Source organism: Carcharhinus amblyrhynchos, chromosome 9, assembly GCF_965287045.1.
Source record: "Carcharhinus amblyrhynchos chromosome 9, sCarAmb.v2.hapA, whole genome shotgun sequence".
Classification (NCBI taxonomy): Eukaryota; Metazoa; Chordata; class Chondrichthyes; order Carcharhiniformes; family Carcharhinidae; genus Carcharhinus; species Carcharhinus amblyrhynchos.
Window position 1 is genome coordinate 51242294 of NC_137332.1, and position 124858 is coordinate 51367151.

Consider the following 124858-nt stretch of genomic DNA (forward strand, 5'->3'; position numbering starts at 1 on the left):
GAACTTCTTCACTCAAAGGGTGGTGAATCTCTGGAATTCTCTGCCCGTTGAAGTGGTGGAGGCTACCTCACTAAATATATTTAAGTAACGGGTAGATAGGTTTTTAATAGACAAGGGAATTAAGGGTTATGGGGAGAAAGTGGGAAAGTGGAACTGATCCACTTCAGATCAGCCATGATCTTATTGAATGGTGGGGCAGGCTCGAAGGGCTAGATGGCCTACTCCTGCTCCTATTTCTTATGTTCTTATCTCTGTTTGCTCTTTTTCCATGATAACGCCTGTTAGTGGAGATATAATGATCACGTAAGGCGCCCTTTTCTGTTGGATTTTAATCTCCATCAGTAACAGATTTTTACATTAACTGCATTGAATTCCGCAGTGCACACAATCAACTGACCCTTCCTTAAGGTTGCGTTTACATGTACCTTTTCCCTTGCTGCTTTTTAGTGCCACCTGACCAATGGAATGTAGTTGGGATGTACTTAAGGAAATGTCAGAAAAGTTCTGCCTCCATTTCGAACTTGTGCCTGAACAGCCTGGTTTTGCCTTTCACATTTCACCAGCTTGCTGCCTTAGGGCTGACATATGCTGCTGTCTAAGGAAACATGAAAGTGGTGTGCGCGCGCGCGCTCTCACACACACACACACACACACACACACACACACAAACAAACAGTCGTTCCAGCTGTTGCCATTCATTGAATACTGAGATGGTTGGTCTAATGGTAGCTATCAGATCCTGAAAGTCTTAGTGTCATAGCAGTCCCTGTCTGGAACCAGCTATTCTTGTCATATGCTATTCTATTGCCTATTTATTCCCCAGAGGTGCAGTTCATTTTTTTCATGGAGTCATGGGCTGGTCTCTGCATGTTTCTTTAGCTCAGGAGCTGCTGCAGGTACCTACAAGGAACTCAAATCTTTGATTATGTTGCTGCAAAGGATAATTGTGGACTCAAGGTCCACTATTGTTGCATGTAGGTATGAAGTTCCTCAAACATACTTCTTTTCAGATTAGTAAATATGGGTCACGTTACTATGACTGGCATCTGACTTCCTGGACTTGATTGAGAAAGGGCAACATCTTTATTTACTCCTCTACTGTCTTGGTTCCCTCATGCTGTGTGTATCACCTGATGCCACAAGTTCATTCCATTATCTAATTCCCTCTCCCTGCAAACACAGGGGAAATCTCTGAACTGGCACCTGTGAGAGGAAACAACTCTGTCAGAGGTCAGAAGAAATGTTGTGCAGAGAAAGGCAAAGCAAGATGAAATCAGTTGCAGTTGGTGGTTAGCCTCATCCTAGCCACCTTCCTCTTACTATCACAACAGGGGATGAGGGACAAAAAAGTCCCCAGTTCCCCTGTTTGATCATTGTCCTCCAAGTCTTCTACAAATTAGTGAATCCATAGCAGAAGAGGGTGGTAGTTAAGGATAGGTGGAATATTATCCTGTCCTGACTAAGAACAAAAAAAGACGGAGCTATTGCCTGTGTGGTACTGAGAGATGCGAGTGATAATATAGGTGCTCATTTACCAACCTGGCTCCAGCAGGAAGTTGCTGACTTCAGCATTACCAAGAGCAAATCTAAATTATTGCACTTATGTTTACAACCGATCCACAAGCAGGGTGAGTGAGAAGGTTGAAAGTGGTGCTCTTCTGGTGGTCTGCTTTTGGTGAGCATTGTGTACTAGCTTGTCCTGCAAGAATATGGTAAGGCTAGCAGCTCTGTTCTAATGTGGTGTGGGAAAGGTGAAATAAGGGATGTGAGGGTACCAAGCTGCTTATAAATGGAGGAAGTGGTTTTCGGGTTGAACGTGTAGTAATTACTGTGAGTGATGGTGGTTAGTGATAGTACAAGAGCTACCCTTGTAGTGTAAAGTTTCATTGTAGAAGTGTTGCTGTAGGAGGTGAAGATTGCCAGTGGCCAGAGTAATAAGACAGAAAAGGAGTGAGCAAGAAGATGGTATTTTTGAGAACCTCTGATGGCATATCTTTGACCTGAAATGTTAACTTCTTTTTGCTTTCTACAGATGCCGCCAGGCTTGCTGAGTATTTCCAGCATTTTCTGTTTTTATTGTTATGCTTAATGATTGGATTGAGCTAGTGCTCAGGAAGGTTCAGATTCAACCAACGCTGAGCTAGCTGATCCCTCAAAACTCCTTGTTTAAGAATGGAAATATCAGCAAGGAAACCACCCAGAGTTGTTATCCAGTGCCTCCTGCTGGAGAAAGTACATTGTATCCATCAAATGATTTTTTGAAAAAGTTAATTTGCTCACAACTGTGTTTGTCACTTATCCCCTGTGACATTGCATACAAGGAGGGAATCGATGACATGTAAGGAGCGATCTTACCAAAGAAATTCCAAGTCCCAAACAAGCGTGAAAACTGAAGAGTTTCAGATCCGTTTTTTGGCAAGATCACGAATCCAGTCTAATGCTGCCCTGTGCATTTTTGCACAATCTGTTTCCTGCCAGGAGGGGGTGGAACCTAAGGTCACCGGAAAGCCAGCAGCTCTCAGTAGAGGATGAAATGTGCAGATTTCTCTGTTCTATGCAACAGAACAGGAAGATCTGGCAGTCACCTCCTCCCCCTGGATATCACACCCTGCGTGACCATGATCATTGGGCGACCTGGTCAATTGCCATCTCCCTGGATAATTGCTGATTACAGAGTGTGTAGCTCGCCCGCCACTCTCCAGCCAGGCCAATCCTCGTTCGAGTGTGCAGCTTCTCCCCACCTACTTCTCCTTAGACCCTACTCCCTTGGCAATGTGTGGTGCCAGGCTGGCATTGCCCAAACGGCACTGCTCCTCCTTGCCTCTGCCTTCTTTGGGGGCCTCGATGGCCTCTGGTCCTGCTGGCAAGGCCATCACAATAGGTTCCTGTTGATGGGAACCGTACGTGATCCTTGCAGGTGAGGATCCTTGCTGGTGAGGACCTTCACTGGCAGGACCACAAAGACAAATGAGCCCGGATGATTGAGTCCTGTCAGAGCAGAAGGCTGATCTCACTGGAAATCTTGGCCTGGTAAGATCACGACAGGCAAAAAAATGGGGTGCGAACCCAGTTTTCCACCTCTCGTGCGATCTTGCAGGCTAGCCCCCACCATCAGCTGATGGGACAAGAAGGTAAGATCACCACTGTTGTCTTCAGATTAGAAGGTAGGGATAATGAACCAGGGTCAGCAGCTATCATTCAGCCCTAACTTGACCTTTGTTTTTTGAGCATAACAGTTTCTCTGTGCTACGGGCAGCCAAGTATTTATATGAAAAAGTTGACAGAAAATATGTAGATAATTTAACTTCTCTATGTAACACACATTGTAAAACTAATTTTATAATTCCTCACATGAAAACCTTTTCAGAGCAATTTAGCAAAATAAATATATCTATAATCCATATTGTAAAGCTATCAGAAAACTTGCTTTTTCATAAATCTCTTGCTAGTTAATGAGAGTTGATATGAACAATAAAAAAGATTCAGAAAAGACAGATCAAGTGATCTAACCCATAACACATCTGTAGGTGATTTGAGGTGAAATAAGCAATGAACCAGAATTAAACCAAATTCTGATTTGGTTTAAAGTAGTGACTAAATGTGGACAGACAGAAACTGTTTGCAGTCCCTGGAATCTATTTAAGGTGAAGATAGGACTAAGCTGTACTCCATGCAATGTTAACCAGAAATGTCCTATCATAAATTCCTTGAAATACAAGCTGTATCTGCAGCTTTAAGATGAACAGTTTAATGTGTAACAGGAAAAATGCCTCACTGCTTGAGTAAAATTAAGGAAAGTAAAACTGGGTCGAAATATCAAGCTTGTGTCTGTATTTTTGTACTGAAGCTTAGAAACTGAAATTTCTGTGCACTTCTCTCAACTGTCTGTATATCTATAGTTGAGGATTTGGTGATTCTTCTCCCAGATGCAAATTGCTGTTTTCTGGGATGTTCACCAAAGTTGGAACAATGATTGAGAAATCCTTATAGAAATTCACAAGATATTTATCATGCAAACTAATGCAGCAGGCTGTTCAGCTTTTTATGTTGAATTATTACGCAGTAAGCTATGGTCATGGTTCAGTCATTCAATGATTACATTGTTTATCTTAGTATACAGTATTAATTTTCTGATGAGAAAAATCCTTGTTATGGGTTAGATCATTTGACCTGTCTTCTTAGGATCTTTCTGATTTGTTCAAATCAACTCTTAATTAACTAGCAAATGATTTGATTTTAACTGGGATGCATGAGAGCTGAATCCTTGGGACTGCTCTGACTAACTTATATTAACCATTCCCCAATCTGTCTTCTGTCATTTTTTTTAAAGCAGTCCAGTTTAAGTTGGAAGGAGATGGGAAAAATAAATGGATTAAAAGTATCAACTGTTGAGATCTTTTAAGGTTTTTTGCTTTTCTTTTTAATGGATTGGACTTGTAAGGCAGTTGAAAAGCCGGTGTTGATGTTTGTAGGCAGACGTTGAGAGACATGTGTATTATAACATTTAATACACAATGCAATATTTTGTTGAGTTCAGTTCTCCTATTAACTCTTTAAGGTCACAAGGTATATTTAATACTATGCAAATATGGAAAGTCTTTGACTTCGTAGAGTGTCACTTTTGAAAATCCCAGGTTTATCCCCGAACTCAGATGAAGCCATCAGGAAATAATGGCTTTCTTTGTATGCTTCTTTAAAGCAGAAGTTAGAACAGAAGTATTTGTGTGTGGCACAGTGCAATGTCTGGAGGGTAATGGGCTCAACTGAAACATATGTGTTGCACAGAATTTCTTTGGTATTAACCTCAATTGGATTGAGAGCCACCTACAACCATTGGACTTTAGCAAGTTGCAAAGATTTTCCCTGGGCGATGACTAGTTGTTCATTGAGTAAAAATTCATTGATCAGTAAATTTGCCTGGTTTGCATGTATACTAAATTAGAGTGGCCAATCTTAAAATAAGTTCAAAGGACTATATGGTACGCTGCACCCACAAATCAAAATGATTACACAATTTTACAATTTTACTCAGCTATAATATAGCCACATATCTCAAATGCCCAAAATATTGTCTAACCTAATCTGGCATTGAATGACCTGAATGTTTTTGTTGCCATTTAAATTTTACATTTAAACATTTTTCAAAATATTTAGTGTGATACATAGTATGTACATCTAAAGTGTGCTTTTCCAATGTGTAACTAACATATACAAAATTTTCCCCACCTCCTCAGAGGGGGAAGTGAAAGTAAATGTAATAACAGTGCATTACTGAGCGAAGTTTCAATTTTTGTGATTTAGAAAGCACAGGAAAATCTGTTCCCCCCCGCCCCACCCCCTCAATTTAATGCTATTAACATGAAGTGATATGTGGTGTGAGAGATTATATTAGAAAACCACCCTTTAGAAGCAATTCTTTCTGTTCTGGTAAGGTAGCTGTACTCTTGGTGTCTGCTTTTACATTAAATAAATAAACATCAATTATGAACATGATACATTTAAATATATATAGTATGTAATTATTTACTGGAGTGACTGAGCAGACAGCACTGCACAAATCCATTTTAGAATTAGCATTTGTATGTGCTATATTAAGATGTGTCCATTTAGCTTAAAGTTTCAAATGGCACTGATGGTGCAGTAGTATTGTTTAAAAAACTCTGGAAGATAAGTGCTGCTAACTGCCAATCGTTTAGTGCAAATGCCAATAATGATTTTATTAACATTTAGCCAGTCCTAATTTCAAACATGTGCAGTTACTCCAGATGAGTAGCCACATTTTATTGGTGGACTAAAATATGAATTTGTGATACCAACAAATGTGTTCCGGATGCTTTCCGTTTTGCCAAAATCAAACTAAATGAGAAAAAAATTGAATAACTTTTGAGTTTCGAATTTTTGGTGGAAAAATGAGGTCGTGCAACGTAAAGCGTGTTTATTAGTGTCGCAAGTAACACTGCAGTAGAGTTACTGTGAAAACCCTCGTAGTTTAAAGTCACGTTTCATTAAACGGATGTTCTGTTTACTGCCATCTATGCTGTGGATTTGCCAGCGTTGGATTGGGGTAAACACAGTAAAAAAAAGTCTAACAACACCAGGTTTACCTAGTGCATACATTTAGAAACAGTGTTACTATAGTGTCACCTTAGATGCTTAAACAGTCGAATGAGTTTTACCAGCTACGTGTTTTGACGAGTGACTAATATTGTGTTTGCTGTGATTGCAGCCCCTACTCATTTACCGTTTCCGGCGGGGTGGAAAAATCTCACGTTTTACATCGGAAATACAACCTTTAGAAATTGTCTCGGAGAGAGAGAAAAAATGCATATACGAAAGCCATCTGAACTTTCTAGATTGCTGTGTATTTTTTTTTGGGGGGGGGCGGGGGGAGTTGCTTTATTTAAAGCAAAACCAAGAAGTTTTTTTTCCCACTAAGATTTTTTTAAAACTCCAAATTGCAAAGTTTTTTCATTTCAGTCCCTCTAAACGGGTTCGATTCCAGTTGTTTCTGTTATGACGCACTCTGGGGATGAGTGATAGAGGGGCCGAAAACGCGCATTCATGATCAAAAACGTTGCAAATGACGGGGAAGAGTTATTAGTTGATCACTGCTCCATCACAGCACGTTGGCCAAATATTTTTAGCTGCCTCACCGTGAGTAGTGGAACTTGCACGCCTAACCCACATTGTCAGAGTTGCGGAAAGGCAGGGACATTCTGGGAATGTTTCTGCTGCAGTGGGTAACAGAAACTGATGGTGTTGGTTGGTTGAGCAAATGCTTCTGTAGGATTCGCTGCCCTGCAGGACCCCACTCATGCCGATTTTAGCCAGTGTCGACATCTACTTTGCGGTGCTTCCAGAAACTCAACTCTCGAACGTCAAGTCAAATGAAATGCAGCTTATGCTGGTCATCGCTGCCAACAGGAAATAAGAGCTGCAAATGGAAATGTCCAATCTACGTACATGGTATGGGAGTTTGAAGTATGCCATACCTCTGCATATTTATCTGATTTGGTATGAAAACGCTGGATTATGAATTGTTGACGCTGTTACAAAAGAAAACACATGGTGTCTTCCCAAAACGGCAAAATCAGAACTTTCTGGTTACTGGTATCCCTATATCGCAGGATTGTGAAGTGGTCATTTGGGAACAGGCACATCCTGGAAATCCGTTGGATATCATTGTCCGAAATCTAGAATTCTACGTTCAAAATAATTGGACGAACAGGGGATAGATACAGTGTGTCATTCCCATACAGTTTCCAAACTTCAACTAAAATTAGATGCGCTTGGTGTGAGCTTGTGCAAAGTCAGTTTGTGTAATTCGCTTCAATTTCGGGAGCAAACTGATTGTCCTGGCGATCTAAAAGTCATCGGTCAATACTAAAAATATTGTCCTTGATGTATTGACTCGAGATTTCTACAGTAAACAATTGGCTGAAATCAAGTGCCGACTGCTGCTGCCAAATGCAAGGGCTTTCAGTCCTTCAACTCGCTTACAATTAATGTCCTCCGCTGTAAAAGCGGACATGATTCTTGGGAATCAGATGTAATGTTAACGAGAAATGCCCGCCCCTGTAGTACGGGTAGCACGCTACAGGTCATCTGATTTCCCGTAAATTTCATTTGGTTAAAAGCCGCTGCGCCTCCGCCCTACATTTCTCAGATACTTGAATTTGAGGTGAAGCTTTTGAATCGGGTAAAAAAAAGACTGAGTCCCTATCAGGTGCTAGCGAAATCCAGCGGTGCGTCTCCCAGTGTGTTTAACACCAATTCCCATTCCCATCTGGACAAATAATCAATATGTGATGGGAAATGTACCATTTCAGCCATGAACCACTGTCGGTAAATATTCTCAACCCACGTACACTTTCTGGCACTTGCGTCTGTTCTACGCAAGCCTCAGTGCGGAAGTCCCTCCCCTTGAACACATTGGAGAATGTTGTATTTGGGTCACATTGCCGCCTGCGTTACTTTTCAGTGGTGAAACCTTTCCCAGCACCGTATAGTCAGACCAACATATCTGCATACTAACCAAATAAACGAACTCAAATTAACTTAAGGACAAATTAAAAAGGGCAGCTCCCCAAAAGGAGGGGGAACAGCCCGAACAAAAAAACGAAGTCAAAAGGAAACTTAAAACATTCAAATTAAAATGTGATTTTCGGGGTTTGTTATACACCCCAGTCCTTGCGATGCCCAGCGGGCAAGGAAGGTGTCAACTGTGCCCGTGGACACTGCATGCTCCCTCTCCAGGGACACCTGGCCACGAAAGTAGCCACGGTAGAGGGGCAGATAGGATGGACGACCCCGTCGATCGCCCGCTGCCTGGACCTGTTGATGGTGCACCTCGCCAGGCCCAGGAGCAGGTCCACGAGGGGGTCGCCATCCTGACCCTCCCTTCTTAGCAACGGGTGCCTATAGATCAGGAGCGTCGGACTGAAGTGCAAACAAAACATCAGTAAAAGGTTTTTGAGAAAAAAAGGATGTGCAACCTAAGACATAAAACATAGACATGGTCCATGGACTCCACAAGACTACAAAAGGCCAACACATCTGTACACGCTACAGCCAAAAACAAACAGTATTTTAAAATAATCACCCTTGTTAAATTGGGATAATAATTAAACATAATAAATATTCATTTCAATTAAAAAGTGTATAGTGTATTATATCATTGAAATTCCTCACCACTACACAATTAATTACTTTGAAACGTAGTAATTCATACAAAAACAATGAGAACTTATTACCAACCTTTACATTTATCAGTCTTAAGTGTTGTGTCAAATATTGGCACGGTTGTGAAACATTTTTTAATCAAAGTTCCTTAGGTAGCACCCTCCAAACCCACAACTACCTGGGAACACTACCTGGAGGTTCCCCTCTAAGTCATTCACCATCTTGACTTGGAAATGTATTGCTGTTCCTTCACTGCTGCTGGTTCAAAATCCTGGAACTCCATCCCTAATAGCACAGTGGGTGTATCCACACCTCCGGGACTGCAGCAGACCAAAAACACAGGTCACCATCACCTTCTTGAGATCAAATAGGGATAGGCATTAAATGCTGGTCTAGCCAGAGATTTCCCCTCCCATAAAACAAATTTAAAAAGAGGATTTTTCTGATCTGGAACCAGAAATATTTAAGCAGTTCCAACTGTTCTTTCATTGGCCCGAGAGGTTAGAAGCAGGCACAATTACTTGCACTTAGCTTATTTATTCAAGTTTAATGTCCCTTCATGCTGAACAGTTGTTGAGAGGCTTTAACAGGAAAGTTCAACACCATAAATGTTCCAGAGCACCACTGAACATCTTCCCCAGACAAAATGAAGTCTGTCTTTAACATATTGACGAATCATAGTTCTTTCCAAGAACTCTTATGCAGCTCTAAGAGTCATCCAGACTTGACCCATTAGCTTTGTTCTCTCTCCACAGATGCAGCCAGAGCTGAGATTTTTTTTAGTTTTTGTTTCAGGTTCCAGCATCTGCAGTAATTTGCTTTTATATTAATGCTTGCTGTTTGCAGACAATGCAATTTTATCGTAAAGAAACTTCACACATCCCCCATAGTTGTTGTGATTTACATCCTACATTGCCCTTTAATATCTCTTGTTCTATCCAACTTGTTGCAATATAGTGCAGTGATTGAGTTGGTGTTAATTGTTTAAATATAGCTAAAAGATAGAAAATTAAAGCATTCTTCTAAAAAATGAACTTGTACTAATAACTGAATCTTGAAGTTTTCTTCAGCTTTATGTGCTCACTTTTGGGATCAAAATAATGACTTCCAAATTCTTAAAATATTTATTTTTAATTAACTATTTTCTGAAATAGTAAACGTCCTTTTCTGTTTGTTTTGTCCTAGAGAGGGAGGCAGCAGGCGAGAAATTATAGGCCAGTTAGCATGACTTCGGTCATTGGCAAGGTTTTAGAGTCCATTATTAAAGATAAGATGGCAGAGTACTTGGAAGTGCCTGATAAAGTAGGACTGAATCACCATGGCTTTGTCAAGGGGAATTCATGTCTGACAAATCTGTCAGAGTTCTTTGAGGAGGCAACAAGGAAGTTAGATAAAGAAGTACCAGTGGGTATGATTTATTTAGATTTCCAGAAGGCTTTTGACAAGGCGCCACATAGGAGACCATTCAATAAGTGCCCATGGTATTAAGGGTAAGATCCAGGCATGGATGGAGGATTGGCTGACTGGCAGGAGGCAGAGAGTGAGGATAAAGGGGTATTTTACAGGATGGCAGCCCGTGAGTAGTGGTGTGCCTCAGGGGTCAGTGCTGGGACCACAACTTTTCACAATATACATTAACGACTTGGGGGAAAGAACTGAAGGCACTGTTACTAAGTTTGCAGATGATACAAAGATATGTAGTGGGACAGGTAGTATTGAGGAAGCAGGGGGGCTGCAGAAGGACTTGGATAAGTTAGGAGAGTGGGCAAAGTAGTGGCAGATAGAATACAATGTGGAAAAGTGTGAGGTTATGCACTTTGGAAGGAGGAATGGAGGCATAGACTATTTTCTAAATAGGAAAATGCTTAGGAAATCAGAAACACAAAGGGAATTGGGAGCCATTGTTCAAGATTCTCTTAAGGTTAACGTGCAGGTTCAGTCAGCAGTTAGGAAGGCAAATACAATGTTAGCATTCATGTCAAGAGGGCTAGAATACAAAGCAGGGATGTACATCTCAGGCTGTATAAGGCTCTGGTCAGACCCCATTTAGAGTATTGTGAGCAATTTTGGGCCCCATATCTAAGGAAGGATGTGCTGGCCCTGGAAAGGGTCCAGAAAAGGTTCACAAGAATGATCCCTGGAATGAAAAGCTTGTTGTATGAGGAATGGTTGAGGACTTTGGTTTTACTTGGAGTAAAACTGTACTTGGAGCTTAGAAGGATGAGGGGGCATCTTATTGAAACTTAGAGGATACTGTGAGACTTGGGTAGAGTAGACGTGGAGAGGATGTTTCCACGTAGGAAAAACCAGAACCAGGGGGCACAGTCTCATATTAAAGGGACGATCTTTTAAAACAGAGATGAGGAGGAATTTCTTCAGCCAGGGAGTGGTGAATCTGTGGAACTCTTTGCCACAGAAGGCTGTGGAGATCAGGTCATTAAGTGTATTTAAGACAGAGATAGATAGGTTTCTGATTAATAAGGGGGTCAGGGGTTATGGGGAAAAGGCAGGAGAATGGGGATGAGAAAAATATCAGCCATGATTGAATGGCGGAGCAGACTTGATGGGCCAACTGGTCTAATTCTGCTCCTCTGTCATATGGTCTTCTAGTCTCCTGAATTTAATAGGTTAAAAAAACTGATTGTATCACGGTGCGAGTTCCAAACCTTTACCATGTCCGCTTGTCACACTGATTCTTCCAGATGCCACAGAACATCTGTTAAAAGGAGTAAACTATTATTGATTTAAACATAAAACAGAATATCCCCATTAACCACCACTAATCTTCTGGTGGTTGAGATGCACCATCTCTTACCAAGTATCAATCAATTTGTAGAAAAAAACTGGGTAAAAGCCAATTACTGCGGATGCTGGAATCTGAAGCCAAAAGAGAAAAGGCTGGAAAATCTTTGACAAAAGATCATCTGGACGCGAAACTTAAAGTCTTTTCTCTCCTTACAGATGCTGCCAGACCTGCTGAGATTTTCCAGCATTTTCTGTTTTCGTTTCAATCAATTTGTAGGACAGGAAAAAGTGCCCCGATAACTTCCCAATACTGGCAATATCAAGTCTAAACAACCTTCATTTATTTACAAGGAAACAGCAATAATCAACGTCTATACATCGAGAACAAGGTTCGCATTTAACCAAATGCTTGACAGCAAAAATAGATGAAAATCATGTCAGATGGATCATGCCTTGGTATCCCCCGGTCTGCATTTTATTTAAAAAGGATATCATTTATAGAACTGAGTTATTTTTACACCACAAGAGATAGAGATTTAAAATCCCGAAATCCCAGACAGTGAAGCGTAAAGATTCTATGTTCACAAAAAAATCTTCTAACCCCACGCACTCCATCAAAGCGCGAGTATCAGTTACATAAATAACTAACTTTGCTGCAATCGTTGTCATTCTTCCTGAGCTTGAGACTCATACAGTAATACGTTGTTAAATTTATCCCAAACCACTGCTTTGTTTTAGAAACCTGAAAGGCGGGTTTTTGAGATAAAAAGAACATAAAGTAAAAAAAGAGGATGCTGGAAAACCCCAGCAAATCCGACAGCATCTGTGGAGAGAGAAACATAGTTAATGTTTCGAGTCTAATATGACTTCTTCTGTGTCGTTGATGGCGAAGTGCGGAACAGAGATTATTTGTAAGGAAGCTGGACTTTGTAACGATCGACAGCCAGAACAGTTCACTGAATAATTCTTGTGATACGCAAACTTCCATTGTCTTCGTGCGCTGACGACACGTTTATGTTTAAATGTGGTGAAGGGGCGGTGTCGGGAGTGCAGGGGGATCCCGAATGTTCGTGTTGAACCCCGGGGCTTTGATCGAAACAAAGCAAAGAGCTTGGAAACTGTAACAACATTTGCTTGCAACATTAGATCAGATACACTGAGGGGGAGTGCGCGGTGGAACAGCTCTGTGCGCCTCTAAAACTGTGCAGCCGACTGCACAGCTATACCCCAAAGACAGAACAGAGCCATAAATGAGAATTAAATGCACCGAGTAAATACATTCTGATCAGACTCTGCCTGCAGATCCATTATTGTAAGGCCCGGATCCCAAAATGAGCCGCTTGCTCTTTATTGATTCCTCGACTGGGACTTACAAGAATATAGATTTATTTTTTAATACTTCGTCTTTCAGGATTGAGTTACAAACGGAAAGGAAGTTCCGCGCCAGTTAACGAGAAAGGAACTACAATTCCCAGGGACCACAGTGAGAGGCGGGTTCAGGCACTAATCTTTCATTGGTGAACTTGCTCAGACTGTGACCTGACGCTGCGGAGGCCCGTCTGGGCTCCAGCCCACAGGCAGCAGCAGCAGCAGCGCAGCCAGGCTCGGAGCTCCACAGCGTGTAAGGAGGTGGGGGACTGGCCGACTTGCAAGTTTCTATTGCCCTCAGTTATAAACATATCGGGTCTCTCAAACTAGAAATAAAGTCTGTCGGATTCCGGGGCCCTTTCTGTGGCCTTTCTCTACCTGAGAAACGATTTGGCGGGGTTTGTTTTATGTTTACCGAGGAGTATTACCGGATAAGACGAGCAGCCACTCGACAAGGAAGTGGTGAGTAATGCACAAGAGCCGATTTCAGTGAGTTTCAAATGAAACCGATCAGCATTTTGTTACTGACGACGAACATGTTGCGTGCTTGCAACATTTATTGGAGAGAGAAATATACTTTATGCAAATATGTAGAATCATTTAAATACATCGTATCATTTGTTGCATATATGGTCACGTACTCATAAATTGTGTATATTTTTACATATTTGGATATATATACTAAGTATAGGGGAAATATTACACGATTCTTTTTTCAATCACTGTTAAGATCGCCATGAGGGAGGAATTGTCGGGAAAATGTGATTTTCACATTAGTGGAATTCCCCTTTTCCTTAAACAGAAACTTGACTCGGTGCTGAGACCATTTGTTGAAGTGCTCCTGGGAACTCGGTTTCTGTGAGCTTTGTAAGCCACGCTCTCTCGGTCTGTGTTGTTGGGGAGCGAGGGAGACAGTATCGTTTGTTGTGTTTCGCAGGGTGAGGAGAAAGGGTGCACTTCCAATGATCGCTCCTACAAGGGTGCACTTCCAATGATCGACCGTACATTGCGGAAGAGTTTGAAAGGACGGATGGCTGGCAGCTTGTTTATTCCGATCGGTAACAGGCAATTCTTCCTACAGATCTTTTTAAAAGAGGGAACAAAAATGAAAGACGGGATGGCCGTTTGCCTACAACACCTGCAATGGGCAATTCCAACCCCTTTAGTGTAGTCCCAATATCTCAAGGAGGCTTCGCAGAAGCGTTACCAAACATAACTTGACACAGATTTACAAAGGGTATTAGGATAGTTGACCATAAACTTGGTGAAGGAGCTAAGTTTTAAGAAGCCTCTTAAAGAAGGGGGAGAGGTTGTTGGTAAGACGATGAAAGGAAAACAGAAAGATGTCGAGTTTTACACAACCAGCAGATATCTCAAAGCATTTGACTGTAAGATTAGATTCTGCACTCTCCTCCTCTATGAATGGTATGTTCCGTCTATATAGCGCGCAAGAAACAATACTTTTCACTATGTTAATACGTGTGACAATAAGTCAAATCAAATCGATGAAATACTTTAGGAAATCCCTACTGTAAAGCTGGCATATTGGCGCACAACTAATTCTCACATATAGCAACGTGATCATTACCAGCGAATCTTTTTATTAGCGATTTTGACTGAGAGAAACATACTACTCTGGAATAAGTTTTTTTTTACACTACCCAAGCAGGCAGATGGGGCCTAGGTCCTAATGCTTGATCCCAAAGCAACAGGATTGCCGGTCCCGATCTTTGTGTTCAAGGCCTGAAGTGGGATTTGAACCCAGAACCTGGTGAGTTCGAGGCAAGAGTGCCACCAACTGATCCACGGCTGACATACACAATATCGGAATCAGGCAGCTGAATGTTTTAAGTTGAAATGTAAAGTCAAAAACAATTAAAAACCAAAGTGATGAATTTCCTAGTTTGGAAATAAATAACATAGTTAATATTTTGGACACCAATTTGCAGCAGTTACATTCTTTCTAATATATTAGTTATATTTGCATTTTACACTTCCTGAAGTCACAAGGATTTTTGACAATTTCTATTAAATTAGAAGTTCTGGATTAAAATTTGTCAAGTTAGAGGTGTGTTTCTGTTGTCTTGGGTAGATCGTAATTGTGTTAAAGTGTTAATATTTATATTTACAAGACTTTGCTTCAGTATATTTAATATAGTAGAACCTCTATGCTGCTGGTGATACACCAGAGGATATGCAGCAGTGAATCCACGGTCAGCCATTATCCTGCTGGAACCTGGAACCTTTCCAGTCCAATGAAGTGGAGCCCTAATGATCTCAAAAGTATCAAAATAAGTTGGGGTTGTTTTTGAATTATTTGTGAGGATCAGCAGACAAGCCAAACACTGTGTAAATTAGAAAAGTTTTATACTCCAAAAGGTGCAAAAGCACCTTCAGAGGGTTTCTATCTTACTCCAGAGTGACACATTTGTATCACTCTGGAATCACTGTGGAGACATTTGAGTCACTGGGAAGTGGGATGGAATGCATCCCAGGGTTCTGAAGGACATGGCAGAGGTGATAGTAAACGCCTTAGTGATTATTTACCAAACTTCGCTGGATTCCAGGGAAGTGCTGGAAGATTGGAAAACGGCTAATGTTACACCGCTGTTTAAAAAAGGTAGCAGGCAAAAGGCAGGGAATTATAGGGCGGTTAGTTTAACGTCTGTTGTTGGAAAAATGCTTGAATCCGTCATCAAAGAAGAAATAGCGAGGCACCTAGAAAAGAATGGTTTGACAGAGCAGACGCAGCACGGATTCGTTAAGGGGAAGTCGTGTTTGACCAATTTATTGGATTTCTATGAGGATGTGACTTGTGCGGTAGACAGAGGGGAACCGGTGGATGTGGTGTTTCTCGATTTTCAAAAGGCGTTTGATAAGGTGCCGCACAAAAGGTTGCTTCAGAAGGTTAGGGTGCATGGAGTTGGGGGTAAGATGTTAGCGTGGATAGAGGATTGGTTGTCTAATAGGAGGCAGAGAGTTGGTATCAGTGGGTGCTATTCTGATTGGCGGTTGGTGACTAGTGGAGTGCTGCAGGGATCAGTGCTGGGGCCTCAGCTATTTACCATTTATATAGATGACCTGGAGGAGGGGGCTGAGTGTAGGGTAACGAAATTTGCTGATGACACGAAGATGAGTGGAAAAGCAAATTGTGCGGAGGGTGTGGAAAGTCTGCAGAGGGATCTGGATAGGCTAAGTGAGTGGGCGGGGACCTGGCAGATGGAGTACAATGTTAGCAAGTGTGAGGTTATCCACTTTGGCAGGAATAATAGTAGGAGAGATTACTATTTAAAGGGCGAAAAGCTGCAGCGTGCTTCGGTGCAGAGGGACCTGGGGGTCCTTGTGCATGAGTCACAAAAACCCAGTCTGCAGGTGCAGCAGGTGATCAAGAAGGCAAATGGAATGTTGGCCTTTATAGCGAGGGGGATAGAATATAAAAGTAGGGAGGTCTTGCTGCAACTGTACAGGGTACTGGTGAGGCCGCAGCTGGAGTACTGTGTGCAGTTTTGGTCGCCGCACTTGCGCAAGGATATTTTGGCCTTGGAGGGAGTGCAGAGGAGGTTCACTAGGCTGATACCAGAGATGAGGGGGTAGGACTATGAAGAGAGACTAAATAGACTGGGTCTGTACTCGTTGGAGTTTAGAAGGATGAGGGGGAATCTTATAGAGACATATAAGATAATGAAAGAGATGGATAGGGTAGAGGTAGGGAGACTCTTCCCGCTCAAAGGATAGCAGGACTAGCGGGCACAGCCTCAAGATAAGGGGGGGTCAGTTTAGAATGGAGTTGAGGAGAAACTTCTTCACTCAAAGGGTGGTGAATCTCTGGAATTCTCTGCCTGTTGAAGTGGTGGAGGCTACCTTGCTAAATATATTTAAGTCACGGGTAGATAGGTTTTTGACAGACAAGGGAATTAAGGGTTATGGGGAGAAAGCGGGAAAGTGGAACTGAGCCACGACAGATCAGCCATGATCTTATTGAATGGCGGGGCAGGCTCGAAGGGCTAGATGGCCTACTCCTGCTCCTATTTCTTATGTTCTTAAGTTTGCAAGCCCAGCAGTGCAATTGCAATTTCCAGTATTTCAGTTCTGATGTGTTAGGGAACATCATAAGCTATCCAGCTATCCTGTACTTCCCTCCCCTCAAGACACCAGACAAAACTTTTGAAATTTTAAATCAGCCTTTATTCAAGCTATAGCAAAGGATCTGTTTTCCACCACAAGCTCCCTGGACAAAGGAATACAATGGTAATTATACTTTTAGGCTTAACTACAAGTAATTTGCATACACCAATTGGAATTGTACGTTTATTCAAAGGTAATCAATATCCTGTCACAATCAATATTTCTGATTATTGCATTTGTTTCTCACAATAGCATTTAACCAATTACAGTAACTCTGTGCATGACTAATTCCAATTCCAATTCCAATCACCAACAAGGCGCATACATATACCTTTACTATCAACAAACATGTCGATTGCCTGGCATCCTGAGCAGTGATTTATGGCTTCTCAAAACCCATTTGCAATTCTTGCCTGGTATCTGGAAAGTAGTGATATATGTAATTATAGTTCTCTTGTGGTCTACCAAGGCGCCGCCTGCCCGCCGCCCCCCCCCCCCCCCGCAAGTGCACCTTAGCCGTTTCCCAGAGATTTTACAGCAATTGATGATTTTTAACCCTTCAGATGAAAAGTCATTAACTTGAAATTTTATCTAAGTTTCTCTCTGCACATCTGCTGAGCGTTTCTAGCCAACATCTGTAGTACTTTGCTTCAGTAAAAGTTGGACATTTGGTGAGGGTGAGAATTTTGTGCAGCGTGGGAAGGAGTACTATTGTTTTTTATCCAGTACTCGTGTTCTTGGCAAATATTTAATTTAATCTACCTATAACTTCAACTAGATCATTAGTTAAAATGTTTTAAGCTAAGTAGATGAAATAGATAAATGTTAATTAAATAAAATAAGGTAATGGATTGATGGCAGTGCAGATGGTGTGCCACTACAGTAGCATGGGGTGGTTTGCGGTGAATATGTGATCTAGGATATTCACTTCTGCCGAGTATGACTTTGAGTTAAGCAGATAAGGGGACCAGTTGCAGTGCTGCAGGCACCTGAGTGTATGCCCTTATCCAATAGGTATGAGGTTTTTATTGCCTGTGTGGCTAAGGCAGCAAGGTGGATGAGCAACCAGATATGACACGTTGGTACAGGAGGCCATTCAAGTTGAGGGGGGGGGTGCGACTAGAAAGGAATGTGCTATTGATAGGGCCAATATAACTGGAGATAACTACTGTTCTTTGGAGCCGTGACCATGTGTTCTCAAGGTTGTGTTGCCTGCCTGTTCATGGTTAAAGCTATCTCTCCACAGCTAGTAAAGAATTTGGAGTGCAAGGGGAAGAATCCAGTTGTCTGCATATAGAGGGGATGTTATGGCAAAGTGGTAATGTCACTGAAATAGTAATTTGAGTAATGACTAGAACCAGGCTAATTCACTGGAGACATGGGTTCAGATCCCACCATGGTAACTAGTGGAATTTAAATTCAATTAATAAATCTGGAATATAAAATTAGTCTCATAATGGTGACCATTGCAAATATCATTGATTGATGCACTAATGTCTCATTAGGGAAGGAAATCTGTCACCTGTACCTGATCTGGCTAACATGTGACTCTTAACTGCCCTCTGAGATGGTCTAGCAAGTCATTCAGTTCAAGGGATGGGCAACAACTGCTGACCATGCCATTGACACCCACGGCCCATGGGATCAGAATGGTGAAAGTGACTCTACTAAGAATGTTTAATAAGTGGAACTTCATAGATAATTTCTGGATTACTGTGTGAGCTATATGTAAATTGGCACAGGCTGAAATAGATCAGAAAGTTGTATCTGTGGCTGAAAGAATAATGTGGGAGACAGAATTTTGATTCATGGACACAGGCAACTGTATAGGGGACAGAGGGAACTATTCTGATGGGAAAGACTTCACTTAAACAAGCTTAGGGCCAATGCCCTAACAGATCAATGAACGAGGACTGCAGGTTCAATTTAAAAGGTGGGGCAATAATGCAGTGGAGAGTTCAGGTGAGGGGAAGTTTTTAAACTCAATAGAGAACTTAAGGTACAGTGATTAGAGAAGTTAAGGCGATAGCGTAGTGATTTGAGTAAAGATAAGCACAGAGTGATGAGGAGGGAGAAAAAGCTTGATTGCAACTAAATAGTAATGCTGCATCAATTAGATCCAATCAAGGAAAAATGGTAACAAATTACAATTAACGATGCTTTATCTGAATGCGTGAAGCCTTCGTAACAAGACAGACAAATGAGCAACACAGGAGAATAGCTATTAAAGGGATGCATGCTGAACAAGATTGGGAACTAAATATTCCAGGATACGTGACATTTTGAAAAGATGCACAAAATGGAAAACAAGTGAGATGGCTTTTTTTTTCTGTTCATTCATGAGATGTGGGTGTCACTGGGTAGGTCAACATTTATTGGCCATCCCTAATCGTCCTTGAAAAGGTAGTGGCGTGCTGCCTTCTCAAACCGCTATAGTCTGTGCCATGTAGGTACACCGCATAGTGCAGCTAGGAAGAGAGTTCCAGGATTTTGATGGTGACGGTGAAGTAATAGCAACGTAGTTCCATGTCAGGAAGTTGTGTCTCGGAAGGGAACGTGAAGCTGGTGGTATTTCCATACATCTGCTGCTTGCATTTTTCTTCGTTGTAGATGTTGCGGAATTGGAAGGAGCTGTTGAAGGAACCATGGTGAGTTTTTGTGATGAATCTTGTAGATGGTGCATACTGCTGCCACTAGGCTTTGGCATGGAGGAAGTTAATGTTGAAGATGGTGGATGAAGTGCCTGCCAAGCAGTCTGCTTTGTCCTGAATGGTGTTGAGCTTCTTGAGCATTCTTCCAGGCTAATAGAGAGTATTTAATCACATTCCTGCCTTGTAGCTGGTGGATAGGCTTTGGGATGTTAGAGGCTGAGTTACTGTCTTCCAGAATTCCAGTCTCTGACTGCTGTAGGTACAGTATTTATGTGGTGGGTCCAGTTCAGTTTTTGATCAGTTATAATCCCCAGGATGTTGACAGTGGGAGAGTCAATGATGGTAATACCATCAAGGGGAAATGGTTAGATTCTCTCATTTTGCTCGGTGTTTGATGGCATGAATGTTATTTGCCGCTTTTCAGCCAAGGCTGGATTATTGTCCTGATCTTTTCTCATATGGATACAGATTACTTCAGTATCTGAGGACTCTCAAATGGAGCTGATCATAGTGCAGTTATTCATGAAGAAAGGTCATTGATGAAGCAGCTGATGTTGTTTGGGCATAGGGTACTACCCTGAGGAGCGACCGTCTGATGTCCCAGGATTGAGATAATTGACATGCAACAATCACAACCATCTTTCTTTATGAGAGATGTGACTCCAATTAAAGGAAAGTTTTCCCCCTTTGACTTCAATTTTGTTATGGCTTCTTGATGCCACAGTTGGTCAATTGCTGCCTTATGTCAAAGGCAGTCACTGTCACTTTGCCTCTTGAATTCAGCACTTTTATCCATGTTTGGATCAAGGTCAAGATCTGAATCCAAATTGAGTATCACTGAGCAGGATATTGCTGAATAAATGCTGCTTGATAGCAATATCAGTGACACTTTACATCAATTTGCAGATGATCAAGAGGAAATTGATGGGATGGTAATTGACCAGGTTGGATTTGCCCTGCTCTGATAGTAAAAGACTAGATAAAAGAGTAATGGTCAGGAATGATCTTCGTTTGGAAGAGCAAAATTTAGAACTACTAAAGCCAGAACCAAAAAAAATACGGGACTGAAAACAATGGTAGGAATATTTTGTAAGATCCCTAAAGGTAGTTATACTGTTAGTGCATTGGTCAAGAAATAAGTCAAGCTTGTAACAGAGGCAATAGAATACCATTTGTGACAGCAATCATTCTACTGGACATTATCAAATAGACAAAAGTAGTTTGGAGAATGAGTTCATGGAATGCATTCAAGGCAGTTTCCTGGAACAATGAGAGAATATATTATTTTAGATCTTGCTTGTGTACTGAGACTAGATTGCTTAATAATCTCATAATTAGTATCGTCTGGGAATGAGTGATCATAATACGATAGAATTTCACATCAAATTTGAAGTGATTCACTTAAGTATGCAACTAGAATATTAAACTTAAACAAAACCAATTACAGAGCTATGGGTCAGGCAAGACTAAGATAGATTGGGAAATTAAATACGAAGGTACCGGTTAAGCAATTGTGAACTAATACACTTACGATTGAGGGGAAGAAAAACTCCATGGGAAAAATAATTCACCCCATGGCTAACGAAGAGGTTAAAGGATGATGTTAGATTTAAAAAAAGAAGCTTGTACAATTGTTAAAAACAGTAGTAAGGTCTGAGGATTTGGAGAGTTTTAGAACAAAGGATGCCCAAAATTAATAAAGTGGGAAAAGTTAGAATGTAGAAAGACTAACCAGAAATATAAAAACAAATTGTTTGAGCTTTTACAAGTATATGAAAAGGAAGATAGCAACAATAGTATATGTGGGTCCATTAAAAGCTGAGACAGGAGAAATTATAATGGAGACTAAGGGACCGGAAGAGAAATTGAACATATATTTGATGACGGCCTTCATAGGAAAAGAGAAAAAAAATTCCACCAGTAATGGTGGGGAACCCAGGGTCTAATGATCTTAAGAAACAAAAATTAATTATCAGTAAAGAAAAATACTGGAGGAATTAATAGTGACATGCCTTAGATCTGATCTACACAAGGTTTCTCACTGAGTTGACTGCAGAGATTGTGAGTGCAGTTTTGAAATGGTCCCAGTGGATAGGAAGGCAGAAAATACAAACTACTATTCAATAAAGGAGGGAGAAAGAAAATGGGGAACTACAGATCAGTTAGCCTGACATCAAGTGGTCAGGGAAATGCTGCAATCCATTATTAAGGTAATGGTAGCACAGTGATTAGCACTGCTACCACACGGTGTCAGGGACCCAGGTTCAATTCTGGCCTTGGGTGACTGTCTGTGTAGAGTGCACATTCTCCCTGTGTCTGCATGGGTTTCCTCCAGGTGCTCCGGTGTCCTCCCACAGTCCAAAGATGTGCGGGTTAGGTTGATTGGCCATGCTAAATTGACCCTCGTGTCAAGTTATTAGCAGGGTAAAGTTTCACTGGGTTTATTCCTGGGCTTTCCTGTATTGTCCTAATGAGTAGAATAAGCCTATACTCTCTGGAGTTTAGAAGAATGAGAGTTGAGAACTTGAGTGGCTAGAGATGAGAGAAGGATCACCTATCAGTACAAAAGCAAAATGTTGCAGAAAATGGAAATAAAACCAGAAATACTCAAGCAGTCTGGCAGCATCTGTGGCATTCAGGTTGTGATTTTTTTTTATATATCAGAACTCTGTTGTTTGTCAACTCTGTTTCTCTCTACATCGGCACTGCCTGACCTACACAGTATTCCCAGCATTTTCTGTTTCCATTTTAACTCACGTAACTTAGTTTGTGAATAGGTGTCTTTCAAAAAGCAAAGACCCTGTTTCCACCCAAAAGCATTTTAACCAGCTGTCTGTAAAAAGATGAAGTATAGACAGAGATAATCAAGCACCTTAGCCCAACGTCAGAAGATTACTGCCTACTGCAAGGAGATGTCACATTTTTACATTTTCCACGACAGTTTTCATGAGATTGCTAATTTAACTTCCTTTCTAATTCAGCCAGAAAGAAATGAGATATTCCACCTGTGGATTTGGATTGGGGTTGCTGAAGCAAAAAACTGGGTTGTGGCAGAGTTAGGGTTTCTCTGGGCAGATTAATCAAGATGGATTGAAAGTTTTTCTTAATGTGTAAATTGTCTGGTGATGCTGGAAAAATCCATTGCCCAGTTAATGCATTTCTATTCACGTGGGATGTGAAAGAAGGGTCAGGATTGAGGTATATATTGGGTCCTTGCTTTGAACTGCGAATGGTACAGAGTTTTGTAATGAATGGAGCCTCTGCCTTCCACTTACAAAGCTCAGAGAGGGCAAGGCAAGTGAGAAAGGACCCTCAATGCTGAGCCTTCCGGCAGCCCTGGCCTTCGGCACCCAAAGCATTATTGGTAGTTGTGGAGCCCTGAAGGAGATTCACGCTTTGAATTGCGTCCAGCATTTTCTGGTATTATTTCACAACAAGTTGATTTTGGCATTCAACACTGAGTGTCAGTGTTCAGTTTATATGCTGTTATTTAATATGGTTCATTGATGCTGATCCCAATAGGATCAGTTGTAGTTGGAGATTTGGCTAACTGGGTTCAGGATCAGCGACAACATGATAGCTTTATAGATGACCAAACTTTGGATTTTCTGGCACCTGCCAGGACAATAGGCTGAGAGGGAACTAACTTTATCATGAAGCTTATTTTCATAACATGTTACTTATTGCATTTCTATTGGAACGTGTTGTAGCACAGCGGTGAATGCAAAGATTGTCTTTCTAGAACAGTAGTAATGGGCTTACTTCCATATGTCTATACTCATTGACAGGATGTGGTTGCTACTGGCAGGGCCAATACTTATTGCCCATCCCTGATTGCCCTTGAGAAGAAAGTGCTGAGCTATCTTCTTGAATTATTGCAGACGCACATATTAATACTAGGGAAGGACTACGAGGACTTTGATCAAGCAATAGTGAAGGAATGTCAATAGTGTTCCGAGTCAGGATGGTGTGTGATTTGCATGTGGTGGTGTTCTCATGAGCTTGCTGCCTTTGTTTTTCTAGGTGGGAGAGATTGCAGCTTGGAAGGTGCTGTCAAAGGAGTCTTGATGAATTGCTGCAGTGCATCTTGTAGATGCTATACACTGTGTGCTGGTGGTAAAGGGAGTGAATGTTTAAAGTGGACTGCCGATCAAGCAAGCCATTTTGTCCTGGATGGTGTTGAGCTTAAGTGTTGCTGCAGATCTGCTCTAATCCAGCTAAATGGACATGAACAATAAGTTTTGGAGACTCTGCAGCTAAAGTTACTTGCCCAGAATGCCCAGCCTCTGACTTGTTCTTGTAGCCACAGAATTTAATTGCATTACTCCTGAGTCCATAGAATTGTTACAGCACAATAGAAGGCTCACCATAAGGGTACCAGCTCTCCAAATAAGCAATTCATCTAGTGCAATTCCCCTGCCTTCTCCTTTCCATATTGGCCAGTTCAGTTTCTGATCAATATTAACCCCTAGAATGTTGTTGATACTTTATTCAACAACGGTAACACGGTTGAATGTTAAAAAAGGTGGTTTGATTTTCTTGTTGCAGATGCTTATCGCTTGGTACTTCTGTTACTTGTAACCTGTCAGTCCAAGCCTGAATGTTGTCCAGATATGTAGACTACTTCATGATCTGAGAAATTGTGAATGATACTGAATACTATGCAATAATCAGTGAAATTTCTGACATTATGATGGAGAGTAGGTCATATTGATGACGCAATTGAAGGTCACAGGCCCGATGACACAACTCTGAGGACTGAGATAATTGGCCTCCAACATGCACAACCATCTTACTTTCTGCTAGATATCATTCCAACCTATGGAGTCCTTGCTTCCAATTGACTTCAATTCTGGTAGTTTTCCTTGATCCCACATTCAGTCAAAGGCAGCCTTGATATCAAGGGTTGTCAGTCGCAACTTATCTAAGGAATTCAACTTTGTCCAGGTTTCACCCAAGGCTGTAAAAGGATCATGAGCTGAGTGTTGCTGGCAAAACCCAAAATGAGCAGTGGCATGCAGACTATTGCTGAGTAGGTGCTGTTTGATAATATTGTCAGTGATATCTTCCATCACTTTGCAGATGATTGAGAGTAGAGTGACGGGGTGATAATTGGTCAGATTACATTTGTCCTGCTTTTTGTGCACAGAGCATATCTACTCAACTTTTCACATTGTCAGATGCATGTGTTATAACGGTACTGGAAAGCTTATTGAGTTACATGGCTAGGTCTGAAAGATTGTTCATGTGGAGCAGTTTTAACTCACAGCAACAAAGTAATGATAAAAGTTGTTGATACAGACTTTATGGGCCAAATTGCCTCCTGCACTGTATGGATTCTTTACATTTCAGAATCCCCCATACCCAAGTATGGGGGATTCTTAGTGCATACTTGGTTAGTGGCTATGTACAGTCTTCAGGAGTAATGCAATAGCAATGGCAATTATTTTAAAATCATTGGGAAAAAAAACCTCTGAAAATTAAATAATACCCTGAATTTGAACACTAACTTTGATTCAGGAAAATAAACTACTCTAGTGCAAAAATAGTGTAATTCTTTAAGTGTCAATCAGGTTTTTAAACAAACAGGAGAGCACATCAAGGACATATTCTGTTATTACAGCCTCTTAAATGTTTCAGTTGTTCTTGGACAATTAGAGCACTGAAGCTGTTATAAGCTTTTGAAGCCCAGTCAAGCATTTATAATGGCTACAGCTGTCATAACATTGCCTGAGACTGATAGACCAGTGTCTCATTTCCATTTCAAAGCAGTGTGTGTGTCAAGCAACGAGGGGAATGGGGCAGAGATTTTTTTTCAACTTCACAGGAAAGGGTTCTTTTTAAAAGCCAAAAGCTGCCAGGATTTTAACATTTCTAATGCATTATGGCACTTTCAATAATTGGAAAAATACTGGAATGCATTTCAACAATAACAGAATGCTACTTAATGGAAGGGCCAAAGTTTGCAGGACAGATTCCTATGACAGATGTATTAAAAACATATCTACATTACTGTTTCTAGTCAAGGTATTTCAAAAAAGCTTCCAAAGATTGATTACCATCACTGGTAAAGATAAAACAGCATCTAAGGTGATTTAAAGGGGTCAAAACATTTACATTTGCCTCTCAGAATGTTCTTGCCTCTTCAGCAGCTTTTTCCCAGTAGTCACACACTCTCCACAAGGTCTTTGTGTTTTTTAGTTCTTTGAAGATCTGCAGCAGCACACTAAAATAGTGAGCAGGAGGAAATACCAATCTCTAGTGGTCCTCATAATGGGAACTCTGACCTCAAAGGAGATGCTGTGTTTTGCACTCAAGGGCTTCCTGACCCACGGAAAAAGGCCAAATGAAAATGGTGTGGGGTTGGGAAGGTAGAGGGGAAACAAAAAATTTAAATGTTTCGTGACCTGATTTACACTTCCTTTGGGAGTCAACAATTCGGCCTCTGATCTCACAAATTTTCTAGAGTTTTAAGTGAATCATCAAGCCTAATTATTGTAACTACATCTTTTCCCTTGATAAAACTGGAAGTATTTGGAAATAAGTAGTTCCCCCTAAATGCTACTTCCCTTTTAACTACTTTTTGCTAACTAGCTCATGCAGCAAAAATAATTTGCACGTATGTAGAGGATTTGCTTTGAGGAAGGAACAACAAAGTGCAGAGTCCATTTTGTAATAATGTTAACATTCATAAATCTCCCAAGCTATATAGCCACAGTTATGGTTAAAGCAAATTGTGTACTTGTTTTCTCTGCAAATCCTTACAAGTGTTTTTAATCATGGAACAAAAGATATTTACAAGAGTCATGGTCAAAGAATTATTTTGAAAGAAAAAGAACATACATTTTCCGAGTTATGGAGGAGAATACAAATTTGTGTATCCCTGATGGAGATATGCCTGTATTAAGGCTGCATCTTTCAACTGAATGAGATTCACATATTGATCAGCAGTGGTTAAAGTGTCAAAAGTAAATGCGATTTTGATGACCTGTGTAATGATCAGCCCTGGTAAGGTTCCCCAGAAGCTGTTGATCTGGGCGAGACCATCTGGCTGGGATACCCCCCCAGTTGCTACAAACCAAGGTGAGGAAGGATGACTGGCTTGTTGTCTTCATTCAACCCTTCCTTTGCTGGTAGTAACAAGGATTAATCTAACAAGCTTCCTTTTCCCTTAGATACCTTTTCCAGACCCAAGAGAGTCAATTTAACCAGGCTTTCTTAAGTTAAGATAGGTAAATTTGTTAACTTCTACAAAGGTAAGGAGAAATGGTTAAAATACATGCATCAACATTCATATTAGAAGTAACAATTGAGAAATATGGAAGAAAAGTTACATGGAACAGCCCTGTTTGCAAGGTGTAGATACATTTGGCCATTCTGCTGATCCAGTAGACTTGACTTCTGCAGGCGAGTTGTTAATTCTTTGATTTGGGAGTTCTGTGGTCTTCTAGAGATTTTTCAGTTTTTTTCCCAGCTGTCATCCTTTTTGCTGGCTGATTGATGCCCAGTGTCAGAAATAGAATTTTAGACCTTCCTGCAAGAAGTGCACATACATGCAAGCTTTGTCTTTACTGGGGATGGTAATCAGTCTTTGGAAGCTTTTTGAAATACCTTGTCTGGAAACACAGGGAAAGGTTCCATTATCTCTTAGAGAAAAGCCCTGCAGCTATTCTTGTCAGTGGCTAACTGTACATTCTCAGGCATCTACGGGGTTTGTGTCCATTTCAAAATATAAAGTCTGGTCTTTTTAATTCCATGGTTTATTTCTCTCAATAATCATAATACCTACCTACAACCTGTTCCTCCAGCCTTCCTGTTTCTATAACCTCCTTTTCTTTATTTCTTGTGTTTCTTTTTATTCTTCCTTAAATTCTCAATCCTTATTTTTTTCTTTTTGACCATTTTCATTTTTGTTTTTCAGTTTTGCTTTTTTTTTGTTGTGTTTTTCTTTACTTTTCCAATTCTCCAATCACATTTTTTTCTTTTTCTATTTTCTCCTCACATTTCCTTTCATGCAGAATAGTTTAACCTACAGTTAACCCAACATCTTTTCCATATCCAGAGCCTGAGACTATTTAATTCAGATTACAGAACTGATCATTTCAATGCCCAGCTTCTACCCTCCTCTCTCAAAGATTTGTTTTGGCATGTTTGAGTTCATGTTGGTTTCTGGTACTGTACAATATGTCAATTATTCACATATAAGTTTTGGTAATAAATATTGACAAATTGTTCAATCAGAAGTGGGATAGAACATCACAGCTTGACCCCAATTCTGTCTTCATTTAGGGTTCAAACATTTGTGCATTCAGGAACCTGAACACTGTTTAACGTTCTCTTTCCCAACCATCAGGAACTAAGTCCGGTTGTAGCATCCTGACTGAGATCAATTGCATGATCAAAGACCGTGGACTGAACATGAGATCTTCTTTGTCTATATGGTTCAATTAATCACTGCCTAAACTTGTTGATTGCCTGGGGAAGCTCCTTCTTTAATTTATTTCTAAAGGCGTAACGAGCAAATGAATATGATGAGTTTTATTGACAAATGCAATGTCAAAAATAATATTCAATTTTGGTTTTATTACCAAATTGGAGGTTAAAAACTCACTGGTTTTCTGAACCATACAGTGTTGAAGCCACAACATTTTGTTCCAAACTATATGTTGGCGTTTGCGTGAAACTGGGGAGTTGTTAAGTACTTCTACTGAAAATGAAAACATAGCCTGAAAATTGATATGGAAGGGGGAGGAGGAGTTCATGGAGTAATGAAGTGTTTTAGTGTTTTCCAAAGTGGGATTGGATAATACATTGTAGCTATATCACCACTGTTTTAGTCAAGGGGAATTTTCAAAACTTTCATCGTGTCATGCAAACTATATAAGATACGTCATAGATTTTTGTCCATCTGCATGTTGAGAGAGAGTGCTGAACTGTAGACAATACCAGGTAAAATGCTCATGGTAAAGGTTGTATCACTGGTGATAGGATTAAATGGAATTGGAGAATTGAGAGTACTAGACGTAAAATTTAAAGGTTAAGTCTGGTATTCTCTTAGGCACATTTCTTTTACAGTGACAACTAGAAATCTACTTGAAATAATAACTTTTGTTGTGGTGGCTAATGATCAGTGCAACTGTATGGAAGCTTATACTATCATTTTATAATTGCCATAGAGTGATGAATTATGGAATGGGCTCCCAGCAAAGTTAGTTAATATTATGCTGATTAGCTTTCTCAAAAGTATGGTATTCAGCTCTCTTTAAATTGCCACATATGGTAATGTGCTTTGTGTTCATGTGATATGATGCAATGGATCTGTAGAAAATAGCCTAGTTAACAGTTGTAAGTGTGGGTTGTAAAGTTGACCAATGTCATGGAATTTTGCATGATTATCATGAAATCAGAGTTTCTTATTGGAAGTTGATTAGGTTGGTTGTGTTGAGTAGGTAAAATGTATTCAGTTCATGGCAATGATGACTCGTGTGTCTTTAAGAGTTTTATTTGCATATTGGATTGTCAAACTTCAGGTGTCAGAATTTTCTACCCTTTTTACAACCTTGGTGTCATATTTGATGTTGAGATAAGCTTCCAGCCACATATCTGAGCTGTCACTGTGACCGCCCCCGTAACATTGCCTGGCTCCATCCTTTCCATAGATCAATGCTCAAGTCCTCATTCATGCTTTTCTAACCTTTAGTGTTGAATGTTCAAATACAGTCGGGGCTGTTTTCTCACATTCTACCCTCTAAGTGTGAGATCGTTCAATCTCTCGTGCCTGTATGCCTCCTAACATAAAGTTCCAGTCACCCACTGCCTTGTGCTTGCTGACCTATATTTAGTATTTAGCTTCTGATTGGGCAGTGCCTCAACTTTATAATGCTGATCCTTCTTTTAAAACTCCTCCATAGCCTCATCTCTCACCATCTTTGAAATCACAGGATCACACAATACAGAAGAGGCCGTTTGGCCCATCGAGTCTACACTGACACATGAGAAGCACTTGACCTACCTACCTAATCCCATTTACCAGCACTTGGCCCATAGCTTTGAATATTATGACGTGCCAAGTGCTTATCTAGGTACTTTTTAAAGAATGTGAGGAAACCGCCTCTACCGCTCTCCCAGGCAATGCATTCCAGATGGTCACCACCCTCTGGGTAAAAATGTTTTTCTTCACATCCCGCTAAACCTCCTGCGCCTGATCTTGAACTTGTCTCTTCATGACTGACCCTTGAATGAAGGCGGACAGCTGCACCTTATCCATTCTGTCCCCTCCAGCTGCACAACCCTTGGCGATCTCTGCACTTGTTTAATTTTGGCTTCATGAGGGATGCTGATTTTAATGCTGCACCATAGTTGGCTATGTCTTTAGCAGCCTAGCTGTGGAATGTCCTCCCTGAATGCATCAACATCTGTACTTCTCCTTTAAGACATTCCTTAAACTGAACATTTGGCCATGTCCTCCAGTTACAACCTGTGTGATTTGGTGTGAAATACTGCTTGATAATGCTCCTGTGAATTGTCTTCTATTGTGTTAAATGAGCTAGATCAATAGAGATTGTTGTTGTTTTAAAATATATTTTAAATAGCTTTCTCACGCATGTTCCCACACACTCTTGTGCTCTGTTCTTTTCCCTTACTCTTTGTTATGGATAGGGTGGGAAAGAATGGTGCTCACTCCAGCTGTTTGTAGTCACTATACTTCTGAGAGGAAGATGTGTGTGCATTTTAATCCCTGAAATGTATGGACAGTTTGAATAATCAGCAACAAGCTGCCTGAGGGTTTAACTAAAGAGGATTGTTTATTCATGTGTTCATCCCAAATTCTAACATTATAGCATTCACTCATACATATTCAAGGAAAGTACAGTTGAAGAGAATAGTGTACTTTTACTGTTATAAAAGAAGGGAATAGTTCCTAATTTATTTGATGTCCTGTCCGAGAAAACATAAGTTGCAGGCCTGATGGAAAAGATTTCTTGACCTCTAAAGTGCAGTTTAGGTAAGGTCAGCAGCTGGAGTCCAAGGAGAGCCCAAAGGGCTTACTCCTGCTTCTATTTCTTATGTTTTGAAGGAAAGTTGCAAATGGAGTGCTACCACTACCTGCAGTCATTTGGGTCTGTCCAAAACACCTTGCTATATGTAATCTTTGGAGAATTTGGGGCTGTTCCCCTCCAAAATAGGTTCTCGGTCCTGGAGGCTACAGTTGAGGAGAAATCAACTGGGGATAGCCAAAGGGAGCATGTCTCTGGGGGTGAGCCTATTGGCAAGCCTCAGGTGGTTAGGGGTAAGAGATTGGGCCTCGTGATTGGGGACTCCACAGTTATGGGGACGGATAGGAGAGTTGGAGGTAAGGGTAGGGACTCTGGGCTGGTGTGTTGCCTACCAGGGGCTGGGGTCCAGGATGTTTCGGACAGAGTATTCAGGACTCTTAGGGGAGAGGGAGATCAACCCCAAGTTATAGTTCATGTGGGGACACATGACATAGGGAGATTAAGGGAAGGGGATATTAAGCAAAGATTTATGGAGTTGGGGTGGAAACTCAAGGCGAAGTCAGAAAGAGTAGTTATATCTGGACTCTTGCCTGTGCCACGGGATAGTTTAGAGAGGAATAGGGAGAGGGAAAGTTTGAACTCGTGGCTGAGGGGATGGTGCAGGAGGGAGGGGTTCAGGTACTTGAGCAATTGGGGCTCATTCTGGGGAAGGTGGGACCTCTATAAGAGGGATGGTCTACACCTGAACCAGAGGGGAATCAATATCCTGGGGGGTAAATTTGCAAAAGCGATGCAGGAAGGTTTAAACTGATTCGGAGGGGGGGAGGGATAGTGAGGAAAGGGGGTGAAAGTGAGGGGGGCATAGTTGGGGAATGCAGGGCACGGCATAGTGGGGGTGGGGCGGAGCAGGGTTTGAAATGCGTGTACTTTAATGCGAGGAGTATTCGCAATAAAGTGGATGAACTTGCAGCGTGGATCAGTACCTGGGACTTTGATGTTGTGGCCATTTCTGAGACATGGATAGAGCAGGGTCAGGAATGGATGTTGCAGGTTCCGGGGTACAAATGCTTTAGTCGGAGTAGAGAAGAAGGTAGAAGGGGGGGTGGGGTAGCATTGCTAGTCAAGGACTGTATCACAGTGTCGGAGAGAAAGTTTGATGAGGACTTGTCAGTTGAGGTAGTATGGGCGGAGATTAGAAATAGGAGAGGAGAGGTCACCCTGTTGGGAGTCTTTTATAGACCTCCTAAAAGTTCTAGAGAGGTTGAGGAAAGGATTGCGGAGACAATCCTGGTTAGGAGTGAAAGTAATAGGGTAATTGTTATGGGGGACTTTAACTTTACGAATATTGATTGGAGTTGCTATAGTTCTAGCTCGCTAGAGGGGTCAGTGTTTGTACAAAGCGTGCAGGAAGGTTTTTTGTCTCAGTATGTAGACAGGCCAACTAGAGGTGAGGCTATATTGGATTTGGTGCTGGGAAATGAGCCAGACCAGGTGCTAGACTTGGAAGTTGGTGTGCATTTTGGTGATAGTGACCACAATTCGGTTACGTTCACCTTAGTGATGGGAAGAGATAGGCATGAACCTCGGGTCAGCAATTTTAGCTGGGGTAAGGGCGATTATGAGGCTATCAGGAGTGAATTAGGACGCATGGATTGGATTAGGGGATTACAGGGACTGGGAACGTCTGAAATGTGGAGTTTTTTCAAGGAGCAGCTACTGCGAGTCCTTGATAGGTATGTCCCTGTCAGGCATGGTGGATTTGGTAGATCTAGGGAACCGTGGTGCACTAAAAGAGTTGAGTCGATGGTTAAAAAGAAAAAGGAGGCTTATGTTCGGATGAGATTGGAGGGCTCAGATAGTGCACTAGAAAGCTTTAGATTGGCTAGGAGGGAGTTGAAGAGTGAGTTGAGAAGGGCTAAAAGAGGACATGAGAAGACTTTGGCTGATAGGATTAAGGAGAATCCTAAGGCGTTCTATAAGTATGTCAAGAACAGAAGGTTGGTCAGGGCAAGATTAGGGCCAGTTACAGACAGCAGGGGGAAGTTGTGTGTGGAACCGGAGGAGATTGGAGAAGTATTGAACCAATATTTCTCTTCGGTGTTCACGCAGGGGGACATGAATATAGCTGAGGAGGACATTGGGTTGCAGGGGTGTAAAATAGACAGTATTACGGTTGATAAAGAGGATGTGCTGGAAATTCTTGAGGGGCTGAAAATAGATAAGTCCCCTGGTCCGGATGGGATCTACCCTAGGATTCTCTGGGAGGCTAGAGAGGTGATTGCAGAGCCTCTGGCTCAGATCTTCAGGTCGTCATTGGTCTCTGGTGTAGTCCCGGAGGATTGGAGGATAGCGAATGTTGTCCCATTGTTTAAGAAGGGGAACAGAGACTTTGCCGGGAATTATAGACCGGTGAGTCTTACTTCTGTTGTGGGCAAGGTTTTAGAAAAAATTATTAGGGATAGGATTTATAGTTATTTGGAGTGTAATGAATTGATTAGAAATAGTCAGCATGGTTTTGTAGCAGGTAGGTCGTGCCTTACTAACCTTATTGAGTTTTTTGAGAAGGTGACCAAAGAGGTGGATAGGGGTAAGGCAGTTGACGTGGTATACATGGATTTTAGTAAGGCGTTCGATAAGGTTCACCATGGTAGGCTTCTGCAGAAAATGCAGATGTATGGGATTGTGGGTAATCTAGGAAGTTGGATCAGGAATTGGCTATCAGATAGGAGACAGAGGGTGGTGGTGGATGGTAAATATTCATCATGGAGTGCAGTTACGAGTGGTGTGCCTCAGGGATCTGTTTTGGGGCCACTGTTGTTTGTAATTTTTATTAATGATCTGGATGAGGGTATAGTTGGGTGGATTAGTAAATTTGCTGATGACACCAAAGTTGGAGGTGTGGTAGATTGTGAGGAAGGGTGTCATAGTCTGCAGGGAGACTTAGATAGGTTGCAGAGCTGGGCCGAGAGGTGGCGGATGGAATTTAATGCGGAGAAGTGTGAAGTAATTCACTTTGGTAGGAGCAACAGATGTGTCGAGTATAGGGCTAACGGGAGGACTTTGAATAGTGTGGATGTACAGAGGGATCTAGGTGTGTGTGTACATAGATCCCTGAAAGTTGGGAATCAAGTAGATAAGGTTGTCAAGAAGGCGTACGGTGTCTTGGCGTTTATTGGTAGGGGGATTGAATTTAGGAGTCGCAGTGTAATGTTGCAACTGTACACTACTCTAGTGCGGCCGCACTTGGAGTACTGTGTGCAGTTCTGGTCCCCGCATTACAAGAAGGATGTGGAGGCGTTGGAGAGGGTGCAGAGGAGGTTTACTAGGATGTTGCCTGGTATGGTGGGGAGGTCCTATGAGGAGAGACTGAGGGATCTAGGGTTGTTTTCGTTGGAAAGAAGGCGGCTAAGAGGGGATCTTATTGAAACATATAAGATGATTAGAGGTTTAGATAGGGTGGATAGTGATAGCCTTTTTCCTCGGATGGAGAAAGCTAGCACGAGGGGGCATGGCTTTAAATTAAGGGGGGGTAGCTACAGGACGGATGTCAGGGGTAGGTTCTTTACCCAGCGGGTGGTGAGGGATTGGAATGCCCTGCCTGCTGCAGTTGTAAATGCGTCTAGTTTGGGGGCGTTTAAGAGATCTCTGGATAGGTTTATGGACGAAAAGGGATTGGTATAGGCTAGTGGGTCATTGTTTTTGTAACTGGTCGGCGCAACATCGTGGGCCGAAGGGCCTGTTCTGCGCTGTAATGTTCTATGTTCTATGTTCTAATTGTTCTCCACATCCATTATGCAGTTCTGCACAATAGCACATTGTGGAATGAGTTGCAACTGCATTGGGAAGCCTGAAAGAGGTCCTTCACACAGAGGGTGCATTGTTTGTGACTGCTCACATTACTAAAGTGTATGGCAGGCTCTCGGAAATGGTTGTATTTGTTGGACAGAGACATTAAACAGCGACATTTCAGCCGTACAGGCTTTCAGCCGTGCAAGGTGGTGGGTATGCTGAGGGAGATATAACTTCTGCCTCACAGGGCAGCACCTCATTTGGTTCCTTCAGCTCTGCTACCTTCAAATGACAGAAGGTAAGCCAGAACTGAGACAACCTGAAAATGCTTCCTTAGCACCAGGCAAAATGACACAAGGTGCAGGACCCTCGAATGATGTAACTGTAAGGAGGTACAGGGCCAACTGATCTCCAAAAACCTTCTACTGACACTCAACAGACACTTATTCCATCCACTGGGGAAACTCCTAGAAAACCCCACAGTTTAAAAAAAAGCTTGAATTTCAAAGCCACAATAAGTGTATACGTTTATCCTTTTCACAGCAATGAATCTAACTAACTTCATTTTGGCTTTGATTGGAGGATTTTTAATGCTAGAGAGTATGCTAACAGTGAAGAAAGGCACAGTAAGAAGTCTCACAACACCAGGTTAAAATCCAACAGCTTTATTTGGTAGCATAAGCTTTTGGAGTGTCACTCCTCCTCCAGGCGCGTGTCACTCTGAAAGCTTGTGTTACCTGTTGGACTTTAACCTGTTGTTGTGAGACTTACTGTGCTTACACCGGTCCAATGTTGGCATCTCCACATCAAAGAAAGGCACTAACGATAGTTTTCTTGTTAGTCATTCATGGAATGCGGGTGTCACTGGCTCAGCCAGCTTTTATGGCCCATGCCTAATCATAAGAACATAAGAACATAAGAAATAGGAGCAGGAGTAGGCCATCCAGCCCTTTGAGCCTGCCCCGCCATTCAATAAGATCATGGCTGATCTGTCGTGGCTCAGTTCCACATTCTCGCCCTCTCCCCATAACCCTTAATCCCCTCTCTTATCAAAAACCCATCAACCCTCTTCTTAAAAATATTTAGTGAGGCAGCCTCCACCACTTCAACGGGCAGAGAATTCCAGAGATTCACCACCCTTTGAGTGAAGAAGTTCTTCCTCAACTCTGTTCTAAACCGCCCCCCCCTTTATCTTGAGGCTGTGCCCCCTAGTCCTACTGTCCTTTCTGAGCGGGAAGAGTCTCTCCACCTCTATCCTTGGGAAGGTTGTTGTGAACTGCCTTCCTGAACTGTTGCACCAACACCCAGTGTTTAATCTTCCTGGAGTGGATTGGAAGGTGCCTAGAGCTGGGGGTTCGGATGGGGAGGAATTTGTGAAATGTGTGCTGGAAGGGACCTTGGAGCAGTATGTAACTAGTCCGACTAGGGAGGGGGCTATACTGGATTTAGTTCTGGGCAATGAGCTGGGTCAGGTGGTTGAGGTTGCAGTAGGTGAACATGTGGCTAACAATGACCACAATTCTGTCTACTTTAGGATAATAATGGAAAAAGATGAGTGCTGTCCGAGGGGGAGGGTGCTAAACTGGGGGAAGGCAAGCTACAGCCGGATTAGGCAGGAGCTTATGGATACTGATTGGGAGAGGTTGTTTGCAGGTGAGTCCATGTTCGGCAAGTGGGAGGCTTTCAAGGGAAAACTGAAAAGGTTGCAGGAAAGACATGTGCCGGTTAAGAGGAAGGATGGGAAAAGTAGGATTAGAGAGCCGTGGATTACAGGGGATATTGAGGACTTGGTCAGGAAGAAGAGAGAGGCATGTGTTAGGTCTAAGCAACTGGGAATGGAGAGAGCATTGGAGGAATATAGAGAGAGTAGGAGGGAGCTCAAAAGGGGAGTTAGAAGGGCGAAAGGGGGGCATAAAATGGCTTTGGCGGATAGGATTAAGGAAAATCCAAAGGCATTTTACTCCTATGTTAGGAATAAAAGGGTGATTAGAGGGAAAATTGGTCCTCTTAGGGACGGAGGAGGGGAACTGTGCTTAGAGTCTGAGGGAATGGGGGAGATCCTGAATGAATACTTTGCATCAGTATTCATGAAGGAGAGGGGCTTGGTGTCTTGTACTGTCTTGGAGGGAGCTGTAGACCAGTTGAAAGAAATATCCATTACGAGGGAGGAAGTGTTAAGGTTTTTAGGCAGCATAAACTGATAAATCTCCGGGGCCTGATGGCATTTATTTCAGGCTGCTTAGGGAGGTGAGGGATGAAATTGCTGGGCCTCTGATGCAAGTCTTTGTCTCTTCCTTGGACACAGGTGAGGTCCCAGAGGACTGGAGGATAGCAAACATGGTACCGTTGTTTAAAAAGGGTAGTAGGGATAACCCTGTTAATATAGGCTGGTGAGTTTGACGTCAGTGCTGGGAAAGTTGTTGGAGAGGATTCTTAGGGATAGGATGTATGAGCATTTGGAGCGTTGCGATCTGATTAGGGATACGCAGCATGGCTTTAAGGGGAGGTCTTGCCTTACGAATCTGGTAGAATTTTTTGAGGAGGTGACAAAAACGGTTGACGAAGGATGAGCTGTTGATGTCATCTATATGGATTTCAGTCAGGCGTTTGACAAAGTCCCTCATGGTAGGTTGGTTGAAAAGGTTAAGGCTCATGGGATACAAGGACAGGTATCTAGATGGATTGAGAACTGGCTAGGTTACAGGAGACAGAGTAGTAGTGGAAGGGTCCTTTTCTAGCTGGAGGTCTGTCACCAGTGGTGTGCCGCAGGGCTCAGTACTGGGACCTCTTCTATTTGTAATATATATAAATGACCTGGAAGAGGGTGTATGTGGTGTGATCAGCAAGTTTGCAGATGACACAAAGATGGCAGGATTGGCAGGCAGTGAGGAGGAGTGTCAGGCAACACAGCAGGATATAGATAAGCTGATATATTGGGCAGATAAATGGCAAATGGAATTTAATCCTGATAAATGTGAGGTGATGCATTTTGGAAGGAATAATGTAGAGGGGAGTTACATGATAAAGGGTAGACCTATTAAGAGTATAGAAATGCAGAGGGACCTGGAAGTGCAAGTGCACAAGTGTTTGAAGGTGGCAACACAGGTGGAGAAGGTTGCGAAAAAAGCTTATGGTATGTTAGCCTTTATAGGAAGGGGTATAGAGTACAAGAGCTGGCGTCTAATGTTGTAGTTGTAGAGAACGTTGGTTAGACCACATTTGGAGTACTGCGTCCAGTTCTGGTCGCCTTACTACTGGAAGGACGTGGAGACCCTGGAGAGAGTGCAGAGGAGGTTTACCAGGATGCTGCCTGGTATGGAAGGACTGGGTTATGAGGAAAGATTGGGTAAATTGGGGCTATTTTCCTTAGAAAGACGGAGATTGAGGGGGGATCTAATAGAGGTGTATAAGATTATGAAGGGTATAGGTAGAGTAAACAGTGGCAGGCTTTTCCTAGATTGGAGACAAATATCACGAGGGGCCACAGGCTTAGGGTGAGGGGGGTGAGGTATAATTTGGATGCTAGAGGGAGGTTTTTCACACAGAGGGTTGGGGGGGTATGGAATGCACTGCCAAGTAAGGTGATGGAGGCAGGCACGCTGGACGTGTTTAAGGTGTACTTAGATAGACATGTGAGTGAAATAGGGATGGAGGGTCATAGGAGACTGTTTTAAATAAGGATCAGAGCCTCGGGACGTTCCCGGAAATCAACTGTTACATGTGTTGATGTTTTTCTCTTTTACTCCGCAGGTGTGTCGGTCCACCTTGTTGTCTAACGAGGGGCATGCACATGGTGGGTCGTGTGTGGGCTGCTCTTGGATTTTTTGAGAGTGGCCTAGTACTTCGCGTTGTTTGTGTATGCTTAAAACTGGACCAGCAGATGGGCACCACGACAGCTCAGTGACTATCACTGCTAGCTGTGCAGATACATGGATTTGGGCCAGTGTCTGTGGGAGTTTGTGCATTCTCCCTGTGGTTGCGTGGGTTTCTTCCGGGTGCTCCGGTTTCCTCCCACACCCCAAAGATGTGCTTTTAGGCTGATTGGTGTAACAAATTGTCCCTAAATTATTCTCCCCTCAATCTGGTTTCCAATGTGGGTGCCATAAACATAGACGTGGGTCAAGGGTGGAAGAGAGAAAGCAGATTGTTAAAATGGCAGCGTGGGCTCGTTGGGCCGAAGGGTCTGTTTCCCATGTTGTGTTGTTCTTTGTTCTTTGACACTGTCCTGAGGAACTCTTGCAATGATGTCCTAGAATTGAGATGATTGAACTCCAACAACCACAACTATCTTCCTTTGTGCTACGTGAAGAGCTTTCCCATTGATTCCTGTTGACTCCAGTCTTGCCAAGGTTCCTTGATAATCATACTTGGTTAAATCAGCTCTTTTATCCATGTTTGAACCAAGGCTGTAATGAGGTCAGGAGCTGAGTGATCTTGATGCAACCCAAACTGAGCATCCACAAGCAGGTTGTGGTGAGTAAATGCTATTTGATAGTGCTGTTAGTGATCTCTTCCATCTTTTTACTGATGACTGAGAGTAGTTGATGGGGCTGTAATTGGCCTCGTTGGATTTGGTCTGATTGTTGTGTACAAGACAAACGTGGACAATTTCCCACATTTCTGGGTAGGTGCCTGTGTTGTAGCTGCGCAGCAGTACAGAAAACAATATTGAGGAAAGTACTTATTATTCATTTGCATTCTGTGCAAGTGTTTTCAACTTTTGGTGACTTTATATCTGAGACAAGACCTTTACACTAGCACCTGTCAGAGCCTGATGTATAATTCTTGCTGCCTGTTCAGTTAAACATGGTCAAAGTCTTACTCTTCCTTCACCTATAAGTGGGCATACTGGAAGATACTTTAATTGTGCACATATTTATATGTAGGATTCAGATTGTTTTATTCTCATGATTGGTCTTTTTTGCTTTCATTTTATTTGTATATAGCTAATGGATTAGCTGTGCAGTTAGAAATAATAAAATTGTTAAAGATCTTCATTCCTAGGCCTTAGGCCTTGTTATGTTAGGGTACAACTTACTGTGTTATTCCGCTTTTGCTGAAGGTGCAGGAAGTGTGAATCATGCCTGTTGTCTTATTTTTGTGACCACATTGTGAAAAGCAATAGCCAGAATAGTCTTAAGATAAGGAAACAGGAGGAGAGTTACATGCCTAGATGATAAAGACTATTTGGAGGTTTGTTGGAACTAACCCATTCAAGGGTGCTTCTTTCGAACAACACTTGTTGTTCTTGCCAATTCATTAAAGAATAATGTGCATAACTGAAGGTTTATGAAGATCTTCAAGTTTCCTTGACAATTTGTAAAGAGAATCAGTATTGGAATAAGTCAATGATAGCTGCATCTCTATCAAGAGGAAAGAAAGGATGACATGTTATATTTCACTTTGTGTGCATCAAATACTTGGTGAACACTTGAAATGGATTAAGTTGTAAATCATATTTTGTTGTTGGATTCTAAATACATTTGCCATGGAATAGACTTCTTTGAATGACAAAGTTGGGTGACATGCAGCAGATCCCAGCGTGGTTGAACCAAAATGTACCTGTTCTTCTGCTTAGGCAACTGGTGTAATGTTTCAAGATGTCCAAAGTATGGTCAAAAATAATCAACATTCCTTCATGGTCCTCCATTGTACATGTTATTCCTGAAAACCATGGAATTGCAGCCAGGTGGATGACATCAGTAATATCCTGGAATCCAGGAATCATAGAATCTGTAGTGCAGCAGGAGGCCATTCGGCCTATCAAGTCTGCACTGAACACAATCCCACCTAAGCCCTATTACCGTAACCCTGCATATTTATCCTGCTAATACCCTTGACACTAGGGTCAATTTAGCATGGCCAGTCAACCTAACCCACGTATCTTTGGACTGTGGGAGGAAACCCTCGCAGACGCGGGGAGAATATGCAAACTCTACACGGACGATGACCCTAGGCCAGGATTGAACTTGGGTTCTTGGCGCTGTGAGGCAGCAGTGCTAACCATTGTGTCACTGTATAAAATACCTGCCATGTAGAAAATGAGGGCCTGCTCAGTCTGTTCCCACTTTCCCAGATGAACAATGTTGGATGTAGTTTTGAACTGCAAAGTGAAGCAGACATTTTCTGAGGCACTTGGAAGGAGCTGGAAGCATGAAGGTTCTGGACTATGTTGATCTTAAATAACACTGGCAGTTGTATTGATGAAGTAGAGATTCTCTGCAAATAGGCAGTCTATTCAATAGCATGACTTTGTCATTGTCTCTTGATAAAGTAACACCAGTAAATACCAGTAAATAGGTATACTAATGTGGATAAGGCCTGCCTCTGGAGGAAGTAAACCTGTCTAACATTCCTCCTTTCCTTCTCTTGCTTTGCTTCCAAATTCATTACTAGAAAGGAGTATTTAATCCAAATCTTTAGACATTCCCTGAAAATGTGGTACAATGACTGCTACAGGATTGAGAGAGACGTTTTGGATCTTTTGATATGGGCTTTAAATACAAGTTTTAAGGAAAACTAAAGAACACACTGAAAACTCTAGGTTTATTAAACTTACAAAATCAGAAGGTATGCTGGCAAGTTCACCAAATTCAATGGTAATATGAATGTTATTGCCTCATACTGTGAAAGGGCGGGGGGGGAGAAAATAAAGAAATGCATTAAAAGTCACCTTGCAGAACCAAATGACATTCCAAAGGGCTTCACAGCCAAGAAGTAGCTTTTAAAGTTTAGGCACTATTCTAATCAAGGTAGACTACTATGTTTGAGAATTGACTTGTGCGGTGACAGGATCAGAGATAAAGTTAAACCATATCAAAGATAGCTGTCTGATTAGGCCTTGGAGAAACTATCATACAAAGCAGCTAGCTACTTTTTCAGCTGCAGCAAAGTTATAAAATCAGCCATTTTGAAATGATTTCTAGGACCCACAGAAGAAGCAGTTCAACGAAGATACCAACAATTTTGAATTTCGAAATGTACATCTGGATACGATTGTGTACCCCTTTACCTGTAAGACCATTACATCTTACTGTCAGCAAAACCAATCATTTGGAAATATTTTTCAATTTTAATTGATTCCTACCTCTTGTACCCAAAAGAATCAAGAGTTTAAATAACCCAACAATTAGTGTGTAATTGAGATTGTATGGAATTCCAAATGCTGCATTATGCATTACAGATAAAATTCTTGTATTGATAGAAGTAGTCCAAGAAAGTGCCAGTTTAATTCTAAATAGGTGTTCAGCCTCATAGATATAGGTTTGCTATGATTGTTCTGCATTATTTGTGCCTTGTTATTTGTAGCCTTAGTGCGCTATTGGCATAATCTTGCTTCTTCGGCTTTCTTCAAATCTCCCGTAGCTCATGTCGCAATGTTGTCAACTCCGTCCAATTATTCTTCTACCTCTTATCCCACTTTTAATTTCTCCCTTTTTATAGGGCCAGAACAGGGCTGTTGATTTTATGTTACCAGTAGCTGGACGTGGCTGTTTTCATTTTCTAACTGTACTTCGCAACTCTATTGATTCCTGATCTTCTACTCTTGGTCCAACCCACTCATTTGTCTCTGAAGAAGTTATCCTGACTAACATTAACCTTCTTCCTCTTCCACAGATGCTACCAGACCTGCTGAGTTTTTCCCAGCAGTTTCTGTTTTTGTTTCAGATTTCCAACATCCGCAGTATTTTGCTTTTATTACACTCAGTTATCTTTCAGACCATCCAATTGATCGTGAGCCATCCTCCATCATAGCCACATTTCAAAAGCTGCCATGTGCCTCTCACACTCTTTCTTTAGAATCTCACCCTTGCATCGTAGAGTACAAGCTGTGTCACCAGAAAGAATAAGTCAGAGTTCCTGCTCCTTGTTGCTAGCCAATGTTTCCTTTTTGCAGCCATTTGTGTGTATACTTTGTGTGAATACTGCATGGACCCAGCAATAGTGTTTCGCCATCACAAAGTCCCCACTCTCACCCTCGTCACCACAGTACAGCAGTCCTCAAAATACTTGATCCAATCTGTTATTAAGAACGACGACTTGGGTGATGTGCTGGAAGAAATATGACAGATATTGGTTTGTAAATGTGAGTAGCGTTTTTGCCCAGCTTGTGTCAATATTGTGCAATCCTATTTTGCGCTTAGAAAACAAGAATTAAACATCCAGATGATAAAGTTTCCACATAAAGGGTGGTCAGGATGTCCTGGAGAATTTTTGATAGCAAGTACAATAACTGATGTCAAAGAAATTCCTTCTAATGCTTGGAAGGAATGTCTGCCGATTTAGTATGGGTGCCACAGACTTGGCAGATGAAAGTTCAGCTGTCACCTGTTATTTCTTGCAGTAGAATAGAGTAGTTCTATTGGGTAGACAGGGTGGATGTTATCTGCTGTGCATTTTCACCTAATTTTTAAAACACCATTTTTCTCCTCTTGTGTTTCCTTCCTGTCCTAAAAGTGATAACATTTCTCAAGTTTGGTCATCATACCTTAACTTGGTATGGTATAAATAGAATCAAATTATTACGGATGCTGGAGTCTGAAACAAAAATAGAAATTGCTGGAAAATCGCAGCAGGTCTGACAACATCTGCAGAGAGAATCATCCAGACTCCAAACAGTAACTCTGTTCCCTCTCCACAGATGCTGTCAGACTTGCTGAAAATTTCCAGCATTTTCTGTTCTTGCTGTGCTCGATGTTACAGTGTTGCACAGAAAGAGTTACTGGGAAGTGATCAGATGTAGAAACTTAGCTGATTTATGGCAATACTGAGCCAAGGGAATATTGAACACAATACAGACCTGGCTGGGATAGCTCAGTAGGGAGTGAAAATTGATGTTTTTTCTTAACATGACAAAACACCTTTTTTTAATCTGACAAATTTTCTCCAATTTGCTGAAGCACTGTACAACATAATTGTTCTGTTTGTTTGAAATTTGTATGCTTCATTTTGTATCCATGTTTATACAGAGTTAGTACCATGTGAGAATTCGTTAATATTTTTATGCTGTAAGTTTGCATATTATAATTTATATATTATCTTCAAGCACTAGCCTTGGAGTTGTTTCTGAGTTGGTTCTTCTAACTATCTTTTCTCATTGTGAACATTATAGCACTAGTTTGTCCAGTTTGTTGCCTTTCATCTTGGTTAAGGGAAAAAAACATTGAGAAGGAACACGATCCAATAATCTAAAATGTTGTTAAGCAGAATGGGCACTCTGGACATCAATTTATTTAATTTGGATTATGAGCGCAGAACTAGAACATAACAGCAGCGCCCCCTCAGTACTGCACTAGAGTGTCAATCTTGAATTTGTACTCAGGTTCTGCAATAGAAATTGAACTCCTAACCTCCTGGCTTGGAGCAAGAGTGCAACCAGGGCAACATGGTGGTTAGCACAATGCCAGGGACCCGGGTTCAATTCCGGCCTTCTGGGTGGAGTTTGCACATTCTCCATGTTTTTGCGTGGGTTTCACCTGGGTGCTCTGGTTTCCTTGGGCAGTCCAAAGATGTGCAGGTTAGGTGGATTGGCTTTGCCAAATTGCCCTTTGTGCCCCAAGATATGTAAATTAGATGAATTAGTCAAGGTAAAATGTGTGGGGTTGCAAAGAGGGCCTGTGTGGGATACTCTGTCAGAGATTGGACTCCTTCTGCTCTGCTGGGATTCTATGAACTGAGCTACAGCTGACACCTAGTTAAGAGTAGCTGGAGAACATTAACTACACCGGACTTCTGGGACCTCGGTGATATGTCAAGTAAGGCAAAGGTATACGTATGCCATACAGGGATGGAGAGATGTTTTTGAATTTTACATGGAGTAGTTTTGGGAACAGGCAGGCATATTGCAGGCAGATAAAATAGTTTCTACATGATCTGTGGCAAGAGGAACCTGAATGAGTCAAGGTAAAATGTGTGGGGTTGTTGATTGTTGTTTGTTGTCTTCCTTAGCAATGGAAGTTCTGAGTAGTGCAAATCAGTAACACATTCTTGTTGACGCAATGTTTCAAAACACGAGGCTGAGTTCTGCCTGCGTTACAACTTTCAGAGCATTTATTGTATACATTATACTTCTTAACAGAGTTGCACAGTTCAAATTATCTTTCTTTAAATTCTTTTTGAGCATTAAATTTCAATTTGGTGTGTTATGTATATTGCCTAATTTAATACTTGGATAATGCACATTCTTAAGTGCTAAAAAAACTTAAATTATCAGGAGTAGACTTTTGTTGAGACTTCAGATGTCCATTTTTCACACAAAAGTCAAATTATACTGCTGGATTTGTCAAATTGAATTCCAGATTGAAGCATGTGCTAATGGTTTATCTGTAAACACAGGTTAAATTCTTCATCAATCAAAAGTCTTTCTCTAATTTATTTGTGTTATTTTTAAAATAATTGATTTAATTCTCATCATCTTTTTTGTGACATGAAATGAACAGCACAATATTCCAGCGGTTAGCACGGCTGCCTCACAGCGCCAGGGATCTGGGTTCAATTCCTGGCTTGGGTGACTGGGCAAACTCCACACAGACATCTCCCCGTGTCTGCGTGGGTTTCCTCCGGATGCTTCTGTTTCCTCCCACAGTCCAAAGACGTGCTGATCAGGTACATTGGCTATGCTAGATTCTTCCTCAATGTCCCCGAGCAGATCCTGGAGTGTGGCACCTAGGAGATTTTCGCATTACAGTGTGAATGTAAGCCTACTTGTGACTAATAAATAAATAAGATAAAATAAACAAAAATTACTGTGAAATTGTGGAATGAGTATACTTTGTAATGAATGTCTCTTACTCATTTGCTTCAAGATTTTAAATAGTGTTACTGGTGAGTGACTTGTTTGTTTCTTGCCAAATAGCAGCATAAAAATGCCAATCTAACCAATGGCATCGGTTTCTCCAGTAACCTTTTCTATGTGTTCCTGAAAGCATGAAATAGAATTGTACTTGATTTGACAGATTTGTACGAGGTACCAAACAGCTTCCAGTTTCTAGGCAACAATATGTAACACATCTCTACACCTCCAGCTAGGAGAAAATTGGACCAGAAATATTGGGGAGCAAATACATGCACATAGACTCAAAGCTAAGTAGAATCAGTATTATTTAGATTACTTTTTATGATTTCTGTTTGCTTGTGGACACAGCTCCCTTCTGTTGACGTCTGATCACGTTTGTATGCCAATATTTACTATTAGAATTTGCTATTAACATTTCCAATTTCATTTTATTATATTAACTGGGATGATGAAGTTTCAGCCTGTGTAGAGCAGGTTTCTGAGGGCATTCAGCCAACTTTTGTCACTATCTTGTGTTTAATTTATATTTATCAGCAGACCAGGCAATTTACTAATATATATCTCTGCATACACTTCCTGCCTGCAAAACCCGATTTCCTGCTGCCTCCGCTCTATTCTATTGAAAGTTCATTCCAAATTTTGATTATGTTTTGTGTGAAGGACTTCCTATAGAATAAATTGCCAATAATGTGGATCAGTTAAGGAAAGTCAGCATGGATTTGTTAAAGATAAACCATGTTTAACTAACTTGATTAAATTTTTTAACGCTGGCAACTTGTTGATGGTTGATGTTGGTGATGTGCTTGATGTGGTGTATTTGGATTTCCAAATGTTGTTTGATAAAGTGCAACAGAGCAAGCCTGTCAGCAAAATTAAAGCTTTTTTTTAAAAAAAAGACAGTGGCAGCTTGGATACAGCGTTGGCCAAGTAACAGGAAATAGTGGTGATTTGAACTAAGTGTTATTTCGGACTAAAGGAAGGTATAAGGTGAGTTTCCCAGAGGCCATGATTGGGGCTACTGCTTTTGTTGATCCATGTTAAAGACCTTGACTTGCATGCTCTGCGCACAATTTTGAAATTCATGGATGACACAAAACTTTGCAAGTATTGTAAACTGTGAGGAGGCTAGTGAAGACTTCAAGAGGACATAAACTGGTGCACAGAGCAAAATCATGGCGGATGAAATTTATTGCAGTGAAGAGTAAAATTGTATATTTTGGTAGGAAGAACAAGGAAGTAATATTAACTAATAGAGCAAAGGGACCTGGATACACGCAAAAATCACTGAAGAAGGTAGGGGAGGTTGAGAAAATGGCTAATAAAGGAGGTGGATTTTATACGTGGAGGCGAAAGAGTACAAAAGCAGAACAGTTATGGTCAACCTTTAAAGAATTCTGGTTCTGCCCCAATTGGAATATTGTGGTTAATTCTTGGCATTCCAACTTGTGACAGTGATAAAGAGACATAGAAAAAATCAACAAGAATAGTTTCAGAGATGAGGAACCTCAGTCAGGTGGATAGATTGGAGAAGCTGGAGATGTTCTCCCTGGAGGAGAGAAAGTTAAGAAGAAATTTGATAAGGTATTCAATATCATGGAGGAGCCAGATCAAAATAGATAGGGAAAAAAACTGTTCCATTGGTAGAAGGATGGAGACACAGTAAGAAATCTGACAACAACAGATTAAAGTCCAACAGGTTTATTTGGTAGCAAAAGCCACGAGCTTTCAGAGCGCTGCGCCTTCGTCAGGTGAGTGGGGGTTGTGTTCACAAACAGGTCATATAAAGTCAAAAAGTCAATTTACAAAACAAAGATTGGAATGCGAGTCTTTACAAGTAATCAAGTCTTAAAGGTACATCAGTGTGAGTGGAGAGAGCATTAAGCACAGGTTAAAGAGATGTGTATTGTCTCCAGACAGGACAGTTAGTGAGATTTTGCAAGCCCAGGCAAGTCGTGGGGGTTACAGATAGTGGGACATGAGCCCAAGATCCTGGTTGAGGCCGTGCTTGTGTGCGGAAGTTGGCTATCAGTTTCTGCCCAGCGATTCTGCAGTGTCATGTGTCATGAAGGCCGCCTTGGAGAATGCTTACCCAAAGATCAGAGGCCAAATGCCCGTGACTGCTGAAGTGCTCCTCAACAGGATGAGGACACTGTTCATGTCACACTATCTGTAACCCCCATGACTTGCTTGGGCTTGCAAAATCTCACTAACTGTCTCTTCTGGAGACAATACACATCTATTTAACCTGTGCTTAACGCTCTCTCCACTCACATTGTCTGTACCTTTAAGACTCACATTCCAGGCGTTATTTTGTAAATTGAGTTTGTGTCTTTATATGCCCTGTTTGTGAACAGAACTCCCACTTACCTGATGAAGGAGCAGTGCTCTGAAAGCTAGTAGCTTTTGCTACCAAATAAACCTGTTAGGCTTCAACTTGGTGATGTCAAACTTCTTACTGTGTTTACCTCAGTCCAACGCTGGCATTTCCACATCAGAAGGATGGAGAACCAGAGGATGTCAATTTAAGGTGATTGGCAAAAGAAGCAGAAGTGACAAGAAGAAAAACCTGTTTTGTGCAACAAGTGTTTAATACCTGGAATGTACTGGCTGTCATTGTAATAGTGGCAGATGTCAATAGAGAATAAGACAATTATTGGAATAAAAAGAAATTGCAGGGCTGTGGGAGAATGGGAATAACTGAGGTGTTCCAGTAGAGGTCCAGCTTGGACACAGTGAGCTGAATAGTGCCCTGCTATACTGAAACCATTCTGTGATTCTGACTCTGTGGTTTGATGGATACTTTTTACGTAACTAGTCACTCTGTAATCATACCTTCCTCCCAGAAATGGTGTCTTATGGCCTCTGTTTTGCTCTTCTCAGGCTTGCTCTCCACTTGAACATTAATTTGTGCGGTTTGCCTCAGAACAGTACTATAAAATCAAGGCAGTATGTCGGAAAGTGATCAAAATGTCTGAGTTTAAAATGGAGCCTGGAGCCTGAAGCCTGCATGCTCAGATCTCATGAGGCCCACTTCATCTGAAGATTAAACTTGGTCTTGATTCCCCACGTGTGGCCTACCTGGTGTGAATGCAAACCAATAAATCTTGTGGCCAGTGTACAGGAGCTTGCAGTGAGCAGAGAAGTGCATGGAAGGCAACACAGGAAGTGGAGGTTAGGAGAAGTGAGTAGACTTGCTTGAGGCCATTTGGCCTCAGTGTCTTTGGGCTAGTGTAAGGTGGAAAAAAAATCACCCAAAGTTTTGGCTTCTGTTTGCTGTGGAGTGACTTGCTCAGAAGAGTTTATATGTTGATGCCAGGTGAGGACAGCATTGGGCTTGCCTTTGTTTGCTGTTACTGGTTGGGTCAGCGTTGACTCTTATGTGATTGTTCGGGTGGATTGTCAAAGATGTTACTAATCTACGTGGAACTCCAGAGGTAGTCAATGCCCTGAGGGAAGTGGCATTCTGTTTGAAAATAGACTAGCCGTCTGATTATCTATCTAATGACATCTGACTTTGTCATCACTTGAACACTTCTCTTTCTTGCATCATAAGGGCAACATAAAGACAGCTAGTCATAATGATGGAATTGGAACCAAACTTATAATCTGAATATCTATGAATTTTGAAACACAGGACTTGAGTAGGAATAAGTGACAAAAAGCCATGAACAGGGATTTGAATCCAGTTGAAGCATTGACCATGATTGTTGGACTTCCTGGTAGTGCTTTATCCAATCAGCTTATTGGTGGGCTGCAAACTATTCATTGATTGATCTATTTTTTCACTCGGTTTTTCGCACATTGCAGTTCTTGGCCACCAGCCAGTAGTCCTCCTAATTGACTAGACTTCACATATAGCCCTAGATGGTGAGTGCCAGCAGACCACTGCGTAGTGGGTTGGCATCACAATCAAACTGTTCTTTCTTTGTCACACTTGAGGTGACTAGATGTCTGTAAGGAGCATGAATTCTGGATGTGTTTCTTTCCTTCAAAGAGCTGGGAAGATTTAGTCACACCATTCTGTCCACCCTATCAACATATTATCTAAGATCAATTAACAGCCCATACAAGATTAATTCTGGAAGCTTTCTGCTCTGTAAGGCCACTCTGTAAGTAGCATACTAAGCAGTAATAATTACCAGTGTAGTTATTGAGGGTTGTGTGTACCTCCTCGTAAAACTCAATTTTTTTTAGGCATGATCTCCCCCTGACAAAGCCATGCTGTCCTTCCCTGATCAACTCTTGTCTCTCCAAGTAGAGATTAATTTTTTTTCCTTTGGAATTTTCTCCACAGTTTCCCTACTACTGATGTGAGATTTGCTGGTCTGAAATTCCCTACGTTATCTCTACCACCCTTCTTGAAAAGTGGAACCATATTATCCATCCTCTGGCACCTCCCCTGTGGCCAGAGAGGAATTACAAAATTGGGTCAGAGTCCTGTAATTTACTCTTTCCTTCCCACAGCAGCCTGGTATACAAATCATCCAGATCTGGGGATTTGTCCACTTTAAGTCTGCCAAAATCTCCAATACCTCCTCACTCTCTGTTTCCTTTCCCAAATTCTGTACTTACACCTTCCTTCTCTTAAGTGAAGTTACATGTGAAGCACTCATTTAATACCTACCAATGTCCTCTGGTTCCATGCACAGATTGCTCCCCCTTGGTCCCTAATGGATCCTCCTCTTTCCCTGGTTATCCTCTTTCCCCGTAATGTACTTATAGGAAGGATATCTTGGGATTCTCCCTAATCCTACCCACCAGTGCTTCATCATGCCACCTCTTTGCTCTCCTAATTGCTTTCTTAGGTTTCCTGCTGCTGCTAAAAGCGTCTCTTTTCTTTCTAATCCAGCCTTGAATATTCCTAGACACCCTGTGTTCTACAGGCTTGTTGCCCCTACATTTGTTTGAGAAGGAAATATCCTTGCTGAATTCTCAGTATGAATTTTTCACAAGCTGTTGCCCTAATGTCTTGATTATAGATCGTAGATAATACCAAAGCTACCAGAATTATCTGATCATCATTAACTTGGATTGGCACTCTTTAGCTGCAGATGACCTCACAGTCATTTTCCTTATTCTATTGTACAAATGCTGTTAATTTCTAGGCTATTAGCATACAAGTACGTAAAATTGGAGCAACAGATTATGCATGGAATTAAAAGATTCTTTAGTTTCCTTTTACCTACTTCCATTTTATGGATTATGCTTATTAATTATTATTCTTAGTCTTCACTTGTCCCAACCCAAAGCTCATTTTGCTTGTACTTTAATTTCACTCCTTACAATCTCAGTTGTTTTAAAGGTAGTTTCTCTGTAGAGTACGTATGAGTGCCTTGATCATTTAAGAATGTCTTACTCTTCAGGCCATATTAACCATTTCTTGTCACTGTTTATCAGATAGTTGAGTATGTCTGGGACCCATGCTTTGGTGCAGCTTCACCATGCACTCCACATGTTTGTTAGTTCACATGTAACAAATTACTTCTGCAAACTGCACAGCAGTGTTCCAATTCCTTCTTTAATCCTCCTATAATTTCACATTTGTGAGGCACCTTCAGATATTTCCCTGCCTACCACCAGATAATCAAATTCAATTCTCTCAAAAAATACATGGGCAAGGACACAAATACCTCCAAGACAAAAGTGTTCAACTTATCAGTGTCAACTATGCTTTCCTTTCACTGAAATATACATCAATACCAAATTTATATATTCCATTAAACTCCACCCAAGGTGAGTTATCCCAGTTTCCACTTGGTGTTGTGTCTTTTTTCCAAACTCTATTTCCTGTCCTCAACCACGACATAGAGTCACAGAATCCCCCCAGTGCAGAAGGAAGCCATATGGTGCATCTAGTCCGCACCAACCACAATCCCACCCAAGGCTTATTTCCATAACCCCTCATGTTTACCCTGCTACTCCCCCTGACACTAAAGTTAATTTAGCATAACCTATCAACCTTATCTGCACATCTTTGGAGTATGGGAGGAAACCCACATATGCAAGGGGAGAACAATGCAAACTCCCCACAGACAGTGACCTGTGGCCGGAATGGAACCTGGTTTCCTGAAGCTGTGAGACAGCAGTGCTAACCACTGGGCCACTGTGCCACCATTTCCTCAAACTGTTTTACGGCTGCAGTAATTTCATTTTATTCTCATTCCAGAGTCCTGGAGAAACTTTACAGTTCAGTAAATAGTTTCTATAATGAAATTAAACATTCTCACATTATTCCAGGCCTGACCATATTTTGCATGTTTGATCTTTGAAACATTTTACTTTCTTCAAAGTAACCAGCTAGATTGTGCCTGACTTTTATTATAAAATTAAGCCCAAATTCAAATTGCAATTTTGTTATGCTGACAGGTTTTGTTAATGTTCAATTTATTTATTTCCAGAACAAATTTTCTTTTTTGATACACACAAACCACTTAGGCTACTTTCTTCATTAGCCTATTTGAATAATAACATCTGTTTATCCCTTTAAACTTCAGGTAAATTTCCATTTGAATATTTGAAATGGAAACTCCTGTTGAGTTATTTTATCAGTTCCAATTTCAAAAGTAGTTATGCCCAGCCTGGCTAGTTTTAAATGATGCTTCTACATCAGAGATAGAAATACTCGCAATCAGAAGTTCCACCAAGTGGTTGTCAACACTTTGGGGGATGATCTTACCAAACACTTAAAGTGCCAAACAAGCGTGAAAATGGGACAGACTTACACCCATTCTTCGGGTGAGCTGTCATACTCTATCTTATGCCACTTAGAGAAACAAATCAGACAAAATGTGATTCCCACATGTGAACATAAGAACATAAGAACATAAGAAATAGGAGCAGGAGTAGCCCATCTAGCCCTTCGAGCCTGCCCCGCCATTCAATAAGATCATGGCTGATCTGTTGTGGCTCAGTTCCACTTTCCCGCCCTCTCCCCATAACCCTTAATCCCCTCGCTTATCAAAAACCCATCAACCCGCGTCTTAAAAATATTTAGCGAGGCAGCCTCCACCACTTCAACGGGCAGAGAATTCCAGAGATTCACCACCCTTTGAGTGATCAAGCTGGGGATGCTGGCTACTGACTGCTAGAGGACACCATTGTGCATGCGCCTGATCTTTGAAACACTTTAAGAACATAAGAAATAGGAGCAGGAATAGGCCATCTAGCCCTTCGAGCCTGCCGCGCCATTCAATAAGATCATGGCTGATCTGTCGTGGCTCAGTTCCACTTTCCTGCTTTCTCCCCATAACCCTTAATTTCCTTGTCTGTCAAAAACCTATCTACCCGTGACTTAAATATATTTAGCGAGGCAGCCTCCACCACTTCAACGGGCAGAGAATTCCAGAGATTCACCACCCTTTGAGTGAAGAAGTTCCTCCTCAACTCCGTTCTAAACTGCCACCCCCTTATCTTGAGGCTGTGCCCTCTAGTCCTACTTTCCTTTCTGAGCAGGAAGAATCTCTCTACCTCTACCCTATCCATCTCCTTCATTATCTTATACGTCTCTATAAGATCCACCCTCATCCTTCTAAACTCCAACGAGTACAGACCCAGTCTATTTAGTCTCTCTTCATAGTCCAACCCCCTCAACTCCGGTATCAGCCTAGTGAACCTCCTCTGCACTCCCTCCAAGGCCAAAATATCCTTGCGCAAGTGCGGCGACCAAAACTGCACACAGTACTCCAGCTGCAGCCACACCAGTACCCTGTACAGTTGCAGCAAGACCTCCCTACTTTTTTATTCTATCCCCCTCGCTATAAAGGCCAGCATCCCATTCGCCTTCTCAAACGTAACCAGCTAGATTGTGCCTGACTTTTATTATAAAACTAAGCCCAAATTCAAACAATAGTGAACAATAGTACATGGTGCATTGGAAGATTGTCATTCTCCTGGTCATCGCGGACCCCCTTCTCACCACTGGACCCCCTTCTCACCACTGGACCCCCTTCTCACCACCGGACGACCCCCCCCCCCCCCCCCCCAAAAGGTGATCACTGCCTTGATGATCCCCAATTGTAGAGAGTGCAGCTCCTTACATGCTGCCTCCCCTTCAGGCACCACCCCTTGGAACTGGCCAGTAGGCATTAACCAGTGTCTCATGGGCACTTCCAGGGTGCCCGACTGGCAGTGCACAAGGGCCACTGGCCCCTTCTGTCCCCAACCAACTGGGGGGCCTCAATGCCCTCCAATCCCATTGGTGAGGCCATCACGTCTATTCTCCATTGCTGGAGACCATACGTGATCCTCACTGGTGAGAACCTCCACTGGTGATGCTTTTAGGGCACGTGAGCTCAGATGATTATTTAGATTGAAATATTAAAATCAGTTTACAGGCAATTCAAAGCTGGTATCATCGCAAGAGGTGAGAAACTAGGCACAAACCCAGTTTTTTGCCTCTCTCGCAATCCACTGCTGTGAAGTGCCAGTAAGATCATTCCCCCTTGTCTCAAAAGATAACAAATGGCGTTGAAAGACAAAGTCTTTGGTCCACAGTATCACCATGCTGTGCTTTATTTCTCAAAACTACTGGAGTTTTTTTTTGCTGCTCCAACAGTACTAATGAGATCATCAAAAACTATTTTCAAAAATTGCATTGTGGCTTTGCTTAGAACGCCAATGGGTTAATAATATTGTATCTTATCTGTAAATTTAGAACTTTAACATTTAGTAATATCCAAAAAAAATGCATTTAGTAATACGTAATTAGAGTGGCGAGTTTTATAACTTCCCTGCTTCTTTTTATAAGGTGTGCAGCTAAACATTCCAAATGTCCACAATTGTGTCACTTTATGTAATTCATTAAAAACTCTCTCAATCAAAAAAAAACTTTGTTTTAAACTCTGGTTTAAAAAATTATTTTGTTACCTTTTTTCAACTTTTCCCAAATTCAGATTAAATTGCAACGCCGGAACTCTACCACCTTGCCTGCCACGGAAGCGGAGTGGGCGAGGGGCAGACAGCTGAAATATTCGTGGACTTTGAGTATGAATTTCCGGTTTCGCTCGAGCGAGGCCATAAAATCCTGCCCCAATTGTTTCAAAACCTTTTAACATTTCATAAGGCAATTCCCACCCAAGATTATTCTTTTGCTACTTAACCAGAATTTCAAGACCAAAAGAGTTTAAAAAGTGAGACGCTGGCTTCTTAAAAGGACAACGCTACATCCAAACAGACTTAACTGTGGCAAAAAAAACATAATCCTGCCAATATCTCTGTTTTTTTTCTCCTTTTAAAATCATTTTCAAGTTCTGACGTTCGCCAAGTAACCAAATTTGTAAAACATAAGTCAGCAAAAGGTGTTTTCAATTTGAATTTTAGTAGTTCCTCTTTATTTCTGGTACAAATGTTTTGAAGTTCAAATTGGATTTCTGCTAAACCTTTTCAAGGCCTTAAGCTTATCTTTATATTTTGGGAAACAAACTTTTAACTTTCAAAGCTGTACAAGTGCATTTTAATTTATACTTAGTCACTTATTCAACTAATAACTTTATATTTATGAAAAACACCCACGTTAACAATAGAAACATAGAAACATTCATCACAATCATCGCTAATCGTCCAACTCAATAGCTTAATTCTGCTTTTTCCCCATAACCTTTGATCCCAATCGCCTCAAATGCTACATCTAGCCGCCTCTTGAATACATTCAATGTTTTGGCATCAACTACTTCCTGTAATGGTAATGAATTCTACAGGCTCACCACTCTTTGGGTGAAGAAATGTCTCCTCATCTCCGTCTTAAGTGGTCTAATCTGTATCCTCAAACTGTGACTCCTGGTTCTGGACACTCCCACCAATGACTTGATAATGTTGAGAATGTATGGTAAGCTGGATAAGAGTACAGCTCGTGGGGTTAGGATAAGAATCATGGATGGTGGCCGTGGGGAAGTCCGAGTTGACTAACATTAATAGCTTCCACTATTGACAGTGCTGCCCACTTCTCTCCTACTAACATTGTATTTGCATAGTCTCAATTGCTACCTCCAGTTTCTTGAACTGATACTCAACAAATTTGGGACTCACCTGTACAGGAGGTGGGGGAAAGCAGGAATCACAGCTCGCCTTCACAATACACCTGCTGTGGCAGTCACGAGTACATGTGGCCCAGGTAGTTGCAATTGAAACAGCGCACTGGTGTGCCCTTCTTGGCAGCAAGTTCCTGAATAATCTATATTTGTGACTTGACAGTAGAGCTTTGACAGCTGCTACCTTAATTTTATGGGTGTTCCATGGGAGGTTAGCAGGGACCTGGTCCTAGAAAGTACCAGTCTGGTGGATCAACTTGTCCCTGACCACTGCCTTACAGTTATGAATGCCCAGCCCATTCCAGATTAATGGCTGGAGTCCATTCAGGAAAGGCTCATCATTACCATCCTTGACCTCCGCCTCTTCCATCCCTTTTTTGGTCTCACCGTTACAGTCATAAAATCTCTTTGCCAATACACTCAGACTGTCAGTGGGGTCCTGTTTGCTGCTAACTATGACTTACGAAAAATCAAATCTTCTTTTCTGTGGGGCCCTAAGCAGATCAGAGTCTACCTCCTTGAATTTAGCTAAACGTGGGGTATGTGGTTTGCTTTGGGGGAGGTGAAACCTTTTTGCTGAATCAACTTCCTCAAAGCTCCCCTTGCATCTTCTAACTTTTTAATATAGTGTTCTAGTTCCGGTGTTTGGTCTTGTTTTTCCCCCTGTATAACACGGGTGGCATGGTGGCGCAGTGGTTAGCACTGCTGCCTCACAGCGCCAGGGACTCCGGTTTGATTCCCGGCTGTATTGATTAGTCACTGTACAGAGTGTGCATGTTCTCCCCATGTCTGTCTGGGTTTCCTCCGGGTGCTTCAGTTTCCTCCCACAGTCCAAAAGATGTGCTGGCTAGGGTGCATTTGCTGTGCTAAATTCTCCCTCCATGTACCCAAACAGGCACTGGAGTGTGGCAACTAGAGGATTTTCACAATAACTTCATTGTATTGTTAATATAAGCCTACCTGTGAGTAATAAATAAAAAAAAAGCCCTTTCATGTGCTTCCTGTTCCCATAATAGATAGTGTAGGCGAATAGCGTTTTTCTGCCAACCTTCACTTTCCTTATTGACCTGTCCCTTTCCAGCTGAATAAAAAGTGAAAAGCAGTTAGAGCAAATATATGCGCACTGCAGGCCAAATTATTCTAAACACATTTTCAACTTAATCTTTCCTTTTTGAAGCTCCTTTGAAAGCCTGTCAAACACACACTTGTAATCTCCAGCCACATTATTCTACACCGCCGAGGATATCTTTCACTCCAGGCACACTTGTTTTCTCAGTCCGACTTTATCAGTTATTCTCCAGCAAATGCCAATGCCACTGGGACTCCTGGTTTCACTTAATAACGACTCCACAGGCATTTACAACCTAAGATTGCTGCTTCTCAAATTTCAAGCCAATAATACCTCAACTGTTTGGATCCCAATTTGGATAGCAATCTGTAAAGTTTTAGGTTTGGAAGCAGTCAATGGGATCCTAAGGTATGCTGTCATGGATTCGTAGGCAAGCTTAGCATGGCTTATTAAGTCAAAAAAGCAGTTTAGACATGATGTATTAGCTAAATGAACAGGAGAAGCATATGACCCGTGACAGTTAAGAGCAGTTGACTGATCCCAGAGGATGAACGGATGATTGGCACAGAATGTGTTGATCTTTAGTTCCCGAGGCTGGTAGTTTACCTATGCCAATCACTTGTTTGAACCTTTCTAACCAATGAATACAGGATAGGTATCCTAGATAACAAAAACTGAAAATGCTGAAAAATCTCAACATGTCTGACAGCATCCATAGGGAGAGAATATAGCCAATGTTTCGAGTCTAGATGACCCTTCTAGACTGATGCCACAATGTCAGGTGGTCAACTTCCCCCTTATCCATCACTTAACTCCACGTCACCTCTTAGTTTAACTAACGCTGAGCATTATTTGCTACTCTTTACCAGACACTCGTACAGATAAAAAGGTACAGAAGGCTCCATCCTATCAACTTAGGAATGTCAGGATGGAAGCCTGAACCAAGAGACCTCACTATTTCCAAGGGCAGTGTATTTTTCCAGTGAGGGAAAGAAGAGTTTTTCTGCTGTAGTGCTCCATAGGAATTTATACTTATTCTGAAAAGTATCAATTATTAAAGGTCCCATTTCTTACAGAATGCATGTCTTTTGTTTCTCTTTGTTTTCTTTATAAACTCAATATTAGCCACTAACAGGCCTGAATTAGTGCAGCTTTGCCTTGAGTTATTGAATTGACAGCCTTAGGTTTTGTTGTGACGCTCACATTCACCACAAAATTTGTCCCATAGATTCCCAGTGCGAGGTTTTGGTTTTTGTGACCAACTAAATGAAAATTTGATTAGACACACAAATAGTCTTCAAGTAGCTTTTCAGTTATAATGTGTCACCCATAGAAGATGCTTACTGGAATTTGCTCATCTTTTTGTGGGCATTTCCCATTTGGCTAACTCAACAAAGCAAAACTAATTGTTTCTTTGAATGAGGTTGTGAATTCAGTGAAACAGGAAATGAATGTTTTAGTAATTTTTTTAAAGTGTTTTCCCATTTACAGTCTGAATATTCTGGACACATAATGCTAACTCAGACAGGACTGATTGGCTTATTTCTACAGATGATTTGGAAAAAAAAAATCTGTGGCAAGTGGGTTTCCCCCAAGGTTTGTGCAAGATTGCAGCCTATGATGCATTTAAGAAGGTATCCTACATTCAATCCTCAGCCGGATTATGTCCTTAGACCATTTATGAGGTGTCCAGAACTGACTATATTAATCCAAGGATGCAGAGTAAATTGTTTAGGACTGAGAAGGGGACAAATTTCATCCCCCAGAGAGTGGTGAGCCCATGGAATTCACTGCCACAGAAAGTAGTTGAGGCCATGTTTTCTAGAGGAGTTAGCAATAGCAGTTGTGGCAAAGGGGACCAAAGGACATGGGCAGTGGAGGTGGGGGTGTGGAGATCAGGCTGTTGAGTTGGATGATCAGCCATGATCGTAATCAATGATGGAGCACGCTCAAAGGGCCAACTGGCCTGCTCCTGCTGCTATTTTCTATGTTCTGTTTTTCTGCCCCACAGGGATATTCAAGCATGTTGCGCAATATAGATCTTATACTGCCTGTCTATAGATAAAAAGAATAAAAATACACCAAGCCCACTCTTGCACACTATTATGCAAAGATTTCCTCCCCTAAAGGGCATTATTAAAACGGGTGGGTTTTTACAATCTACCACTTTTGTGACCAAAAGTTGCAAAATTTTAACCTAGTTTAATTACGACCCGGTACAATCCTGCCCTGTAAATCTACAGTCAAGTATTGACAAAGTTCACTTAACGATATGAAATAGAGAATAAAATATTTTTACTATTTGAAATATCTGTTTACTGGTTTACAATTCGAGCTGCGATCGAGTGGAGTATTTATTCTGCAGTTTTCCAAAGTCCACACAAAGGCATGTGATCTAATCAGCAAGTCATTACATATTGGGGGCAGTTTTCTGCTGATCCCTGTTATAAATAACTTAGACCGTGAGAACATAAAGATAAATTTTCTCGGTGTTGAACAGTCAAGTTCATAAAGATAAGGACTCTCCCACAGGATTTGTCTGGGACGTCGAGGTGAGGAAAATGACTATGTAAAAGCTCAGAAATGTAACTGATGATCTGTCAGTAGTGAAGGAGGTGGGGAGGCCTGCAAGTAGAAGAGGTGAGCAGGAAGAGAGAAAGTCAGATTAAACCTCAAAATGCATAGGCCTTTTGATGAGAGGAATTAAATCTGGGACATCAAATATGTTTCCCCAGTGGTGGCATTTTCCATAATAGTTTAGAATATTTGCAGGGAAACTTAGGCGGGAAAAAATGTTCCAGTGAACTTTGACAATAGTTAAGGTTATGTCTGGGGTCTCCAGTAAGGAGAACAAAGGGATTACTGATGTTTTGAAACTATGGGCCAATTTTCACAGAGTCAGGAAGAATCTGAGAGTCCTTTCTTAAAAAAAAAAGGCCCAGATTCAGAAGTCTAGCTCTTATTTTGAGCCAGAACTATTTTGTGGTTGGGAAAGAGATCAGGATGTGATTTGAATTGTGGAGCAGGCAAGAATCTGGTGCTGCAATTAGAATTTATTGAGAGTTGAAACAGACCCCGTTTTGGCTATTGTGAGGCCCTCAATGTGCAGTATGGGAGTCACACATTGATGTGGCCAATGTAAATGCCCTTGAAGGACAGATAAGTGTTGTATAATTGTCATGATCAGAAGATTTTAAAAAATTGCCCAATCTTTAAACTTACTAAAGAACACAGGCTGCTGCTGTCTGTGAGAGTTGAAAAACCCTTTGGTAGACAATTTTGATTGACAGGTGTAGGTTAGTAAAACATTGTATCTGTGTATGGTGTTTTAATAGGATACTTTGTTGACATTTTCCCAAGGCTTCTTATTATGTCTTATGAATGTTTGGCTGAGTTTTAAAAGATAGAATTACTTCAGCATGGAGTTCTGAGTTCGCTTTTTGACAAATTAAGGAAAGTATTGAAGGATCAATTGCCTCTCATAATGAAAACTGTTTTTATAAGAAATTAATTACTTAGGAAATTTATGAATGGGTGTTTTTTTCAAGTATGTAGGAGTGAGAGCTTCATTAGATCATTGAAAGATCTTTTCATCTGCACATGGCTACTGAGGTCTGTCCACAGTAGAGTCTGGGTGAGTGTCTATAGAGTGACATGGAAGATATGAGGGGTTATGGGTGGCTTTGAGTTGGTAGGAGGACAATGCTGGATGGGAGTATGAGAGGGCATGGGGATGGGGTTTGTGGGGCTATGAGGAGTGAGGGCTAGAAGTCGAAACAGCTTATAAAACCACTGGGATAAAGTTCCATTGAAGCAGGGTGTGCCTCCTAACCAGCCAGCCTCAGCACTTCCTTTTGGCTGCCTACACTGCAGTTCTTCGGTTAATGTCTTAATTCTATTCCATACCCACCACTCAGAGTGAAAATGTCATGTATTGGGGTACTTTTGACTGAAATTTCCCAACTTGAACCACCTGTCTTAGAAGCCAAATAATTCTTTCTTGCTTACAGCAATTGCTTACAGACAGCTGATTTTCATCCATTAAGCCTGGCTTCAGTTGTTGCTTAAGAAAGCAGGAAACCCAGGAATTGAATGAAATGTTGGTTTTACATGCCAAATGGAGAGTAAAGTCAATTGATCATGTCAGTTAAAATTACCTCAGTAAGTTGCGGAATTGAAATGATAGCTTGAAATCACCCAATTCCTGCTGAGTTCACTTTCCTTTCTGTGTTTTGAGCAAAATAATAATTGAACCATTTGAATCTTTCTGCAGAATCTAAATGTAAGTGGACCCAGACCATGGCCTTTTGCCTGAAAAAACGAAAATCAAACATGTTGCAATTGCATACAACAACCCCAGAGAAAGGCATGGAAGTGTTCATGTATGTGTCTGATACATCCATAAAATGCAATGAGGGTGAGCATATTGCTGAAGATTTGTGCATTGAAGCTGCCAAAAACTGTGGTAAGAATTTTGTTTTGTTTTTAATTTTCCCCAAGAAAATATGAGTGCATGAAAACAGCAAACAGGAAGTTACCCAATGCTCCCTCTGGCCAGCCAGACACAATCATAAAGCTTTGTAGCAAAACATCCAGCTCACTGTGGTGTGAGGGGGGAGGGGCACTGCAGGGTTGGTGGGGGACGGGCATTGCGAGGTTGGTGGGGGGATGGGTGCTGGATTAGTGGGGGGCGGGGCACTGTGGGTTTGGTGGAGGGAGGGGAACTGGGGCTGGTGGGGGAGGGGCAATGTGGGGAAAATCAGGAGGAGTACAGCTGGGTTGGTGGAGGAGGGGCACTGTGGGGTTGGTGGAGGGAGAGGCATTGGGTTGGGTGGGGTAGGGACTTGGTGGGGGAGGGAAACTGAGTTTGTGAGGGGGTGCTGTATAGCTTGTGGGGAGAGGGGCACTGTGAGGTCAGTGGAGGGGGGGCAGTGCGGAATTGGTGGGGGGGCGAGGTCGCTGGGCACTGGGTGTTTTGTCAGCAATTGAGCTGTTTTGCCTTTCAGTGGATTGGATCTTCTGAGTATCCGTACAATGCATCGGCCCATCGAGCCTGCACCACCCACACTTCATCCGCACAATCCCATTATTTACCCTGCTAATCCCCTGACACTAAGTGGCAATTGAGCTGGAGACATGAGTTAAAAACCTGTTGTGTGGGGATTTTGTTTTTTTTATAAAAACATTTGCTTGTTAGAGGGAATGCAGGGGGCAGGCTGAGCAATGATTACCCCTAGGGGGTGGTCAGAAAATGGAGGCTAATGTGGGGAAATGGGGGAACAAGAAACTTGCTCACTGAGTGTACTAACACCTTTCCTCCCTCTACAACTGTCAAATTATACTTGCAGCTTTTCTGTCCATTGGAAACACTGGCATTTTCTGTCCTTTCTCTCTGTAGTTTGGGGATTTATTGGGGTGTTTTATTTTGTCATGTGAGATTAGTTCATGCCCTGATACTTCCAAAATGTCACAAGGTATTGACATCTTTCTCAGAGGACATTGGACTTTTAAGACCACTCACCATTTTTAATATTTTATAGGGGACCTTGCTTCACTTTCTACTGAGCTTGTGAGAGCCGTTTGCTACTTGTCTCCTCACCTCACTGGAGAATGAAAAAAGACTTGATGTGAGATTTTCTAGCCCGCTTGCCCCAAAACCGGAAAATCTCACTGGTCCACCCCTTGCCCGCTACGATTCTCCTGCTGGGCGGGGTGGTAAAATATCTCCCATGAAAACTTTCTAAGTGGTAGGGGCCGTGGTTTTGGGAGATGCAACTAAAGAAGCCTTGATGAAAGAGAGCAACAAAACTGCTAATGATTGAATTTGGAAGAATTGGTGACTGCTCTGTTGAAGATTTAATGAGCACACTGATCTTTTTGTTACTTCCATTGTGTTTCTAACATCATTTCATATTTGAGATGAGATTTTGATTTTTTCTTTTATCAGGTATTTCTCCATTATGTCAGAACCTCTTTACTCTGTATGACCCAAATAAAGGACTCTGGTTTTCACCCAATCATATCTTCAAAGTCGATGAGCAAACATCTCTGAAGTTACATTATCGAATGAGGTAGGATTTAAATATTCTTACTTGTCATAGTTCAAGTGTGTAAAACAAAAAGATATTTAGTCCACTAAATTTCCAAGTGGGGAAGTGCTCATTTGTTGATGTAATTTTCCTCTATTCTGACTTTCTCAAGTGATCATTTCTCAGTGGTAAACCTAGACATTGAGTGTTGGCTAGCAGTTCAGTCATGAGAATCTTTCAAGGCTAGACCACGTAATTGTAATGTATAGTGGTGGGGTTCACCCCACAGTTGGGCGGGAATGGGCAGACTCCTTTTTCAACACTCTTTCAAAGGGTGGGAAGGTAGAGGAGTACTGTCTTCTGGGTGAAGGGGACCCTCTACACATTGGGTTTCAACATCCTCCCACATTGTCCTATCTGTCTGTTCTATAAAATACTCTGCCCCCTCCCTCCCTCCTCCCTAAACCATCCAGATCCCTCTGCCCAAGACCCCAGACTTAACCTGGGTCTGGGATCCAATGGTTTTGCTTCTTGGTGCTGGTTGCCTTACTGGGGAGGACGTCATGCCCTCGGGGCAGTGTCCAACTAGATTGGCTGGCAGCTCCAGAAGACTCAGCAACACAGAGCCTATTAGTGGGTGCTGCTAGGAGCTGTCAGCTAATCTGATTGGCTGCTAGTCCCCGTGGGTGTGACTTTCCCCCTCAGCGTGGGGTGGTATTCCCACATTGCCCCTATTTTACCCACGTGCAGCACAGTATAACTGCGGGGCAGATTGGCTCTATGTTGACCTTGCTTTTGGGGAGATGGGAGGGACATGCTGCATCCCATAATATGCTGCCCAGGGAGACACAGAGACAATCAGGTGCAATCCTCAGAGGATAAAATTGATCCTTAATGTCAAGGGTCTGAGATGTGTGCAAAGACTGGCTGTACTTGGTTATTTCAGTTTGGTAAGGAGTTGTTTGAAAGATGAAGGTTTGGAAATATTTAGGATAGTGTAGAGTATAGCAAAGATATTTCTATTTCTTCAAATTCAATTTCAGTAGTTAACCTGCATGGCCTTTAAATGTTGTACCATAGGGATTAATAGATTGTTACCCAGTATAATTTTGCTCTCCTTATGAAATTATGTACCTTTATATTTTTATTAGTATCACAAGTAGGCTTGTGTCTTATTGTGAAAATTACTGCATTTAATTATAAAAATGAGAATCCAGTTTAATGCAACCCTTCTCTAAAATCTGAATACTGTCGGAATGAAGGGTTTGTCATACGAGGAGCAGTTGAGGAGACTGTATCTATAATCTGGAGTTTAGAAGGATGAAGGGGGATCTAATTGAAACTTACAGAATACTGAGAGGCCTAGATAGAGTGGACATGGAGAGGATGTTTCTACTAGTGGGAGAGATTAGAACTCAAGGATACAACCTCAGAGTGAAGGGATGTTCCTTTAAAACTGAGATAAGGATAAATTTCTTCAGCCAAAGGGTGGTAAATCTGTGGAACTCATTGCCACAGAGGGTTGTGGAGGCCAGGTCATTGACCGTCTTTATTACAGAGATAGTTTCTTGAACAGGAAGGGGATCAAGGGTTATGGGGAGAAGGCAGGAGAATGGGGATGAGAATCATATCAGCCATGATTGAATGGCAGAGCGAACTCAATGGACCAAATGTCCTAATTCTGCTGCTGTATCTTCTGGTCTTGTGTGTAGTTTCAAACTGCTAAGAATCAGTTTATTCTGCGATGAACACCTTTTCAGAATATGGTTCCATTATTAGTTTACTATAATTGCTCGGTGTTATTTGGTCACTAAATAGACCCTGGAAATTTTTGATGATTTTTTTTAACAGCAGAGCTTTAACATTTCAGTAACTTTTTCTCTAAAACCATTTTTAAAACCAACTTTGATTTCTGTAATGTTCAGTGACTAAACTCATTGCCTACAGTAGAATTGAACCCCACACACCAAGAGTCTGCTCTGTGTTATTTAATCTCAGCCACTATTTATCAAGAAGAAATTAGACATAGCTCTTGGGGCTAAAGAGATCAAGGGATATGGGGAAAGGGGGGTATCAGGAGATTGAATTTGATGATCATAATGAATGGTGGAGCAAGCTCAAAGGATTGAATGGTCTACTCCTGCTCGTTGTTTCTGTGTTTCTCTGTGAAAACATATATGCTTGAATACCAGACACCTGCTGTCACTCCTTATCCTAAAATTCGGTAAAACAGAAAAGGAAAAGACGAAATGTACGAGGGGGAAATTGAGATTAATTTTAGCAGGTTAACATTTAAGTAGAAGCTGTCTTTTCTTTGTTCCTGTATTTGCAGGCGAGTATTTGTAGGTGACTGGAAATCATCCAAATATTTGCATAATCTCTTAATTCCCCAAGGGAAAGCAATTTGTTTCAATGGATTCATCTGATGCTGCCATTTTCTAAACAGCCAACCAGACAAAAAGAAAATGGGTATTCCATACAAACTCGGACAAAACTCCTGCCGTATGTGAAAGGGGAACTTTAGGCGTTCATATTCTGGGCTGTGGTTTATGGTTAGATGTTTGGATAACTTATGGCCCAGGACAAATAACAGATGTTATGAATCATGAAGTGCAGAGACAATATTGGGTACAATATTGTTCTTGGCATTTGAGTAACATACATGCATTTTGCATCATTTAAGAAAAGTATAGCAAGCTTGCTGTAGCTTTAAAAATATAGATATTAGTAATCTATCGCAAATTTTATGGAGAGCATATTTTCATTGCTCTGTCCCATTTGCATCATGTGTAAGGATGAGACATCCACCAAAGTTATTTGAAAGTGATAATTTAAAAGAGCTTGTTTATAATGCTGCCTCACAAGGAGGCTCCTATTCTTCCCATTGTCTATCCATAGTCAATATGTAGCAGGGTATAATAGGGTTAGTGGGAAGGATGAGGAATGTTGGGTTTCACATGCAATGCTGTAGTGCACCAATCGTCAAGTAGATATGTCACTTCTTGCAAGTCTAGTCAACATCATTGATCTGTTGAGTCAGGGAACTGTTATTGACACACAATAGTTGATTTATTCTTAATGTACAAAGAGAACAAGGTGGAAATGTGCAGCAGCTCAGTCGGTAGCTGTACAGTGAAAAGGTGAGTTCGGACATTTATTATTGAAGGGCTTGCACAAAAACCTATCACTTTCTTTTTACAGATATTGATTGTTGGGCTGTGTATTTCCAGGTTTTCCTTTTTATTTTGCTGGTTGTTTTTGTTTGGTTGATTTGGAATAGCTATTTATGGATACAAGCAGTTTTTAGTGGTTTTTGGTATAAATGGACGACGTAAATAACATTTTGACGCAAACATTTGAAGCTGTGTCTGCTTATCAGGAAGACCCAGACTTGAGATATTTGTTCTTGAACCAGTCTTGTCAAGGCTCCTCATTAAGGTACATAACTGTAGACAATCCTTCCAGTATCTGGCTACGTCTAATTCCATATATTATTATTTTGTAACTCATTTTGATGGTTCTGTAGATAGGTACACTGACCTAAGTAAGGTAAACTCCAAGTTCAATCTGCAAATCTCAGAAAGGACAGCTATAGAGAGGCAAACTTGTTTATCTGGCTGGATTCCTGCTCTTCTGGTAGTTATTCATGGAGGCCTGCTGGAAAGTGCACATGGTGAGACAAGTGACTCAGCTTTTGTGCAACACGTTCACAGAATTTGGAAATTACCTCAGCATGAGTCAGCTGTTGGTAGTACTTTGAAAATGAGATCTTTTGAGTCACTGTTTCATTGTTAAACCTCTAGTGCTTCACTGATAGGCACCTTAGCTGGCCAGTACTTCAATTAGTAAATACACAACACACTGTGTCTTATCTGTTATTTTCAAACCAGAAAATCTTGTAGGTTAAGTGTTTGAGTTGTGTTGATTTTCTTCTTATTGATGCCACAGCCAAGACTGAGAATCTATGGAGTCTGTGAGAATCTAATAGAGTGCTAAACCACCCATCTGCAGCAGATTGGCAGTCAAATAGTTTCTGCCACTGTTGCCTGTCTAATTGTACGTCTACAGTATCCGTTGCCCTCTGCCACTTTCCACGCTGACTGACTTCCAATTCCAACAATACACTCTTTCTGCAGGTTCTTCTTTGGAAACTGGCATGGATCCAATGAAAATGAGCAACCGGTTTGGAGACACTCTCCTATAAGAAAGCAGAAAAATGGTTATGATCCCAAAAGTACAGAAAATGGAACTCCTCTTCTGGATGCCAAATCCCTGGAATACCTGTTTGCTCAGGTAGACTTTTAAAAGACAAAGTTTTTGGTATTGGGATTTAGGTTCCTAGCCTCCAGGAACCTTGGTTCAATTTGTGAACAATTTGAATTTCAGTGAACTTTGTATGCAGCTGCAATTCTTATATTACTAAAGAAAGGTGTCTACAGCCTCCTAATCACATCATGCTTGTTTGTGTGCTCATCTGGATGCATGAGTCAGCGTAATAATGTTGCTGGCAACTTCTTAATTTAATGCATAGAAGCATCATTCTTCCAAGTTATTGTTTCTTCCTCATCAATTTAAATATTGGCTGCTTCCTATCCACTAATATGGCTGGGATGTTTCCTCCCTGGTCTCAGGGTCCGGGATGTCACTGGACGGTTGCAGGGCATCCTGAAGGGGAAGGGTGATAAGGTAGAGGTCATAGTACATGTTGGTTCCAATGACATAGGTAGAAAGAGGGATGAGGTGTTGGACCAAGAATTCAGGGAGTTGGGCAATAGACTAAGGAGCAAAACCTCTCGGGTTGTAATCTCTGGATTACTCTTAGTGCCACGAGTTAGTGAGTACAGAAATAGGAGAGTCGCACAGATAAATGTGTGGCTTAAGAATTGGTACAGGTGGGAGGGTTTTAGATTCCTGGACCACTGGGACCATTTATGGGGAAGGTGGTACCTGTACAAGTGAGATGGTTTGCATCTAAACCAGAGCGGGACTAACATCCTTGTGCTGTTGGGAAGAGTTTAAACTAGATTAGCAGGGAGAGGAGATCCAGACTATTAGCAGAATGGGGACACAGTATAACAGAAAAGCAGTCAGATCAGAAAGAATATAGTGCTTGTAAGTTTCAAGGGAGTAAGACAAAGCTGGAAGTCCTCTAATGCCAGGAATATTAAAGATAAAATGGATGAGGACTGACATGTGTAATTATGATATAATAGCCATCACAGAGACATGGTTGAGTGAGGGGCAGGATTGGCAGCTCAACGTCCCGGGACATAGAATAGGTGAGACAGAGGAGGGAATGAAAGAGGAGGAGGCATTGCATCATTAGTTAAGGAGACAATTACTGCAGTAAGGAGAGATGATATCTTGGAGGGGGCATCAAATGAAGCTTTGTGGATAGAGTTGAAGAATAAAAAAGGGACAGCTATGTTGCTAGATGTTTATTACAAATCCCCAGATCGTCAACGTGAAATTGATATAACTGACATAGACGACTATGTGAGCGTTAGGATCAGTAAGATTGGCTCAGAGGGTGGTCATGGTCTGGAATACATTGCCAGGAGGGTGGTGGAGCTGGGATCCCTTACATCCTTTAAAAAATATTTGGCATGCCATAGCATTCAAGGCTGTGAGCCAAGTGCTGGCACATGGGATTAGGTGGACCAGTCAGGGCATTTCATGCATTGGTGCAGAAGGGCCTCTTTTGCACTGTAGTATTCTGTGATTCTGTGATATTTGCCAATTAAAACTGAAGTCTTGCCAATTCACAATGAGCTTCTGTATGACAGCATATGTGCTGGGAGTGTTCTGTTTAGTATTAGAACCAGTCAGTATTGCTTTTTGAATATTGATCATAAATCTTGTACAATTTACAGATTACTTGGTGTTTATAATTGGAAGTATGAGCAGTTTTGTTTTTGAGGTGATTTCCATAACTCTGCTTTGCTTCTGTGGTGTGGTGAGATGGTTGTAAATGCTCCAGCCCTGGTGGTTAAAGAACTTGGCTGCCTCCAACGTAAGCATAATGTGCTACAATGCCTGTAATGTGAAGCCCACAACCACCTATGACAGTTGAGATTTTCTCCTATTTGTAACTCTGAGCCTCTGTTTATATTCTGCTATCTCTGAGAGAGAGATAGACAAAGGAGTTCTGTCAGACAGACACAGACCCAGAAAAACAAATAGAGAGACAGACAAAAAGTGAATGATTGTAAAATTCAGAGACAGTGCTCATCAATAAGGGACCCTGATAAACAATGCCAATATGTAGCCCTTTATGCTCTTTTCTCATTGGAGTTCACAATTTGTTTCTTCTTCCAGGGACAATATGATTTGATCAAAGGTCTAGCACCTGTTCGGGATCCTAAAAACGATTACGAGTTTCATGAAATTGAGAATGAGTGTCTAGGAATGGCTGTACTGGCCATGACGCATCAAGCTCTTCACCAGAAAATCCCACTGCAAGAGATTTCCAAGGAAATGAGGTGAGATTGTAAAGAATCGGCAGAGGGGATGTTGCTTTGGAACATAATTTGTCACATGGTAGCTTTTTAAAAACCTCTCTTGTTCTCCACAAAACTAGTGTAAATTATAAATTATTAAATTGGTCATGGGTTCAACAGATTCCTTTTTCTAATTATCCTGAACATCTCTTCTCCATCTTCTCATTAAATTCTTCAATATTTCCCCTCTTCAAAAAGACATTTAGTTGTCTCTTGAATCCATTTACACTGTCTGCTGAAATGGTCCTTCCTGCTTAATTTGCCTTCAACTTGTGAGTGATAAGGTTTTTATCTGATTCGCCATCTGGCATCAAGTTCCTACTTATTAACTTGTGTTTCCTAGTTTGGAACAATGCACACAGTTCTTGTCTACAGAATCTTACTTTATTGTTAGCATGTTTTGTTACACTTTTGTCTCTAGCTTTTCTCAGTTGAATACTGGCCAATTGGCTGCAGGGAAGAATCAAGTTCCCTTTTTCCTCCAGGCTTCACTAAGGAAAGTTGACTTCCTGACAGGTTCACCGGTTGGCACAGTCACAGTGGCTGACCCATTTAGCAGGGGGTCAAAATGCCATTGGAATACTGTGTATGTCGTGGGACACCAATTCCCTTTCATTAAAGCCTCCACCAATACCAGGGTATTAAAATAGTAGAATGGGGGAATGGAATGGGAAATTGAGCCACTCTGTTTTAACTACTCCAACATTCCTTACCTCTTGCATAGCCAAGAAAATGGCTGAAGATCCTGTAAATACCAGAGATGTGGAGATCAATGGAGAACTGCAGCTGGGGACAGCCACTGGCAAACAGAAGAGTAAAGCTAGCAGATGTGGTGAGGGGAGAACAGTAATCAGTAAGGTAGCAGAGAGAACTCAATTGATAGGGGAGAGGAGATAAAGAGACTGTGATTGGCATCGTGAGAAAGTGAGAGAGAGTACAGTCACACTCCCTCTCTCTCCATCTGTTCATTGGCAAGTGAGGAGAAAGATGAGAGAGTAATTGACAGGAAGCAAGATCGCACAGCAGGGTGAGAGAGATTGGCAAGGAGAAAAATGCAAGAATTAGGGAGAGGGAAAGAGAGATTGCACTCGGCAGGGAGGGAGGGAGGGACCGCACTCGGCAGGGAGGGAGGGAGGGACCGCACTCGGCAGGGAGGGAGGGAGGGACCGCACTCGGCAGGGAGGGAGGGAGGGAGGGACCGCACTCGGCAGGGAGGGAGGGAGGGAGGGACCGCACTCGGCAGGGAGGGAGGGAGGGAGGGACCGCACTCGGCAGGGAGGGAGGGAGGGAGGGACCGCACTCGGCAGGGAGGGAGGGAGGGAGGGACCGCACTCGGCAGGGAGAGAGACTGCAGTCAGTAGGGGAGGAGACAGAGAAGTTAAATTGAAGTAACTGAGATTTTCTATTATCATTATTCCACAGCTTCACTTACTGATTGTAAAATAAAGCAATTTAATCATGGAGTTTGAATTTCAGTTAGAGTGAGGATTGCTTTATCCAGTTTATATAATGAGAAGGTTTGATTGTATCAACCCTCCAAGTTCTGCCAACTTTCCTTCTGCTCCTGGTACCATGCTCGAAGAGGGCATTACATTGGTCCATCATCATGCCTGGCACAGTACTGCAGTAGTTTGCCTTTACGTTCTATAGAATGGCTGACCAGCAAATTCCCCTACTCTAACTGCCTGTCTGAGGCATATTGCAAGGATTTAGAAGTTGAAAATCTCCCACACTGCTATATTACACCTTGCTATTGAATTATAAAAATCATTTCCAAACTCTGAAGGCATGGGTCCAGTTCTGGGAGAGACAGTGAATCGATGCTGGGAGAATTAGAAAGAGAGAGAGAGAGACAGACAGTGGGTGAGAGGTGGGGGAACAACACCAGTGCATGAGGGGTGTTGGGGGAAAAGAGAAGTGTGTGCATGTGCCAAGTGTGGGAGGATGGAGGTGAAAGCGCACACCTGAGTGATGGGGCGGGGGAGAGGGGTTTGGTGGGGGCTGTGAGGGTAAGGGAGGGTGCATGAGGGGTGAGATGAGGTGGAAGTGGGGCTGTAAATGAAACCGAGCACTGGACTCCACAAATGGTAGATCAGTCTATGGTCCTGATCAATTGTGAACATGGATTGTTGAAAGTAAAAGCCACAAGGTATCAGAGTTACTTGCATAGGATAGATGATCAGGCAACATTTGGTGGCAAGCATATGAAGACCAATCTACTAATTTTATGATCTGATTAGTTAAATATACTGGGGAGATCTGTATCTCTTGTCAGAGAGGTTGTTCCCATCTCCTACCATGTGCTAGCCATGCTTCACTGAGCTCTTGAAATGATGATGTCCTGATAAGTATAATTCTTCTTACACTCGCCCGCTAATGCATGAGGTGAATGTGCGTGAGCACTCAGCTCCTCAAGCTTGTGCAAACATCCCTTTTACCCATTAGTTGGTGGAGTAAATTTATTCTCTGCTTCCCAATGGCCACTTTACTTTAAATAGATACTACAGCCTTAGTGTGATTTCTGTCAATCACTGACCAATTTTATTCACTATTTAATAGATATCACAGGTAGTTAAATAGGAAACTTATCTTTCACAGTGAAAGTTCCCAGACCTGTTCGCAGACAGTAAATCATTCAAAATACAACGTGATTAAAGTGTATGATGTGGGTCAGGCTGAGTGCCATTCCTTCCCTGGACTGCAGTATCTCTATCTTTTATATTCTCATTAGATTCCATCAACACACTGAATTATTTTATGATGATGTAAGGTGCATCCACATGCCCTGAATATCAATGAAATAGAAACTGGGACTGGGGGTACGTAACAGACAGCCAAACTGCTAGCTTTCTAGGCCTCTGGCTAAAATGGAAATTACCCTGATTGAAACATTGAAGCATTTTATCTCTTTCTATTTCCCAATATTTTTCCATCATCTAAATGATCATTTCAGCAGTTCCAGTATTTTTTTTACTTATGGTAGCATCTCGCAAGATGATGATGACAACAGTTGTTATTTATATGGCAAAATGTTCACAGGCGCCTCATGGGAACATTACCAAAGTTTGGCATGGAGCCACATCAGGAGATATGAGGATAGATGATCAAAAGCTTTAGGCATAGAGGTAGCTTTTAGGAGCTACATATTGGAAGTCAGTTGGTGAGGTTTATCAGAGCATGAGTTTTCTCAGGGTGCTCCAGTTTCCTCCCACTGTCCAAAAATGTGCAGGTTGGGTTAATTGGCTATGCTAAAATTGTCTCTTAGTGTCAGGGGGATTAGCAGGGTAAATACGTAGGATTCGGGAGATAGGGACTGGGTGGAATTGTTGTCAGTGCAAGCTTGATGGGTCAAATGGCCTCCTTCTACACTGTAGGGATTCTATGAGATGCAAATAAGGCCTAAACTGCAGGTAGAGCTGATTAGATTTGCTGTTATCTAGAATCTGACCGAATACTATGACTGCCCAAAAGCAAATATAGTAAACACATTAGCCAAAATAGGAAGGCATGGTTTCATACTTCTTGAAGCAGAAGTTAATGTCTATCTCTAATTGCCACTACAGTCCATGTTATGTTAGTACACTCACAGTGCTTTTAGGGAGGGACTTCCAGGATTTTGATCCAGCGACAGTGGGAGAGGCCGCAGATTTGGAAGATGCTGTTGACGGAGCCTTGGAGAGTTTCTGCAGTGCATTTTGTAGATGGTACACACTGTGCATCCGCCGTGGAAGGATTGAATGTTTAAAATGATAGATTGGATTCTTCCACAAGGAGAGACAAAAATGAAGCCACCAGCACACATGATGTGCAGAGGCACATCTAGGAATACATCTGCTGAGGGGCCCAGATAAAAGGGATGTGGGCCACAAATGAGACACGTTCAAGAGTTCTTTCAGTTGTTGGAGCTTTGATCATTGCCAGTTTTAGAAGAAAACTCATCTCTCTTCATACCTATATTGTTTTTAAAGCTATTTCTGTCACACTGACACATCGGTGCTGCAGTGTGATTATTAGTCAGATATAACTTAACCTTTAAAATGCACTGGGTACCTTCAATTACTGAAGGAGTTTAGTGTTATTCTTAGGATTATATTTTCTGTTTTTTCTTCTCCGTAATAGTCAGATTCTAGCTCTTAATGTGGTGGTACACAAATCTGAAGGATGCCAATGTACAACACAGGACCTGTAATATGTGCAGGGCTGTAACTCTCAAATCTCTGACTCTGTAATGTTAGCCTCTCCGAATGTTAGGTATTGATACCATATCTCATTAGATATCAAGTTAATTGGGAAAAAATGAACTAAGATATCACATTCTGTATGTAATATATTACAACTGTCATCTAAAATCAGTTTAAACAAAATTAAGGGTAATGCTAATTGCAGTGTTGTCCCACAGTGAAAAAAACAAACTAAACTACCGACATGTAACATATTATTGGAAAATAACATTTTCTTTGCTTTCTTTCAGCTATAAGCATTACATTCCAGAAGCATTGAACCGACGCATCAAACAGCGAAACTTCCTGACCAGGTGTCGAATCAATAATGTCTTCAAAAACTTTCTGAAAGAGTTCAACAATAGGACAGTGTGCGATAGCAATGTGTCCCCTCATGACCTCAAGGTCAAGTACCTAGCTACCCTCGAGTCTTTGACGAAGAATTTTGGGGCGGAAATATTCAAGCCAATAAGCCTGCTGATTTCGGCAGAAAATGAAAGGGTGTTGACCAACAATGAGCCCTTTGAGAAGGAACAAAAAGAGAGAGAATATGAGGTGATGATCACAGGAAGTGTGGGAATTAAATGGAGATGTGTACCAAAAAAGGTAAGAGTTCATTTTCCATCCCCCCCCCCCCACCCCATCATAATCTTGAAACGCATTTTCTCCCCTTCCTTCCTGCGAGAGATGGCGACTATTGCAGGCCTTCAGTACTTCTTTCTAATGGTACCTCACACATGAACATAATGAATATTCAACCATTGGGAGCATCATAACACTGTCCATTCCTGCCTGACTCACGTAGGCACCAATTTCTGGCAAGTTTTACTAGATTGGAGTCAGGAGTAGCTAATTTATTCTGCGTTGGCATTCAAAGGAGTTAGCACTGCCACGACCACCCCCTGTTTTAAATCAACTAATTCAATTCTGACTAGTGACCTTCTCTGAGATCTTCTTTATCCATTTCACTGCTTGTGCATTTTTTATTATTTCTACAGTAAAAGAGCCATTTGCATGTGGCAGATGTAAATATGGAACAGGCTGAACAGGCTTAGTGGTATGCATGCAGCAATCAACCTGGTTCACAACACTAATTTACTAAAAGGTGCCAACTTTTCAACTGGTCTGCTCTGTGCGTCTTAGATCATAGAACCCTACAGTGCAGAAAGAGGCCCTTCGGCCCATCGAGTCTGCACCAACCACAATCCCACCCAGGACCTACCCCCATATCCCTATATATTTCACCCACTAATCCCTCTAACCTATGCATCCCTAGACAGTAAGGGGCAATTTCTTAGCGTGGCCAATCAATCTAACCCGCACATCTTTGGATTGTGGGAGGAAACCAGAGCACCCGGAAGAAACCCACGCAGACACGAGGAGAACCTGCAAACTCCACACAGACAGTGACCCAAGCCAGGAATCGAACCCAGGACCCTGGAGCTGTGAAGCAGCAGTGCTAACCACTGTGCTACTGTGCCGCCCGACAATCTTGTCACAGATCTTGCAGGATGTTCGAGAGTTTGGCACTACCCTCCTTTTTGGACAATACTGGTCTTTTTCTTGTGGTCAGGTTCATGTGTTAAAAGAATGAAAAGATAAATTGAGCCCATAAGTTAATAGAATTCTCCCAATACACCGCAGAAAGATGAATAAAGAAATCAATTGTGCTCCTCATGCCACTACTGTTGTACAAATAAGTAAATGCACAAATGCAACTTGTTTTAGTTGGGTAAATAAAGGTGTGTGGGCACCATGTTGTCACCATATTGTTGGACAATGCACATCAAAGTACAGCAGGGCTGAGGGCCAAGAATCAGGGGGAGTAATTTGACTGCGTTGTCAACAATGGGGAAACTGGAAGAATGTATCAGATATCCAGAAGTCTGCAAAGTATGCTGTGCTACTCGTGGAAGAGGGAGGAAATTATTGGAATTAAACGTTTTCAAAATTGTTAGCATGTCATATTTTACTATTTACTTCTTATTGTTCATGTCTTCTCTCACTGTCACGTGACAGGAAAAGAAACCGAGGCCATTTCATTTTACATGCAATCTGTTTCTCAGGATCTTTGCTGCAACGAGAGTTGGTCTTGCAAAATATCCTGCAAAACAAAAACAACATTGAAAAAAAAGGCACAGAAGCCTGGGATGGGAGACAAGTGTCAGTGCTGCACACCACACAGTTCCTTGTTTGACCATTAAAATCCACTGAGTTAAACACTGGAGCCTGAGTCAGAAATGCTAAGTGGAAAGAAAACGTCTGTGGATTGGAAAGCAGACTGCGATTTGTGCCCATTTTGATATCATGTTGAAGACCAAGTTCACCCCCTGCAGTATTTTCTAGAAAAAATGAATTGCTGCTGACAACCACAATTGGTAGTTTTCAGCTCAAGGATGTTTTGTTATTTGTAATAAGGAGTGTAAGACTTTTTCTACATGTTGGTATGTTATCTGCTACTACAAGGAAGTGGCTGTGTTTTTTTTACTGAAACCACTTCCTCTGTCAACTCCAGGGCGAAGTGTTTTGAATATGTGAGTTTTGAACTAGAGAGGAGAGAAAGAGAGAAATGCAATGCTTTGCTGATGATGGCATATTGCTCTGCCGAGATTTTAAATTATAATGGGCCAAATCTCAGTTGGATAATCGGAGTCTCCAAAAAAGGATCTTAACCCCAGTTTGAATCTAACATGCTTACAAGAAATGGCCATGTTGGAGTCAGGCAATCAGTATACATCCCGGCTGGTTTTATGCTCATCTGAATTGAGTGTGCCTCATTCTTGAATGCCCAGTAAAAAAAAAGCTTCTGCATATATAACCCCAACATGTGAAATTAAGATGTTCCACAGGTTTTATAATTTACAGTGTATCTACTTCTATTTGAAGGGAAAACACACAAATGCATCAGAAAATAGGAACCAACCTATACTAAGATTCAGTTAGCTGAGCTATCACAAACTTTCTGAGAACCTAAGATTGTTTGCTCTGGAAAGGAGACGTTGAAAGCATATATTATACAATTATTCAAAAGTCTAGAGAAGATTAGATTGAACCCTGAAAATACACTTAAGATTGTCAGAAACTCCAGAAGTATGTTCGCAGATGAAAGCTTAGCAGGAACATAGAAAGTTTAGATTAGACTACTTTGTGAAGAGAATAGAGAGTACTTTAATATGTTCAGCCATTGTGATTAGAAACTGTACTTCACTGATTTATTTTCTGACAAACATTCTGCATAAATACTTCCTGGTTTCCAAAACTTATAAAGCTGAACTCATTCTAAGAGGAAATTTGCAAAGGAAGAGGTGTCACATGGTTTCCAACAGCTAACTGAAGAACAGTGCTGGGAGATCACAGGTTCTATGGATGTGGTCCAAATAAGGATCTTCACACAAATAATTATTAGATTGAAGTATTGTGGACCCAGTTGGGCAGTCAACTATGTTTTGCTATATTAGTTAGAATGATGAAGCCCTCAAACCATCACTTCATCTTCACAGCTAATGACATGTTCTGTTGCATTGCTTCTTTTTCTCCCATTTTAAGTCGTTGATGAATGTGAAAGAGAAGAATAAATTGAAGAAGAGCAAGAACGGCAGCAAAAGCTGCAAGACAGGTGAAAGCAAAGGTGTTCAAAACGAGGGCTGGAACCTTTTTTCTGACTTTTACGAGATCACGCATATCGTCATAAAGGACTCCACTGTCATCATCAATAAACAAGACAACAAAAAATTGGTAGGTTCTTCCACAATCCTCTGGTTTTCTGCCCGCTGTATTGACACTTGCTGGGTCACAATTTAACGGAGCATCAGTTATTTTTTGATAAATAACGCTGCTTGGGTGGTTTATGAGACATGGAAGGAGTAGATCGCATAGCCAAGCTTTATTCTATCTTTAGACCACTTTCAGAGGTGTCTGGAATTTTCTGGCCACTCTCTCCCGTAGGATCTTCTGTTTCCGCTGATGGCGAATCCCTGTTGCGGGTTCCTTGGTGGCGGGGGGCACATAAAACGGGAAACCCCATTGACAGCAGTGGGATTAGAAGATCTCACTGACAGCCAATAGTGGGCTGCCTCTGCCACTGTGGAAAGTCCCAACCTCTTTCCCAGGAGGGATCATTGAATAGTAATCTAGAACAAGAAAAATAATTTAGGCTGTCAAAGAATATAAAGCAAATAATGTTGAGGTACAGACTAGCCATGATCTAATACAAGTGGCAGCAGTGGCTCGAAGCTTTCAATGACCTATTCCTCCACGATATTCTTAAATTATGTATTAAATCCTTTTACTGTTGCATTTTATTAGAGAGGTGGGATTGGGAAAAGGTGACTATATGTTGCCAGTAAGGATGCGTCATCTCACTATGTTTAATAATATATAGCAGAGCTGCCAGCTATGAAGTGAGATATGATCCTCACACTGCACTTAATGTGCTTTAGTTTTAATGCTGTTAATGGAAGAATAGTCATTTAGTTTTTGAGCAAACTGCTAAGTGCTGATGAGTAATCTGCAAAAGAGTTCCACATCCAAACCTGCCAAATTCAGAATGAAAAGGGATAAATAATATTTTTGTTAAAGTTTTGGGTGAATTTCATGTTCGTCAAGATTCAGAAAGTTCCAATTAAGGTCTGAAAGGTGTTGCCTGTTTTTGTCAACTTGCAACTGCTACCAGCCATTTTCAGAGCAAACCTCTCTCAGTGCCCAGGCTTCCTTAATAGAACACCCCAACGTGCATCAATGTGATGTATTTTTGACTATCTACAGCAGGTCCAAACAATATTCTCAGTAGCTATAACCATGGGGTGCATTATTCCTAATGTTCGTCTTGACCTCTGCAGCCTCTGGTACAATTGATCCTCCTTCAATAGGTCTTTTGCATTGTCTAGCAGAGTTGGATGCCCTATACTGATCCAATTGTCAGAGCATCGACAATAGGACAGTGGCCCTTCTTCCTGCCCTGTACTATAACCTCAGGAATCCTCCAAGGATCTATCCTTGGCTCTTCCTTTCTCTCATCTACTTGCTGCCTCTCAACAACATCATTTGAAGACTACATGCACTTAGAACATCCCTGTTGTACTTCTTCACCACCTCTTTAGAACTGTTTACTACTTCAGTTCTCTGTCTACTTGCCTAATATTCATTCCTAGATGCTTTACATTTTTTCCTGTTAAAATTGCAAAAACCAAAGCTTTAGCTTCCAATGTAAAATCTGTACAAAGAACAAAGAACAACACAGCACGGGAAACAGGCCCTTCGGCCCAACGAGCCCGCGCCGCCGTCCCACTGTCTCAGTGTCCTATTCGTGATTTTAGTCTACGCCTAATGTGCGAGGATCAGGGAGGTCCAATTTAGGGACAATTTAGTACCCAATCAATCAGCCTAAAAGCACATCTTTGGGGATGTGGGAGGAAACCGGAGCACCCGGAGGAAACCCACGCAACCACGGGGAGAACGTGCAAACTCCCACAGACACAGGCCCAAATCCATGTGTCCGCACAGCAACAGAGATAGTCTCTGAGCTGTCATGTTGCCCTCGAGATGGTCCAGTTTAAGCACACTAACAACATGAAGCAATAGGCAACTCCCGAAGCAACGTCCAAGAGCAGCCCACTACAACCTGCCGCATGCATGCCCCTTGCTGGACTTAAATGCCTGTGGAGACAAAAAAATTCATTATTAAACAGGCAAAGACTGTAACATCCTGAGGCAAAACGTATTCCCAAGCCTACAATGTTTAGTAAGGCCTACTATATCCCCCTATATGTAGCCCGCTCATGTGGCTGTCTAAGTGACTCTTAAACAACCCTAGCGTGCCTGCTTCCACCACCTTACTCGGCAGTGCATTCCACACCCCCACTACCCTTTGCGTGAAAAACTGCCCTCTAATATTTGTCTTATACCTAGCCCCCCTCACCCTAAGCCCGTGACCCCTCGTTCTATCCATTTCTAATAGCGGAAAAAGCTTACCACCATTTACTCTATCTATCCCCTTCATAATCTTATAAACCTCTATTAGATCCCCCCTCAGCCGACGTGTCTCAAGGGAAAACAGCCCAAGTTCATTCAATCTTTCCTCGTAAGACAGCCCTTCCATACCAGGCAGCATCCTGGTAAATCTCCTCTGCACTCTCTCCAGGATCTCTACATCCTTCCGGTAGTACGGCGACCAGAACTGGACGCAGTACTCCAAGTGAGGCCTAACCAACGTTCTATACAACTGCAACATCAGACTCCTACTCTTATATTCTATACCTCTTCCTATGAAGGCTAACATACCATACGCTTTCCTCATCACATTCTGCACCTGCACCGACACCTTCAGGGACTTGTGCACTTGCACCCCCAGGTCTCTCTGCGTATCTATACTCCGGATAGTTCTACCTTTTATCGTATAACTCCCCTCCACATTATTCCGGCCAAAGTGCATCACCTCGCATTTCTCCGGATTAAATTCCATTTGCCATCTATCTGCCCAATCTACCATCCTGTCTATGTCCTGTTGCATTGCCAGGCACTGCTCCTCAGTACCCGCCAATCCAACCATCTTAGTGTCATCAGCAAATTTGCTGATCACACCACCTACCCCCTCTTCCAAGTCATTAATATATACCACAAATGATGTACGCATGGCAGCTGTTCCTTCCTGCCTGTTCCAGACAGCAGTGGATAATTAGAAGTATTCAAAATGGAGATGGATAACTAGTTGATGGATCAAGGGGGCTACGGGGAAATGGCACAGAAAAGGAGTTGAAGCTGGCGTAGATCAGTGAATAGCGATTGTAGTGAATAGCGGGGCTGCCTAAAAGGGCCTGGTGACCTACTCCTGTATCTATTTGTTCTTGATATTTAGTATATTAAAAACTGTCTGAATTTAATATCTTTTGTGTTTCAGGATCTTAAGCTATCTTCCTATGAAGAAGCTCTTTCCATGGTATCCTTGATTGATGGTTACTTTCGATTAACGGTAGATGCCCACCACTACCTGTGCACGGAAGTGGCTCCACCTTTAGTAGTGCACAACATTAAAAATGGCTGCCATGGACCAATACGGTAAATTGGAATTTAAAAAAAGACCTTTTCATTGTCCTCCTCTGGATAAAAAGTTGCTGTTATACAAAAGCACTGTACCTAACTTCCTAATTTCTTACTTGAATCCTTTGCTAATGAGTTACATAATTTTGAAACTGCAATTTGGTCAACTTCATATCGCCTATTTTCCAAAGAAAGCAAGGCCAACTTCTTTAAGCTTTCCTCGGAACATTAATAAATGCGGACCATAATCATGACCTTTTCACAATTTGCCTTTATCAGAACTGAATATGCTATCAACAAGTTGAAACACGAAGGCAATGAGGATGGCATGTACGTGTTACGTTGGAGCTGTACAGATTTCAACCACATCCTCATGACAGTTGCATGCAGTGGAACCACTGAGGTAACAATTGAGAACACTTTTTTGAACAATTATCTTGTTTCTTCCTACCCTGTGTTATAGAGGGAGGAGCATTTAGGGATTATAATTTGTACATAAATGTTTTAGGAAAGAAATGGAAATTTCTAATCTCGTTGGAGAGATGTGCCAGGACTTTCACTTCTAGCCCTCAGCCCTCACAACGCCTCCTTTCACCCCAATGGCTCCTCATGCACCACTTGCCAGATCATGTCAACCATCCATCCCCATGGGCCATCATGTGTCTATGCCAACTCATGTCCCCATCCCACTCCCATGGGCCTCCAAGCCAACTGATGCCCTTTTATTGCACCCAATGCATGTTTAATACAGTCTCATGCCAACCCATCCAAAACTCTGCCCTTACAACACTGCATGCCAAATCATCTAATATCTACAATGGGCAGACTTCAGGACCCATGTTGAGATGAAATAAAATAAAGGACTAAATATCTATTACAGCCTTCACTGTTTTATTAAAACAAAATCTCCTATTTGTTAAAGCCTATTCAAAATGTTTAAACCCCCTCAAGTACTTAATCCATTATAAAGATGAACAGACTTCTAAATAAACAACAAAGATGGCCAATCTCTTAATAATCTCTTTTAATTGTCAACAAGCTATGAATTTAGAACCCATGCTGGGATAATTATAGGTTGCAGAAAGCAGCAAAGCATTAATAATTACATAATACCCTAAGGGCAATGTCAGCAAGTAACGATTGTAACCCTTAGACCAGCTTTGCTTTATCTCTCACGAACATAGCCAGCCTATTTATTTAATATTTTTTAAGGGGCTAGGAATTTAAATAACTCTGAAATTTGAGTTTGTTTCTCTACCTCTTGCTAACAAAGGCAGGCTGTTTTAATTCTTAAAGGGTTGCACATTTTTAAAAAAAACTTTACAACTTGCTAGGCCTACAGACCTTCTCCATTCTTTAAAGTATTCATGTCCAACTAAAATTTTCTAAATGCCACAGCTTAAGGCATTTGCTAAAGTGAAAATGGGGTCTGTTTGAACTTCACCTTGAGTTTAAATAGTCTGACTGAGTTTGGGTTTCCTGATGTCTAAATCACCTTTCCCCTGTCAGCAGAATTTGGGTCTGCTGGAAATTGGGTCAAGACTTCAGTATCAGGATCCCACCTGCCATTTTGAAAGGTTCAAATTCAGGTCATGGGATTGTGGAATTCTTTCTGTCAGATCTGTAGCCAGTTCTTGACAGGGAGAAATCACTTGTACTCATGCTACCACCATTCATTTTAATGTAGCTGCACTTGCACAATGAGATACGAGAAAACTAAGTGAGTTTTTGCGCAGAAAATAACTTGCCTCTCCCTGACATTTCCTCTTAATAAAATAGGTGACAACAAACACCTCCTAATTAATCATAAAATTCAATTGTTTTCTTAAAGTGCATTGTCGTCTGTGATGGAGGCATTAGCTCAAGACCAACAAAACAGTATAAGAACTTTCAGATTGAAGTGAGTAAGAATTCCGGTTACAAGCTGCATGGCTCTGAGAGCTATTTCACAAACCTTAAGGAACTCATGAGCCATCTCAAAGGTCAGATTCTTAAAACTGAGGACGTAAGCTTCCAATTGAAAACCTGCTGCCCACCAAAACCGAGAGGTAAGAATTACAAAAGTTGCATGAGCTGTTACCGTTTTTGATTAAGAAATCATGTCCATCTTTCCTCAAACTCCCATGTTTGAATCTTCCAATGAGGTTTCTACCCCTGCACAGTATCAAAATGGCCTTTTTCAAAGTCACAAATTAAATATTATCTAACCGTGATATCAGTGGACATTTCCCTCCTCGTCCTTCTCAACCTGTCTGTAGCCTTTGCCGTGATTGATCACGCCATCCTCCTCCGACACCTCCCACTGTCCTCTACCTGCACTCACTTGCTTTCTTAGCTATTTATCCTTGGCTAGAGAATCACCTGCATTAGCTTCTCCTCTTGCTCCCACCCTGTTACCTGTAGTATCCCAGTGATCTATCTTTGACCCCCCCCCCGCCTCCTATTTTTCACCTACTTGCTATGGCTACATCATCTGAAAATGTAAAATTTTGACTAAAAAAACAGCCATATCTCATTACTGTCTCTCTTCACCCCTCTACGGTTTCTAAACTGTTACAATCTTTGCTCAATATCCAGTACTAGATGAGCAGAAATTTTCTCCAAATAAATCTTGGAAAGACTGAAGCCATTGTCTTCAGTTCCTGCCACAAACTCAGCTCCCTTGCCATCGACTCCATCCCTCTCGCTGCCAACTTCTGATTATGTAGCACAGGCATCACTACGATTGCTTATTTCCACCACCATAACTCTGCCCTTGCCTCAGCTCATTTGTTGCTGAAATGCTCATTCATGCAGAATCATAGAATCCTACAGTGCAGAAGGAGGCCCTTCCCCATTGAGTCTGCATCAACCACAATCCCACCCAGGCCTTATCCCCACAACCCCATGCATTTACCCTGACACTAAGTAACAATTTAGCATGGCCAATCCACTTAACCTGCATATCTTTGGACTGTGGGAGGAAACCGACATGGACATGGAGAGAATGTGCGGACTCCAAACAGACAGTCACTCAAGGCCAGAATTGGCCCCGGCGCTGTGATGCAGAGTGCTAACCACCCACTATGCTGCCCATGTTTTGTTAATTGTTAATAATTGGTGTTTGGGGAAGTTTGTTGAGCTGACTCCAGTGGTCATTTTTCATGCGTGTGCTGAGCCTGTGAGTATCAGTTTTACAAGACTGTACAGGAACCCTCAGCTGAACCAAATCCTTTCCCTGTAAATTGAGATGTAGTTTCAGATAGAGTAGCTGTATAATGATCAGTGGTTTTTTTAATGTGCCCATCCTAAATGAGATAAGTAAAATTCTTTTATATAAAGAAAAATTGAGAGTTGAGAGCTCAGAACAAAAGGTTGAAAAATGTTTTAGGAGGAAATTAAGTTGCAAAAATGTTGTGATGTTTTATTTTTTAGTTTTCTAATATGTTGTGACTTGTATGTAAATACATTTCTTCAGAGATTATGTAGAGTTTTTTAACTGGTGCTTGTGCAGCATTCAGCAAGTAGCATCAGCCACTGAACAATCTGAAGAGGCAAAGATTTTATGTAAAATTCAAAATTTTAATTGTTGCTTAAAAGTGCAGTCTTGAAGCTATTAATTAGTTTAATATTTTAATTCCATAGCACTTATTTGCAATAGTACATTTCGATATATATTTGAGAGTTACTCCTAGATGAACAAAATTAAGAAAGAAAGGAAAATCATGAATGTTGAAAATCTGAAGTCAAAATATTGCCCTACCTTTTCTTCTTTTTCAAATGCTGTGACTACCCAATGTCCTTTTTTGTTGTTTATAAAGAAAATATTATCTTGATTCTTGAAAAGAGCAGCATATTCAGTGACTTAAAAATGTGAAAAGAACTAAGTTCAAAATAAGTTATGTTTGATAATTGAAGTGTCGTGTGTATCAGTGTGCTTCAATAGGTAGCACTCTAACCATTGAGCCAGAAGGTTGTGGATTCAAGTCCCATTCCAGACCTTGAGCACTAAAATCAAGGCTGGTGCTTCTCGGCAGTCCTAAGGGAGTGAATGATGCTCTGTTGGAGGTGCCATCTTTCAGAAACGTTAAAGCAAGTCCTCCTTTGCCCTGTAAGATGGACATTACAAAAAAAAGTCCTATCAAAGGTTATCCCTGGTCTCCTGATCAATATTTATCAGCACAAAAGCAGATTATCTGGTTACTATCACATTGCCTTTTATGGGAGTTGCCGTGCACAAATTGATCTACATTACAAGAGTGACAATACTTCCAAGTACTTCACTGATTTTAAACCACTTCGGTGGTCATGAAAGATGTGGTATAAATACAAGTCTTTTCTTCTTGACATGGAGTACAATGTAGGTTTTTTTTTATTGGCCGAAATCATAAAACAATCAAAAATTTCAAGTCTTTCTATAGAAATCTGAATCTGACATCTTTATGTTTTCCTCTACTTAACAGTATGGGAGACAGGCAGGGTCACAAACTGCTCCACTATGTTAAGAACAAACATATAACTATATTTAGAAGATTTATTTATTTAATATGCATTATTAATTCTGCGCAATCTATTACTGTGATTTAAGGATGTGAATTGGATGCGAGAATTGGTTAATGATTATGGTCTACAATGTTAGAATTCTCTCCAATAATTATTTAATATTTTTAATTTTGCGATGTTGTTGTGCAGAGAGGTCTAAGGAATTTGTTTTCTTCGGGTGTTGATTGCAAAAGGAAGCTCCTTATCAAAACATCTTGTTTCGACTGACCTTTACATGCGGTTGGTGTGATTTGCTGCATACCCTTTAAGCTGTCACTTGGTGAAAGAATCCTTAATTATTTTCAAATTGGAGATTTGGGGAGGTTTGCTTAAGTAACTACTGTTTCCCTTGAAGCCAGTAACTCAGGAAACCTTTACGAGTGTGATATCTTATGCCTGCTCTTTTACATTTTTAAAAATCATCGATCTCCCCACATTCCACACCCCTTTTTGTCTAAAACATTCGAGAACATTTAGTGCAGGAAGGACATAGTTAATGTGGTCTTATTTTGTTTATCAACTTGCTGTTTCCTGTTTGATTGAAGGAGCAGGTTGACTTGCATTGGAATTTAATTGAAATATATGTTTCTGTGGGGCTTTCACTGGAGAATACTCATTCTTTATGCTGTAAATTCTAAAAAAAATTCTTCAGACCGTGAACACTTGTGCAGACTTGATTTAAATGGAAATTCCAATGCGCTTAAGCCTTCCTTCACAAACCATCTGTCAGTAGCTTAATTTCACAATGGAGTCATAGTCTGCCGTAAAGAGTTATCATGTAGTACTGATTTTCTAAAATAAGTTGCCAATAATTAATTTGTAGCTGATTTGTAGATTTGTAAGCTGACATTGTTCAAAGCCACATGCATGCACCTTTCCTTCTTTGAACCCACACATAGAAACCAACGCACTCCTAACAGCCCACACACATACATATATGCAGTCCCACATATTCGCCCACGCAGTCCTTATAACGGACGTACACATTCTACTTTTTGAACTTTAAATTATCTATGAATATAGCTGCAAAGTAAACCAAACAAAAAACATGAGCACGGAGAATCATCTGGGCCAGTGCTCATGTGCGATACTGCCATTGTCACAGGAGCAGCTACCATTGTGAAATCTCTAACTCGAAGTGGTCTCAACTGACCTTTCTAGTTTAAAGTTCAATTTATTTTAAATACAAAATCAACAACATGCATCGCTATTTGGGTCTTAGGCTATACTGTCCGTTCCGCGGTTCAGTTAGAATATAGTAAGAAGTCTGACAACACCAGGTTAAAGTCCAACAGGGTTATTTGGTACCAAAAGCCACTAGCTTTTGGAGCACTGCTCCTTTGTCACGTAAGTGGAAATTATGTTCACAAACAGGGCATATAAAGACACAAACTCTGTTTACAAAATAATGGTCGGCATGCAAATCACAGTTAGAATATGGCAGCAGCTATGTGGCTCAACTGCAGTCACCTGCCTTTGAGGCTTATCAATTAATAACTTTACCTAGTAAAAATCTGTCCATTTCTGCCTTGAAATTTTCAATTGACCCAGCATCTACAGTCTTTTGCGTTCAGAATCCCAGATTTCTAGCAATTCTTGTGTGAAAAGGTGCTACTTTATTTCACTTCTGATTTGGGTGGTACAATGATTTGCACTGCTACCTCACAGCGCCATAGACCTGGATTCAGTTCCTGCATTGGGCGTCTGACTGTGTGGAGTTTGCATGTTCTCCCCGTGTCAAGATTGAAAATTTAATCAATAAAAACTTCCTCTGGATGATCCAGTTTCTTCCCACAGTCCAAAGTTGTGCAGGTTAGATTATTTGGCTATGCCAAATTGCCCCATAGTGTCTAAAGATGTATAGGTTAGGGGGAATCAGTTATTGTAGATGTGCAGGGATGTCTTTCAGAGAGTTGATGCGGACTCGATAGGCTGAATGGCCTCTCTCTGTATTGTAGGGGTTCTGTGGTTTAGCTTCAACTTTAAGATTATGTTCCCTTTTTCAGGATTCCCTAATCTGAAGAAATAGTTATTTTACATTTGAATCCGTTTATCATTTTAAAGACCCCAATTAGGTCACCCCACAGCTGACTATATTCAAGGAGTTCAAGCCAAATTAACTGTATACCCTGATATTAATCTGGTGAATTCCACGACACCACCTCCAAGGCCAGAATGTCTTTCCAGAGATGCAATGCCCAAAACTGAACTTCATACACCAGGTAGGGTTTAACCATCTGTATGTCTGATACATAATTTCCTCTAATTTGTATTTCAATCTACTTGACATAAAGGACAACATCCATTAGCCTTTCTGTTTGTTTTCTATAGCTGTGGATGAACTTTCACTAATCTGGGTTCATGAACGCCTTTTGTTCCTCCAAATTTAGTAATCTTTCACTGTTCAGAAAATATTCTGGTTTGTCTTTCTTGAATCCAAAGTGAGTATCCTTGAGTTCCCCCAATCTGCTGTGGCTTTAAACATTCATTTAGTCTATCTATCTCCCTTTTTAACTTTCCAGTCCCATCTCCAAAGCTTACTGGACTTCCTAACTCAATGCATTTTCAAATCTGGATACACTACTCTCTATATGATTCAAGTAATTTCCCCATAACTGGTGGTCTCTCGGACTCCTCTTCCTTCCTTTCTTAAATAATGGGAAGACATCTGCAGTTTTCCAATCAAGCAATTCCATTTTCTGACTTGCATTAAATTTAATAAGTTCCTCCTCATGACCTACTTTTATGTTCCTGTTCTGCTAGGGGTTTTTTCTTTCTGTGAAAACGGATACAAAGCAGTCATTTAATAAGTTTGCCGTTTCCTTATTATACATTAAAGTATCGACTGAGTCTATCATTAAATGGTCCACATTTCCTTTAACCTCTCCATTTATTTGCTAGTATAAAAAATTCTACCATCAGCGTTGCAAGTTAGCCCTTACAAGTTTTGTCATCCTTTTTTGCACCTTTTATCTTTCTTATAACAATTATTTATATTCTTTGTATCACTGCATTACTTTTCCTAGCAGTCCAAGTTTTGCTGGATCTTTGCTTTTCCTTGCACTTTTCTGTAAACCTGTTCTTTTAGCTCAGTATTGATCGTTATCTTATTTATTGATCATGGTTGCTTAACTGTAGATCTGATTTTAAGGATATGTACTGGTTTTGTATTGTAGCATAAAACTTCGTAGAATACTTCCCACTGTTTGCCTGTTGATTTTCTCATATAACAGTTCAGTTCCGCTTATGAAATCATTGGTCAATTTATTTCTCACCTCTTCTAAGTTTTTCTTAATTAAATTTCCAATCCTGGTTTGTGTCTCTCTCCTCCCTTTCAAACTCACATCAAATTCAGTCATTGGTTAGAGGGGGTAAGGCAATATGGAGAGTGAGGGGGTGAAGGGGTATGTAGGGTCTGGGGGTGAGGGGATGTGTATACGTCAGTGGCTGTAGCAGTGAGGGGTGTATGTGGGAGTGAGGGGGTTTGTGAGTGAGGGCTAAAGAGCCTTGCAGTTTTATTGCGCTGAGAAAAGGCCAAAATAGCTATGACAAACCTTCTAAGCAGCCCACCACTGCACTTAGCAACCCCTGAGGCTGCTTCCAAACCTGAGGTGGTAGGCCAGACTCCAACGCACACCTGCCACTCTCCTCCCACCCCACCTGAATGAAAAATCTCATCTTTGTGGACACCTCCTCCTGTGGAGGATGCACCGAGCCAGGAATAACACAATAAGCTGAGTGTATGCAGCACTATTAGGATACATTTATGCTACTGGTTTAGCTTCCCAGTAACACAAAACTTACAGTCTTGATCCAGAGTCTGGGCCTGATTTCACTCCACATAGAAGTTATACTAAATCCAACTGAAGGCCAAGTGCCATTCAGCTTTTGTTTGAACCACATGAAGTGCAAATCTAACATGGTATTGAGCGGGGTTTAAATCTAGCTACTATCTAGCAGCTAGTTATCTAAAAGCAAGACTTCAATGATTTATGTACAAAGTTCTCTCCTGAGCAGGGTAACTGGGACTGATAATGCAGCAATGGTTTGATGGCATAAATTTGGCCATAAAGAGACTTTTAATGATGTTAGCAGGCACCAGGATTGCAGTATACTTACTAACAAGAGCAAATTATTCCAGTGGAGAGTTCCATTTGCTGTTTCCCTTCCATAACATCCACCTTATCCATATCATGTCTGTGTCTGCAAATCATTATCTATAATATCATCCTTTTTTCGATTACTTTTTGGGAAGTTTATACTTAAATGAAGAATGTTAATATTGGGAATAAACAGTTTCTCACATTGTGCACCTAGATGCAACATTAGATTTTGCAAGGTTAGTTGCAGCACAAGTTAGATACAGATCAGATCAAAGCTTCCTCTAATCCGGTTGTCGACAATGCACCTTAACTATTAAGCTGAGGAAAGCACTCTGATATTTCTGAATCAGATTCTTAAAAACCATGTTTTCTTATTGCAGATGAAATATGAGTCTTTGTGCACATATTTGGATAACTTTTGCTGCAGTTGCAGTGCAAGTTGCTTTGCTTTCTGATTTTGCTTTGTCCTTCTTTCCTGTGATTGAAGGGAAATGTTTTGATCGCTTCTGGTGTTGTGGGACTATATTGCTGGTAGTGGCAATTCTAACCGAATATCTGTAGATAGGAATTCCTCCAGAAGCCCCTTTAGCTTTCATAAATTTGAGAGATCAGAAACAAGTGTACTTGCATTAGCCACCTTTATCTCAGGAGTCAGGTGGTGCAGTAACACAGTGGTCAGCACTGCTGCCTCACAGTGCCAGGGACCTGGGTTCAATTCCGGGTTTGGGTCACTGTCAGTGCAAAGTCTGCACGTTCTCCCTGTGTCTGTGTGGGTTTCTTCCGGGTGCTCCAGTTTCCTCCCACAGTCCGAAACACATGCGAGTTAGGTGCATTGGTCATGCTAAATTCTCCCTCAGTGTACCTGAACATGTGGTGACTAAGGGATTTTCAGGTACTTCGTTGCAGTGTCAATGTAAGCCTATTTGTGACAGTACTAATTAAACTTTAAAAAAATCAAGATCAGGATTACCTGATTGTGTTTGGTAGTGGCGTAAACATTTACCTTATTTTTTACAGAGGTCAGGAGTGAAGGCATGTCTTGCTCTACATTTTCTCCCTTTCTCATCACTCCCTTTGTTGGAGCAGTGTTCACAGACTCTGTCCCAATCATAATGTCACTGGGGCAAAATTTCATGATGCCCTCAGTAACATCACAAATTAGGCAAAATGTGAAAACAATTAGTGTAGACATAGCTCCTTGAAAACAATTTAGTGTCGTAAGAACCTGACCATTCACCGTGTTCTGTCATTTAGGTTTTGTTTAAGGAATTGACACTGACATTTATTCTGCCTCTTCCAAACCCAAGACCCTTCCACAAATCAGGAATTCATCTTGTTCCCTTTTGAGTGTGTCAGAGCCGATGTATGTGTGAGATCAGCAAAGAACACTTCCCCTTTCAGTGACTTCAGTTTTATTCCATAGTAATTTAACTTTCTAGCTGCCACACAAATGAATAATGAAAAAACTTAGCCTTAAAAAAAACCTCTTCCTTACATGGAGCTGAGCACAAGAGCTTTTCCATTCTGCATGGGACTGTTTATACTGAAACAGATGTGTTTTTCCTCTTTTTTTCCTTGCCACAGAAATCTCAAATTTGTTAGTGATGACAAAAAGCCAGTCCCAGATATCACAGACGACTGCAAGCAACTACAGTTTAAGTCAATTGAGCTTCCACCGGATCCGCAAGGAGGAGATCAGTCAGGTGGGACCACTGTTACTGACTTATGCTGGGGTTCAGTTTTATAGATGCTTGAGTTTGTCTATTACTCAATCAAGTGACCATTCTTGCTATATGGGCGAGATTTTACAGCCTTGCTCATCCTGAAACTGTAAAATTCCACCTGACGTCAATGGACCTTTTCATTGCCTGTTCCTCGCCTGCTCTGATTCCTGTGATGGGCAGGATGGTAAAATTCAAGCCTACGAGTTTGAAGAGTAAATGTTGATATGCTTTTTTGACACTGAGGCCCACTGATTCTGATCTTGTCCTCACCAAGTGTTTGCCTGTGCATTTCCTAGTCATTCTTTATTGATAATGAATAAAAGTTAAATAAAAGGCTGTGACCGTGTTTTATTTTTAAACTTCATTGTCCATGGTTGCTGAAATCAATGAGCACTTTCCATTATTGTCATAGTTGAGATCAGTTAACTCATTAGATTAAGATTTGACATTGCATTCTAACGCACTACAGTACTTGGCATTCATTCACTGAACCTCTAAACCAATTACGGTAGGAGTAAAACTGAGATTAGATACTGTGTGATTACCCCAACTTCTCGTTCTGCCATTTTTGCCTTTAAATCTAAAACAACAACTGATCTAAATCAGTTTTTCACTTTGAAATGTATTTTATTGCTGGGGTGGGTGTGTGGGATGGATGTGTGTGTATGGGTGTTTGGTTTGACACCTGGTATGATGCAGAGTATATTTAATTGATTTGTTTTCAATATCAGCTTGAACACCTTGGAAGAGGAACCAGGACAAACATCTATTCTGGGACACTGAATTACAAAGATGATGATGAGGAGGATGGAAGTTTCTACAATGCGAAAGACATCCGGGTGGTCCTCAAGATTCTCGATCCCAGTCACAGAGATATCTCACTGGTATGATTCATTAAAAAATCCATCCAGCCATATTCCACTTTCCAGCAATTGTCTGTAGCCTTGCGGGTTATGGCACTTGAGAACCATTTGCAGACACTTTTTAATGAGCTGAAGGTTTCTGTGTTTGCTACCCTTTCAGGCAGTGAGTTCCAGACCCCTACTGAAATCGGGGCAAAAAAACTTGTTCTTGTCACCTCTCTAATCTTTTTACCAATCACTTGAATCCATGCTCCTAGTTACTGACCCCTCTGCTGAGGTAAATAGGCTCCCATCTACTCTATCCAGGTCCCTCACAATTTTGTACATTTCCATCATATCTCCCTTCAGCCTCCTCTGTTCCAAGGACAACAACTGAGACCTTTCCAGTCTGTCCTCACAGGGACATTTTTCCAGTTGGCAACATCCTTGTAAATCTAAAATCAAACAAAATACTGCGGATGCTGGAATCTGAAACAAAAACAGAAAATGCAGGAGAAACTCATCGTTGGAAAGAGAATAGCTCTGATGAAGGTCATCCTGACTCAAAACGTTGGGTCTACTCTTTCTCTGCAGATGCTGTCAGACCACTGAATTGCTTCGGCATTTTCTGTTTTTGTTGTCCTTGTAAATCTTCTCTGTTCTCTCTCTAGTACAATCACATCCTTTCTGTAATGAGGTGACAAGGACTGCACAAGTTGTGGCAAACCAATGATTTATGCAGTTGCAGCATCTTTGTTCTCATATTCTATACCTCGGCTAATAAAGGAAAATATTCTATATGCCTTTTTATCCACCCTTTTGATCTGCCCTGCCACCTTCAGGAATCTGTGGATATTCACTCCCAAGGCCCTGCACTTCCTCTACACCTCTGTTTTCTCCCATTAGTTATGTAGTGTTTACCTTGTTCGCAAATGCATCACCTCACACACTTCTCCAGGTTGAATTCCATTTGCCTCTTTTCTTCGCACTTTATCAGTTCACTGATATCGCCATTGGATACATGTCAGTAACTTTGTTTGGATTTAGTAAGATCTTTTGTAATTAAGTTTCTACTAGTCACACCCCTTCAGTACTGAAGATATGTTTACTTGTCTGGGCAAGGCTCTGGAGATCACCTCTTTTTGATTTGAATATGTAACACATTCCATTAGTTGCCCTGCTCCTATCTCTAATCGATTGGGAAAAAATGCTATATAAAACCTGGTCAGTTAAATTTTAATCTTTACTCTTACTTCCAAAACAACAGTGGGAGCTGAGAAAAGTGAACAAACAGTTTAACTATAGGAGAAAGTTTAAATTTATAGGCTACTTGCAGCTTCAGTGTCCTGTTTAACTCTTAATTGAATTTCAAGCCAAATCTTCTGCATCAGAAAACCTTTGTACCTTCACCTTCACGCCATTTGTGCTGTTGAAATTCTTGCCTTTAGATTGAATTATTCTAATGCCTTCCTAGCTACTATTTCCTCCCTTGAATCACATCAAAACTCCGTTGACCATCTATCTTGCACCAAGTCTCTGTTGCTCCTCACTACATGTTCTTGCTGCTTTTCTCTGACTCATTCCCCAGTGTCTCAAATTTTAAATGATCTCCTTGGACTGAGTTTATGCAGTTGATGTAAGCAGGCGGGTGAGATTTAGAAGGCTGTTCTTAAAATAACCTTATGGAAAAGGCAGTAATGAGGATGGGATACTTCTTTTGAGGCAGTGCCCTTGTGTACATTACAGGGGTCTCCCCAGAATGCTCCCTCTTCCCTTTGTGCCTCCCTACCTGACGTCTGAAATCTGCCCCCCTCCCCAATCACCCCAATGTTTTCAGCGTTACAGCACAAGCTGAAGTTACAAAAAACAATCTGATCTGAGAGGCTGAATTTACCTGCTTTTGAGGATTAAGCACCAGTTTTCTGTTTTTTTTTTAACTGATCAAACAAATGGTCTTTCCTCCATAGGCTTTCTTTGAGACAGCAAGTATGATGAGGCAAGTTTCTCACAAGCACATTGTACTTTTGCATGGTGTTTGTGTTCGAGACCTGGAAAGTAAGTACCATTTTGTTTTGTAATTATTGCCTATAATTAAATTAATCTAATCGAAAAGATGACCTGCAGCACGTTGTTATTGTGTTACAATCCATTTAGGGACTGTTAACATTTAAAGAAGAAATCCAAACACCCATCCATTAACTGACAGAACTACTTCATGTTTATTCAACAAAATCTTACTTTATTGTGTGTCAAAAGTAATTAGAAAAAATAAGCACTATTAACAGTATAGTTTACAACGCATTATGAACTTGTTTTTATGTTTTACTTCCTCAAGACTTCCCTTATGAAATCTTGAAGGTTCATTCATTTTCTTGTGGCCAACCAAAAATTATTCCACAGCCCTCCAGAATTTACTTTACTTTTTCTTATTATTCCATGGACTGTATTTCTTATTATTGATGTGGAGATGCCGATGTTGGGCTGGGATGGGAACAGTAAGAAGTCTCACAAAACCAGGTTAAAGTCCAACAGGTTTATTTGGTAGCACGAGTTTTCGGAGTGCTGCCCCTTCATCAAGTGAATTCACAAACTGGGCATATAGTGACACAAACTCAAATTACAAGATAATGGATGGAATGCGAGTCTCAACAGGTAGTCAAATCTTTACAGCTACAGACAATGCAAGTTACCTGTTGAGACTCTCAAACTGAATTACAAGATAATGGATAGAATGTGAGTCTCAACAGGTAACTCGCATTGTCTGCACCTGTAAAGACTTGTTGAGACTCGCAGTCCATCCATTATCTTGTAATTGAGTTTGTGTCTATATATGCTCTCTTTTTGAACCCAACTCTGCACTCATCTGATGAAGGGACAACACTCTGAAAGCTCGTGCCACCAAATAAACATGTTAGACTTTAACCTGGTGTTGTAAGATTTCTTACTGTTCCTTATTATACCCAGAAGTACAAATTCTATGGGGATCCTTCCATTAGGTGGCCCTACAGATTATTGTATTACATTCTCTGTAATCCATGACAATAACTAAGATCTACACTCACTATGAATTTACTAATATCTCATCTTTATAATTATGACAGAGTTAAATTGATGCAGATAAATTGTACCTGAATAAAGATTGCTATCCTCTTTTGTGATGTTACTGGATGATAATGATGATTAATGATACTTACCTTAATGATGCCATATAATTGACTGCTGTTAAGCTGCCTCTAAACAGCAGTACAAAGCAGATTAAATGAAATACATTATATGTGCAACAAGTGCACATAAATCTTACTTTTGGAGTTAAATGCAAATCCATATGTTAACATTTTTCTTTATGATCCCCTCCCCACACAATCGCCAACTAAAATGGAGGGCAAGTATGACAATAAGAATGCAAATTACATTTGGCTTTTTAAATTTTTCCAGATATCATGGTTGAAGAATTGGTCGAGTTTGGACCACTTGATTTGTTTATGCATCGAAAGAGTGAACAGCTTTCAAATAGCACACCTTGGAAATTTTTGGTTGCTAAACAACTGGCGAGTGCACTGAGCTATCTGGTAAGATTGCCATACTCCATTACAATATTTTGGATGTTTGGATACTGGATGATTTGATAGGGATGTTTAAAATTATTAAGGAATGGGTTAAAGCACATGGAAATAGATTATTATCAGTAATGAAGGCCCTAGAAAAGGGGACTATAGATGTAACATTGAACATAAGGTGATTTAGGACAATAAAATGAGAAGCTTTCCTACACAGAACTGAGGTTATGGATTTCGGAGCATTTGAAGTAGACACCATGTCAGTTGTGCACAGTTCGTTGATTAAAACAACAGAAGAGCAGGATAGGAAGATAAGTGTCAGGATCATGTGGGAGAAATGCTAACATTAACTTATTTCTGTGTTTTAATTTTTGTGTAATGAAATTGCTTAATCATAAATGCTATAAAGAGTAATATTCATACATCGGTAATCTCTCTCAATCATGTCTTCCCCTATGTTAATGCTCAAGACCTATTAATTAGACATCTATGTGGAACTGACCCCTAATGTGATGTGAACTTTCACTTTGATTTTGTAATGAAGTGGGCTAATATAAGACACATGCAGTAGCCTCTCTTGATGTTTGGCAGAACACGATGTTTCCCTCCCTGTGATGGGAGAAGAAAGTCAGCTTTGAGTAGTAGAGATAAGGGATGGATGGATATTTTTCAGTTTTGTTTGCTGTCTTTGGGAACCATGATGTGTCTCTACAGGACTAAAACTTTGCTGGGATGATATGGGATGAATTATACAAAATGACGTGATTGAACCATCTTATCTCTTTTTTTTATATAGTTTATCTCCACATGGATTAATTTATTAATTTGTTTTAAATGTCAATTACTGAGCTAACATAGATCATTTTATGAACAGGAGGACAAGAATTTAGTGCATGGCAACGTATGTACAAAAAATATTTTGCTGGCAAGACAAGGAATTGAAAATGATGGAGGCCCTTTCATCAAACTGAGTGACCCAGGTGTTCCTATCACTGTGCTGTCCAGAGAAGGTAATATTTTCGGAAGGATGTAGAATTTCCTCTCTTTATAATTTTAGAGACAAAATGGCTCAGTGTGATGTATTGTATTGGGAACCCTGCTTCTTCTTAGCTATAATAAACACAGGAAAATATACCCCTTATTTACAGTTTTATAGACAAGTTGCACATCTCCTGTGAAGTTACTATGGGTTGAAGGCTGTGCTGCAATGGAGTTGAAGGAAGCAGATTTACTTGGAGACTGTAAGCTGCAGTTGAGGGGTGAGGTGAGGAAGGGCCAATACTGAAGTTTTGGGGACCAGGTATGGGAGTGACAGGCGAGTGAGGACAGGGATTCTGGGTGTAAATTAGACCTGGGTATTGGCATGGTCAGATAGCAAAAGTGAGGCCTCAAACACTGGAGGTACAGAAAACACAGGCTGCAACTCAGGAGTGTAATTCTTTATCTCTGTCATTAAAATGTAGGGATTCCTCTTTCCTCAGACCCTCCACACGTTAGGGTTCATGACATTAATTTACCTGTGTATTGACTGGAACAGTATGACCAGTGAGACTACTTTCTTCTGACACATTGCAACAGTTTTATTGAATCACCCACATCCCCTACAGTAAAAGACCCAAAAATTTAAAACAATCCGTTCCCAGTACCTGACACAAAATCACCGTGGTTCAGTTTAAAGCTTCAAAAATACAAGCAAAACATCATGTATTATCCCGAAATCTTAAATAAAGACCCTCAGACAAGTATTACTACAATATGGCTGAACCAAATTACAAGTTATCAGCAAAAAACACACCGGTTTCACCCCAAAGCGTTACAAAACCTTCAGACCAATATCACCACCATATGGCTAAGAACACTTACAATCTCCAACACAACTGTCTGTTGTGTGTTGACTGTGCGATTCAAATTATATCATGGAATGTGAATTGTTTGTGTTCTCAGCTCTAGGGCAGAGGAATCCACTCAATTGGTAATATTATTCACTGGCTATTAACTCGGTCTATGCAATTAGCTACACTCAGTCTGATTGACTCACTACCACTGGCCTGTGTCCCTGTGCTAAGGAGGGCCAAAGTTACAGAGGATTCCAACTCTTAAACAACAACCACTCCTTTAAAGTGTCCATTTGTGGAGAGCACTGGGCTCGATTTCTAATTCCAACATAGTTGAGCAGTTTGATAACACTCATTGACAGACTCTCAGGGCCCTATTTTACCACTTTGATTCTAAGTGCTGGGCAAAATTGAAACAGTGTTTCAGATCTGACTTTTAGACTTGTTCTCAGGCTCCCCCATACGCACTCTGCCTGAAAAAATATCAGCAATTCTGAATCTTGCTGCACAAGCCAGTGGGCAGGGCTTAACATGCCCAAAATCCTGTAGCTCTGATCAGCACCTCCAACTGTGCATGCGCAGAAAAAAAGATAGAATGTGGCTCCCCTGCCACATCGCTTCCCCCTGACCCCTCAGAACATTACTGACCCCTTATCCCCCCCAACCCCTCTGCCACCCAGACCGATCACACTTCTCTCTCCCTTTCCCCTTACTGATCTCAGGCACAGTGGCAGTGGACCTCCCTTCCCTCTCATTGATCTAAGGCAGAGTGGCAGCAGATCTCCCCTTCCCCCTCATTGATCACAGGCAGCATGGTAGTGGACCTCCCTTCCTCCTCATTGATCTAAGCCAGAGTGGCAGCAGACCTCCCCTTCCCCGCTCATTGCTCATAGGCAGAGTGGTAGTGGACATCCCACTTCCCCTTCCCCCATTGATCTCTAGCAGAGAGCCATCAGATGCTTGGCACTTATCTCCTCACTAGCTGGAGCGCCCAAATCGGACTTTTGTAGAGCATGTCTGTTTTGTGCTGAATCTGCATGGTCAAATGCAGTGGTAAAGGTGGAAGTGCCAGTAGGGTTGGGCATGCATCCTATTAAGTCAATTTAAATGCATTTAAATGGCCATTGTGCCCGTTTCAGGCACGGTCCCAATCGCAGCCATTTTTGGGCCTTGATAAAGGGGGAACCGGCGGGGAGGTGGGCGCTATTTGCCTCATGGCCAACTTTTCCAAATTTCCACACCTGGAAACAGGTGCAACTTTATGGTAAAATTGGGCTGTCAGACTGAAAAGGCTGTTGGGGTATTGAAGATAAAATGGCAGCTTTTGGAATTACACTCGAGCATCAGCCAGTGCTTTCCAAAGAGGGTGATATCCCTTAAATCTACATTAAATTGGTGGGCTATTTACCATGCATTACAACTAATTCAGCAACCTTCTTCTAAAAAGAAAATTCTCAATTTTACAGATTTTTAATTGGGGTCAAAGAGAAACTTTGTGGGAACATGCTCCATATATTTCACTGTATTTCACTGTTCTAGAACGTGTCGAGCGCATTCCATGGATTGCTCCAGAGTGTGTAGAAGACTCCAAAAACTTGAGTATTGCTACAGACAAATGGAGTTTTGGGACAACCCTGTGGGCGATCTGCTATAATGGAGAAGTGCCTCTCAAAGATCGGAGCCTGGCAGAGGTAGTTAATTATAAGTAACATATCTCATGTATATATTTAAATCCGTGCATTTGACTGATTATTACATTTTTATCACATCTTTTGTGCCAGCCTTTTCCTTTATGAATGTCGGGTCTGGTTAGCATGGGATTTTTTTCTGTTAATACCTTGTTAACTTTTCACTTTTGGGAGGATTCAATCTATCTCCAACAGCCTGGAATTATTCATTTTGTGCAGCGCTGGGATGCTCTGAATTACATTTGGATTGTGATGTCTGAGCACTTGCTATGCATGTCATTTTCTAAAGGGAATCGTTACTCGACTGATGCTACACTATTTTTCTCTTCCGCTTCTAACAGTTTTTGATCAAAGGTTTCTCAGAATCATTTAAGGGTAAAAAAGCAACATACATTTTTTAAGCTGAGATAAAGTTCATTATTTTTCAATGCCTTATCAGTGACAGAAAGCAAAACATTTTTCTGATTAGTCTCCCCCTGTAGCCTTTGCTTTACCTTATAGATATTTTTGAAACTGTATGAGATATAGCAGGTTGAAAGCGTGAACCTTTCTTTATGTAATGTTACTTCGATTATCAAAAAGAAGTTGAATTTTGAAACTAACGAATTGGCTCACCTGTGTTTCGTTAACAGTTAGAAAAGGCCAATGATGATAAGACACCTTTGTAAAATTACATTTTGAAAGAAAACCAAGTCACTTTATAGGAAACAAACTGGAAGGACCATAACTTGGAGTCTGTTTTTAAAATTGAATCTATTTGTTCTTGTGTTGTGGGCATTGCTGGAAAGGCCACATTTATTGCTTGTTCCTAATTTCCCTTGAGCAGGTGATGGTTAATCTGCCTCCTTGAGCCACTGCAGACTGTGTGGTGTTGGCCCATGCACCAGCTGGTTAGGAAGGGAATTGCAGAATTTTGGCTCAGTGATAGTATCTACAGTGAAGAAAATAAGAGAGGCCCGATTCACTTTCGCTATGGTTTACGATATACAAAACTAAAAGAAGAAAATTCTAGTTTGGTCATAACTGTTCTTCCTCCAAATTTCTTTATCCTACAGTTTCCCAGACTTTTAAAACTCAAGATTGGCATCATCTAAGTTATTTATTTATTCCATTTTCCCTCTACTCTTTTTAAGCCATGATGATGTCCTACAGTATTTGTACCTAAAATATTTAATTTGCGTATATTATAACCAATATTTCCTATTTGTGTTGCAGAAAGAGAGATTCTATGAAGCTCGGTGTAAACTAACCCCCCCATCCTCCTGTAAGGAATTGGCTGAGCTAATGCAGCAGTGCATGACCTACAATCCACCCGAGCGACCGTTCTTTAGAGCCATCATGAGAGATATCAACAAATTGCAAGAGCAAAGTAAGAAGCTGTAATGGCAAAAATAATGCATGTAGCCAAAGTAATTGTTCTTAAGTAAATCAACGATGTATAAATTATGACTGGGAACATCTGCAGACCTAAGTCCCTTTTAGCTTGGCTTTTGGCACACCTGTTATTCCAAATGCCGAGAAACTTCCTCTCATGAACTTTGGATTTTGTAACTAAAATTTAGTGTGTTTCTGTTCTTATTCTGAAGCAAAGAAAGGTTAGGGGGAACTCTTGTAGGAGTCAGAATTGTCTTATCATCCATAAAACAAATGAAAACACTTTCGAAAAGGAACCTGCATTATAAGTTCTTTAGGTCTGCCTTGTTCCGAAGCTGAGGCGTTTTTCTTTGACCTCGTAATTATCCACAGTAACGTGATTGTATTCATGTCACTTTGTGAGTTTGTAAAGTTAATTTATTAGTGTCACAAGTAGTCTTATATTAACACTGCAATGAAGTTACTGTAAAAATCCCCCAGTCGCCACGCTCCAGCACCTGTTCGGGTTCACTGAGGAGAATTCAACATGGCTAATGCACCTAACGAGCGTGTCTTTTGGACTGTGGGAGGAAACTGGAGCAGCCAGAGGAAACCCACGTGGACATGGGAAGAATGTGCAGACTTCACAAAGACAGTGATCCAAGTCAGGAATTGAACCTAGGTCCCTGGCACTGTGAGGAAGCAGTGCTAACTACTGTGCCATTTGTGACAATAAGCACAGCTAACACTTGGGCATGATGTCGCTTGGGATTGAGGATGTCAACGTATAGTTATTGACATTATCATAAAAGACCAAAGGAAATAAATAAATTTAATCACCTGATCTTTTACTTTATTTTTACTGTTCTTCTGTTTTAATGTTAATGGTCAGATCCAAATATAATTCCTGAAGATAAACCCAAGGCAGAAATTGATCCAACTCAGTTTGAGAAAAGATTCCTCCGAAGGATAAGGGATCTGGGTGAGGTAAGTAGCTGCTTTTATTTGCCTACTGCATCTAGAGATAGTGTTTCTTCTAGATTACTGCATGGAAGTTTGAAGGCCTAATTGCAGCAATTCACCAAGTTTGTTTGACCAGGGTGGGAGAGAAGACGTAAATGAATTAGCTGATAACCAAATTTGGGCATTTCGATGCCTAAAGATTTGTAGGCGGAGGGGAAAACCTGAGGGAAGAAATTCTGTAGTTTTGAGGTGTAGATGGTGATGAACTGAGTTTATTTGCTTGAAATTTGATTGGAGATAAAATGGATAATGTTGGTGCCAACAGGTTTATGAGAATAGAAGTATAAAATTAACAAATCTTAACCTACACTTAAGGTGAGAGAGACCTTTTCTTCCCAACAGTAATGTGTGTAGATTAAACTCTCATTTAAAGCAATGCTGAATAAATACCTTTTGTAAAAGATTGGATTAAATATTTGGATGTTATAATGGTAAGAATTAACAAGAGATGATTCAGTACTGTGTAGAACCTAATGAAATTCCAAGGTACTGGAGCTTTATAAGTGTCTTTCAAAGGAAGGCAATAATCAGAGGTATATAATATATGATATACAGTTAGATAGCTATTTTGGAGTGTGCTTGGTTTAAAATTTGGGAGCAGGGAGAAAAGTTTGCAGAATCTTTCTTCAAAAGATCATTTGGGTTAGATAGATAATAACATTGGAATTATATATATGGTGTGTGAATGAATGAACATGATTTTTCCAGTGTTTTTTTTCCGCATTACATACCTTTTGTAATATTTAAGAGTTAACAACACTGGTAATATAATGTATCTTGTGTTGCATTGTAGCAATTTAACCAAAATGACTTGTTTTAAGTTATTTGGCAGTACAAATTGTACAATATCAATATACACAATGTCACAAAGATTGTAAGATTTGGTCACTGGGCTCTTTTTAAAATTGATTTTGCCCCCAGCTGGGTGATATTTGTTGATTTTTAGCTTGTATGTCTCTTGATTCAGACAGACACATACAATCCTTAAATGGATAAATGGAGCCTTTTTCAAGAACTGAAAATTGGAGAATTACTTAAAATTTATAAAGTATGTTCCGTGAATGAAGCCATTAGTCAGATTTGTAATTGTAGAATTCTGAGTATTTCCAACGTTTTCAGATTTTTATTTCAGATTTCCAGCATCTGCAATATTTTGCTTTTGCATTGGAAATATTGTGCAGACAAGTGGAGATGTGTTTGACCCAAAGATGGATGTTTGTTTAATGTTAGACAAATGAGTCCCTAGCATACGAGATTCCCACTGTTATTTTTAGTTTTCTAGTCATTACCTCCCTTTAGGAGGGAAAGGGCCCATGGAGAAGCAGCATACTGAATTTATTGTTACATTGACAAGATAACAAAATAGCATTGACAATTGTCATAAAGAAATTCATGGTCAAGATCAGGCAATCCTTCTGGGAGGTAAAGAACTTGAAAATGAACAACTGGGGATTTAAAAAATTGTTGCTTTGAAAGAAAAGGTGAGACAAAGATGGTCTGACCTGTTTTCCATGTTGTGTTCCATTTTATAGCCACCTGGTCAAGATTGGAGAGGATATTAAGCTGGTTTACATTTGAAATCAGGCCTCCGTCCCTTGGAGCTCCTTGATTATCTAGACTTGGAATAAACTGTTCAGAAAAAGTGTTTTTTTTAATTTGCAGTGAAGTTGGAGATTTGGTAACTTTTTTTCTTTTAATCTCACAAGGGCCATTTTGGAAAGGTTGAGCTCTGTCGCTATGACCCAGAGGGTGACAACACAGGGGAACTTGTTGCTGTTAAATCTTTAAAACCAGAAAGCAGTGAAGAACACAAAGCAGATCTCAAGAGAGAAGTTGAAATCCTGAAGACTCTGTATCATGACAATATAGTGAAGTATAAAGGAATATGCACTGAAGAAGGTAAGTCCCCATTCTTGTTTTTTTTTGCATCTTTTCTACAAACTGGGAATTATAAAACAAAATGAATTAAGTGAAGAACAATCATATGATTTAAAACCAAGTCTGGCTTGAGATGTGCTGAATCCTTCCTTCATAAATAAAGTACATGGTATGGTAGAAAAACCTACAGACCAGGGACTTTTTCATATTCAATTTCCAGACTGGATTCAACTGGGGGAACTAACCTGGGAAAGCTGTAAAAGTTCTACAATTGGTGCCAGTAATCTTATGTTAAGGAGATGGAAATATCAGCCAGAGTCCCTGAATGCTCGATAGTGACACTTGCTGGAATTTGTACTTGAGTGAATGTAGGATTGAGCTGAGCAACAAAGTATCTTATAGGCATACAAATAGCTTCTTGAGTAGATATTAATGGATCCCTATCACAGCAACAGACATTCCCTGCGGGAAAGCACGTTTCTGTGGGTGTGTGCTGAAATCAGCAATTAGTTTAGCTGTGGCATTGCTCATACTGTTAAAACTCAAACAGTGACTAATGGTGACTTAAGCATGGTATTGGAAGCTATTTAACTGTACACCCTGTAAGGGATTCAACACCTTAAGAAGGGAAAGGAAGCAAGTTTTTTTTAAGAAGAAACCCTAACTCCTAGCGCAAGATTTGCAAAGTTTACATGTTATTTGATTATATGTTATGCTGAAATTATTCCATGAAAGACTCTACAGAAGTCAAAAATGTATAAATACGTTGTAAAATCCATCTTTGATTTACAGGGAGGAACATTTCAATTGGAGGTGAAATGAGTTGAATTGTCAGTAGAGAGGATTGCACTTAATCTGTTGAGTGCACATGTTTGGTGGACCAACTTGCTTTTTCTTGCATGTTTCCCTGCATAATTTTGTGTCATTTTTAACTCCATTTTTCTCTTTGATCTCTTTCCCAGGTGGAAGAGGGATGAAGCTGATCATGGAATATCTTCCTGCTGGAAGCCTTAAAGAATATCTTCCACGTAATAAACAGAAAGTTAATCTGAAAAGCCAAATTCAATATGCACTGCAAATTTGTAAGGCAAGTGATTGTCTAGTGGTGAATTGTTATACTGGTAACAAGTTTCAGTTTTATAATGAATAACACAAGTTATATTGACTGCACCTGGACCAAAGAATATATTTCCATTAGTAATTTATAGACTCTGTTCTGGAATATAATCAGTATTTCATATTTTTTCCTACTGCTTGGGTGTTTTCTATCGTTTAGAAAATTGTCAGTTTTATTTATCAAGTCCTCTTCTGCTTCAATGGTGAGGCCGTAACAACCATCCCATCCTGTCCTCCCCAGCAACCACACAATTAAGAACATAAGAAATAGGAGCAGGAGTAGGCCATCCAGCCCTTCGAGCCTGCCCCGCCATTCAATAAGATCATGGCTGATCTGTCGTGTCTCAGTTCCACATTCCCGCCCTCTCCCCATAACCCTTAATCCCCTCGCTTATCAAAAACCCATCAACCCGCATCTTAAAAATATTTAGCGAGGCAGCCTCCACCACCTCAACGGGCAGAGAATTCCAGAGATTCACCACCCTTTGAGTGAAGAAGTTCCTCCTCAACTCCGTTCTAAACTGCCCCCCCCGCCTTTATCTTGAGGCTGTGCCCCCTAGTCCTACTGTCCTTTCTGAGCGGGAAGAGCCTCTCCACCTCTATCCTATCCATGCCATTCATCATCCTCTACGTCTCAATGAGATCTCCCCTCATTCTTCTAAACTCTAACGAGTACAAGCCTAGCTTATTCAGCCTCTCCTCATAGCTCAACCCCCTCAACTCCGGTATCAGCCTATTAAACCTCCTCTGCACTCCCTCCAAGGCCAAAATATCCTTGCGTAAGTACGGCGACCAAAACTGCACACAGTACTCCAGCTGCGGCCTCACCAATGCCCTATACAGCCGTAGCAAGACCTCCCTACTTTTATATTCAATCCACCTCGCTATGAAGGCCAGCATCCCATTAGCCATCCTGACCACCTGCTGCACCTGCAGGCTGGGTTTTTGCGACTCAGGCACAAGGACCCCAAGGTCCCTCTGCACCGTCGCCTGCTGCAGTTTTTTGCCCCGTAAGTAATAGTACTTCCTACCATTATTCCTATCAAAGTGGACCACCTCGCACTTGCCAACATTCCATTTGCCATTTCCTGGCCCATTCGCCCAGCCTATCTAGATCCTTCTGCAGACTCTCCTCACCCTCCGCGCAATTTGCTGTTCCACCAATCTTGGTGTCATCAGCAAATTTCGACACCATACACTCGGTTCCCTCCTCCAGATCATCTATATAATTGCACTTTCCAACAAGAGTAATTGGAAAGCAAGAGCAACTGGGAGCTTGTACCCTGGCGTTCTTTTCCTTGAGTCACGTCCCCAGAAAAAGCAGCAGCACAAATCTCCTACTGCCACTAATACTCCCTGTTGAGATCAACTAATTTCATTACTTATCAGTGCCACACCATCCAGTGAAATTACCTTGGAAGGAGAGAGCTGGCCATCTTTAATAAATATTGTTATTGTCCAAGAATAGTTCTGAAAAATTGCTTTGAAGTGCCTATCCTTTCTACTTGGTGCAGATATCCTCTCTGCATTCTGCACTGATGGTAATAGATTGACCTGTGTTAACAATCTGCCATCACAACCTCTTACTTTTGGTTGATCCATCATTGCAATTCCCTATAAATAATATCACTCAGCAAAATAGCAAAGGCAGAAAATAAATGAAGAAACTGATTGTCAGAAGTGTAGATTTACTCTCAACTATTGTTGGGAGCTGTGAACAAGAGGCCTATAGGCAGGGGCAGCAGAAAGGGGAAGTGGGAGAAAGAAATCAAGCACAGGTTTAATAATCTCTCCTGAAATTGTGAAATTAGTGGGGTCTGCTAACTACACTGAGCAATCTGGACACTGGGTAACAAAATGCTCTTTTAAAAAAACATATTTACAAGAATTAGGCTGCAGTTACATAAAATGTTGACTTTAACATGGTAATAAGAATCGCAAACTATTGTTTTAGGGAATGGAGTACCTGGGATCTCTGCAGTATGTTCATCGAGATTTAGCTGCAAGAAATGTCCTTGTTGAAAATGAAAACCGGGTAAAAATTGGAGACTTTGGATTAACGAAAGCGATCCAGACTAACAAAGAGTATTACAAAGTCCAAGATGATTTGGACAGTCCTGTGTTTTGGTAAGAGTTGACATTGTCTATTTTTTTTGCTCATCAAGGAGAGGGATTTTAGCAAGTAAGACTTGCTAATGCTCTACAGGATATATTGAGGCAGTGAGGGTCATGGAATTGGTCCATAGTCATTTTTGATTTTTCTGACAAGTGGGGCTGAATTTTCAGGATGAGTTCCTGGATCCTGCCTTTGGGATGAAATGCAGGTCAGACTCAAATGCCAGCAATGTGACCAGGAGGATGATTTTGAAGAAGTTGTATCCAGATGAAGGATGGCAGGAGGCTCCAGGTCTGAAAGGTGAATAGGAAGCCTTCCAGCAGTCAAGATTGGCAGCCCACTGTCAGAGGTGGGAGCTGCTGAAGTAGGTAGGAAAATGTAAGGGTACCTGCATTCCCGGTCAGCAGCCACAGATCAAGAGCTTTAAATTGTTCTTTACAGAATTCACTCTTTTCATAGCCAATAACTCCTGGGATAGGACTTGAATCTGGAGCTTCTGGCACTGAGGGAGAGGTGCTATCTCCCTCCACTCTTCCCATGGTTTTCCACACAATTGCTGTTCCTGTGGATTGTCATGCAATTGCGCCACCTGCTGTAGGATGACTTGTAAATAACAATTGAGCCAGAAACATTTTTCCTGGGTTACCAAGTATGAAGCTTTCATGTCACTTGAGCCTACCCAACCATCTCAGGCATGTATCATTTCAGGCAATCTGTAGTGAACACCAGTAGCTTGGAAGCAGCAGACACTGATTACAAAGGTGATTGTGATCTCTTGCACTCCAGAGGGCAACGAGGTTCCTCTAAACCGCATCGATCTATTGTCTATTTACATCTTCCTTCCTTTAATGTAATGTTCAGATGCCATTTAAGCTTTGAGGTAGGGAGCACATGATTGGCTGTTACACAGGATGGAACCAGAAAGCCATCTGCAACCAAGTCCATTGTGGTTTTTACATTTGGTAGAAAGAGAGAAATATGGTGGGGAAGAATTCAAGGGAGGGTGTGGTAGCAGGGGGAACAGGGTTAATACAGCTGACTATGCCAGCCTAGGTATACCTGCTCCTAACAGCCAGTGGTAAAGTGGGAGGCAGATGTTCCATTCCCCAACACAGACATCCTATACTTTGAAGAGCAACATATTTTATATGATTTCTTTTTCACATTTTTAAAGTATAATGGAAAAGCTCTTCTGATCATCAAAGGTTCTCACACTGGCATGTGAATGACTCAATGCAATTTTTGGATTTGATTCTGCAGGTATGCGCCAGAATGCTTGATCCATTGCAAATTCTACATTGCTTCAGATGTGTGGTCCTTTGGTGTTACTTTGTATGAATTGCTCACGTACTGCGAATCTGAACACAGTCCAATGAATGTAAGTGAATGTACCTCCACTAACACTTCCATTGCAGATTATCTATGTCTTTGTACTTAAAGTATGTAATATTGCACATTGTTTTTTCTCAGATGTTCCTGAAATTGATTGGTCCAACTCAAGGTCAAATGACTGTCACAAGGCTTGTTCGGGTACTCGAAGAAGGCAAGCGTTTGCCATGTCCAGCGCAGTGTCCTGACGAGGTACAGCTAAATGTGTATTTTATTCTGCCATATTGTACTCCAGTCTGAACTCAACAGGTTTGAGCTCAAAACTTTGTGAAGTATCATTTCAATGCAAAAAGCTGGACTTAAAATTAAGCAACATTGAATATTGTATGTACTGATATCTGTTGTTCATTACAGAAGAAAATCTTACATTAACTTACAGGAAATGGAGCTATGTGCCCAAATATAGTTGCCTACATGCTACTCCTTTCTTCACGATTAATGATCATTGGCCTTGATTTTTGGTGGGGTCGAAAGGGGAAAGAATCCTGAATTTTTCATACATGCCTATCAAGTGACAGTACATCAGACACACTGTCCATTGTTGAAGCTCATATTAGGAAGGGCTTAGGTTAGTTACCTCTGCCCATGGAATTGTACCCTAGCAAGATGTCCAAGGTACAGTCTCAGATGCTGCACTCCCTCCCCCCCACCCGCAAGTATTCATTTGAGCACAACTGTTCAATGATCACTTGAGCAAACAACATTTGGCCTTACCCTGAGTTGAATAGTTATGTCGACTCATGTAGAACAATACTGTGTGATGTACTTATTAGTTCAAATGTCAGACTAGCTGAATTGTGACTGCCATACTACTTCAAAGCATATTGCATTCACCAAAAAATAAAAAATATTTTGATCACACTCATGGCCCCATGGAAGATTAAAAGAACATAGAACAGTACAGGCCTTTTGACCCTCAATGTTGTGCCAAGCTATGTCCAAACCCAAGATCAAGCTATCCCACTCCCTATCACTCTGGTGTACTCCATGTGCCTATCTGATAATGGCTTGAAAGTTCCTAAAGTGTCCAACCCCACTATCACAGCAGGCAGTCCATTCCATACCCCAACCACTCACTGAGTAAAGAATCTACCTCGGACGTCCCTCCTATATCTCCTCCCATGAACCTTACAGTTGTGTCCCCTAGTAACAGCTACATCCACCCGAGGAAATAGTCTATGCATGTCCACTCTATCTATCCCCCTCGTCATCTTATAAACCTCCATTAAGTCACCTCTCATCCTCCTCTGCTCTAAAGAGAAAAGCCCCAGCTCCCTCAACCTTTCCTCATAAGACCTACCCTCCGAACCAGGCAGCATCCTGGTAAATCTCCTCTGCACTCTCTCCAATGCTTCCACATCCTCCTTATAGTGAGATGATCAGAACAGAACACAATATTCCAAATATGGTCTCAGCAAAGTCCAGTATAGTTGTAGCATAACCCCACAGCCCAAACTCAAACCCCCTGTTGATAAACACTAACACGCTATAAGCCTTCTTCACGGCTCTATCCACTTGAGTGGCAACCTTCGGAGATCTGTGGATATGAACCCCAAGATCTCTGTTCCTCAGAAACCTGCCGTTGATCCTGTAATCCGCATTCAAGTTTGTCTTACCAAAATGAATCACCTCGCACTTATCAGGGTTAAACTCCATCTGCCACTTTTTGGCCCAGCTCTGCAACTTATGTCTCTTTGCAGCCAGCAAGAGCCCTCCACCTCATCCACTACTCCACCAATCTTGGTGTCATCAGCAAATTTACTAACCCACCCTTCAGCCCCGTCTTCCAAGAAGAATCATTCCTGTGAGGAAGGGTTAATATACTATAATACACAAATGAAAATTTGGAACAATAAGATTACAAATTGAAGTGGAGCAATTTTAGAATAAGGATGAATTTTGGTTATTGAAATAGACAATATAAATCAGCTCAAAACAACGAGATGCGCTTCAGGCAAGAGAAAGGATTTAGGGAAATTGGCAAATAGTGTCGTGGTTAAAAAGAAATAACCTAGTGGGCCCCTATTTCATTTCCTTATTTTAACCACCTGGGGGGAAACGAGGTGTCCATGGAAAGTACAATGTGTTGCCAGACTATTTTAAAAATAAATTGTACATAGAACCCTTGATAACTTCAGCATGCTCCATAGCAATTCACAACCAATAAAATATTCTCAAACTGTTGCAACATTGATAAACAACAGCCAATCAATGGGCAGCAAGTTCCCACAAATGGCAAAAGGTAAATGACCAACTAACTTGTTTCTGGTAGCGTTGGTAGAAAAGATATGTACTGGTGGTCACCGGAAGAACGCCCTTGATCTTCTTCAAATAGTGTTATGCGGTCTTTGTACATTTAATGCCTCAGCTGAAAGATAGCATCTCTGATGGTGCAATGTTCTGTCACTACTGCACTGATGTGACATGTCAGCCAAGACTACTGTGCTCAAGTCTTCAATTGACTCACCAGAGCGAGTACTGCCGGTGAACCAAAAGGTGACAGTCAACTCTCACTCAAACAACTTTTAATCTCCACTGTTATTTTGCTCATTCTCAGGTTTATTATCACATGAAGAAATGTTGGGAACACAGTCCAAGCAATAGAACCACTTTTGAAAATCTCGTGCGTGTATTTGAGACTTTGCTACGGAGCTTGTGAATTTAAAAAGGAGATGCTGAAGAAATGGTGAATTTGACCAATGCAAGACAAATGAGTGAATACCATTGTGTCCATTCATAGTTATTAATGTACTTCTACATTACTATATGTTCTATTTTTTAAATGGAAATTTATAGAAGGCACTATTCCAATATGTAGCAATACTCATATTCAAATCTATCCAACAATAGTGCAAAAATTACTTCTTTAACCTTGCAGTACAAACTTCTACATTTCTTGGCATATAATTTTATCTGAATGATATTATTTTGTACATAACCACTGGATTTTATTTTCTTATAAACTTAAGTGAGTGGGAATAATTTTCGTAAAAGATGCAGATGTAGGTTGCTGGTAAGTATATGGAAATATGCACGTATGTGGTTCTTAGAGCAGGATGGAATAGGCTTCAGAAATGCAAGTCTCATCTTTATTAGGTCCATACTCAAGAGTATGGATTTCCTGCAAATAATAAGGTGGGCATTTATTCTGGGAATGGAATGGAATGGTGCATGCAGCCAATGCACTAGTTGGGCTGTTATGTTCGTCTATCTGATGGCACTCTCTCATTTCAGGTACTAAACTAGCCAAGTATTTGTAATAATTGTTATGTCACACAGGATTTTTCTTTCTTACTAATTTTCTTCTTGTATAACTTGACTTAAAATAGGATCAATTACTGTCAACAGCCTCAAATATGCAAGTTGTAATTTTTCTATATGGCTTCTGGCTGGTACACAAGAGTATACAAATACAGTTCTGCCTTGATATCTAAACATAGAGAGAAGGCAGTTAATGGAATAGCAGTCATATGGAAGAACCCTAGAAAACTTAAAAAATATAAGAACCTTTGATTTGCTAACTCTGGGTTAGTTGCAGCAAATACCACTGAAAACAGCCACCTCAGTGCAGACATCAATAGATAGGAATTTCTTGGCTGTGTTGTACAATGTTACATCAGGGATATACTATGTGAAATTTCTCCTACACTCCCTAGTTGCTTTAAATTGATTTTAAAACCTGTTGAGTGGAAATTTTACCTTCAATACAGCTTTAAACAAGTTTGCTAATAACTGTTTAGTAATTTTTATATAGCATAACTACTCTGCACTAAACATCCCTACGTCCATTTAAAAACAACAGAATAAGAGTGTGTGTGCATCTCCAGTAAATGTTTTTTCCTCTTCAAAATTAGGCAGCCAGCTATGATGGATTATGGAAAAAATGATAAAATCCTGAACTGCATTAATTTATCCCATTCCTATATAGTACTTCCATTTGTTTAATATTTTTTGTAATCAATTAAAAGTATTGATAAATCTGTTAATTGTAAAGTTGATTCTCAACCAATAAAAATTACTCAAAATTTGCATTTTTGTGTATTTTTTCCTGATGGCACAGTTCTATTTGTGGCAGTTACCAATCTGTGTCTTGTCCAAGAATAAAAACTTAGTGAATGGTAGGTACTATAACAGATGGTTCATTATATTGAATGTGTGTCTGGATGATTACAATCAATTATCATCTATTAGTTAGGTGACTCAGTAGATGGAATCTTGAAATTCTGGGCATCAATAGTTGGAATCTTTTGGGAGAGGGCCAATTAATAAGGCACCTGTGCATTGTTGTCCAATTAAGGATAGTGGACAAGTTCCTGAGGCAAGAGGCCTGTGGCACCTGCTAGTTAGTGATGTGGCCTCTGCTGGGGCACATATGCATTCTTTTCCTATGACCTTCTCATTCTAGTTTTTGAGAGAATGCTTTGATGGTCTCTTTCCTCACATACCCCTCCATGCTTGCCTGCCTACAGAAGGCTATCTGATGACACACAGAGAGATCTTGGTAGGTGCTGGAAATAAACTTGAGATAGGATCTTTATTGACTGCACATCTGTGAAGCAGCAATCACGTAAGAGGCAGCAAATTGTTGGGGAGCTGACCAGACATGCAACATGAAATATTCCTTACTCTTTCCCACATTGCTCCCATTCCCCACCTTGCAAAGCTTCCTCAGCTGACAGATTTTTCAAATTGTTTCCCCAAAATTGACCCTTAATATTTTTAGACACAGAAAGTAGTTATATTTAAACTACCACAAATAGTATGCAAGTAAAACCTGTCCAATGTCTGTCACCTGTCCAAACAGGGAGAGGTAGTGGCCACTAGAATACCAGTCATGAGCAAATATTTTTGCAACCTTTTAAAAGAGAAGTTTTTCAAACACCACTGGAAACAGCCAGTTCTACAGCGAAATCAATAGATAGAACCTAGGAATTTCTTGTCTGTGTGATGTATTACCAGAGAAGTATGTGAAATTTATTTTACATTTCATCTACTTATTCTAAGCTTGTTTTAAAACCTTTAAGACAATGTTTGAATACAATACCCATTTCTTCCACCTCCACAGAATGGCCTCAGTAGGAGCATGGAAATAAAAAAAATTGTTGGATTTCTAGTAGCTAGAGTATTTTGCTATGTTGCAAGTGTATTAAGGATGAGGCTAATTGATATTATTACAACATGGTAATAATTGTTCTACATTCTGAAGTAGTTAAAGGTTGGTGCCTTTTAAATACTAATTAATTAAGTTAAAATTAATTGACAACTTGAATAGACTGGGTGCATAAGGAAATTGGATGGATTTCTAGACAGAAATGATTTCCAAAATATGGAAGGTTCAGAACTGCCAAATTGCTGATCCTAAAATTAATTCATATAAATAGCACTATGACTACATGGGTGGGAGTGTGGGTGATTCATATGGACACTGCCAATAGATATGGACAATATTGGCCTTGTGGAAGCATAGGTTTACTTCAAATCCTGGATCCTGACTGGAACTGGACTAATGATCCATGTAAACCTATTGTGAAAAAGAAATACATTATGGTGAGCATTAAACCTGTCTGGTTTGACTGATACATTAAATGGACTTGACTTGATGGTAATATCTGATTGGATGGAAATTATATTTTTTTTCTGTACTGAAATAATCAGTTTCTGCAAGTTAGGCTCACAGGCTTAGCAGCTGTTTATGTATAAATAGCCAACATTAGATGACGTTCAATAATCCAGGATCCTGACAGATAACCAAACATGGGGACATATGTGCATAAAGAACAGAGAATTCTTAATTGGATAGATAATTTAATGCTTAATTCCAATATTAGTGTACAAAATAAAGCAAAGTTTCCAATATAGCCCTATGTAAGACGTTTAAAATATCAAATTAAATTTTAAGAACAAATATTAGCATAAACTGATCTCTGGAGAAAAGCAAATCTCATACAGTTTACTTACGTAGCACATTCCAAAACATTTCTAGTTGTATAGCATTTACTATTTGCAAGGAAATTTTAAAATTGTAAAAATAATTCCTTCATGCCTGATGGTTATCTGGTATTTCAATTGGTGCACTAAGTCAAAAGTATTTAATTTGGCAGGTATGGGCATAAGCAACTTTAAGAATTAGAAATAGTCATTAGATACTATTCACCCCTTTTATAGATGGGAGATAATTTTAATCCACATCAATGGAATTTTCTAAAATGTCTGATATCAGAAGAAAGATCAAGTTAGAATTAATTGACAATGTGAACAGACTGGATGCATAAGAAAATTGGATGACTTCTAGACACAAATGATTTCTAAAATATGGAAGGTTCTAAACTGCCAAATTGCAGATCCTAAAATTTCTTCTTCACATTCACACAAATTGCATGACAACTATGTGCACATTTGAGCATTGTTGCTGTGACATCAATATTCAGACATGACTTAAGCCAGTCTTACTTTCTCCTCGATTCAAAGATTGCCTCGTTCCAGGATGATTGAGGATAAATGTAGTAGTAATTGGCCAATTTAGATATGCACTGCTACCTTTGAACAGAACATACTGGGGCAATTTGCCACCTGCTGGAGGATTATTTAGACCCAAAAGGTTAGCTTTTTGTCCACAGATGGTGCCAGACATACTGAGTTTGTCCAATATTTTTCTGTTATTTCAATTTTGCACTTTGTAGGGTTGATAGTATAGGTGTACTGAAATAGTTACTCCTTCAGCACTAAAACCCAAAGGTTGTCAATAGCCTTAGTTATACCCTATGCACTCAGCTGTTTCTTGATATCACATGGAGTGAATCAAATTGGCTGAAGATTGGCATATGATAGCAGGGTCCTCAAGAGAACAAGATGGATCAACTCAGCTTTTCTGGCTGAAGATGATTGTGATATTTTAGACTTATTATTTATTTGACTATTACTGTTGAAGATGGTCATTGATCTACCTCCCCATGTCAATTATTTAATTGTCCATCATTTACAACTGGACATGGTCAGAGTGCAGGATTTAGAGCTAAGTAGTCCCACAACCAATGCCTCAAATCACACCAGCCTGCCTCGACCACTATTTAGCATGCATGTAATTGTGTATTGTACCTTTACCAGGTTGACATCTCATTTTTTAAGGTATAACTGGTGTTGTTCCTAGCATGCTCATCAACACTTAATTGAACAAGGGCTTGTCCTGTGGCTCGATCATAATAGTAGAATATAAAATATTCCAATGTTACAAGTTGTGTTGAAATACAATTCTATTGCTACTACTAACCCATAGTGACAAACACCAGCTTGAGCTACTGTACCTGTTCTGAATCCATCCCATTTAGCAGTGATAGTACAACACAGCACAATGGACAAACGATGACAGAACTTCACAGCACAATGACTGTGGCAGTCACTCCTACCACTTATCAAGAGCATCTAGGTTCTAAACTCAGTTGGTTCTTACTAGCTGCCAAGAGCCAGGCTGGTAGCTATGTCTTTCAGCACTTGACCAGCTGTGCTGCTATTGTGCCACTGTTGGTGATAAATATTGAATTCAGTTATCTGGGTCTGCTATGTCTTGGCTATCGTCAATATGACTTAATGCCATAGGCTTTCAGAGTCCTTATACAATGATAACTTCTGTGCCTCTTGACTCCATACCATTGCACTACCACCTCCCCAACCTGTTTCTTGAATATTCTGTCAAGCAGCTCTCCCAATTTTAGCACAACTCCCTATGTATTAAATGAGGATGACTTTACAGGGTCAATTCCCCATGACCCCTGATCCCCTTATTAAATCAAGAACCTCTGTCTTAATGACCTGGCCTCCATAGCCTTCTGCAGTAGGGTGTTGCACAGATTCACCACACCCAGGCTGAAGAACTTCCTCCTCATCTGTTTTAAAGGATCATCCCTTTGGCCTGAGGTTGTGCCCCCTGGTTTTAGTTTTTCCTCACTGAAACATCCTCTCCATGTCTAGGCCTCACAGTATTCTGCAAGTGTCAATAAGATCCCCCCTCATCCTTCTAAACTCCAAGTACAGACCCAGAGTTCTCAATCATTCCTCATATGACAAGCTCTTCATTCCAGGGATCATTCTGGTGAACGTCCTCTGGAACCTTTCCAGGCCAGCAAAATTGGGCCTAAAATTGCTCAATACTCCAAATAGGGTCTGACCAGAACCTTATTACAGCCTCAGAAGTACATCCTTGTTTTTGTATACTAGTCCTCACAACACGAACGCTAACATTCCTAACTGCCACCTGAACCTGCGTTGGCCTTGGGAGTCATTGTTCAAGATTTTCTCAAGTCCCTTTGTGGTTCTGATTTCTGAAGCCTTTTCCCATTTTAGAAAATAGTTTTGCCTCTATTCCTCTTTCCAAAGTGCATAACCTCACTTTTCCACATTGTATTCCATCTGCCACTTCTTTACCCACTCTCCTAACTTGTCCAAGTCCTTCTGCAGCCCCCCTGCTTCCACAATACTCCTGTCCCTCTACACAGTTCACTGTTGTCTGTCTGCCCACTGAGCACTAAAAAGGTGACGGTCATTTGTTCTATTTGAATTCAAGCTAAAATAATCCACTTCAATATACAGTGGATTTGTAAATAATTTCAGAGACTGTATCTTTATTCCATTATAGAAGTAGCTGTTGCAAATTTCAATCACTGAATAAGGACTTCAACAACAGTACTAAATGCATCTTCAACTGGTTAAATGTTAAAGCCCTTTTGCAATTCAGCAAAAAAGTGCCCCAAATTTATATTTTCAGAACAGATTACTCTTGATCGCATACTGCCAAGTTCACCACTTGGATATCTCACTTCCAAACTGAAGTCCAAATCAGTGTAGTCTTTACTCATAACTCAAAACTCCAATTTCAGCATGATCAGATTGGGATATGACTTTATGCTCAAATGTCATCTTGTTTTTAAGTAGAAATTGAGATGGTATTCAAATATAATCAAACTATACAGTACACTGATCAGATCATGACTTCCTATGTCATTTACCATTCTATTAGCTTTGTTAATTGTTTTTCTACATTAGTTAGACATATTCAAGCTGCAGATGTACCAGTACTTTTTCCCAATCCAAGGCAGAACAAAAAAAAATTAAAGCCATCTTGCTTGGTTTCCACAACTACATACCATCATCAGTCACGCCCTTTGTTCACTGACAGGATGTCAGATAACATTCTAATCACCAGGATTGCTTGCATCCATCTTCATCACTTACCACTATCCCTACCTGACCCCACCACTGACAAAACATAATTTTTACACCTTCGTCACTTCCAAGCTTGGCTTCCGTGAGACAACCCTCTTTCTCTTAAATAACTCCAATTTATCTGCAATTGTAATCTTGATATTCTCAGTTTTGTATCTTTGTCAATCTTCCTTGGGTTCATGGTCATGATTAGTATGTTCATGTCAACATCCTTATGCCTAGCAAGTAAACTCTATGGCTTTCTTGCACCATATTTCGCCAGTTCTACCTTTTTCAATTCAACCATCCTTGCACCAAATTATATTCTTGCTATTTCTCCCTGCATCTGCAAAATCTACTTCTGGAGACACCAAGACAAGCCCAGAGGGTTGACAATGCTAAAGCACCAAAACAATTCTCAAGAGGGAAAAGCAAAAATAAAAAAAGCCATATGCATCCCAACTGGCCATAGGTCTTTTTTTTGTAGAGACCTGGGAAAAAGTTGTATACTGCTGCCATGAAGACCAGAAAGACAGACCAAAGATAATAAACATCTTTGAAAGAGAAAACAAGTATTATGTGGGTATTTGATCAGAACTCCAAATTAAAACAGGATAACAGTTAATATAAGCTAGATATTTACATAAATTGAGGCAGGAGAAAAAGACAAGGCATAACTGCTAACAGCAAGGTAGATGGAAAATATTTGAATATTAACATTGTCAAGTGAACAGGAAATCTAACTTGAAGCAATTAACATCTTGAACCACAACTTTTCCTTCCCATAGTTTCACGTAGGATGTGTGGGGTGATTCCTCGAGTTCTATGAGGATGTGTCTAGGGCAGTGGATAGAGGAGAGCCAGTGGATGTGGTCTTTCTGGATTTTCAGAAGGCGTTTGACAAGGTACCTCACAAGAGGTTATTGCAGGTCAGGGGACATGGAGTTGGGGGTAGGGTGTTAGCGTGGATAGAGGATTGGTTGTCAAATAGGAGGCAGAGAGTGGGGGTCAATGGGTGCTATTCGGATTGGCGGTTGGTGACTAGTGGGGTGCCCCAGGGGTCGGTGCTGGGGCCTCAGCTATCTACCATTTATATAGATGATCTGGAGGAGGGAACCGAGTGCAGGGTGTCGAAATTTGCTGATGACACCAAGATTGGGGGAAAGGCAAATTGTGCGGAGGGTGTGGAGAGTCTGCAGAAGGATCTAGATAGGCTGGGCGAATGGGCCAGGAAATGGCAAATGGAATTTAATGTTGGCAAGTGTGAGGTGGTCCACTTTGGTAGGAAGAATGGTAGGAAGGACTATTACTTACGTGGCGAAAAACTGCAGCAGGCGACGGTGCAGAGGGACCTCGGGGTCCTTGTGCATGAGTCGCAAAAACCCAGCTTGCAGGTGCAGCAGGTGGTCAGGAAGGCGAATGGGATGCTGGCCTTCATAGCGAGGGGGATTGAATATAAAAGTAGGGAGGTCTTGCTGCAGCTGTATAGGGCATTGGTGAGGCCGCAGCTGGAGTACTGTGTGCAGTTTTGGGTGCCGCACCTGCGCAAGGATATTTTGGCCCTGGAGGGAGTGCAGAGGAGGTTTACTAGGCTGATACCGGAGTTGAGGGGATTGAGCTATGAGAGGCTGAATAAACTAGGCTTGTACTCGTTAGAGTTTTAGAAGAATGAGGGGAGATCTCATTGAGACGTATAAGATGATGAATGGGATGGATAGGATAGAGGTGGAGAGACTCTTCCCGCTCAAAAAAGACAGTAGGACTAGGGGGCACAGCCTCAAGATAAAGGGGAGGCGGTTTAGAATGGAGTTGAGGAGGAACTTCTTCACTCAAAGGGTGGTGAATCTCTGGAATTCTCTGCCCGTTGAAGTGGTGGAGGCTGCCTCGCTAAATATTTTTAAGAAGCGGGTTGATGGGTTCTTGATAAGAGAGGGGATTAAGGGTTATGGGGAGAGGGCAGGAAAGTGGAACTGAGCCACGACAGATCAGCCATGATCTTATTGAATGGCGGGGCAGGCTCGAAGGGCTAGATGGCCTACTCCTGCTCCTATTTCTTATGTTCTTAAACAAATTAAAAATTCCACATCTGTCTTATTAAACTGGGAATGATCACACCTTTACACCAACTTAATGAGTAACTGTCCAGCAGGGCAGTCCCAGTTTGAATTCTTAATCTGTGTTTTAGTTGATCTGGACAGGTCATCAGTAAAGGCACACTCAGTTCAACACGCTCATACAGACAAAGGGGGCAAAAAAAACAAAGTTCACTGCTTCCAACGGCCATCTGGTGACGCCTCCTGAGAATATGTAGGTATGCCTTTGTTATGCAAGGACAGAGTTGGTTTCAGGTTCAATCTTCTTGATTCCCCAATATTTGCCTTAAGGTCAATCTTTAAATGAGCAAATAGTTTTCTAATGTTAGAGAGGGTGGAGTATAATATAAAGATAATAAAAATGAGGACATTAACATGACGAGTTAAATCATTTATATATTTAAGAGTTAGCAGGTTTGGCAATTAACGTTGAATGTCTTGTGATTCTACCTGTAATCTAATGCATTTGCACAGATAAAGATTTTTTATTACAAATTGGTCAAAAGCTGAGTCAGGATTTTACTGGCAAGACCCATCAGGCCCGACAATCAGCATTACTGTGGTCACACAGGGAAGGGGGGAATGGACAATGTTATTGGTCTGTCCCAAACATGGACTATGTTATGGGTGCCACATACATGGAACCCCCTCTGCGAAGGGCACTAATTGAGCCTCTTGCATTGCTGGTACTGAATAGCCACACGCTGGAAACATTTCTAAGGCACTCTGTTAATGATGTGGAGATGTCAGCATTGGACTGGGGTAAACACAGTAAAAAGTCTCACAACACCAGCTTAAAGTCCAACAGGTTTATTTGGTAGCAAAATCCACTAGCTTTCAGAGCACTGCTCCTTCGTCTGGTAAGTGGGACTTCTGTTCACAAACAGGGCATATAAAGACAAACTCAATTTACAAAATAATGGTTGGCATGCAAGGCTTTATAGGTAAATTTTGTAAACTGAGTTTGTCTCTTTATATGCCATTTGTGAACATAACTCCCACTTACCTGACAAAGGAGCAGCACTCTGAAAGCTCATGGATTTTGCTACCAAATAAACTTGTTGCACTCTGTTCTTATCTGCCTAATTGTCCATCGTAGTAATGGTGCATTGCCTATAACGACTGAGGCATTGAGGAGGTATGTTGTATCGATCTTCACAGTGGAAGATATAAGTACCATGCCAAAAATTGATGACAAGGCAGCAATGGCAGGTGAGGACCCAGAAATGATTATCGCTAAAGACACAATGTTAGGTAAGCTAATGGGGCTAAAGGTAGACAAGTCTCCTGGCCCTGATGGAATGTATCCCAGGGTACTAAAAAAGATGGTGGGGGCAATAGCAAATACACTCGTGGTAATTTACCAAAATTCACTGGATTCTGGGGTAGTTGCTGCAGATTGGAAAACAGCAAATGTGACACCACTGTTTAAAAAGAGGTAGACAAAAGGCAGGTAACTATAGGCCATTTAGCTTAACTTCTGTAGAGGGGGAAATGCTCAAATCTCAGGAATAGCAAGACACCAGGATAGAAGTTGTCCCATTGGGAACACACAGCATTGGTTCATGAAAGGCAAGTCATGTTTAATTAGGTTAGTGGAATTCTTTGAGGACAAGAACACAGTGGACAACAGGGTATCAGTGGATGTGCATACCTGGATTTCCAGAAAGTATTCGACAAGGTGCTGCACAAAAGGCTGCTGCATGAGAAAAGGTGCACGGTGTTACGGGTAATGTATTAGCACGGATAAAGGATTTGTTAACTAACCAAAAGCAAAGAGTGGAGATAAATGGGTGTTTTTCTGGTTGGCGATCAATGACCAGTGGTGTGCCTCAGGGATCAGTGTTGGGACTGCAATTGTCTACAATTTACATCGATGATTTGGAGTCAGGAACCAAGTGTAGTGTGTCAAAGCTTGCAGATGACACTAAGATGAGTGATAGAGCAAAGAGTACAGAGGACAATGAATGTCTACGAAGGGATATTGTTTAAGGGTGATCATGAATTCCAGTAGGAACAGCAAAATGGACCATTATTTAAATGGTAAAAAATGCTATACAGAGGGATCACAAAAAGTTGGTTTGCAGGTAATTGAGGAAGAAAATGTAATTTTGTTCTTCACTGCTAGAGGGATGGAGTTTAAAAACAGGATGTTCTCTATAAACGCACTGTGAGGCCATACCTGCAATACTGTGTAGAGTTTTGATCTCCTTACTTGAGAAAGGATATACTGGCACTGGAGGGATACAAAGTAAACTCATTAGGTTGATTCTGGAGTGCAGAGGGTTGGCTTCTGAGGAGAGACAGAGACTATACTCATTGGAATTTGAGAATAAGGGGATCTTACAGAAACATAACAAATTATGAAGGGAATAGATTGGAAGTAGGAGGCTGTTTCCACTGGTGGGTGAAACTAGAACTAGGGGGACATAGCTTCAAAATAAGAGGGAGCAGATTTAGGACCGAGTTGGAGGAACTTCTTCACCCAGAGTTGCAAATCTGTGGAATTCCCTGCTCAGTGAGGCAACTGAGGCTACCTCGTTGAATGTTTAAGGCAAAGATAGATTTTTGAACAGTAAAGAAATTAAGGGTCATGGCAAGCAGGCGACCAAGTGGAACTGATTCTGCAAAAAGATCAGCCATGATCTTCTTAAATGGCGGAGTAAGCTCAAGGGGCCAAATTACCTACTCCTGCTCCTAGTTCTTATAGCCTAATGAAGTGAGTTACACACTGCAGGACTCCTAACTTTTCACCTGCTCGTATAGCCATGGTATTTACACGGTTAGTCCAGTAGAGTTTCTGGTTAATGCTAACCCATGATGTTGATATGAAGGAGTACTAATGGTAGTTGTGGGGGGTACTGAACTAAGTGAAGGGTATAGTATCGTGAGGATAGGTATAGAGAGTCATTGAACTATGGGTAGGTGCAGAGGCACCAGGGCTAAGTGTACTGGCACTGTACAGTGTACAGGGGCTAGAGGGTTGGTATGAGGGGTATAAAAGATACAGGATATAGAGGGGGCAAGGGGTATGGGAGCAATGCAGGAGTATTGGGATGGATTTTAGGTATTGGGGAGTCTGTATCAAGGGGAGGGTTTTTTTTAAAAGAGCATTGCGGTGTAGTGGTCTGTGGAGTCTTAGGAGATATTAAGGGGGGGGGGTGGTATTGAGGGGGTACCATTGCAGAGGTTTAGGAGTACTTAGTTGTTTAGGGGTATATGAGGGGACCTTAGGGGAAATAGGGATATTTAGGTATTATACTGAAAGGGGGTTTAAGGGGTATATTGAGGCAATTTAGGAGAATAGCATTTAGGCAGTATATTGGAGGGGGGGGTTGGGGTATATAGAAGTGTACAGACGTCTATATAAAAGTTTATTAGTCACAAGGCTTACATTAATATTGCAATAAAGTTACTGTGAAATTCCCTCAGTCACCACATCCCTGCACCCGTTTGGGTCAATGCACCTAACCAGCACGTCTTTCAGACTGTGGGAGGAAACCAGAGCACCTGGGGAGGAAACCCACGCAGAGACAGGGAAGAACGTGCAAGCCCCACACACAGTGACGCAGACTGGGAATCGACCCCAGCAGTGGAGGCAGCAGTGGCTAACCACGATGCTGCTATATTAAAAGGCATCCAAGCTGTGCTTTCATAAGACTCATACTTTTAAGTGGGTAGCCCTTGTCACTGGGTACCCAGCCTCAAAAGCATGCAAAGAACCTGAAAAGGTCAGCCAACTGAGACCATCTTAGTGTGCAGGCATGAGGACCCTTCCAGCCTCATGTGTCTGATATCCCTTAATAGCCTCGCTCCTGGTCTCTCTCCCTTTGAGATGCTGCCTTGCTGGCAGTCACAAAGCCTGGATGAATAAACTCCATTGTAAAATTACTGCACCAACAATCCAAGGCCTCCCACCCTCCTTTACTCTAAAGAGGACACAACCAAAATGCCTTTGCTGTATTTACCAAATTTAGCTAGGCTCCAGATTGCTCATCGCCAATTACTGACCATCACCCTCCCACCTCTCACATTAGCTGCAATCTGCAGCCAAAACTGTTGAGCTTCTAGTTTCTTAAAGCTGGCAAGGCTCTGAAGCTCCATAGTGCTCTAATGGCCCTTAGAAGTCTAAAACATTGTAAAAATTGCTATTACTGTACAGCAGGCTTTCCCACCACCTTAAAGCACAGCCTCCACCCACCATCTCCAGTAATATCCAATAGTGGCATAAACACAATGGCTTCCCTCCCTCCCAATATCACTGACTGCCACTTTCGTCAGCTCTCCTGCCACCCAGCCCACTTGTGTTGAAAAACCCCACATCCTTCAACAATATCCTTTTATCTGACAGTAACCTCTGTTCCAGTCATTGGTGAATTTGATATTCAAAATCTAGTGAGCAAAAATCTTTATAATCAAACGAAGTTGACAGCCTGGGTTGGGTTGTTAATTGTAGATTATATTAGCTGTATATGAACCAGAGGTGATGAACGCACCAACTAAGGAGAAATGATGGATGCTATTGGGTCTAGCACCTTACAAAGGAATCTTAAAAATTATAAAAAGGGATAAAAGCTATATATTAAATTTCCTTAGGCCATAAAAATTGCTGCAACTGTGCCAGAAGGAACTTTTGAAGCTGTTAAACCCCTCTTTGAAGGGTGCTGGGCAAATCAGAATCAATTTTCAACACTGCTTCCTTTGAAGTACAAGTGCACTCAGCTTGTTCTGGCACTGCAAGTTGTGCACCAAGATAGCTAAATCAGTATAAACACCATAACCAAGAACACTGAATCAGCAGCTGCAATGTAGATATCAAACTTGATGCCTTGTTAATATTGCCCAATTGTCTCCATGTCAATCTGCAAGCACAAAACCTCACACCCAATTACATTTTAGAAGCACTAGCAAAAACACATTCTAGAAACTGGTGCAGAACTTATTTTAATGTGCAAATTGCCAAAGACTGTGATATCTTTAAAACTAATTGGTCATTTTATTGGAAAAAATACTCATTGCTTCACATGGATCATCTTTCACCATTCCCTCACCTGCAGGGTGTAGCTCTAATCCACAACTACTTTAGCTTCACTACATTGCAGAAACAGCTATGTAGGAAGAGTATTAACTCAGAGACCATGCTAAATCAACTACTGTCTTATTAACTGTGGTTTAAGAGTCAGATTACATTCAGCCATTTAACAACAAAGGAGGCAAACACAAAACCTATTGCTATTTTCTCAAGTATTTTTCCCTCAGTCCCAAGCAAAAAGCTTACTTATTGCAGGAGGAACACTCAGATGCTACCCTTATAGAACTACTTCCACTAAGCCTATCTATAAGTTGATCTTTTAAGTATCAATTCCACAATTTTCCAACCACCTTCTCTAATTTGTGATGAGGATTTAAGGCAAAGTAAAAATGAAAACACAATATTTCTGGGCTATACCAATAACTTTAACTCTATCCATACATAGCTACAACAAAATAAGGGATAGCATCAAGCACTTATAAATGCAACCATTTCTGTTGCCGCACCCCCCCACCCCTCAAAGTCCCTTAGGATCCTACCCAGTTGAGCCACAATCTCAAACCTTCAGGGATATTACCACTTACATTGTAGCATTATAATATGAAGGTTAACGCCTTAGATATCTTGATCCAGCAACAGCTTTCAGTTTAAAGCTAGCAAGAAAAAAAAATCAGCTAGTAAAAAAATTCTTCCTAAAAAGGACAAAGGAAAACAGAATGTGATTCTTTTAAGACGTTTACTTTTACTATGCAAAAAAAAAACAAGAAAATAAACCACAGTTTATGATTCAAGTGTAGTGAAATGTACTCCTGCTTTTCCCTAGTCAAAGGTAGCAACATTTTTACTCAGACTATACTATCACAGTCTCCAAACAATTCTAGTTCACATACCAGTATTAATTCAAAAAAACATACATACATCAGCATTAAAAATTACTTTGAGTAATCATCCCATCAATAAAACAAGGGCCCAGCAGTAACCTTCAAAGCAGCCAGAATAGAATACTTCACTGAAAGGAAGAAAGTACTTCTGCATTTTAAGTGCTATGATATATTACACAAAAAACACCCAACATCTTTGCTTTGGTCAGTGGGAGCAGACTGTACTGCATAGTGTAAATATACTGAAGACTACTACATCAAATAAATCAGTTAGTGCTGTCAGAAAACAAGTGTTCATCCATGGTAAAAGCTCATTTCATGTACAGTAAAAACATTGCACATAAGAAAATGAAATCTGAAAAAGTGCAATTCAATAACTAAATGATAGAGGTGTACCTGACGTGAACTGACTGAACAGAAAAAAAGTTAGGGAAGAAAAAGAAAAATCCACACCTATTTTTCCATGGCCCTTTCGTCCTTCC

General features: G+C 41.0%; 1 protein-coding gene across 2 annotated transcripts; it reads left to right on the forward strand.

Moving 5' to 3' along the window:
* Positions 1 to 6733: 6733 nt before the first annotated feature.
* Positions 6734 to 111211, forward strand: jak1 (Janus kinase 1). 2 transcript variants are annotated; one of them, XM_080195614.1, is made up of 24 exons: positions 6734 to 6966; positions 60520 to 60711; positions 62194 to 62317; positions 66412 to 66568; positions 68594 to 68757; positions 73247 to 73601; positions 76542 to 76730; positions 79891 to 80048; positions 80310 to 80433; positions 81862 to 82078; positions 90239 to 90357; positions 91110 to 91262; positions 93188 to 93275; positions 94656 to 94789; positions 95652 to 95787; positions 98152 to 98303; positions 99516 to 99669; positions 100546 to 100640; positions 102383 to 102575; positions 103517 to 103641; positions 105625 to 105797; positions 107047 to 107164; positions 107257 to 107367; positions 109733 to 111211. In XM_080195614.1, the coding sequence occupies exons 1-24, from the start codon at positions 6888 to 6890 to the stop codon at positions 109832 to 109834; spliced, it is 3612 nt and encodes a 1203-aa protein (XP_080051740.1). In that variant the 5' UTR covers positions 6734 to 6887; the 3' UTR covers positions 109835 to 111211. The 2 variants fall into 2 exon arrangements, with proteins under 2 accessions (XP_080051740.1, XP_080051741.1); XM_080195615.1 differs by lacking the exon at positions 6734 to 6966 and adding an exon at positions 12979 to 13257.
* Positions 111212 to 124858: the final 13647 nt, after the last annotated feature.

Coding starts and splice junctions, on each gene's coding strand:
- jak1 (XM_080195614.1), top strand. CDS start 6,888: ATGAAATGCAGCTTATGCTGGTCATCGCTGCCAACAGGAAATAAGAGC. Junction 60,712..62,193: donor TGAAGCTGCCAAAAACTGTG/GTAAGAATTTTG, acceptor TTCTTTTATCAG/GTATTTCTCCATTATGTCAG. Junction 90,358..91,109: donor GCAAGGAGGAGATCAGTCAG/GTGGGACCACTG, acceptor TTTCAATATCAG/CTTGAACACCTTGGAAGAGG.